This window comes from Pseudophryne corroboree, chromosome 4, assembly GCF_028390025.1.
Source record: "Pseudophryne corroboree isolate aPseCor3 chromosome 4, aPseCor3.hap2, whole genome shotgun sequence".
Taxonomy (NCBI): Eukaryota; Metazoa; Chordata; class Amphibia; order Anura; family Myobatrachidae; genus Pseudophryne; species Pseudophryne corroboree.
Genome location: NC_086447.1, coordinates 877116961 through 877261139, shown reverse-complemented (window position 1 = coordinate 877261139; position 144179 = coordinate 877116961). Strand labels below are relative to the sequence as shown.

Genomic DNA, 144179 nt, shown 5'->3' with positions numbered 1-144179 from the left:
TCCTGGGGAATCTGAGATATCTGACTTCAAAGCAGTGGTCCCCATCCGAGCCTGTTAATTGCTTTTCCCAGCCAGATATCTCGGGTTCTGTCTGACATAACGTTTTTCTGAGGGTATACTCCAAATGCTGGGACTCTCCCCTTTCAGTGGACACTGGCAGCCTGTCACTACTATGCTCAGAACCAGAGATATCAGCCTTCCAGCAGCTGGTCCCTGCTCCAGCTCCACATGCGTGGTATGCAGTTTTATATTTTTGTAGGTGGATTGCTCTGGCTCCTGACCTCTGATCCCCAAGTCCCCAACACCTCCTGAAAGGAGTCCCCAATACCTCCTGAAAGGTGTCCTCAATACCTCCTGGAAGGTGTCCCCAGTACCTCCTGAAAGGTGTCCCCAGTACCTCCTGACAGGTGTCCCCAGTACCTCCTGAAAGTTAAGACTCTAAATTATATATACCAAGCTAAGAAATCTATTTCCAGGAACTGGAGATATCTGCAGACAAGCAAGCTGCCCACCTATCGGAAAATGATGAATATTAAGCCCACACCACTATCCACCCCTCCTCTGCGTATTAAACACACCCAACCACCCTGGAAATCATGGACCGGGGGGGGGGGGGGCACCTTCATTCAGTCCAATGCCCTCTTCTACAGTTTAGGGTTCTCCCTCCTTCTCCATCTCCCACAATCTGTGCTGTAAAGGAGTAATTATCAGAAATTACTGCTCCAGATCTTACATGCTGAGCAGAAGATAGAACACACACAACCACCCGCGGGACATCAAAGCTACTGCTAATAGCACCACCCTCCCCTGCTGCTGAAGGATTGGTTGGGGCCCCAGTGCGTTGCTGTGCCCAGGGGCCTATACTGCTGTTAAGATGGCCCTGCATTGTATATGGACTTTAAACAATATTTACTCATCTCCCTATATGTCACACACTCAACTGTGTTCTACAAATTATCCCATCGGACAGTTCTGTAAGCCTCCTGCACACTTGTCAGCAAAATACAATCCACATACACAGCAACTGATCATTTGCTTATTTCATTGGTAGCTTGGTGAGTTGAAACACGAATGTCTGAAATTTCATGGTGAAAATGGCATTTCTCTTGTTAAAGTCGAAAAATATCGTAATGCATGCCCCACGTACTAACCCCATGCACATGCCCGCTGCGCGTGCACTCAGTCTGCCGTGCATGCACATATCCGCAACTTGCGTAAAGTAGCTTTCCACGGTCATGCGCCTTAGCGCGTGGTATGCGCATTTACGGTAGAGTTTGTGAACGCGTAGAGGGTTATTAGAACATTACATATTTAACCCAAATAGTGTACATTTTAGATATAACTCCCCTACACCACGTCAGCGAGTATTAATAGTTTAAACAGTTCCTGGACTAAGAGATTCGCCTTTGCATGATAGGAAGGGTCAGATAAAGGTTGGAAGGTGATGTCTAGTATCCAGCTGTAGGGTATTTTAAGGGTAACATTCCGGTGTTAGTTGGAGAAAGATCGCATGTTCCTGCGTATAGTTATGTGCAAAAGTAGAATATGAACATTAACTGTATTTACTGTATATTATGTATGCGGCGGGAATCCAGAGGATACCACCCACAAGAGCAGTTGGAGAAAGACATCGCCCATCTATTCAAATCCACCTATGACCTCTTCTGTAATGTAAGGACACATCCCTGTGTCCAATGGACAATGAGATTACAGTGACCATTGTATTGTGTATGCATGTTGTGTATAAAAAGCCCATTGTTGCCTGGCCGGTCAGAAGACTCTGAACGCTTTCTATATGACCAGCGGAGGACCGGCCGGGTTGCGCTTGCGAACATTCTCACGTATGTACATTCTCTGTAGCCATTATTCTGTTTAGACTTATCTTGTTAGCCTGTAGTGTATAATTTGTACTGTTTACCTTTTGGAACAAATCCACTGTGGCCTTAGAACCCTGTGGTTTCAACTACAAATCAGTGTTGTGTCTTCACTTTTCTGGAAGGGTTTTAGAGTGTATTTATCTGTATAAGGTGTATAAGTATTGGTAAGGTGTACGCACTGCGGGTACTTTATACCGTCAGCGCTACTTAAGGTTTAAGGTATAACATCGTTGCAGTACTTTGCTGCTAAGGGTTTAAAGTGTAATCATATCATTGCATTGTATCATTAGCAAGGTTTAAAGGTTATCAATTGTGTGTGCGCATGCTGTGTGTACTCTGTACACTCAGCGCGGCGTGTGTACGCCAAGTACGTACCACGTGCGGGACTCTGTACGCAAATAGCGTACAAAGTGCGTAGCACGTGTATTCAGTCTAGCGGCCATAGCGGCTCCACGGTAATAGTGTATCTTGAGGTATAGCTTTTCGGTCTAAGATAATATCGACATTATCAATTGGAAGCTCGTCCGGTTCTTCCTCATACCCGCAGCCTAGCAAGTTTACGCAGACTTTATCTATCAGCAAAGGGCGGGAAGGTATCGTATCCCACACAAACCTTCTCCTGGTTGGTGGATACACTAGTGCTGATAAGATAAGCGTCTGCTCTGCAAGGTTTGTTGGGATGCTGGTGGAATCCGGAAGGTAAGAACGCAAAGCTATTTTTAAAGTCTGTGAATTTCTGTTTGGTGCAAAATGCGCACACAATACACGCATACACCTGTATTTTGTACTCTGCATATCTGATCATATTGTTGCAAAACAAGGTTCAAATGAGTCATATTGTGTTTGATTCAGATTGGATTGCTTATCTGTTAAGTAGGGTAAAAGTACATTTAAAAGTTGCTGCAAAAGCCTTGATATAGTGTGGGTTTTTTTTAACTCAGGCCTAAAATAACTTCAGGGGCTTGCATGGTGTGTGATTTCTTTGTGACAAAGGAAGCCACATGGTCTGTCCTCCATTTTGGACTAACCACATGGCTTGTCCACCATTTTGTGTAGCCCTCAGGGATGTGGAAGGGGGAGGAGCAGCGGCCATGTTGGGAAGGTCATTTTTTCTAAATGGCTGATTTTCACTGCCCGGAATAATCAGCCATCCTTGGTCAAAAAGAAATCACCATTTATGAGTTACCAATGCATTTATTTAACCCATGCCATAGTCAATTACAAATATTTTCAGATGGGGCTTAATGAAAGTTAATAGTAAGATGAATACTTGATGTAAGAAGTACACACAGATAAAAAAAAAAGTTTTTTTTTTCTCTAAGATTCAGTTAACTCTGCTTGCTATAAGATAGCCATTAAAATGCAAATTAACCTGTGTAACTGCTTTTTCCTAACAGTGAAAAAAACAAACCACCTTTACAGGCAACCAATAGCACATAGCATTCATATGCAAATTAGAAGCACTTAATAGGTAAATGAGTCTCAGGAAACCAGTGAATGGTACATATATATAATATTATAATTATGTGTATATTTATATCAGTGTATGTTCTGCAAGATAGCTATCCAATCTGAATCACACCATTTGAATTATTGATGATTACTAGATTCATTTTCACCTGTACTGAGAAAATTTGTTGCTATTTAGTTAAAATATAGAGTTAATATTTAAGAAATAAGTGTAAGACGCACATGCAGCCTGGCCTAGTTGTAAAGGTTTATACAGAAGAAACTGTGTGTAGTGTTAGGTGAGCGATTATAGTTAATATCGCTTACATTTATAGAAGTGTGGGATTTGTAGTACTGCGGATGTACGGCCTTTGTACATGTGTCTCGGACAAAGTACGGGACTGCGTACACTACGTAAAGGCCTACGCACGTGGTGTGTTTATGCAACATGCGTAAAGGGTACGACCGCTAAGTACAAATTACACAATAGCATTGTTTTAGTTTAGGCGCGAGACGGTAGCCACGCGATAGTAGCACAAATTTGTTCAGTTTCCAATATTTAGTTTAAAAACCTTTTTTACTGTAGTACCTCTGGGGAAAGCTATCAGTTAACAGGAAAGGATATTTTCTGATCAGAAAACTATAGAATGTTAGTGTGGGCTGAATAAGGTGTGAATGTATTGAACCCCGCTTGGTGAACTTGGTGATCTTGGTGAAGCTTGGTGAAACTTGGTGAAACTTGGTGAAGCACGGTCTAGGTGAAAACGTGGTGAGCACGGTCTAGGTGAATACGTGCAACGGAGTGTGATAAAGTTTTCGTGGTATTACGCTCCGGCTGTTTTGGAGCACAGTGTGGAGACTCCAGTGATCCTACCACTTATAGATAGCAAGTGTCTATGAGCAGTACGATTGGACCGCGCGGTTGTATGGGCAATACGTGACGCATCGTGATACGAAGTTTTGCATATTTGTGCGTAAATCTCGTCATCATACGCGTTATAGGAAGCACATGCAAGCGTGATTTGTGTAAAGTAAAGGTTTAGGGAGTTTTCGCTGGTCTCTCAGGAAAATCTCCAGAGGCAGATATTCACTGGGTACGGTAAGTTACTCCTAAAAGGCCCAGGGGATATAGGTCGAAGTAGGGCCTGCAACGGCTACACGTGTCTGCTAAATAAGGCGGATCCGTGATACTCGGAGCAGAAGAAGTTAGTGGAAGACCTTTGAGGACTTCCACCGGTAGACTACTGTGTTTGGTGCATTTTAGGAAGTTTTCCCGTGTTAAAAAGGTCCACAATGGAAGCCAAGTGCACAACACAGGGACGTTCCTCAGTCAGGGTTCAGACTGCAGATTTCAGACCCAGGGGGTCAGCTCAGTTAGTAATGTGGGGAAAGTATGGTCCCCACACTGAGACCTTTTGTGATGAATGGACACGAATGACTGTGGGGGATAAAGCACCATTTCCTGGGATAGGTAGTTTTGACTCAGAGGTATTGCATAATCTAAGGCTTAGGATCTGTCTGATAAAATCTCAAAAAACAAAGGATTAGACACACAAACTGTTTAAATTTATGGCAGCAAGAGGGTGATATGCAGAGGGAACTAGCTTACACAGCCGGTTCCAACCCTAGCAGGAAACTGATGGCAACCGCAACACCACCACCGTATATTACAGGGGAGAAAGTGGCTACAGACAATGACATACTGATATATGCTAAGAGTAAAATTGATAAATGTAGTAATAATGATAAGAATGAACTTAATAAATGTATTAATGCTAACCCGTGCAAGTTGTATCCCATCTTAAACTTCCCTCAGGAATACGAGCAAGAAGATGAACTCAGCACGATATCGGCACTTTCTCCAGCAGCTACCATACAGGACACCCAGGTGGGAACGGCCCAACCGGTAAGAGCAATAGTAAAGCCCCCTAGCGGAGGGATAAGTGAGGTCGTGTCCACAGGTAAGTACGGTACAGTACATTATGCAGGGACAATTGCACCTCACATTGTAGAAGCAACCCAAAATTATGTAATTGAACTAAATCCTGTCAGGGTGATCGCAGTCCCCAATGGGAGGACTGACGCTCAGGGAATCACTCCCGTCAGGAACATTGCTATGCATTGTCCTTGGTCCCGGACAGAATTGAGGACAATTATGTCTGAATTTCCCGATCCCAAAAAAGATCTAGTCGCATGCCAGAGGTTTATTAAAGAATTAGGTAATGCCACCGAACCCACAAACAAAGATTGGCGAACAGTGCTACGAGTATGTCTACCTTCCAATATTGACCCTGCGAAATGTATTACTGATTGTAAATTAGACGCAGAAGTACCTCTCACTGAGGAGTACACTCAGGAGAATGTACGACAAATCAATCTGCAATTAGGAGTATATTTCCCTACTGTTGTCAAATGGAACAAAATCTTTTCAATAAGACAAAAAGAAGGTGAAACGGCATCTGAATATTTCCACCGAGCACTGCAGGAAATGGCTAGATACACTGGGGTCGAGGACATTAAGGAAAATATACATCACAGGGAGGTAGCTGTGTCAGTATTAATGGACGGGTTAAAAGACACACTAAGAACCAGGGTACAAACCTCTCTACCTAACTGGAGAGGTATCTCGGTGGCTGCATTAAGAGAGTCCGCTATCGAGCATGACCGTAATATCCAAAGAACCAGGGAAGCACAGGGAGAGCGGTTGATGGTGATGAGCATCCAAGCACTGGAAGAAGTATCAACTCGACCAAAACCCCCGGCCCCTGGCACATGGAGGAAGCCAAGGGTTTGTTATCTGTGTAAAAGGGAAGGGCATTATGCCAGCAACTGTAACAGCACACATAAATTCAGACCCCCTAGACAAGAACACAAGCAAAGTTATGATACACGTAATTGGGATCAGGGATCACATAGGAAAAATTTTGGGCCACACCTGTAGTCTGCAGCCAGTGAAGTTGATTGCTAGCCTTGGTAGTGTCACAGTTGAGGTAGCTGGTAGATCATTCCTTGTAGATGCAGGGGCGGCCAGGTAAACTCTGTGATTAAAGTTTCCTCTTCATCTCTGACGTTCACCGACAGATTTACAGCTCAAACGTCACATATCTAGTATCTACTCGGTCTTTTCAGAGGTCTGCCCAACCCCAGTATATCTCACCTGCATCATTGTGCCTGGCCATGCACAGAGGGTGGAGAGTGGAAATACTGGTGAAGGGAGACTGTGCAGAGATACCGATAGACATGATGGTGTGACAGCCTGATGGTGAACGCAAATCTGACAAATTTTCTTTTTATTATTCTCTCTCTCTTTTTTCATTTTCTACGGATGGTTTATTTCACACAACAGTTAAACACATTGTAATACAGGATTTATGTTCCCTACAGAAGAAAGGTTGCTGACTCGGAAAGAATAGCGTATCACTGGAGTGTCTGTTCCGGGAAGACTGAGAGGCAGCACTGTTGAGACGGCACCTGAGCACGGAGAACAACAAGACTAGAGGCGGTTGTCGTACCAGATTTCTTTTTTATTATTTTCTCCATCTCCCATTACCCTCCTTTCCCACCTTCCTTGCTCCTTTTTCTCTCCCCTTAACAAGATGGACTTACCCCAAGAGACTGCATTCCGGGTTTTCCTGTTGACCCTGTTGTTGACCAGAGCAGTCTGTTTTGGTGAGAGTACCAGAGAGGTCGAGAAAGGATCTGGAATGGGTTCTGATGGCAAGGACGGATTTGTAGAATTCCAAGAGCAACACATCCACCGAGCAAAGGCGAGTATCAGAAAACGATCTGGTAGTCAAGAAACTAGGAGACACTGTGAAGGGTTATTGGCTGAGGAAAATTGTATCTGTAGGAATTGTGAAAACATAGTTGAGGATGGGTGCATCCAGAGATGTCAGTCCAGCCTTAATATCAGCATGGACCGTCATCCATTGAGTTATAATCACTCATTAGTGGGTAAGGTTTTAAACAAAACAGAATGCTGGGTGTGCTCACAAGTACCTCAAGGTCAGAGCAAGTCACGACTAGTACCGTATCCTTTAACAATAGATGAGGTACTTGAATTACGGGGTGGGAGACCGGTGGATAAGAAATTTAATATTTCTAGGCCCCCTAGTTTGAAGCTCCACCAATATCATGTGGATAGATCTTTAGTATATTTCAACATTTCCAATTCCCGAAAGCCGGGAAATTGGGAAGTGACATGGAATAACCAAACCATGGCATTTTCACACAGAGCCGACAGAATGCCTGTAGACTCTGAACTTATACGCCAAATAGCCGACGGTGGAAGGTATTTTCGGTACAGGTATACTCTAGGAAGTAGGACCATGCAGGTTGGAGAAGTATCACCAAGGTACTGTGCGCATATCATACAGCCTGATACGTGTACTGAACAGATGAGAGAGTTAGGGATAGGATTTTTCACTTGGAAGGTTTGCAATATGGTAATGTCATATTCTGTCCCATATGTTCTCCCCGATGATGCATATTTCATATGCGGGAGGAAGGCGTATAAGTGGCTTGCCCCAAACTCAGAGGGATTGTGTTACATTGGAAGAGTGTTGCCAGAAGTTATGACCATAACCCATAATAAGATGAAAGACGTTCACCGCAATGCTCAAGCTCCTTACACTCACTATGAACACATTGTCAAGAGACACCTCATAGATAGGACAGAGCACGCAGCCTCTGATTTAATCCACGAATCCACCGGGATTCAATTCCTACCCGCGTTAGACATCACCCGTACCGTCAGAGGAATTATAAATTATAGGTATATCCATGCGCTAGCGAACCTGATAGATAATATCACCGAGATGTATGATGACACCTTCAGGTATACAGGGAGGGAGTTGCAAGCTTACAAAACGGAACTGATCCAGCACAGGATGGTCCTCAATTATATCACAGCGGTGACAGGCGGGTACTGCGTCACTTTGGCAACTCAGTATGGTGTGAAGTGCTGCACGTATATTACAAACAGCACTGATGACCCAACCGAGGTCATAGATCAAAAGATGGACGATATCTTGCAATTGAAGTGGGAGTTCCGAAGGAGACACAACCTTACCCTTACTGCTGTGAGTAATGAACTGACCGGCTGGGTCTCATGGTTGAACCCACGCAATTGGTTCTCAGGTTTAGGAGAATGGGCTCAAAATGTTATCGTGAGTGTAGGAAAGTTTCTCCTTTGTATCCTGGGAGTTGTCATAATGATTGGTTTGATATTTAGGTGTGTTCGAATTTTAACGCGGCGCAAGTGCGGTACCAAAGTGATGAGTTTGAGGAGCGGGGGCATTGTTACACAAACTGATTTAATTTATGACCCATCAATCGAGACAATGTTGTGATAAGACGTGATTCCACGGTCCGTTTCTTTCACCCGTTTCTCCTTTGTTTTCCCTCAAGCAAAAATACATCCATTCGGAAAAGACTTTGATGAACAATACATCCATTCGGAAAAGACTTTGATGAACAATACATCCATTCGGAAAAGACTTTTGATGAACAATACATCCATCCAGAAAAGACTTTGATTACCACTTTCAGCAAAGATACACCCATCCGGACAAGACTTCAACCAACACCCAAGAACGATTGCACAAATGTTATGTGAATGTATTTGTGATACGTGTCTTATCTTCATCTCCACAACCTTCAGGTAGTGTCACACATAGTCGATAGGTAATACCCATATATTAGCATTCACATATGTTTCCCCCCCCCCCCCCTCCATGTATCATCAACTAAATGTGCACCCCATTTGTTGGAACAAGAAGCCGAAAAGAGCTCGGTAGTGTTTGTTGGCCCACTTACAGACCCTTAATACGGGATAAGAAGGATTTAATGTATACTTCGCAATACCTCGAAGCTTATCTAGAACATATACGGCACGATGATACATGCCCCTCAGACATGGATTTCATACATACATGCTTTTACTATCCCACTAGGTCATACATTTCCCGCCTACACCTCTCCTCCTACCATCCAATCATTTATGGATAATGTATTGTATATTTTTATCCAACCATATGTAGATAATGTATTGTATATTTTTCTGTTTAATGTTTAGATAGTGGCAGTTATTGTTGACTGCCAAAGGGTGGACTGTTAAAGTCGAAAAATATCGTAATGCATGCCCCACGTACTAACCCCATGCACATGCCCGCTGCGCGTGCACTCAGTCTGCCGTGCACATATCCGCAACTTGCGTAAAGTAGCTTTCCACGGTCATGCGCCTTAGCACGTGGTATGCGCATTTACGGTAGAGTTTGTGAACGCGTAGAGGGTTATTAGAACATTACATATTTAACCCAAATAGTGTACATTTTAGATATAACTCCCCTACACCACGTCAGCGAGTATTAATAGTTTAAACAGTTCCTGGACTAAGAGATTCGCCTTTGCATGATAGGAAGGGTCAGATAAAGGTTGGAAGGTGATGTCTAGTATCCAGCTGTAGGGTATTTTAAGGGTAACATTCCGGTGTTAGTTAGAGAAAGATTGCATGTTCCTGCGTATAGTTATGTGCAAAAGTAGAATATGAACATTAACTGTATTTACTGTATATTATGTATGCGGCGGGAATCCAGAGGATACCACCCACAAGAGCAGTTGGGGAAACACATCGCCCATCTATTCAAATCCACCTATGACCTCTTCTGTAATGTAAGGACACATCCCTGTGTCCAATGGACAATGAGATTACAGTGACCATTGTATTGTGTATGCATGTTGTGTATAAAAAGCCCATTGTTGCCTGGCCGGTCAGAAGACTCTGAACGCTTTCTATATGACCAGCGGAGGACCGGCCGGGTTGCGCTTGCGAACATTCTCACGTATGTACATTCTCTGTAGCCATTATTCTGTTTAGACTTATCTTGTTAGCCTGTAGTGTATAATTTGTACTGTTTACCTTTTGGAACAAATCCACTGTGGCCTTAGAACCCTGTGGTTTCAACTACAAATCAGTGTTGTGTCTTCACTTTCCTGCAAGGGTTTTAGAGTGTATTTATCTGTATAAGGTGTATAAGTATTGGTAAGGTGTACGCACTGCGGGTACTTTATACCGTCAGCGCTACTTAAGGTTTAAGGTATAACATCGTTGCAGTACTTTGCTGCTAAGGGTTTAAAGTGTAATCATATCATTGCATTGTATCATTAGCAAGGTTTAAAGGTTATCAATTGTGTGTGCGCACGCTGTGTGTACTCTGTACACTCAGCGCGGCGTGTGTACGCCAAGTACGTACCACGTGCGGGACACTGTACGCAAATAGCGTACAAAGTGCGTAGCACGTGTATTCAGTCTAGCGGCCATAGCGGCTCCACGGTAATAGTGTATCTTGAGTTATAGCTTTTCGGTCTAAGATAATATCGACATTATCACTCTGTATGTCCCATTTGAGACTGATTAGAAACAAAGAATACTCAGAGAAGCGCTACCATTCAACAGCATAAATAAATTTATTATTAAAAAACATATAAAAACTGTCACAATTCAGTGAATAAACCGAATATCCTGTATTATAATTAACTCATGTATTATGTATCAAACAATCATAACACAGATGGTAACAATATATATGCATATAATAGAGACTCCCTGGAAGAAAAATAACCACCTGTTTTCTGGTGGAGACTGCAACAATATTAATTAAATGACCATCCTTATATTAAGCTCCATGCATGGACTAATGAGTCATATAGATTTAATGAGAATTTCTTTCAAAGTCCAGCCACTTTTGAATGATGTAAATGTGGTGTGGTTCTAATTTGACCACCATTTAGTGGAGAGCTTAGGTGCTCGCAGTTAATTACTTCCAACTGAAATTAAGGCTTACTGGGTAGCTCTAATGGACATGCTTCCATATATATTACAATGACTTTAAGCTGTGACCGCTATTTGAAAAGTCCCGTGTATATGGCTTACCCAGACCTTTCCATGGTAAGAAGATTAATTGCAGTCTCCTTAATATTGGTGGGCGCCGGCTGTCCACACTGTTGTACTGCTGTACGTCGATGTCGAGACGCTGTTATAGAACCAGATGGAGATCAGGCTTCAAGTGCTGGTGTCGGAGCGTAGCTGTATGTCTGTAAGTCGTACGCTCGTAGCTCCGTCTGCGGGAGCCGCCGAACACCCTTACACACTGATGTGAAGGTGCGGCTGTATGTCCACAAGCCGTGCACTTGTATTCTGTTAGCGGGAGCCGCTGAACACACTCCTTGTGTGTGGATGTTTGATGTTTGATGAGCCCAGGATATCGGATCATCAGAACTTCTGATGAAACAGCCCCTGTCTTGAGGCTGAGAAACGCGTCAAGCATCCGCCCGACATCTATCCGATATCCTGGGCTCATCAAACATCCACACACAAGGAGTGTGTTCAGCGGCTCCCGCTAACAGAATACAAGTGCACGGCTTGTGGACATACAGCCGCACCTTCACATCAGTGTGTAAGGGTGTTCGGCGGCTCCCGCAGACGGAGCTACGAGCGTACGACTTACAGACATACAGCTACGCTCCGACACCAGCACTTGAAGCCTGATCTCCATCTGGTTCTATAACAGCGTCTCGACATCGACGTACAGCAGTACAACAGTGTGGGCAGCCGGCGCCCACCAATATTAAGGAGACTGCAATTAATCTTCTTACCATGGAAAGGTCTGGGTAAGCCATATACACGGGACTTTTCAAATAGCGGTCACAGCTTAAAGTCATTGTAATATATATGGAAGCATGTCCATTAGAGCTACCCAGTAAGCCTTAATTTCAGTTGGAAGTAATTAACTGCGAGCACCTAAGCTCTCCACTAAATGGTGGTCAAATTAGAACCACACCACATTTACATCATTCAAAAGTGGCTGGACTTTGAAAGAAATTCTCATTAAATCTATATGACTCATTAGTCCATGCATGGAGCTTAATATAAGGATGGTCATTTAATTAATATTGTTGCAGTCTCCACCAGAAAACAGGTGGTTATTTTTCTTCCAGGGAGTCTCTATTATATGCATATATATTGTTACCATCTGTGTTATGATTGTTTGATACATAATACATGAGTTAATTATAATACAGGATATTCGGTTTATTCACTGAATTGTGACAGTTTTTATATGTTTTTTAATAATAAATTTATTTATGCTGTTGAATGGTAGCGCTTCTCTGAGTATTCTTTGTTCTGCAACTTTTTTGGTTGAGGATCAGCACCTCAACCTTGGGAAGCTGCAACCAGTACAACAGCATTTATATATATTTTTGGTGTCTGTAGCCATTAAACTAGCGCCCACCCACTTTTCTTCTGATTAGAAACAAAACCTCCTTAAGACTGAGGACATGTTTTGGTTCTGCACTGTTGTCTTTTTTTCTGCCAGAAAACCCAAGTTCCCAGGATAATTGAGCTCTATCCCAAAGAGAGGAGGCTTATCTCCCAACACTGAGTTATTAGCCCTATGCTGAAAGGGATTTCAGATGAATATGCTTTCAACAAATGTTTGGTTTGGGCAATTTCCATTGGGGATTAAGCAGTCTCAAGACTTAATCTCCATTACAGTGTCTTTTGTACAGGACCTACAGAAGCAGAGACGGCTGCGAGATCCTTAATCTTTAACCAGTTCAGAGAAATGGTGTCCAACACATGTACCAAGTATTAACCCTTTCCAAAACCACTTCATTCAGTACCCTCATGTAAGGTACCATAAGAATATTGTATTTTGTTTACAGCATCAAGGTTTGGATAATGTTGCTTAAATACAGATTTTAAAAAAAAAGATAAAAATTATAAAAAAAAATCTTTACAAACATAGGGAGCACAGGAACATGGGCCCTCATTCCGAGTTGATCGCTCGCTAGCTGCTTTTAGCAGCAGTGCAAACGCTAAGCCGCCGCCCTCTGGGAGTGTATCTTAGCAGAAGTGCGACCGAAAGGTTAGCAGAACAGTGCTGGCATTTTTTCATGCAGTTTCAGAGTGGCTGCAGATCTACTCCTTCCTTGCGATCACTTCAGTCTGTTTAGTTCCTGCTTTGACTTTACAAACACGCCCAGCGTTCAGTCAGCCACTCCCCCGTTTCCCCAGGCACGCCTGCGTTTTTTAGCACACTCCCGGAAAACGGTCAGTTACCACCTAGAAACTCCCACTTCCTGTCAATCACTCACCGATCAACAGACCGACAGAAAAGAGTCACTAGACCTTGTGTAAAACTACATACTTTTGTGTGAAAGTACGTTGTGTGTGCGCACTGCGGCCCGTATGCATGCGCAGTTTTGCAGTTTTTTTACCTGATCGCTGCGCTGCGAAAATCGGTAGCGAGAGATCAACTCGGAATGAGGGCCATACTCAGTAGTGGTGGTCAGTGGCGTAAGTTTGTCCCAGTTGCCTGGAGGCAAGACAAGTATTGGTGTCCCCCCCCCCCCCTATATTTAGACAAATATATGTATTTATGTGCGCGTATATATATATATATATATATATATGCGTGTGTGTGTGTGGTGTGTTCTGAATTTTTTTTATATACTGTACATATATATATATATATATATATATATAAAGTCACATGCCAAACACTCGGGATGAGGTTTAAGACAGAACCAGCACTCTGTGTAGTTTTCAAGATAGGTTTTACTCCAAGCCGTGCTCCAAACATAAGTAATCACATCGACATCAGCATGAAAGACAAAGGCATATACTCATCACTGGTAACTTCCCAAACAGCCGTTTTCGGTGAACAACCTTCCTCAGGGGAATAACCATGCATAGGGTCTAGCTGCCATGTGAAAAAGTGCTTGTGTGCCGTGCAACTTTTGCATCAATTGTGAGCACATTATATGTGTTCACAATGCTGTACTCACCACCAACACCTGGAGTCCAGTGTCGCCCAGGAGAGACCCATCCCGCCGATGCATGTACACCCGGAGATGCGGGCCGTGGAACGCACGCCGGTCACCACGCGCCCGGAAGTTCCGGCACGTGGAGCGCAGGTTGCGTGTCACGCGGCGGAAGTGTCCCCGGACGGTGTGATGCAAGCTGGCAAGAGGTCCCCGGGCAACAAGAAACAGTCCCCCATGGTCCTGGTGGCAGTAACAGTAACCAATAAAATACAGCAACTCTTGATTCACCATAGAATGCAATGCTGGCCACAGGACTAACGTAAGCAAGAGCAATAATCATAACAAAAAAATTAAGATTATACACACAGGGCACCTATGTGCCATCGATATTGAATGATGTAATAATGTTCTAATATGCTCATGAAAATAAAAATAATCCTGTGGAATAAGTGCATCAGAGAAAAAGAAAACAATAATAAACCAACATAAAAAAATAATAAAAAAATAAATTAAACATGAGGGATAATAGAGGGAAAATACAGACATGTATACACACAGAGGCACAAGAAGCAATAGATTGCATAATGTTATTATTATAGTGGACACACTAATCATCGTGTCCACCAGCAAATCAAGGAATCCATCAGAACACTGCACCCTAAAAAAGGGTATCAGGGAAATAATTCATGGAGCCCATGGGGCATCATAGTGTCCATCAGATCACTGCACCCTAAAGGAAGGGTATCAGGGAGAATTCTTCATTGAGCCCATGGGGCGTCATGGAGTCCATCTGATATATCCATCGACATTCTTGCTGAAGTAGCAGTCTATGTCTGTCCCCTCCCCTCCTCAGGGGGGGTACGTGATCAATCGGCATGTAGGTGAATTCACTCAATTTATGCCCAGCAGAGACAAAGTGCTTAGCAACAGGAGGTGTGCTGCCATCAACCTTCTGATAAGCTTTTTTGATCGAGGATCTATGCATGGCAATTCTCTCTTTAAGCATCCGTATGGTTTTACCAATGTAGAGCTTCTTGCATGGACAAATAATCATATAGGTCACGTATTTGGTTTCACAGGTCATTCTGTGCTTCAAGGTATATTTGGTACCCTTATACGGATGATAGCAGAACTTGCCAGTTAGCATGAAGCTACAGTTAACGCATCCGTGACATCGGTAAGCGCCAGATTGAAGCTGTAGCCTCTGCGTTCCTCTGCCCACGCGTGGGCTAATGTCTGAGAAGGTTATTCGCTCCTTCATATTGCGACTTCGTCGGTAGCAGAAAAGTGGCAGCTGTTCACAATATTGCCCCATCACGGGATCTGTTTGTAAGATATGCCAGTGTCTACGGATGGATTGTCGGGCATCATTAGAAGAAATCGAGTATGTGCTGGCAAACACCAATCGGTCAGACTCCGTTTTGGCCCGAGGTTGCAATAGATCCTCGCGTGAGAGCTGCATGCACTTATCGATGGCTTGGCGTACTTCCGTCTTCTGGTAACCCCTACTGATAAAGTTGTCGCCCATCCTGGTGAGTGCCTCAAGTAGTGTCCTACGATCAGAGGTGATTCTGGCAACACGAACCAGTTGGGAATAGGGTAAACCCCTCTTCAATGCCATGGGGTGAAAACTAGATGCAAGAAGGAGGGAGTTTTTGTCAGTGGGCTTCCTGTATATCCCTGTGATTATAGAGCCATCCTGCACTCGTACAGACACATCAAGGAAATTAATCTCGGACATGTCATGGGTGCAAGTGAATCTGATGGATCCCGAAATGCTGTTAAGTATGGCAACAAAATCAAGCAACCTCCGTTCACCCCCAGTCCACAGCACAAACAGGTCATCGATGTATCGTACGTAAAATTTAATGTACCTGGAAAAAGTGGAATCACCCATAATATATCTCTGTTCATATTGATACATGAACAGATTGGCATACGATGGGGCCATATTGGACCCCATCGCGGTGCCCTTCAGTTGTAAATAAAACGAGTTGTTGAACAAAAAATAATTTTTGTGAAGTACAACTTCCATCAATAACAAAATAAATTCCAATGGGGGACCCTTGTACTGCGGACTGAGGGAGACGGATTCTTTTACAGCAGACAGACCCTCGGTATGCCCAATGTTCGTGTATAGACTGGTGACATCCAACGTCACCAGCATACAGTCACTTGGGAGCGGACCAACGGCATTAAGTTTAGAAAGAAAATCAGTGGTGTCCCTGATGTGGTACGGGGTGGCCTGTACCACTGGTTGAAGATGGAAATCAATAAATTGAGAGATCGGTTGACCTAAGGACCCACGGGAAGAAATGATAGGCCTTCCCGGTGGTTTGGAGAGAGACTTGTGCACTTTCGGCAAAGTGTATATTAAAGGAATTTTAGGATAATCCTGTCTTAAGAAATCAGTGGTGGGTTCATCAATCCAACCGTTAATGAGGCCTAGAGAGATGATCGAATCAATTTCTCTCTTAAACCTTTCTGTCGGGTCACTAGGAAGAAGTTTATAGCATTGTGTGTCAGACAATTGCCGTAAGATCTCGTCAATGTAATCCTGGCGATTCATCATCACAATTGCCCCGCCCTTATCTGCGGGGCGTATGATGATCTCAGGATTATCGCGTAGAGCTTTAACGGCCTCAGATTCCTGTCTAGACAAATTGGAAAAATGCATACGACCTTTCCGTATTGAGGCCAAAGTCTCATCACGGACCAGTCTCATAAAGGTCTCAATTGAGGCATTACTGGGTGGTGGATCAAAGGTACTCCTACCCCTAAAGGTCAATTGTTGTCCAGTTTGTTCACCCTTGCGTAAAAAGAAATCTTTTAACCGCAACTGTCGTTGAAATTTGTATAGTTCAATTTCACAGTCGAATTTATTCTGGCGGTATGTCTGTACAAAAGAAAGACCCTTAGAGAGGACCGTCATTTCTAATTCGGAGGGTGAATAAGTGGACAAATTAATGACTGTTACTTCCTGCCTCCCTTCAGATTTTTGCTTGCGGTTTTTGTGTCTCCTCCCCCCTCGCCTGCAGGGTTTTTTGTGTTCTTGTTGCCCCTTACTAAACTCCTTGTATTGGCTCTTTTGTCTAAAAAAGCAGCTGAATTTTTATTGTAAGAGGAATGATCCGAGTCACTCTGTGAAGTGTGTGACTCAATGTCAGTAAATTGCGGATCAATCCTTCTCTTGTAGCCTGATCCAACCCTCCAGGGTCGTCGGCCAGAGGAGGAGTGCACCCACGGGTAAACCCTAGATTCCTTATAATCGTCCTTTACCTTTCTGTATTTAGATTTCTTAAAGGCCAAAAGGTCACTTTTAAATGATGCTAAGTTATCCTCCAACTGTGTCAACCAATCAGTTGAACTGTCTGCTTTCAGTGCTTCAAGACCCTGTGCTTCACAAGCTGTAATCTCTTTTTTTACACTATCAATGTCGCTATTGACTTGTTGAACAATTAATACCATAAGATCAAAACTGCACTGATTGAGTATCAGACACCACTGTCTGCAAAACTCTTTGTTGTTACGACCTATAGTGGGCTGGTTCCTAATTCTCAAACCACGTGGTATGAATTTTTCTTTATGATATTGTGAAAGCATAAGCCCATGCAACTCTAATTCAATTAACCTCTTGCGTAACTTCAAGAGGTCACTGTTAATCTCTGACGGTGTGTCAATATCGAAAGCGAGTTGATCTGTGGTATTAAACAAGATCTTAGTCACATCTTTATCTAAAAATCTCTTAGTGCCTGTTAAATCCCCAATATCACTCTCCATGCTGTATTAAAGAGGGAAAAAAGTGCAAGTGCCACAAACAAAAAACTATGAAAATACACACAAATGACACAAACCAAACAAAAACAGTCCACTTAAAAAATTGATAGTGGTGCAGCTCCAATAATCATTTAGCAAAGTCACAGAACTGAGTCCCGGGAAGCCGCACTGACACTCTCCATTAGTTAAAAACAGGTGTCCGGTTAATTCATAAATAAAGTCACATGCCAAACACTCGGGATGAGGTTTAAGACAGAACCAGCACTCTGTGTAGTTTTCAAGATAGGTTTTACTCCAAGCCGTGCTCCAAACATAAGTAATCACATCGACATCAGCATGAAAGACAAAGGCATATACTCATCACTGGTAACTTCCCAAACAGCCGTTTTCGGTGAACAACCTTCCTCAGGGGAATAACCATGCATAGGGTCTAGCTGCCATGTGAAAAAGTGCTTGTGTGCCGTGCAACTTTTGCATCAATTGTGAGCACATTATATGTGTTCACAATGCTGTACTCACCACCAACACCTGGAGTCCAGTGTCGCCCAGGAGAGACCCATCCCGCCGATGCATGTACACCCGGAGATGCGGGCCGTGGAACGCACGCCGGTCACCACGCGCCCGGAAGTTCCGGCACGTGGAGCGCAGGTTGCGTGTCACGCGGCGGAAGTGTCCCCGGACGGTGTGATGCAAGCTGGCAAGAGGTCCCCGGGCAACAAGAAACAGTCCCCCATGGTCCTGGTGGCAGTAACAGTAACCAATAAAATACAGCAACTCTTGATTCACCATAGAATGCAATGCTGGCCACAGGACTAACGTAAGCAAGAGCAATAATCATAACAAAAAAATTAAGATTATACACACAGGGCACCTATGTGCCATCGATATTGAATGATGTAATAATGTTCTAATATGCTCATGAAAATAAAAATAATCCTGTGGAATAAGTGCATCAGAGAAAAAGAAAACAATAATAAACCAACATAAAAAAATAATAAAAAAATAAATTAAACATGAGGGATAATAGAGGGAAAATACAGACATGTATACACACAGAGGCACAAGAAGCAATAGATTGCATAATGTTATTATTATAGTGGACACACTAATCATCGTGTCCACCAGCAAATCAAGGAATCCATCAGAACACTGCACCCTAAAAAAGGGTATCAGGGAAATAATTCATGGAGCCCATGGGGCATCATAGTGTCCATCAGATCACTGCACCCTAAAGGAAGGGTATCAGGGAGAATTCTTCATTGAGCCCATGGGGCGTCATGGAGTCCATCTGATATATCCATCGACATTCTTGCTGAAGTAGCAGTCTATGTCTGTCCCCTCCCCTCCTCAGGGGGGGTACGTGATCAATCGGCATGTAGGTGAATTCACTCAATTTATGCCCAGCAGAGACAAAGTGCTTAGCAACAGGAGGTGTGCTGCCATCAACCTTCTGATAAGCTTTTTTGATCGAGGATCTATGCATGGCAATTCTCTCTTTAAGCATCCGTATGGTTTTACCAATGTAGAGCTTCTTGCATGGACAAATAATCATATAGGTCACGTATTTGGTTTCACAGGTCATTCTGTGCTTCAAGGTATATTTGGTACCCTTATACGGATGATAGCAGAACTTGCCAGTTAGCATGAAGCTACAGTTAACGCATCCGTGACATCGGTAAGCGCCAGATTGAAGCTGTAGCCTCTGCGTTCCTCTGCCCACGCGTGGGCTAATGTCTGAGAAGGTTATTCGCTCCTTCATATTGCGACTTCGTCGGTAGCAGAAAAGTGGCAGCTGTTCACAATATTGCCCCATCACGGGATCTGTTTGTAAGATATGCCAGTGTCTACGGATGGATTGTCGGGCATCATTAGAAGAAATCGAGTATGTGCTGGCAAACACCAATCGGTCAGACTCCGTTTTGGCCCGAGGTTGCAATAGATCCTCGCGTGAGAGCTGCATGCACTTATCGATGGCTTGGCGTACTTCCGTCTTCTGGTAACCCCTACTGATAAAGTTGTCGCCCATCCTGGTGAGTGCCTCAAGTAGTGTCCTACGATCAGAGGTGATTCTGGCAACACGAACCAGTTGGGAATAGGGTAAACCCCTCTTCAATGCCATGGGGTGAAAACTAGATGCAAGAAGGAGGGAGTTTTTGTCAGTGGGCTTCCTGTATATCCCTGTGATTATAGAGCCATCCTGCACTCGTACAGACACATCAAGGAAATTAATCTCGGACATGTCATGGGTGCAAGTGAATCTGATGGATCCCGAAATGCTGTTAAGTATGGCAACAAAATCAAGCAACCTCCGTTCACCCCCAGTCCACAGCACAAACAGGTCATCGATGTATCGTACGTAAAATTTAATGTACCTGGAAAAAGTGGAATCACCCATAATATATCTCTGTTCATATTGATACATGAACAGATTGGCATACGATGGGGCCATATTGGACCCCATCGCGGTGCCCTTCAGTTGTAAATAAAACGAGTTGTTGAACAAAAAATAATTTTTGTGAAGTACAACTTCCATCAATAACAAAATAAATTCCAATGGGGGACCCTTGTACTGCGGACTGAGGGAGACGGATTCTTTTACAGCAGACAGACCCTCGGTATGCCCAATGTTCGTGTATAGACTGGTGACATCCAACGTCACCAGCATACAGTCACTTGGGAGCGGACCAACGGCATTAAGTTTAGAAAGAAAATCAGTGGTGTCCCTGATGTGGTACGGGGTGGCCTGTACCACTGGTTGAAGATGGAAATCAATAAATTGAGAGATCGGTTGACCTAAGGACCCACGGGAAGAAATGATAGGCCTTCCCGGTGGTTTGGAGAGAGACTTGTGCACTTTCGGCAAAGTGTATATTAAAGGAATTTTAGGATAATCCTGTCTTAAGAAATCAGTGGTGGGTTCATCAATCCAACCGTTAATGAGGCCTAGAGAGATGATCGAATCAATTTCTCTCTTAAACCTTTCTGTCGGGTCACTAGGAAGAAGTTTATAGCATTGTGTGTCAGACAATTGCCGTAAGATCTCGTCAATGTAATCCTGGCGATTCATCATCACAATTGCCCCGCCCTTATCTGCGGGGCGTATGATGATCTCAGGATTATCGCGTAGAGCTTTAACGGCCTCAGATTCCTGTCTAGACAAATTGGAAAAATGCATACGACCTTTCCGTATTGAGGCCAAAGTCTCATCACGGACCAGTCTCATAAAGGTCTCAATTGAGGCATTACTGGGTGGTGGATCAAAGGTACTCCTACCCCTAAAGGTCAATTGTTGTCCAGTTTGTTCACCCTTGCGTAAAAAGAAATCTTTTAACCGCAACTGTCGTTGAAATTTGTATAGTTCAATTTCACAGTCGAATTTATTCTGGCGGTATGTCTGTACAAAAGAAAGACCCTTAGAGAGGACCGTCATTTCTAATTCGGAGGGTGAATAAGTGGACAAATTAATGACTGTTACTTCCTGCCTCCCTTCAGATTTTTGCTTGCGGTTTTTGTGTCTCCTCCCCCCTCGCCTGCAGGGTTTTTTGTGTTCTTGTTGCCCCTTACTAAACTCCTTGTATTGGCTCTTTTGTCTAAAAAAGCAGCTGAATTTTTATTGTAAGAGGAATGATCCGAGTCACTCTGTGAAGTGTGTGACTCAATGTCAGTAAATTGCGGATCAATCCTTCTCTTGTAGCCTGATCCAACCCTCCAGGGTCGTCGGCCAGAGGAGGAGTGCACCCACGGGTAAACCCTAGATTCCTTATAATCGTCCTTTACCTTTCTGTATTTAGATTTCTTAAAGGCCAAAAGGTCACTTTTAAATGATGCTAAGTTATCCTCCAACTGTGTCAACCAATCAGTTGAACTGTCTGCTTTCAGTGCTTCAAGACCCTGTGCTTCACAAGCTGTAATCTCTTTTTTTACACTATCAATGTCGCTATTGACTTGTTGAACAATTAATACCATAAGATCAAAACTGCACTGATTGAGTATCAGACACCACTGTCTGCAAAACTCTTTGTTGTTACGACCTATAGTGGGCTGGTTCCTAATTCTCAAACCACGTGGTATGAATTTTTCTTTATGATATTGTGAAAGCATAAGCCCATGCAACTCTAATTCAATTAACCTCTTGCGTAACTTCAAGAGGTCACTGTTAATCTCTGACGGTGTGTCAATATCGAAAGCGAGTTGATCTGTGGTATTAAACAAGATCTTAGTCACATCTTTATCTAAAAATCTCTTAGTGCCTGTTAAATCCCCAATATCACTCTCCATGCTGTATTAAAGAGGGAAAAAAGTGCAAGTGCCACAAACAAAAAACTATGAAAATACACACAAATGACACAAACCAAACAAAAACAGTCCACTTAAAAAATTGATAGTGGTGCAGCTCCAATAATCATTTAGCAAAGTCACAGAACTGAGTCCCGGGAAGCCGCACTGACACTCTCCATTAGTTAAAAACAGGTGTCCGGTTAATTCATAAATAAAGTCACATGCCAAACACTCGGGATGAGGTTTAAGACAGAACCAGCACTCTGTGTAGTTTTCAAGATAGGTTTTACTCCAAGCCGTGCTCCAAACATAAGTAATCACATCGACATCAGCATGAAAGACAAAGGCATATACTCATCACTGGTAACTTCCCAAACAGCCGTTTTCGGTGAACAACCTTCCTCAGGGGAATAACCATGCATAGGGTCTAGCTGCCATGTGAAAAAGTGCTTGTGTGCCGTGCAACTTTTGCATCAATTGTGAGCACATTATATGTGTTCACAATGCTGTACTCACCACCAACACCTGGAGTCCAGTGTCGCCCAGGAGAGACCCATCCCGCCGATGCATGTACACCCGGAGATGCGGGCCGTGGAACGCACGCCGGTCACCACGCGCCCGGAAGTTCCGGCACGTGGAGCGCAGGTTGCGTGTCACGCGGCGGAAGTGTCCCCGGACGGTGTGATGCAAGCTGGCAAGAGGTCCCCGGGCAACAAGAAACAGTCCCCCGTGGTCCTGGTGGCAGTAACAGTAACCAATAAAATACAGCAACTCTTGATTCACCATAGAATGCAATGCTGGCCACAGGACTAACGTAAGCAAGAGCAATAATCATAACAAAAAAATGAAGATTATACACACAGGGCACCTATGTGCCATCGATATTGAATGATGTAATAATGTTCTAATATGCTCATGAAAATAAAAATAATCCTGTGGAATAAGTGCATCAGAGAAAAAGAAAACAATAATAAACCAACATAAAAAAATAAAAAATTAAATTAAACATGAGGGATAATAGAGGGAAAATACAGACATGTATACACACAGAGGCACAAGAAGCAATAGATTGCATAATGTTATTATTATAGTGGACACACTAATCATCGTGTCCACCAGCAAATCAAGGAATCCATCAGAACACTGCACCCTAAAAAAGGGTATCAGGGAAATAATTCATGGAGCCCATGGGGCGTCATAGCGTCCATCAGATCACTGCACCCTAAAGGAAGGGTATCAGGGAGAATTCTTCATTGAGCCCATGGGGCGTCATGGAGTCCATCTGATATATCCATCGACATTCTTGCTGAAGTAGCAGTCTATGTCTGTCCCCTCCCCTCCTCAGGGGGGGTACGTGATCAATTGGCATGTAGGTGAATTCACTCAATTTATGTTGGTTTATTATTGTTTTCTTTTTCTCTGATGCACTTATTCCACAGGATTATTTTTATTTTCATGAGCATATTAGAACATTATTACATCATTCAATATCGATGGCACATAGGTGCCCTGTGTGTATAATCTTCATTTTTTTGTTATGATTATTGCTCTTGCTTACGTTAGTCCTGTGGCCAGCATTGCATTCTATGGTGAATCAAGAGTTGCTGTATTTTATTGGTTACTGTTACTGCCACCAGGACCACGGGGGACTGTTTCTTGTTGCCCGGGGACCTCTTGCCAGCTTGCATCACACCGTCCGGGGACACTTCCGCCGCGTGACACGCAACCTGCGCTCCACGTGCCGGAACTTCCGGGCGCGTGGTGACCGGCGTGCGTTCCACGGCCCGCATCTCCGGGTGTACATGCATCGGCGGGATGGGTCTCTCCTGGGCGACACTGGACTCCAGGTGTTGGTGGTGAGTACAGCATTGTGAACACATATAATGTGCTCACAATTGATGCAAAAGTTGCACGGCACACAAGCACTTTTTCACATGGCAGCTAGACCCTATGCATGGTTATTCCCCTGAGGAAGGTTGTTCACCGAAAACGGCTGTTTGGGAAGTTACCAGTGATGAGTATATGCCTTTGTCTTTCATGCTGATGTCGATGTGATTACTTATGTTTGGAGCACAGCTTGGAGTAAAACCTATCTTGAAAACTACACAGAGTGCTGGTTCTGTCTTAAACCTCATCCCGAGTGTTTGGCATGTGACTTTATTTATGAATTAACCGGACACCTGTTTTTAACTAATGGAGAGTGTCAGTGCGGCTTCCCGGGACTCAGTTCTGTGACTTTGCTAAATGATTATTGGAGCTGCACCACTATCAATTTTTTAAGTGGACTGTTTTTGTTTGGTTTGTGTCATTTGTGTGTATTTTCATAGTTTTTTGTTTGTGGCACTTGCACTTTTTTCCCTCTTTAATACAGCATGGAGAGTGATATTGGGGATTTAACAGGCACTAAGAGATTTTTAGATAAAGATGTGACTAAGATCTTGTTTAATACCACAGATCAACTCGCTTTCGATATTGACACACCGTCAGAGATTAACAGTGACCTCTTGAAGTTACGCAAGAGGTTAATTGAATTAGAGTTGCATGGGCTTACGCTTTCACAATATCATAAAGAAAAATTCATACCACGTGGTTTGAGAATTAGGAACCAGCCCACTATAGGTCGTAACAACAAAGAGTTTTGCAGACAGTGGTGTCTGATACTCAATCAGTGCAGTTTTGATCTTATGGTATTAATTGTTCAACAAGTCAATAGCGACATTGATAGTGTAAAAAAAGAGATTACAGCTTGTGAAGCACAGGGTCTTGAAGCACTGAAAGCAGACAGTTCAACTGATTGGTTGACACAGTTGGAGGATAACTTAGCATCATTTAAAAGTGACCTTTTGGCCTTTAAGAAATCTAAATACAGAAAGGTAAAGGACGATTATAAGGAATCTAGGGTTTACCCGTGGGTGCACTCCTCCTCTGGCCGACGACCCTGGAGGGTTGGATCAGGCTACAGGAGAAGGATTGATCCGCAATTTACTGACATTGAGTCACACACTTCACAGAGTGACTCGGATCATTCCTCTTACAATAAAAATCCAGCTGCTTTTTTAGACAAAAGAGCCAATACAAGGAGTTTAGTAAGGGGCAACAAGAACACAAAAAACCCTGCAGGCGAGGGGGGAGGAGACACAAAAACCGCAAGCAAAAATCTGAAGGGAGGCAGGAAGTAACAGTCATTAATTTGTCCACTTATTCACCCTCCAAATTAGAAATGACGGTCCTCTCTAAGGGTCTTTCTTTTGTACAGACATACCGCCAGAATAAATTCGACTGTGAAATTGAACTATACAAATTTCAACGACAGTTGCGGTTAAAAGATTTCTTTTTACGCAAGGGTGAACAAACTGGACAACAATTGACCTTTAGGGGTAGGAGTACCTTTGATCCACCACCCAGTAATGCCTCAATTGAGACCTTTATGAGACTGGTCCGTGATGAGACTTTGGCCTCAATACGGAAAGGTCGTATGCATTTTTCCAATTTGTCTAGACAGGAATCTGAGGCCGTTAAAGCTCTACGCGATAATCCTGAGATCATCATACGCCCCGCAGATAAGGGCGGGGCAATTGTGATGATGAATCGCCAGGATTACATTGACGAGATCTTACGGCAATTGTCTGACACACAATGCTATAAACTTCTTCCTAGTGACCCGACAGAAAGGTTTAAGAGAGAAATTGATTCGATCATCTCTCTAGGCCTCATTAACGGTTGGATTGATGAACCCACCACTGATTTCTTAAGACAGGATTATCCTAAAATTCCTTTAATATACACTTTGCCGAAAGTGCACAAGTCTCTCTCCAAACCACCGGGAAGGCCTATCATTTCTTCCCGTGGGTCCTTAGGTCAACCGATCTCTCAATTTATTGATTTCCATCTTCAACCAGTGGTACAGGCCACCCCGTACCACATCAGGGACACCACTGATTTTCTTTCTAAACTTAATGCCGTTGGTCCGCTCCCAAGTGACTGTATGCTGGTGACGTTGGATGTCACCAGTCTATACACGAACATTGGGCATACCGAGGGTCTGTCTGCTGTAAAAGAATCCGTCTCCCTCAGTCCGCAGTACAAGGGTCCCCCATTGGAATTTATTTTGTTATTGATGGAAGTTGTACTTCACAAAAATTATTTTTTGTTCAGCAACTCATTTTATTTACAACTGAAGGGCACCGCGATGGGGTCCAATATGGCCCCATCGTATGCCAATCTGTTCATGTATCAATATGAACAGAGATACATTATGGGTGATTCCACTTTTTCCAGGTACATTAAATTTTACGTACGATACATCGATGACCTGTTTGTGCTGTGGACTGGGGGTGAACGGAGGTTGCTTGATTTTGTTGCCATACTTAACAGCATTTCGGGATCCATCAGATTCACTTGCACCCATGACATGTCCGAGATTAATTTCCTTGATGTGTCTGTACGAGTGCAGGATGGCTCTATAATCACAGGGATATACAGGAAGCCCACTGACAAAAACTCCCTCCTTCTTGCATCTAGTTTTCACCTCATGGCATTGAAGAGGGGTTTACCCTATTCCCAACTGGTTCGTGTTGCCAGAATCACCTCTGATCGTAGGACACTACTTGAGGCACTCACCAGGATGGGCGACAACTTTATCAGTAGGGGTTACCAGAAGACGGAAGTACGCCAAGCCATCGATAAGTGCATGCAGCTCTCACGCGAGGATCTATTGCAACCTCGGGCCAAAACGGAGTCTGACCGATTGGTGTTTGCCAGCACATACTCGATTTCTTCTAATGATGCCCGACAATCCATCCGTAGACACTGGCATATCTTACAAACAGATCCCGTGATGGGGCAATATTGTGAACAGCTGCCACTTTTCTGCTACCGACGAAGTCGCAATATGAAGGAGCGAATAACCTTCTCAGACATTAGCCCACGCGTGGGCAGAGGAACGCAGTGGCTACAGCTTCAATCTGGCGCTTACCGATGTCACGGATGCGTTAACTGTAGCTTCATGCTAACTGGCAAGTTCTGCTATCATCCGTATAAGGGAACCAAATATACCTTGAAGCACAGAATGACCTGTGAAACCAAATACGTGACCTATATGATTATTTGTCCATGCAAGAAGCTCTACATTGGTAAAACCATACGGATGCTTAAAGAGAGAATTGCCATGCATAGATCCTCGATCAAAAAAGCTTATCAGAAGGTTGATGGCAGCACACCTCCTGTTGCTAAGCACTTTGTCTCTGCTGGGCATAAATTCAGTGAATTCACCTACATGCCGATTGATCACGTACCCCCCCTGAGGAGGGGAGGGGACAGACATAGACTGCTACTTCAGCAAGAATGTCGATGGATATATCAGATGGACTCCATGACGCCCCATGGGCTCAATGAAGAATTCTCCCTGATACCCTTTCTTTAGGGTGCAGTGATCTGATGGACGCTATGACGCCCCATGGGCTCCATGAATTATTTCCCTGATACCCTTTTTTAGGGTGCAGTGTTCTGATGGATTCCTTGATTTGCTGGTGGACACGATGATTAGTGTGTCCACTATAATAATAACATTATGCAATCTATTGCTTCTTGTGCCTCTGTGTGTATACATGTCTGTATTTTCCCTCTATTATCCCTCATGTTTAATTTAATTTTTTATTATTTTTTTATGTTGGTTTATTATTGTTTTCTTTTTCTCTGATGCACTTATTCCACAGGATTATTTTTATTTTCATGAGCATATTAGAACATTATTACATCATTCAATATCGATGGCACATAGGTGCCCTGTGTGTATAATCTTCATTTTTTTGTTATGATTATTGCTCTTGCTTACGTTAGTCCTGTGGCCAGCATTGCATTCTATGGTGAATCAAGAGTTGCTGTATTTTATTGGTTACTGTTACTGCCACCAGGACCATGGGGGACTGTTTCTTGTTGCCCGGGGACCTCTTGCCAGCTTGCATCACACCGTCCGGGGACACTTCCGCCGCGTGACACGCAACCTGCGCTCCACGTGCCGGAACTTCCGGGCGCGTGGTGACCGGCGTGCGTTCCACGGCCCGCATCTCCGGGTGTACATGCATCGGCGGGATGGGTCTCTCCTGGGCGACACTGGACTCCAGGTGTTGGTGGTGAGTACAGCATTGTGAACACATATAATGTGCTCACAATTGATGCAAAAGTTGCACGGCACACAAGCACTTTTTCACATGGCAGCTAGACCCTATGCATGGTTATTCCCCTGAGGAAGGTTGTTCACCGAAAACGGCTGTTTGGGAAGTTACCAGTGATGAGTATATGCCTTTGTCTTTCATGCTGATGTCGATGTGATTACTTATGTTTGGAGCACGGCTTGGAGTAAAACCTATCTTGAAAACTACACAGAGTGCTGGTTCTGTCTTAAACCTCATCCCGAGTGTTTGGCATGTGACTTTATTTATGAATTAACCGGACACCTGTTTTTAACTAATGGAGAGTGTCAGTGCGGCTTCCCGGGACTCAGTTCTGTGACTTTGCTATATATATATATATATATATATATATATATATATATTTCATTGTCTTTTATTTTAAATCACACATTTCTTAGCAGTCATACCCAGGATTAGATCCCTTTACCTGTTACTCTGACAGCAGACACTTTACTGATGGAGCCATTTGCTCCTGTACAGGAAGCATGAAAATTCTAACTATATGAAGTTGTGTGTGTAGTATCTATGAAGATAGTTTATGTGCATTAGCTAGATGAGGTAGTGTACCTTTAAGAATCTGGCTGCACAGATGAACATGTGATCAGGAAGTAGAAGGAGAGTAAGGAGAAGGAGAGCAGCATGTGGAGTTGATGTCTATCTGTAACCATGCAAGTACTAGTACTTACCAATAAGAAATAAAATACATAATCTTCATACTGCATGATTCATTGAAGTAAAGATATGTACATAACAATGTGTAATTGTCAGAGAAGTAGCTTCATATAGTTAGAATTCTCATATTTTCTATACAGGAGCAAACAGCTTCATCAGTAAGGTGTCTGTTTCCAGTGTACTAGGTCATGGTTTTTAATAGTGATGAGCACCGGAAATTTTTCGGGTTTTGGTTTTGGGTTCGGTTCCGCGGCCGTGTTTTGGGTTCGAACGCGTTTTGGCAAAACCTCACCGAATTTTTTTTGTCGGATTCGGGTGTGTTTTGGATTCGGGTGTTTTTTTTCAAAAAACCCTAAAAAACAGCTTAAATCATAGAATTTGGGGGTCATTTTCATCCCAAAGTATTATTAACCTCAATAACCATAATTTCCACTCATTTTCAGTCTATTCTGAACACCTCACACCTCACAATATTATTTTTAGTCCTAAAATTTGCACCGAGGTCGCTGGATGGCTAAGCTAAGCGACCCAAGTGGCCGACACAAACACCTGGCCCATCTAGGAGTGGCACTGCAGTGTCACGCAGGATGGCCCTTCCAAAAAACACTCCCCAAACAGCACATGACGCAAAGAAAAAAAGAGGCGCAATGAGGTAGCTGTGTGAGTAAGCTAAGCGACCCTAGTGGCCGACACAAACACCTGGCCCATCTAGGAGTGGCACTGCAGTGTCACGCAGGATGGCCCTTCCAAAAAACACTCCCCAAACAGCACATGACGCAAAGAAAAAAAGAGGCGCAATGAGGTAGCTGTGTGAGTAAGCTAAGCGACCCTAGTGGCCGACACAAACACCTGGCCCATCTAGGAGTGGCACTGCAGTGTCACGCAGGATGGCCCTTCCAAAAAACACTCCCCAAACAGCACATGACGCAAAGAAAAAAAGAGGCGCAATGAGGTAGCTGTGTGAGTAAGCTAAGCGACCCTAGTGGCCGACACAAACACCTGGCCCATCTAGGAGTGGCACTGCAGTGTCACGCAGGATGGCCCTTCCAAAAAACACTCCCCAAACAGCACATGACGCAAAGAAAAAAAGAGGCGCAATGAGGTAGCTGTGTGAGTAAGCTAAGCGACCCTAGTGGCCGACACAAACACCTGGCCCATCTAGGAGTGGCACTGCAGTGTCACGCAGGATGGCCCTTCCAAAAAACACCCCCCAAACAGCACATGACGCAAAGAAAAATGAAAGAAAAAAGAGGTGCAAGATGGAATTGTCCTTGGGCCCTCCCACCCACCCTTATGTTGTATAAACAGGACATGCACACTTTAACCAACCCATCATTTCAGTGACAGGGTCTGCCACACGACTGTGACTGAAATGACGGGTTGGTTTGGACCCCCACCAAAAAAGAAGCAATTAATCTCTCCTTGCACAAACTGGCTCTACAGAGGCAAGATGTCCACCTCATCATCAACCTCCGATATATCACCGTGTACATCCCCCTCCTCACAGATTATCAATTCGTCCCCACTGGAATCCACCATCTCAGCTCCCTGTGTACTTTGTGGAGGCAATTGCTGCTGGTGAATGTCTCCACGGAGGAATTGATTATAATTCATTTTAATGAACATCATCTTCTCCACATTTTCTGGATGTAACCTCGTACGCCGATTGCTGACAAGGTGAGCGGCGGCACTAAACACTCTTTCGGAGTACACACTTGTGGGAGGGCAACTTAGGTAGAATAAAGCCAGTTTGTGCAAGGGCCTCCAAATTGCCTCTTTTTCCTGCCAGTATAAGTACGGACTGTCTGACGTGCCTACTTGGATGCGGTCACTCATATAATCCTCCACCATTCTTTCAATGGGGAGAGAATCATATGCAGTGACAGTAGACGACAAGTCCGTAATCGTTGTCAGGTCCTTCAGTCCGGACCAGATGTCAGCATCAGCAGTCGCTCCAGACTGCCCTGCATCACCGCCAGCGGGTGGGCTCGGAATTCTGAGCCTTTTCCTCGCACCCCCAGTTGCGGGAGAATGTGAAGGAGGAGATGTTGACAGGTCGCGTTCCGCTTGACTTGACAATTTTGTCACCAGCAGTTCTTTAAACCCCAGCAGACTTGTGTCTGCCGGAAAGAGAGATCCAAGGTAGGTTTTAAATCTAGGATCGAGCACGGTGGCCAAAATGTAGTGCTCTGATTTCAACAGATTGACCACCCGTGAATCCTTGTTAAGCGAATTAAGGGCTCCATCCACAAGTCCCACATGCCTAGCGGAATCGCTCTGTGTTAGCTCCTCCTTCAATGTCTCCAGCTTCTTCTGCAAAAGCCTGATGAGGGGAATGACCTGACTCAGGCTGGCAGTGTCTGAACTGACTTCACGTGTGGCAAGTTCAAAAGGTTGCAGAACCTTGCACAACGTTGAAATCATTCTCCACTGCGCTTGAGACAGGTGCATTCCACCTCCTATATCGTGCTCAGTTGTATAGGCTTGAATGGCCTTTTGCTGCTCCTCCAACCTCTGAAGCATATAGAGGGTTGAATTCCACCTCGTTACCACTTCTTGCTTCAGATGATGGCAGGGCAGGTTCAGGCGTTTTTGGTGGTGCTCCAGTCTTCTGTACGCGGTGCCTGTACGCCGAAAGTGGCCCGCAATTCTTCTGGCCACCGACAGCATCTCTTGCACGCCCCTCTCGTTTTTTAAATAATTCTGCACCACCAAATTCAAGGTATGTGCAAAACATGGGACGTGCTGGAATTTGCCCAGATTTAATGCACACACAATATTGCTGGCGTTGTCCGATGCCACAAATCCACAGGAGAGTCCAATTGGGGTAAGCCATTCTGCGATGATCTTCCTCAGTTGCCGTAAGAGGTTTTTAGCTGTGTGCGTATTCTGGAAAGCGGTGATACAAAGCGTAGCCTGCCTAGGAAAGAGTTGGCGTTTGCGAGATGCTGCTACTGGTGCCGCCGCTGCTGTTCTTGCGGCGGGAGTCCATACATCTACCCAGTGGGCTGTCACAGTCATATAGTCCTGAGCCTGCCCTGCTCCACTTGTCCACATGTCCGTGGTTAAGTGGACATTGGGTACAACTGCATTTTTTAGGACACTGGTGAGTCTTTTTCTGAGGTCTGTGTACATTTTCGGTATCGCCTGCCTAGAGAAATGGAACCTAGATGGTATTTGGTACCGGGGACACAGTACCTCCAACAAGTCTCTAGTTGCCTCTGCAGTAATGATGGATACCGGAACCACGTTTCTCACCGCCCAGGATGCCAAGGCCTCAGTTATCCGCTTTGCAGCAGGATGACTGCTGTGATATTTCATCTTCCTCGCAAAGGACTGTTGGACAGTCAATTGCTTGGTGGAAGTAGTAAAAGTGGTCTTACGAGTACGACTTCCCCTCTGGGATGACCATCGACTCCCAGCAGCAACAACAGCAGCGCCAGCAGCAGTAGGCGTTACACGCAAGGATGCATCGGAGGAATCCCAGGCAGGAGAGGACTCGTCATAATTGCCAGTGACATGGCCTGCAGGACTATTGGCATTCCTGGGGAAGGAGGAAATTGACACTGAGGGAGTTGGTGGGGTGGTTTGCGTGAGCTTGGTTACAAGAGGAAGGGATTTACTGGTCAGTGGACTGCTTCCGCTGTCGCCCAAAGTTTTTGAACTTGTCACTGACTTATGATGAATGCGCTGCAGGTGACGTATAAGGGAGGATGTTCCAAGGTGGTTAACGTCCTTACCCCTACTTATTACAGCTTGACAAAGGCAACACACGGCTTGACAAATGTTGTCCGCATTTCTGTTGAAATACTTCCACACCGAAGAGCTGATTTTTTTGGTATTTTCACCAGGCATGTCAATGGCCCTATTCCTCCCACGGACAACAGGTGTCTCCCCGGGTGCCTGACTTAAACAAACCACCTCACCATCAGAATCCTCCTGGTCAATTTCCTCCCCAGCGCCAGCAACACCCATATCCTCCTCATCCTGGTGTACTTCAACACTGACATCTTCAATCTGACTATCAGGAACTGGACTGCGGGTGCTCCTTCCAGCACTTGCAGGGGGCGTGCAAATGGTGGAAGGCGCATGCTCTTCACGTCCAGTGTTGGGAAGGTCAGGCATCGCAAATGACACAATTGGACTCTCCTTGTGGATTTGTGATTTCGAAGAACGCACAGTTCTTTGCTGTGCTTTTGCCAGCTTGAGTCTTTTCATTTTTCTAGCGAGAGGCTGAGTGCTTCCATCCTCATGTGAAGCTGAACCACTAGCCATGAACATAGGCCAGGGCCTCAGCCGTTCCTTGCCACTCCGTGTGGTAAATGGCATATTGGCAAGTTTACGCTTCTCCTCCGACAATTTTATTTTAGATTTTTGAGTCCTTTTTTTACTGATATTTGGTGTTTTGGATTTTACATGCTCTGTACTATGACATTGGGCATCAGCCTTGGCAGACGACGTTGCTGGCATTTCATCGTCTCGGCCATGACTAGTGGCAGCAGCTTCAGCACGAGGTGGAAGTGGATCTTGATCTTTCCCTAATTTTGGAACCTCAACATTTTTGTTCTCCATATTTTAATAGGCACAACTAAAAGGCACCTCAGGTAAACAATGGAGATGGATGGATACTAGTATACTTATGGATGGACGAGCGACTGCCGACACAGAGGTAGCTACAGCCGTGGACTACCGTACTGCATCTGCTGCTAATATAGACTGGATGATAATGATATAAAAAAAATATATATATATCACTACTGCAGCCGGACAGGTATATATTATATAATGACGGACCTGCTGGACACTGTCAGCTCAGCACTGCAGACTCCTAAAGTAAGCTACTAGTAGTATCAAGAAGATAGAAGAAAAAAAAAACACCACAGGTAGGTGGTATACAATTATGGATGGACGAGCGACTGCCGACACAGAGGTAGCTACAGCCGTGGACTACCGTACTGCGTCTGCTGCTAATATAGACTGGATGATAATGATATAAAAAATATATATATATATATATCACTACTGCAGCCGGACAGGTATATATTATATAATGACGGACCTGCTGGACACTGTCAGCTCAGCACTGCAGACTCCTAAAGTAAGCTACTAGTAGTATCAAGAAGATAGAAGAAAAAAAAAACACCACAGGTAGGTGGTATACAATTATGGATGGACGAGCGACTGCCGACACAGAGGTAGCTACAGCCGTGGACTACCGTACTGCGTCTGCTGCTAATATAGACTGGATGATAATGAGATATAAAATATATATATATCACTACTGCAGCCGGACAGGTATATATTATATAATGACGGACCTGCTGGACACTGTCAGCTCAGCACTGCAGACTCCTAAAGTAAGCTACTAGTATCAAGAAGATAGAAAAAAAAAAAACACCACGGGTAGGTGGTATACAATTATGGATGGACGAGCGACTGCCGACACAGAGGTAGCTACAGCCGTGGACTACCGTACTGCGTCTGCTGCTAATATAGACTGGATGATAATGAGATATAAAATATATATATATCACTACTGCAGCCGGACAGGTATATATTATATAATGACGGACCTGCTGGACACTGTCAGCTCAGCACTGCAGACTCCTAAACAAGCTACTAGTATCAAGAAGATAGAAAGAAAAAAAAAACACCACGGGTAGGTGGTATACAATTATGGATGGACGAGCGACTGCCGACACAGAGGTAGCTACAGCCGTGGACTACCGTACTGCGTCTGCTGCTAATATAGACTGGATGATAATGATATAAAAAATATATATATATATCACTACTGCAGCCGGACAGGTATATATTATATAATGACGGACCTGCTGGACACTGTCAGCTCAGCACTGCAGACTCCTAAAGTAAGCTACTAGTATCAAGAAGATAGAAAGAAAAAAAAACACCACGGGTAGGTGGTATACAATTATGGATGGACGAGCGACTGCCGACACAGAGGTAGCTACAGCCGTGGACTACCGTACTGCGTCTGCTGCAGTGCTAATATAGACTGGATGATAATGATATAAAAAATATATATATATCACTACTGCAGCCGGACAGGTATATATTATATAATGACGGACCTGCTGGACACTGTCAGCAGAATGCGTTTATAGAATAAAAACACCACACGACGAGTGTTTAACTTTTTCAGGCAGACAATCACAATATACTGGTGGTCAGTGGTCACTGGTCAGTCACACTGGCAGTGTCACTCTGGCAGCAAAAGTGTGCACTGTTAAAATATGTACTCCTGCTATAACTGCTCCCCAGTCTCCCCCACAATTAAGCTGTGTGAGCAGTGAGCACTCAGCACAGTCAGATATACAGTATTACATAGATGATGCAGCACACTGAGGGCACACTGAGGCTGAGCACAGATATGGTATGTGACTGTCACACTGTGTATCGTTTTTTTTCAGGCAGAGAACGGATTAATTAAACTGGTGGTCACTGGTCACACTATCAGCAAGTAGTACTCCTAATATGCTCCCCAAAATTAGTAAATCAAGTGTCTCTACTACTCTCTAGTCTACTCTAAATGGAGAGGACGCCAGCCACGTCCTCTCCCTATCAATCTCAATGCACGTGTGAAAATGGCGGCGACGCGCGGCTCCTTATATAGAATCCGAGTCTCGCGATAGAATCCGAGCCTCGCGAGAATCCGACAGCGGGATGATGACGTTCGGGCGCGCTCGGGTTAACCGAGCAAGGCGGGAAGATCCGAGTCTGCCTCGGACCCGTGTAAAAAGCGTGAAGTTCGGGGGGGTTCGGTTTCCGAGAAACCGAACCCGCTCATCACTAGTTTTTAATCCTGGGTATGACATTTGTAAAATGTGTATCTACAGTATAATAAAAAGGGAGTGATTTGTAAGGTGCAGGAACCAGTGAGGAAGTCGGCTACTGAAGAGAGAGCGGCAGCTATCAATTAACTTAATTCAGAGGTGCCACAGAATGGGAGGAGAGGTGCCCCCCTTCAGAGCAGGAGCCCGGCGGCAGATGACTTCATTGCCTCCCAGAGTTACGCCTCTGGTGGTGGTAGTCAGTAGTGATGGTGCTCAGTAGTGGCTATACTCAGTAATGGTGGTGCTCAGTAGTGTGGGTGCTTAGTAGTGGCTGTACTCAGTAGTGGCAGTGCTCAGTAGTGGCAGTACTCAGTAGCGGTGGTGCTCAGTAGTGGCAGTACTTAATAGTGATGATGCTCAGTAGTGGTGGTGCTCAGTAGTGGCTGTACTCAGTAGTGGGGGTGCTCAGTAGTGGCAGTACTCAGTAGTGGCAGTACTCAGTAGTGGTGGTGCTCAGTAGTGGCTGTACTCCGTAGTAGTGGTGCTCAGTAGTGGCAGTACTCAGTAGTAGTGGTGCTCAGTAGTGGCAGTACTCAGTAGTGGTGGTGCTCAGTAGTGGCAGTACTCAGTAGTAGTGGTGCTCAGTAGTGGCAGTACTCAGTAGTGGCAGTGCTCAGTAGTAGTGGTGCTCAGTAGTGGCAGTACTCAGTAGTAGCAGTACTCAGTAGTAGTGGTGCTCAGTAGTGGCAGTACTCATTAGTGGCAGTACTCAGTAGTAGTGGTGCTTAGTAGTGGCAGTACTCAGTAGTGGCAGTACTCAGTAGCAGTGGTGCTCAGTAGTGGCAGTACTCAGTAGTGGGGTGCTCAGTAGTAGCGGTTTTCAGTAGTGTCAGTATTCAGTAGTGGGGTGCTCAGTAGTAGCAGTGCTCAGTAGTGGCATAACTCAGTAGTGGGGGTGCTTAGTAGTAGCAGTAGTGCTCAGTAGTGGGGGTGCTTAGTAGTAGCAGTGCTCAGTAGTGGCATTACTCAGTAGTGGGGGAGCTTAGTAGTAGCAGTAGTGCTCAGTAGTGGGGGTGCTTAGTAGTAGCGGTGCTCAGTAGTGGCAGTACTCAGTAGTGGGGGTGCTTTGTAGTAGCAGTGGTGCTCAGTAGTAGGGGTGCTTAGTAGTAGCGGTGCTCAGTAGTGGCAGTACTCAGTAGTGGTGGTGCTCAGTAGTGGCAGTACTTAATAGTGATGATGCTCAGTAGTGGTGGTGCTCAGTAGTGGCTGTACTCAGTAGTGGGGGTGCTCAGTAGTGTCAGTACTCAGTAGTGGCAGTACTCAGTAGTGGTGGTGCTCAGTAGTGGCTGTACTCAGTAGTAGTGGTGCTCAGTAGTGGCAGTACTCAGTAGTAGTGGTGCTCGGTAGTGGCAGTACTCAGTAGTGGTGGTGCTCAGTAGTGGCAGTACTCAGTAGTAGTGGTGCTCAGTAGTGGCAGTACTCAGTAGTGGTGGTGCTCAGTAGTGGCAGTACTCAGTAGTAGTGGTGCTCAGTAGTGGCAGTACTCAGTAGTAGTGGTGCTCAGTAGTGGCAGTACTCAGTAGTGGTGGTGCTCAGTAGTGGCAGTACTCAGTAGTGGTGGTGCTCAGTAGTGGCAGTACTCATTAGTGGCAGTACTCAGTAGTAGTGGTGCTTAGTAGTGGCAGTACTCAGTAGCAGTGGTGCTCAGTAGTGGCAGTACTCAGTAGTGGGGTGCTCAGTAGTAGCGGTTTTCAGTAGTGTCAGTACTCAGTAGTGGGATGCTCAGTAGTAGCGGTGCTCAGTAGTGGCAGTACTCAGTAGTGGGGGTGCTTAGTAGCAGCAGTGGTGCTCAGTAGTGGGGGTGCTTAGTAGTAGCGGTGCTCAGTAGTGGCATTACTCAGTAGTGGGGGGTGCTTAGTAGTAGCAGTAGTGCTCAGTAGTGGGAGTGCTTAGTAGTAGCGGTGCTCAGTAGTGGCATTACTCAGTAGTGGGGGAGCTTAGTAGTAGCAGTAGTGCACAGTAGTGGGGGTGCTTAGTAGTAGCAGTGGTGCTCAGTAGTGGGGGTGCTTAGTAGTAGCGGTGCTCAGTAGTGGCATTACTCAGTAGTTGTTAGGCGCCGAGGGTCCGCTCGTCAGTGCGGCCGGCGCCTAGCAACGGGGACGCCACTGTCGGATCGTGTTCCCCGTTGCTGGGTCTAAGTTTATATCATCACTGGTTTCCTGGCTGTGTAGCATTCAGCTGCATGGCATTTAATCCAATCAGCCTCCAAACAGCTGATTGGAAGACTCTCTGTTAAAAGCACTCCCAGGACTCCTCACAGACGCCGGTGATAGCTTCCTGTTTGCCTGATTCTGCTGCAGAGAGAGTTCCCAGTCCCGGTCTGTTCGTTTGTTCCTGTTCTCAGTGATCCTGTACTCGGAAGTTACCATCTGTTCCTGGAGTCTGATCGAGCACCTTTAACATCTGGTGGCGTTCGTGAGTCGCGGCGCAGCCGTGTGTTGCGGCTTGTCCGCTACTATTTATTATTGTGTTTATTTTGAGTTCTGGAGCTTTGCGGAGGATTCCGCTTCCACAAGATCCACTCTGGTGTCCAGCGGTGCCGGATAGGAGTGTCGGATCCGTGGATCTTTGGTTGTCCTTTTCCCTGGCAGCTAGTCCGCACATACCTTTTGATTTAGTTTAGTTAGCTTGTAACCCCTGGCTTGGTTGCTTAGTCAGAGGGCCCCTTGTTATCACCCTGTCTCGGACTTCCCCTTGTCTCCCATTAAGACCTGCGGGGGCATCGGGGTTGGGCAGACATAATCCGCCCTTCGAACGCGGCTGCCATGGGCTCAAGCAACCATAGTCTCGCAGGGGATTTCTGATAACACGGGCGAGACAACGGAGTTAGGGCGCCAGGGGTTACTAGGCTCTCCAGCTCCCACAACCTGTATTTCATTCCTGTACTCAGATCTCTGCCATAAGATCTTCTCCAGTCTGGAGTACAGGAATCGTAACATTATCACCGGCCTGACAAAAGAAAAAATTTTCAACAGGAGTTAATTTTTTCACTTATCCAGTTGGGAGAATTTTGTCGGCCTCATGAATCCCACCGGTGTTGGGCCAAATCCTGGCCAGTTTTTGGTTAGTCAGATTCAGGAACTTACCCAGATGGTTCAGGATCTGTCCCTCCGGGTAAGCTCACAGGAAGATCTGTTACGGACTTCCCCGAGGGTCATCCCTGAACCAAAAATGCATCTGCCTGACCGTTTTTCTGGGGATAGAAAACAGTTTTTTAATTTTAAAGAGTCTTGTAAACTGTATTTTCGTTTAAGACCAGTTTCCTCAGGTACGGAGGCTCAGCAGGTTGGAATTATAATTTCTCTGCTTCAGGGGGATCCTCAGACCTGGGCTTTTGGTTTAAAGACAGACGATCCGGCCTTATCGTCTGTAGACGCCTTTTTGAAATCTTTAGGGCTATTGTATGACGACCCTGATAGAGAGGCATCCGCAGAAAGTCAGTTGCGTGCTCTAAGACAGGGTAGGAATCCTGCAGAGAATTATTGTACAGAGTTTCGCCGTTGGTCGAACGACTGTGGCTGGAATGATCCTGCCCTGCGCAGTCAGTTTCGCCTCGGCTTATCTGAATCTATAAAAGACAGCCTCCTTCAGTATCCCGCTCCTGAGAACCTTGATAAACTCATGGAGCTCTCTATTAAAATAGATCGTAGGCTCAGAGAGCGGAGGACTGAGAAAGGGGCATCTGTAGTTTCTTTTCCCTGTGTTTCTTCCGTTCCGGTAGACATGGAGGAGCCTATGCAGATTGGTCTCTCCAAATTGTCTCCGGAAGAAAGAACCAGGAGGCAAAATTCTGGTCTGTGTTTGTACTGCGGAGGTAAGGGACATTTTGCCCGTAGTTGCCCAAACAAGTCGGGAAACTTCCTGACCAAGTGAATAGTGAGGGGGTTCACTTTGGTCTACAGCTCATCTCCTCAAATAATTCACTATTGGTTCCTGCTAAAGTTTCTTATGACAGCCTCTGTTCCTCGGTCTCTGCTTTTGTGGACAGTGGAGCTGCAGGAAACTTTATGGACTTAACATGGGCCAAGGCCTTAGGTATTCCTCAGTTAACCTTAAGTAGGTGTATCACCATGCATGGTTTAGATGGGAGTCCCTTATCCAATGGGGTTATTTCTCTATGTACACCTCCTGTTTTGCTCTCGGTGGGAGCTCTACATTCTGAAAAGATTGAGTTTTTTCTTACCCATTGTCCAGCAGTTCCTGTGGTTCTGGGTCACCCTTGGCTGGCCTTTCATAATCCCATCATAGATTGGCAGTCTGGGGAGATCCTACAATGGAGTACCATCTGTGATAAAGAATGTATTACACTTCCTATCCGAGTAGCTGCTGCCAGGTCCGCACATATTCCTGGAGAATACCAAGATTTTTTGGATGTGTTTTCCAAGGGCAATGCGGATATTTTGCCTCCCCATAGGCCTTATGATTGTACCATTGAGTTAATTCCTGGTGCCACGTTGCCTAAAGGAAGGTTATATGCATTGTCTGGTCCTGAAACTGTGGCCATGAATGAGTATGTGAAAGAAAGTCTTGAGAAAGGGTTTATCAGGCCATCTAAATCCCCTTTAAGTGCAGGTTTTTTCTTCGTAGAGAAGAAGGATGGTTCCCTCAGACCCTGCATTGACTTTCGAGCCCTGAATAAAATCTCAGTAAAGAATACTTACCCTCTGCCTCTGATCTCTGTCCTCTTTGATCAGCTACGTTCGGCTGTTATTTTTTCTAAGATTGACCTGAGAGGAGCATATAATCTCATTAGAATCAGATCAGGGGATGAGTGGAAAACGGCATTCAGTACTCAATCAGGTCACTATGAGTATCTGGTCATGCCATTCGGCCTATCTAACGCTCCGGCAGTCTTTCAGGATCTCATTAATGATGTGCTCCGTGAGTTTCTGGGAAGATTCGTTGTGGTCTATTTAGACGACATTTTGATTTATTCTGACTCTATAGAACAACATGTTACCCAGGTGCGTCAGGTACTTAAGAAATTACGTGAAAATCACTTGTATGCCAAACCGGAGAAGTGTGAATTTCACGTCACGGAGGTATCCTTTTTAGGGTACATTATTTCCCCTCGGGGATTCCGAATGGAACCTAAGAAGCTCCAAGCCATCCTGAGTTGGGCGCAACCCACCAACTTAAAAGCAATTCAGCGCTTTTTAGGGTTTGCAAACTACTATAGAAGGTTTATTCACTCTTTCTCTGACATAGTTGCTCCCATTGTGGCACTCACTAAGAAGGGAGCAGATCCTACCAATTGGTCATGTGAAGCTAAAGTATCTTTTCAGGCCTTGAAACAAGCCTTTGTCTCAGCCCCTGTCCTTAGACATCCCAACCCAGAATTGCCTTTCATCGTTGAGGTAGATGCCTCGGAGGTTGGTGTAGGGGCTATCCTTTCTCAGAAGGATCCAGATTCCCTTGAGTTACATCCTTGTGCCTTTATGTCCAGGAAATTCTCATCTGCTGAATCCAACTACGATGTTGGTAATCGGGAGTTGCTGGCTATTAAATGGGCTTTTGAGGAGTGGAGACATTGGCTTGAAGGAGCGACCCATACCATTTCTGTTTTGACGGATCACAAAAATCTTCAATACATTGAATCAGCTAAGCGACTGAATGCCCGACAGGCTCGTTGGGCTTTATTTTTCACTCGTTTCAAATTCATTATCACCTTCAGACCTGGTTCCAAGAATACCAAGGCAGATGCCCTCTCACGCAGTTTTCTTCCCGTTCAAGACAACAGTCCGGTTACTCTCATACTTCCGCCTTCAGTCATTCAGGCAGGTCTCACACAGGATGTTTTTTCTCAATTGAAGCTGCTTCAACATCAAGCTCCGGGAAATACTCCTGCTGGCCGTCTTTTTGTTCCTGAGTTTTTGAGAGCAACTGTTTTGGAGGAATTTCATGATAGCAAAGTTGCAGGGCATCTGGGAGTCGCTAAAACTTTTGAATTGGTATCCCGCTCAGTGTGGTGGCCTGGTCTTTCTAAAGACATTAAAGAGTTTGTTGTTTCGTGTCAGGTCTGTGCACAGCATAAGGTTCCCCGTTCTTTGCCTATTGGTCAACTTATGCCATTGAATGTTCCCCTTAGACCATGGTCGCATATCTCCATGGATTTTGTGGTGGATCTCCCTCTGTCAGCTGGATGCACAGTCATATGGGTGGTAGTGGACCGTTTTAGTAAGATGGCTCATTTTATTGGTCTTCCCCGATTGCCATCTGCCCAGGGATTGGCAGTCTTGTTCCTCCGTCATGTTTTCAGACTCCATGGGTTACCCACTGATATTGTTTCTGACAGGGGTCCACAATTCATTGCACAGTTTTGGAAGTCTTTTTGTGCTTCGTTAAAAATGAAATTATCATTAACCTCCGGTTATCATCCACAATCAAATGGACAGGCTGAGCGAGTGAACCAATCCTTAAAACAATATTTGCGTTTGTACTCGGCCAAACTCCAAAATGACTGGTCTGAGTTTCTTCCATTGGCAGAGTTTGCTTATAATAATGCCTGTCATTCCTCCACCAATGTGTCTCCATTTTTTGCAGTTTTTGGTTTCCACCCCAGAGCTAATTCATTTTTCCAACATTCCTCTGTCTCCTCTCTGGCCCTGACCTCTCATCTTAAACTTATTTGGAAAAAAGTGCACATAGCTCTCAGAAAAGCAGCTTTCAGGGAAAAAGATTTTTCGGACAGGTTCCGGCGACCGTGCACTTTTAGAGTAGGAGACAGGGTGTGGCTGTCGACTCGCAATATCAAACTTCGACAAACCTCAGCCAGATTGGGTCCTAGATTTATTGGACCATTTCTCATTATCAAAAAAGTCAATCCAGTTGCTTTCCGGTTACAGCTACCAAAAACGTTACGGATCGGAAATACCTTCCATTGCTCTTTGCTCAAACCATATGTTTCATCTAGCAGATTTCCTCGTAAAAAACCTCAGGGGAGATCACCAGTTAATGTACAGGGTCAGCAGGAGTTCGTGGTTGAGAAGGTTCTCGATTCCAAGTTGTCCCGGGGTCGGCTTTATTTTTTGGTGCATTGGAGAGGTTATGGTCCTGAGGAAAGGTCGTGGGTCCTAGATGAGGACCTTCATGCTCCAAGGCTCAAAAGGGCATTTTTTCAAGAATTTCCTCAGAAACCCGGATTTAGGGGTTCCTTGACCCCTCCTCAAGGGGGGGGTACTGTTAGGCGCCGAGGGTCCGCTCGTCAGTGCGGCCGGCGCCTAGCAACGGGGACGCCACTGTCGGATCGTGTTCCCCGTTGCTGGGTCTAAGTTTATATCATCACTGGTTTCCTGGCTGTGTAGCATTCAGCTGCATGGCATTTAATCCAATCAGCCTCCAAACAGCTGATTGGAAGACTCTCTGTTAAAAGCACTCCCAGGACTCCTCACAGACGCCGGTGATAGCTTCCTGTTTGCCTGATTCTGCTGCAGAGAGAGTTCCCAGTCCCGGTCTGTTCGTTTGTTCCTGTTCTCAGTGATCCTGTACTCGGAAGTTACCATCTGTTCCTGGAGTCTGATCGAGCACCTTTAACATCTGGTGGCGTTCGTGAGTCGCGGCGCAGCCGTGTGTTGCGGCTTGTCCGCTACTATTTATTATTGTGTTTATTTTGAGTTCTGGAGCTTTGCGGAGGATTCCGCTTCCACAAGATCCACTCTGGTGTCCAGCGGTGCCGGATAGGAGTGTCGGATCCGTGGATCTTTGGTTGTCCTTTTCCCTGGCGGCTAGTCCGCACATACCTTTTGATTTAGTTTAGTTAGCTTGTAACCCCTGGCTTGGTTGCTTAGTCAGAGGGCCCCTTGTTATCACCCTGTCTCGGACTTCCCCTTGTCTCCCATTAAGACCTGCGGGGGCATCGGGGTTGGGCAGACATAATCCGCCCTTCGAACGCGGCTGCCATGGGCTCAAGCAACCATAGTCTCGCAGGGGATTTCTGATAACACGGGCGAGACAACGGAGTTAGGGCGCCAGGGGTTACTAGGCTCTCCAGCTCCCACAACCTGTATTTCATTCCTGTACTCAGATCTCTGCCATAAGATCTTCTCCAGTCTGGAGTACAGGAATCGTAACAGTAGTGGGGGTGCTTAGTAGTAGCAGTAGTGCTCAGTAGTGGGAGTGCTTAGTAGTAGCGGTGCTCAGTAGTGGCAGTACTCAGTAGTGGGGGTGCTTAGTAGTAGCAGTAGTGCTCAGTAGTGGGGGTGCTTAGTAGTAGCAGTGCTCAGTAGTGGCATTACTCAGTAGTGGGGGAGCTTAGTAGTAGCAGTAGTGCACAGTAGTGGGGGTGCTTAGTAGTAGCAGTGGTGCTTAGTAGTGGGGGTGCTTAGTAGTAGCGGTGCTCAGTAGTGGGGGTGCTTTGTAGTAGCAGTGGTGCTCAGTAGTAGGGGTGCTTAGTAGTAGCGGTGCTCAGTAGTGGCAGTACTCAGTAGTGGGGGTGCTTAGTAGTAGCAGTGGTGCTCAGTAGTGGCGGTGCTCAGTAGTGGTGGTGCTGGTGCTCAGTAGGGCAGTACTCAGTAGTGGGGGTGCTTACTAGTGACGGTACTCAGTAGTGGTGGTGCTGGTGCTCAGTAGGGCAGTACTCAGTAGTGGGGGTGCTTACTAGTGACGGTACTCAGTAGTGGTGGTGCTGGTGCTCAGTAGTGGCAGTACTCAGTAGTGGTGGTGCTGGTGCTCAGTAGGGCAGTACTCAGTAGTGGGGGTGCTTACTAGTGACGGTACTCAGTAGTGGTGGTGCTGGTGCTCAGTAGGGCAGTACTCAGTAGTGGTGGTGCTGGTGCTCAGTAGTGGCGGTGCTCAGTAGTGGTGGTGCTGGTGCTCAGTAGGGCAGTACTCAGTAGTGGTGGTGCTGGTGCTCAGTAGTGGCGGTGCTCAGTAGTGGTGGTGCTGGTGCTCAGTAGGGCAATACTCAGTAGTGGGGGTGCTTGCTTACTAGTGACGGTACTCAGTAGTGGCAGTTTATACCTAAATAGTAACTCAGCCCTACAGCTCCTAGGTAATATCCTCTGTTGGTGACCCTATAGATATTATATCATGAGTGATTGGCAGTGTTATAGGATATTGAAGTCCTTCATCCAGGCAGAGAAACATGCCATGGACTTGATATAGAATCTTTATAACTAGTTACCAGCCCATCAACGTGATGGAACAACTTAACAGTAATGTTGTAACAGTAAGAGTTTTGTAGATGCTACATTATGTCTTAGTACATCTGATACTTTGTTACTGAACCAAGGTGTTTCAGTTATTGCTATAGACCATTGTTCCCAAACTCATGGCCTGCTTCAGAGGTGGGTGCGATATCGATTGTGGGCACAGTGGAGCAATGTCTTGCTGCTGTACGTGCGCCAAGTCCATGCTATGTACGCGCGGCAATAGATTAGCGGTGGCATTCACACGGAGGACTTATGTTGCACATTCGCACGCAGCTTGAGTGGCCCCGGTGCATTAGGTAAGACGCTGTGTCTGACACAGCATGGGGTGCCTAGAGGTTGAATGCTGCAAGATATTTCTGCTTTTGTATGTAAATGAGAAATATGAGGCGTCTCTATGCACACGACGGTGTCTGAGTCATTAGAATATATTTATTTGCACCTCTGAATCAGGCCATCAGTCCTCACACCCCTCTAAAGGTGGGTACACACTGGAAAGATATATCTGCAGATAAATTGATCTGCAGATATATCTATGGACGGATCGGGCAGTGTGCTGTGCATACACACTGCCGGATCCAGTGGGGACTGACGTCATGAACTGGGCGGGCGTCTACACACGCCCGCCCAGTTCAGCTGTCAATCACCGCCGGCTGCCACAGCATGTGTACGGGCGGTCAGCCGACCGCCGTACATACACAGCGACGCACCAATATATCGGTAGATATATTGGCCGTCGGCTGTGCTGCGGGGTCGACGCGATACATCTGTGAACGACGGAGTTCACAGACGTATCGGCCGTACACACTGGCCGACGGACCCGCAATATATCGGCCATTCAAGGGAACGGCCGATATATCGGCCAGTGTGTACGGGCCTTAACTGTCCATGTTTTAAGGATATCTATGCATGAGCACACATGGTTATATCAAAACAACTGAAGACCCTAATTAACTCACCTGTGCGTGGATATCCTTAAGAACTGTACTGTATGGTGGGCCTAAGGACCTTGCACCCTACTGGTGTGTCCAAACATACATACATACATACAATAGGATCTAAGGGTAAGTACCCACTACTTGTGTCTGTTATATTGTGCCTGATTCTGAAGCAGAAAAAGAGGGCTGCATATATAGAGTCAGGCGCAGCTCCTTTCACAGCCGCAAGCAGCGGGTTTTGGCATACCGCATATATGCAGAGGCGAATTTACAAATGACTGTGTATCCGGGTGATTCAGACAGGTCTCCTGCATAAGCATGGGTCAGGTGCATTTGCCCATACTAATGACAGTAGCAGCTACGGTTGGAAAACACTGGGCCTGATCAGGTCCCAAAGCTCTTGCTGCACCAGGTGCAAAGTACTGATGTTTGGTACTTTGCGCATGTGTGTGTAGGACTCGTACTGTGCATGTGTAGTATGGGTGCTGCAGCAAGGGGCGTAAGAAGGGATGCGTGGTTGGTTCCGTTGCACAGGGCAGATGCCCTGGGGGCGGTACCAGCCGTACTTACCTCCTGCTGCAGCCCCCGTCCTGCTCCGACTCTCCACTCCTGCACTGTGTGGGGAGAGTCGTTATATCTTCTCCCCTAGCGCCGTGGGAGCTGTTTTGCCGCTTGGAGCGTCTGTAAGCTGCTCAGAGCAGCAGGCAAGTGAGCATGCAATGTGATCCACTCTTCCGCCCCCTTGGGCGTTTAGTTATGATGGCCTGAGCACCGTCAAGGGGCAGGTGAAGCACACGATGCAGCAGCACCCTGATACGTGGCTTGTTGGGCGCACTACGGCTGCAGACGTCAAGTGATTAACAGGGGCGGCGACTGCAACCGTTTCACAAAATGGCATGTCAACATCCATTTTGTGAGGGTACCAAGGCCGGGGTCTCTGTCTTCCGACTGAGATTTCCAGGCCTCTTGGAAGGAGTTGCTGCGGCTGGCCTGCATGTCCCCAGTGGCGGATCTAGGCTTTAGTTTTAGGGGGGGGGGGGTGGTTTAAGAATTAATACTGACTCATCCCCTCTCTACTCTTACTCCTCCCACTTACAGTTCTGCCCCTCCCATTTTCAACAAATATTTAAAAATAAATAAATCAAACAAACAGAATATACATGTCCCTTCTCCACTGTTTCTAGACCACTTTTGACCGATCAATAGATTGGTATACTGATGGATAAGCAGCTAGCTGTTATTACTTCTGGGAAGTGTATTAAAATCTTGTACAGTATACTGTGCATCATTTATTGTTTACATATACAATATACATATATTTTATATATATATATATATATATATATATACACACACACACACACAAATAATAATGAAGCAAAAAATAGATATAGACCTATAGATCGATATACAGTACACACACACAATGTAAGTGTAACCCTTGCCTACACTAATGTGATGTTATTCACCCCTCTTTGTACATGCATTAACATCCTCCACATCTCCTTATCACCCGCACAGACACCTACAGCCAGAGACTAATGAGAGGGATGCAGCAATCATCATCCTGATTGAGGGGCTGTGCTGGGGGACCTCAGGCAGGGACCGGGGTTGCAGGGTCACCATGTGCAGGGTGGATAGGGTGACCTGGGGAGCGGGGGTGCAGCAGTGTGATGGGGAAGACAGTGGGAGTGTCTATCTGTGTGTACACAGAGGCAGCAGTCCTGGGACACAGATTCCCATCTCCCCGCTCGTGCCCACAGCCCCTCCCTGCAGAGATTACAGTACCTGGGTGGCAGGACGTCACTCACTGCAGCCTTGAATGAATGATCTGGATAGGGACATGTAGAGAGAGGTGGAGTAGGGAAGAGCTGATCCCTTCTCCACGTACCGGTCTGCTGGGATCCGAGCAGCCTGACACAGCGGGAGCAGTGTTGCTGGGAGGTTGGGCCTCGTCTTTCCCCGCCATCCTGAGAGCACAGGAAGAGGAAGCGGGTGCCAGTGACTGGGGGCAGGGAGGAGTCTAGCTGCACTGCAAGGCGCCCCGGAGATCGGGATCCGCACAATGCCGACTTACATTGTGATCAGGACCAGTAAGTGGGCGGGGCTTGGGGCTATGTGTACGGGGGGCGATCGCCCAGATCGCCCCCTGCTGGATCCGCCACTGCATGTCCCCATGGGAAACTAAGCTGGCCAATGCGGTCACAAGTGATCTAGGGACGCAGCACTAGATTACAAATGTGTGCAGGAGGCATCAGATCAGATGCCACCTGCTGCATTCACATATCTGAGCATCTCTGCTGCTTAAAGTAAGCAGCATCGATACTCCGTCCAGCCACATCGGAATGGTCCCCTCTGTGCGGTGCAGCTTCCCGCATTAGCCCTATAGAAGCTTACATAAACCTATAAGTATCAGGGCTTCCTTTGACCCCTCTGAACCCGATTGAATAAAACACGACATGCCATTGCTAGCGAAAGAAGGTCCAAATTTTATTGATAATTTCCATATTAACATAAGGTAGTAAACATGGCTTCTGCGGCATCATGCAAATAAAGCCACTTTGCGTCCGACTCAAAATCAGCCCCACTGTTAGCAACGGAAGTTTTACCGTTATTTGCAGCATATTTGGTATTTCTGCATTGGTTAGTCCATAAAGTATCTGTTTTAGTAGCGCCCCCAATATAACTTCCATGGAGCTGCCTCCGATTGCTCTGAATGAGCGATTCTTAATGGATGTTTTCACAGCGCTTACATAATACGGCCCAACAGCCTAGTAAAACCTTTAGCACGCTAATAAAGGGATAACATTGGCTGCCAAAACACAGTCATGCTTGGCTCTTAGCTGTAGATTAAGACCGAAGCTCTTCATTCTGTGTGATCATTACGTGTCAGGACAGCAGCAAAACTTCCACTCTAGGAAACATAAACAAACTGGCATTTCTAAGCTAGCATAACGCACCTCATTGTCAGTTCTCAGCTGGCATGGGGAACCAAGGAGGGGACTGCTCAGCATTAGATGTCTGCCACTAACATATTAGAGATACACTGTAACCATAATACTGTTTTACTAGATCGTCAATATTCGTGATCAGATGCAAGCAGGGACAGACAGAAGCCTCTTTCCGGGCCCGGAAAGAGGCCCCAGTCCGTCCCTGCTTGCTTCTGATCACGAATATTGTCCATCCCAGTCCTTACCTGCTTGCATCTGATCACGAATATTGACGATATTATCACAGTATTATGGCATCCATGTGCGTGACGACAAAAGGGCCCCTATATTTCTTAGCAATGGGGCACTACGGGCGGCGGCAGCAGCAGCGGACAAACCAGAGAGCCGGGAGCTGCGCTGCGCGTGGCCTTACCGGCTCTCTGTGGCCTGGACCGGCCCATCTGACATTTGCCAGAAGTGCCAGATGAGCAGTCCAGCCCTGGATGCAAGGGTCATCCGAATACATGAGCAAACGTTGTGCCAGTATTTTAGATGCATGCATGTGACACATTAGGAGGCACATCAAGGGGAATAGTGATGTACTTACAGTAAGTGTATGGAGGTGCACGTTGGCCATATACAGCTACGCCTGTATTTTGGTTTTCCACATAAAAAAGTTGCGGGACTTTGGGTGAGAATGTTCAAATTTTTAAAGCGCCAATTATTTCCAAGGCAAAAACTAACCTGGTTTTGCCTTGTAAATGATTGGCGTTTAAAAAAACGGGCATTATTGCCCAAAGGCCCGCACCTCTGGCAAATCCGACCCTATTACATTTACCCCTCTGTGTCCAAACCAATAGATTCAAAGGTGAAAAAGGGTATTAGTGCAATAAACACAACACAACCATTTAGTATTATTATAAAACAATTCTGTTGTATATACTGTAAAATGAGCAACCCGCTTCGGCTTCGCACAGGAGCAATTTTGAATTTACATGTACTACAAGCTATATTTGCTATCCGTCTTGGCATAATGGTACAGTAATAGAATATTTACATTTTAATTAAAGAGCTACTCAAAAAGAGATGTGTTGATGCCACAACAGATACACCTACTATGGGCAAGGCCCATGTATACTCTCCCACCGCCGGCCACACATACGCCTTTGATCGTCCCCGTGCTCGGATGGCCGTTTTTCTTTTACTTGCTTCACTAAAATCCTCACTGCAGGTGAAGGAGGAGCATTCTAATCTACATTGTGGAAAATAGCCTGGACCTTCTTATGCATCTTGGGGACATCATTACATCATTCCTTGGTAAATGAGGTGCACATTTAGGTGTAAATGAATATGTTCTCAGAAAAGAGGAGTACAGGATTTAACCCCATCAGCTGTGCATTTGCACATTGCCTGGCACGGAGGGCTGGTGATAGAGGATGGAAACAGTGACCCTTTGAATTGAAAGAGTTAATCCCAAATGTGGGGGCCGTGGAGCAGCCTACTGCTAGGATAAAAATGTCTGTTGAAGGAATGTGAATGAAGGAAGGTGTGCATTCAGCTACGGGTTTAGAATGTTCCATATCTATGTTAAGATTGTAATTTATGGATTTCTGGAATATTTTTCTTTTTTAGTTTATTTCTGAAATTATTTTGCAAATATAATCTGTATGTCATTTTTATGAAGTGTTTTGTTAATCAAGTTTTCCTAAATATTTTCCAGATTAAATACATTTAATCTAGCGAATTCGTCATCATTCTTATTGAACCTGTGAGGCCCAATGCTACATACCTATGGGGGTCATTCCGAGTTGTTAGCTCGTTATTTTTTTGTCGCATCGGAGCGAATAGTCGCTCTTGCGCATGCGCAATGTCCGCAGTGCAACTGCGCCAAGTAAATTTGCTATGCAGTTAGGAATTTTACTCACGGCATTACGAGGTTTTTTCTTCGTTCTGGTGATCGGAATGTGATTGACAGGAAGTGGGTGTTTCTGGGCGGAAACAGGCCGTTTTATGGGAGTGTGTGAAAAAACGCTACCGTTTCTGGGAAAAACGCGGGAGTGGCTGGAGAAACGGAGGAGTGTCTGGACGAACGCTGGCTGTGTTTGTGATGTCAAACCTGGAACGACAAGCACTGAACTGATCGCAGATGTCGAGTAAGTCTGGAGCTACTCAGAAACTGCTAAGTAGTGTCTATTCGCAATTCTGCTAATCTTTTGTTCGCAATTTTAATAAGCTAAGATTCACTCCCAGTAGGCGGCGGCTTAGCGTGTGCAAAGCTGCTAAAAGCAGCTTGCGAGCTAACAACTCGGAATGACCCCCTATGAGTGAAATATTAAGATTTGTGTGGAGAAAATAAGGACTCACTCAAGATCCTTTGTGGTGGCAGGGAAATAGTGTATTTATCAGTAAGTCTCCGAAGTGTGCATCGTCACAACCCAACTGTCCTAGATTGCAGTATTTAAGGGCAGGCTGGCATCACGACAGACACATGCAGCAGCTCTTCTATGCGGCCACGACAGGCTCATTACCACTTTTGCACATGTATCAGCCCATCTATGCCAATCTCTCCATCTTCAGGCGGGACACAATAAAAGCTGTATATATTTACACAGAGTAGGAGAATCACATTGCATTTATTTGCTGATAAAGGGCCGGATACAGAGGTGTACTACACACTGCCAATGGTGAGCATAGTGGAGTAATATCTTGATACTGCGCATGCTTCCCAACTGCGTCTGTGCGGAGACACCATTCTAATTTCAGGCACATACAGGGAGAAGTGCGATGCGACCTTAATCAGGCCCTATGTCCTGTTGCGTGCAAGCCCACTAGAGCCCCTGTGGGAGAACAAGGAAAAAACAATGAAGTATATTACTAAAGGAAAAACGTCCAACGCATTTCATCACTCTACTATTCCATCTCCTGACTGCCCGACATTAAAAGGAAAAGAAATTAAGCATCAGACAGTTATAGAATAAATCAGAAGGAGATGCATCAAGCCTTGGAGAGAGATAAAATGGAGAGCAAAAAAATCAGCTTCAAGCTGTTATCTAGTACAGCATTTGGAATGACAGCTAGAAACTGATTGGTTGGTTTGGCCAACTACTCCAATTTCTCATGGCTTGATGCATCCTACTATTGTGTTGTAGATGAACAGGTAGGATGGAAATAGAGAACCTCTCTGGATCTGCCGTCACATGTGTGCTTCTCATTCAGGTGACAATGACAGGTGGTTTTGGGTGTGCACTGAAGCATAGTCTCCTGCCACCGCTCTCTAGAGCCAACTACAAGCGGTGAGGTGCTCTTGGTAAGAATGTTCCTGTACTGAGAAGTTTTGGCCACCACAATCCATATTTGACTGGAGCGTCACATGACTACTCTGCTGTGATGCTGAGGACCCGGGAGACAGATTAAGATCTCAAGAGGCCTTAAGCAAGATACCATTTTGGGACCACCCTCTTCTGATCCATTCATTCCATAATATTTACATACCCTATATAAGCTACAGAAGCACCATAATTACAATAAAAGACAGAAAAACAAAAGACCATATTAAATGCACACAGGGTGCATGCAGTTTCCTCCATGCAATATCTGAATCCATAGACTGCGATGTATTAAGCCTTCGAGAGAGACAATGGGGGACATTTACTAAGCAGTGATAAGAGCGGAGAAGTGAGCCAGTGGAGAAATTTCCCCATCAACCAATCAGCAGCTCTATATCATTTTATAGTATGCAAATTATAGATGTTACTTCAGTGCTGATTGGTTGCCATGGGCAACTTCTCCACTGGCTCACTTCTCCGCTCTTATCACTGCTTAGTACATGACCCCCAAAGTGTAGATGTTGCCCAAAGCAACCAATCAGCGCCTGTCATCCAGTACAGAGACTGTGCTAGATAAATGAGAAGTAGAAGATTATTGGTTGCTTTGGGCTATTTTACCACTTTCTCTTTCTCCAAGGCTTGATACATCTCATAGTCTGCTGACCTAGCTGCAAACATTCTCCATATACTTCTTGTTACATAGTCCTCTTTACAGGTGTAGCTTAAGAGAGTATTGGACCCAGGGGCCGTGTGCACCAGTAATAGATATACCCATGCATCTTTAATGCATTCATATAAATGTACAAATACATGTATGTAATGGGTCATTTTTTTTTAATTTCTTTTTAAATAAAGCCAGCAGCTGCTTAACACATGGTCACCCCAATTTTAACAGTTACTGGCTGCAGTTGAAGCTATGAAAAGCCACGTGTGACACACACACACAAAAAAACTACCATTACATTTCTAAAAATAAGAATTTACTCACCGGTAATTCTATTTCTCGTAGTCCGTAGTGGATGCTGGGAACTCCGTAAGGACCATGGGGAATAGCGGGCTCCGAAGGAGGCTGGGCACTCTAGAAAGATCTTAGACTACCTGGTGTGCACTGGCTCCTCCCACTATGACCCTCCTCCAAGCCTCAGTTAGGTACCGTGCCCGGACGAGCGTACACAATAAGGAAGGATTTTGAATCCCGGGTAAGACTCATACCAGCCACACCAATCACACCGTACAACTCGTGATATGAAACACAGTTAACAGTATGAAACAATAGAGCCTCTCAACAGATGGCTCAACAATAACCCGATTTAGTTAACAATAACTATGTACAAGTAATGCAGATAAACCGCACTTGGGATGGGCGCCCAGCATCCACTACGGACTACGAGAAATAGAATTACCGGTGAGTAAATTCTTATTTTCTCTAACGTCCTAGTGGATGCTGGGAACTCCGTAAGGACCATGGGGATTATACCAAAGCTCCCAAACGGGCGGGAGAGTGCGGATGACTCTGCAGCACCGAATGAGAGAACTCCAGGTCCTCCTCAGCCAGGGTATCAAATTTGTAGAATTTTGCAAACCAAGTAGCTGCTCGGCAAAGTTGTAAAGCCGAGACCCCTCGGGCAGCCGCCCAAGATGAGCCCACCTTCCTTGTGGAATGGGCATTGACAGATTTTGGCTGTGGCAGGCCTGCCACAGTATGTGCAAGCTGAATTGTACTACAAATCCAACGAGCAATAGTCTGCTTAGAAGCAGGAGCACCCAGCTTGTTGGGTGCATATAGGATAAACAGCGAGTCAGATTTTCTGACTCCAGCCGTCCTGGAAACATATATTTTCAGGGCCCTGACAACGTCTAGCAACTTGGAGTCCTCCAAATCCTTAGTAGCCGCAGGCACCAAATAGGCTGGTTCAGGTGAAACGCTGACACCACCTTAGGGAGAAACTGGGGACGAGTCCTCAATTCTGCCCTATCCATATGGAAAATCAAATAAGGGCTTTTACAAGACAAAGCCGCCAATTCTGATACTCGCCTGGCAGAAGCCAAGGCCAATAACATAACCACCTTCCATGTGAGATATTTCAGATCCACGGTTTTTAGTGGTTCAAACCAATGTGATTTTAAGAAAACTCAACACCACGTTGAGATCCCAAGGTGCCACAGGAGGCACAAACGGGGGCTGACTATGCAGCACTCCTTTTATAAATGTCTGAACTTCAGGTACTGAAGCGAGTTCTTTTTTGAAAGAAAATCGACAGAGCCGAGATCTGTACCTTAATGGAACCCAATTTAAGGCCCATAGTCACTCCTGCTTGCAGGAAATGCAGAAATCGACCTAGTTGAAATTCCTCTGTTGGGGCCCTTTCGGCCTCACACCATGCAACATATTTTCGCCATATGCGGTGATAATGAGTTGCTGTAACCTCTTTCCTGGCTTTAGTAAGCGTAGGAATTACTTCCTCCGGAATGCCCTTTTCCTTCAGGATCCGGCGTTCAACCGCCATGCCGTCAAACGCAGCCGCGGTAAGTCTTGGAACAGACAGGGCCCCTGCTGCCGCAGGTCCTGACTGAGTGGCAGAGGCCATGGGTCCTCTGATATAAATTCTTGAAGTTCTGGGTACCAAGCTCTTCTTGGCCATCCACGAGTATTGTTCTTACTCCTCGCCTTCTTATTATTCTCAGTACCTTTGGTATGAGAGGCAGAGGGGAGAACACCTAAACCGACTGGTACACCCACGGTGTTACCAGAGCGTCCATAGCTATCGCCTGAGGGTCCCTTGACCTGGAGCAATATCTTTTATAGCTTTTTGTTAAGGCGGGACGCCATCATGTCCACCTGTGGCCTTTCCCAATGGTGTACAATCCTATTGGAAGACTTCTGGAGGAAGTCCCCATTCTCCCGGGTGGAGGTCGTGTCTGTTGAGAAGATCTGCTTCCCAGTTGTCCACTCCGGGAATGAACACTGCTGACAGTGCTAACACATGATTTTCCGCCTATCGGAGAATCCTTGTGGCTTCTGCCATCGCCATCCTGCTTTTTGTGCCGCCCTGTTGATTACATGGGCGACTGCCGTGATGTTGTCTGATTGGATCAGTACCGGCTGGTTTTGAAGCAGAGGCCTTGCTGGCCTCAGGGCATTGTAAATGGCCCTCAGATCCAGAATATTTATGTGTAGGGAAATAACCTGACTTGACCAAAGTCCCTGGAAGTTTCTTCCCTATGTGACTGCCCCCCAGCCTCAAAGGCTGGAATCCATGGTCACTAGGACCTAGTCCTGTATGCCGAACCTGCGGCCCTCTTGAAGATGGGCACTCTGCAGCCACCACAGTAGAGATACCCTGGTCCTTGAAGACAGGGTTATCAGCCTATGCATCGGAAGATGCGATCCGGACCACTTGTCCAACAGGTCCCTCTGAAAAGTTCTTGTATGGAACCTGCCTAATGGGATTGCTTCGTAAGAAGCTACCATTTTTCCCAGGACTCGCGTGCAATGATGCACCGCTACCTATTTTGGTTTCAGGAGGTCTCTGACTAGAGATGACAACTCCTTGGCTTTCTCCTCCGGGAGAAACACTATTTCTGGTTTATGTCCAGAACCATCCCCAGGAACAGTAGACGTGTCATAGGAACCAGCTGTGACTTTGGACTGTTTAGAATCCACCTATGCTGTTGTAGCACTTTCCAAAATAGTGCTACCCCGACTACCAACTGCTCCTTGGACCTCGCCCTTATAACGAGATTGTCCAAATACGGGATAATTACAACTCCCTTTTTTTTTTTTTTTAAGGAGTATCATCATTTCGGCCATTACCTTGATAAAACACCCTCGGTGCCATGTACAGTCCAAACGGCAGTGTCTGGACTTGGTAATGGTAATCCTGTACCACAAATCTGAGGTACTCCTGGCGAGGATGGTAAATGGGGACATGCAGGTAAGCATCCTTGATGTCCCGGGATACCATGTAATCCCCCTCGTCCAGGCTTGCAATAACCGCCCTGAGCGATTCCATCTTGAACTTGAATTTTTTTATGTTCAAGGATTTTAATATAAAATGGGTCACACCGAACCATGCGGTTTCGGTACCCCAACCCGTGTGGAATAGTAACCCCGTCCTTGTTGAAGTAGGGGCACCTTGAGTATTACCTGCTGGGAATACCGCTTATTAATTGCCTCTAGCACAGCCTCCCTGCCTGAGGGAGTTGTCAGCAAGGCATATTTTAGGAAACGGCTGGGGGGAGACATCTCTAATTCCAGCTTGTACCCCTGAAATACTACTTGGAAGAAACAGGGATCCACCTGTGAGCGAGCCCACTAATTGCTGAAATTTTTGAGGCGGCCCCCCACCGTACCTGGCTACACCTGTGGAGCACCCGCGTCATGGTGTGTACTCACAGGAGGCGGGGGAAGAATCTTGATTCTGGGAACAGGCTGACTGGTGCAGCTTTTTCCCTCTACCCTTGTCTCTGTACAGAAAGGAAGCGCCATTTGACCCGCTTGCTTTTCTGAAGCCGAAAGGACTGTACCTTTTTCTGTGAGGAAACCTGAGGTAAAATTATTTCTTCCCAGCAGTTGCTGTGGATACGAGGTCCCAGAGACCATCCCCAAATAATTCCTCACCCTTATAAGGCTCTCTATGCGCTTTTTAAGTCAGCATCACCTGTCCAGTGACAGGTCTCTAATACCCTCCTGACAGAATGGACATTACATTTATTTTGGATGCCAGCCGGCAAAATATCCCTCTGTGCATCCCCCATATATAAGACAACGTCTTTAATATGTTTTTATGTTTGCCAACTATTATCCCTGTTTGACAGGGTCACCAACCACGCTGCAGCAGCACTATCTGCAGGTCTCAGTCTAGTACCTGAGTGTGTAAATACAGACTTCAGGATAGCCTCCTGTTTTTTATCAACAGGTACCTATTAAAGTGGCCGTATCCTAAGACGGCAGTGCCACCTTTTTTGACAAACGTGTGAGCGCCTTATCCACCCTAGGGGATATCTCCCAGCGTAACTTATCCTCCTGGCGGGAAAGGGTACGCCATCAGTAACTTTTTATAAATTACCAGTTTTTTATTCATCTGATGGGGGAACAAAACACTGCCTGTTTTTTCTCCCCAAACCTAAAACCCATTTATAGAGGTTAAAGTCAGAAATGTATAACACATTTTTTATTGCCGGGATCAAGTCACGGATTGGATTGTGTATATGTCTCCACCTTGTCGACACTGGAGTCAGACTCCGTGTCGACATCTGTGTCTGCCATCTGAGAGAGCGGGCGTTTTTGAGCCCCTGATGGCCTTTGAGACGCCTGGGCAGGCGCGGGCTGCGAAGCCGGCTGTCCCACAGCTGTTACGTCATCCACCCTTTTAATACCTTTTACCTCTCTATCCACTCTGGTGTCGGCCCCACAGGGGGCGCCATCACATATATCGGCCTCTGTTCCGTCACCATATAAGCCTCCTCATTCAACATGTCGACACAGCCGTACCGACACACCGCAGACACACAGGGAATGCTCTAAACGAGGACAGGACCCACAAAAGCCCTTTGGGGGGACAGAGTGAGAGTATGCCAGCACACACCAGAGCGCTATATACTGCAGGGACTAACTGAGTTATGTCCCCTATAGCTTTATATCTATATATATATATAATGTATACTGCGCCTAAATTTAGTGCCCCCTCTCTCTTTTTTTAACCCTTGTAGACTGCAGGGGAGAGCCAGGGAGCTTCCCTCCAACGGAGCTGTGAGGGAAAATGGCGCCAGTGTGCTGAGGAGATAGGCTCCGCCCCTTTTTCGCGGCCTATTCTCCCGTTTTTTATGGACTTCTGGCAGGGGTATTTACCTCATATATAGCCCCTGGGGCTATATATTGAGGTATTTTTGCCAGCCAAGGTGTTTTTATTGCTGCCTCAGAGCGCCCCCCCCCAGCGCTCTGCACCCTCAGTGACCGGAGTGTGAAGTGTGTATGAGGAGCAATGGCGCACAGCTGCAGTGCTGTGCGCTACCTTGGTGAAGACTGAGTCTTCATGCCGCCGATTTTCCGGACCATATTCTTGCTTCTGGCTCTGTAAGGGGGACGGCGGCGCGGCTCCGGGACCGAACATCAAGGCTGGGCCTGCGGTCGATCCCTCTGGAGCTAATGGTGTCCAGTAGCCTAAGAAGCCCAATCCGGCTGCAAGCAGGCGAGTTCGCTTCTTCTCCCCTTAGTCCCTCGCTGCAGTGAGCCTGTTGCCAGCAGGTCTCACTGAAAAGAACAAATTCTAAGACTATAACTTTCTAAGAGCTCAGGAGAGCCCCTAGTGTGCATCCAACCTCGGCCGGGCACGAAATCTAACTGAGGCTTGGAGGAGGGTCATAGTGGGAGGAGCCAGTGCACACCAGGTAGTCTAAGATCTTTCTAGAGTGCCCAGCCTCCTTCGGAGCCCGCTATTCCCCATGGTCCTTACGGAGTTCCCAGCATCCACTAGGACGTTAGAGAAATATAAATAAATACCTGTCCGTGTTACCTGACTTGAAGACAGCCTGATGGACTCGGACTCTTACGTCAGTTAGTCAGTCTAGTAAGCAGGCCCGGACAACGGGTGGCACTTGATATACCAGCTGTCGGGATCCCGGCGCTCACCATACCAACGCCAGAATCCCGACCGCCGGTATACCGACAACTGTTCTCCCTCTTGGGGTGTCCACGACACCCCTGGAGGGAGAATAAATAGTGTGGCTTGCATAGCGTGCCACCATGCCCGCAGTGGGGCAAACGCAGTGAGTCCACAAGGTGCTCTTTTGCGCTCGCCCCACTGCCGGCATTCCGATCGTCGGGATCCCGGCGCCGGGGAAGCATACTACACCCCGGACAACAACCCCAATGTTTGTTAGTATGGATTGTAAAAAGTTAAACATTTTATATGTGCATCTTGTTTGATTTGCATTTAACACGCTCCAAGTGACTTGGGTACTTATCAGGCCCGATGCATACGCGGGGTACGCGACAGAGTAGAGCGCCAGACGGAGAAGGGCGCTGCTGCAGACCGTCACTCACACTGTCAGTGCCTACACTGCCGCAGCCATCTGCCGTGCCTGGATGCAGATAACCACGCAGTTAATTATTATCTCTCTGTCACCCCTGCCTCACCAGTCACCCACTAACTCCCTGTCACCCCTGCCTTCCCAGTTACCTATTATCGCTCTGTGACCCCTGCCTCACCAGTCACCCACTAACTCCCTGTCTCCCCTGCCTTCCTAGTTACTTATTATCTCTCTGTCACCCCTGCCTCACCAGTCACCCACTAACTCCCTGTCACCCCTGCCTTCCCAGTTACCTATTATCTCTCTGTCACCCCTGCCTCACCAGTCACCCACTAACTCCCTGTCACCCCTGCCTTCCCAGTTACCTACTATCTCCCTGTCACCCACTATTGCACCCTTTGGTGCGTGCTGTCCCTTTAAAAAGTTTAACCCATCAAGAGGCGCTAAAATGTATTCTTGCTTACCAAAAAAAATAAGCTCGGGCCGGCCCTGGTACTTATTATCTGGCTTTTCCTGCAATTTTCTTTAATGTGTATGAATATGTGCTGTGTACTTGGGCATCTTTTGTGCTTGCTGTGAAACCATGTGTAAGGTCGCGCACTGCAGTCAGCGGACCAGACCAGATGAAGTGACCGCGCGGCTGCGTCCATTTCTGAATAACCCCATTATTTCATACAGCTATTTTATTATTAATTACGTTCAAATTGCTGTACTACTGTATATATAATTGTTGTTAAAAGGATTTAAACGTGTTGTATTGGAAAGTCTACAAGTCACTAATGGAAGTTAATCCCTGATGCTATGACGTAGAGGATTTTTCTGTTATGTTATTTACTACGTTGTTGTGATTATGGATTTTATTAAATGTGGTGCTTTAGATTCGACCATAGAAAGTGAACTGTTGATCCTAATCTGCTTTACTCAGATCCACAGACAGCACACGTGTAACGAGACGGCTACTCGCCACATGTAATGCAGCTTTCTGGCTGGAGCGGGGAATATCTCAGTAATTATGTGCTTGTGGCTGGGGATAGGAATGAAGACTCTCCGTACTGGAAGAACTAAAGATGTAACTACTGTAATCTCAGGCGGCACAAAATGCTCTATAACACTTTCAGTGCCGTTAAAGAAAACCCCCACTTGCTTTGTTTTATGTGTTATTTTAGGGCAAAATAAACCATAAATGTGCATAGGTGTACCTATAATCCCTCTCCTATCTATAATCATATTCTATAATCACTGCTAGGGCATGTATAGTCCCTACCTCAACGGTAGTCCTGCCATCCTCACTGGCCACTCACAGATGGAGAACTCGTTTCAGCCACCCCTCCGATGAAGGCATGTATAGCTTATAAGTCACACTGCACATGGTTAAGTCGCCGCAATGGTTTTACAGTGGTGGTTGCTGTGGGGATTTCTTTGCAAAGTGAGTGACAAGTAGGGAACATTTGTGGGGTCTATTGGGGGGCAGTGTCTCAAATGCAGGCGCGTTGTATGTCACAATTTGCTATTGCAAACCCGTGTGCAGTGAGTATGGCACCGGTGTCTTACTTCCGACTGGCACGCTGCGCAACCATAGAATTATTTAGAAGGCTGGTTATCGATGGTTGCATCTTCGTACACAAACAGACAATCTCGGAAGCCTTCACTGAGCGTCTCAATACAAATCCTGGCAACTACGACATTTGGATATCTTCACATAGCCACTGTGTACTAAATAACAGCTGCAATGACATTTGCATCCATTTCTGAATCAGGCCAAGTGTATTGTGCTATGAATAATGCACATTTGTGGCTGAAAATAGGATTTCAATACCTACCGATAAATCCTTTTCTCGTAGTCCATAAGGGATATTGGGGGAACCTAGTACGATGGAGTATAGACGGGGTCCAAAGGGGCCAGTGCACTTTAAATTTCTTCAACTGGGTGTGCTGGCTCCTTCCCTCTATGCCCCCTCCCACAGGTAGTTATAGGTAAAAACGTGCCCGAAGGAGAAAGGACATATATGAGAGAAGGAACATGATAACAAAGGGTGGGGAGATTTATACACCAGCACAACACAACATATAACAACCAGCAACGGCTGATAACAACAAAAGCCACAGCTGAACAGGTAACTATAAAACAAGAAACTGCAGAAAAGTCAACGCACTGAGGCGGGCGCCCAATATCCTTTATGGACTACGAGAAAAGGATTTACCGGTAGGTATTAAAATCCTATTTTCTCTAGGATGTTCCGCTCAACCTCCATGCCGTCAAACGAAGATGCCGTAAGTCCGAGTAGATAAACGGTCCTTGTTGAAGAAAATCGCTTCTGAGTGGTAGAGGCCAAAGGTCTTGGATGGACATGTCCAGAAGATCCGCGTACCACGCCCTCCGAGGCCAATCCGGGCAATTAGAATTGCCTGGACACCTTGATTGCTGATTCACTTTAGCACTCTTGGGAGCAATGGGATCGGAGGAAACAGGTAGACCAGCCGGTAGGGCCAAGGTGACGCCAGAGCGTCCACTGCCCTCGCCTGAGGGCCCCTGGTCCGTGAGCAATACCAGGGAAGATTCTTGTTGAGACGAGAAGCCATCATGTCTATTTGTGGGCAAACCCACCGTTCGATGATCTGCTGGAACACCAGATGGTGGAGTCCCCACTCTCTCAGGTGGAGATCGTGATGACTCAGGAAGTCCGCCTCCCAGTTGTCCACACCCAGAATGAAGATTGCTGACATGGCTCTTGCATTTCTTTCCGCCCAGAGGAGTATCTTTGACACCTCTCGCATGCAGGCTCTGCTTTTGGTCCCTCCTTGTCGATTGATATATGCCACCGCCAAGGCATTGTCCGACTGTACCTGGATTGCCTGATACTTGAGCAGAGGAGAGGCTTGAAGCAGAGCATTGTAGATCGGCCAAAGTTCTAGAATGGAAGGAGGCTTTTGTGGGCTGACCACCTGCCCTGGAACTGTGCCCGTTGGGTGACTGCTCCCCATCCCCTCAGACTCGCATCCGTCGTGGGGAGGGTCCAATCCTGAATCCCGAAACTCCGGCCTTCCAGGAGATTGGAGGGCTGTAGCCACCACAGGAGGGAAATCCTGACCTGAGGTGACAGCCGAATCATCCAGTGTATCTGTAGATGTGAGCCGGACCACTTGCTCAGGAGATCCAACTGAAATGTTCTGACATGGAACCTCCCATACTGGATTGCCTCATATGAGGCAACCATCTAGCCTAACAATCTTATGCAAAGATGTACGGACACTCGAGTGGGTCGAATCACTATGCGGACCATCTCCTGAAGTGTTTTCGCCTTGTACTCTGGTAGAAACACCTTCTGGGCCCCAGTATCCAGCAACATCCCCAGGAACAGGAGCCTCTCAGTTGGCTCCAGGAGGGACTTCTGTAAGTTGAGGATCCACCCATGGTCTGACAGAAGATGGATGGTGCGGTCGATATGGAGCAACAAAAGCTCCCTGGGTCACGCCTTTATCAAAAGGTCGTCCAGATAAAGGACCACATTGACCCCCTGGACCCGGAGTTGAAGCATCATCTCTGCCATCACCTTCGTGACTACCCTCGGGGCTGTAGACAGGCCGAAGGGCAGTGCTTGGAATTGGAAGTGATCGTCCAGCAGGGCACACCGTAGGTATGCCTGATGAGGCGGCCAAATTGGAATATGGAGATAGGCCTCCTTGATGTCCAAGGAGACTATAAATTCCTGTTCTTCCAGGCCTGCAATCACTGCTCGCAGGGATTCCATTTTGAAATTGAACACCCTCAAATAAGGATTCAAGGATTTCAGATTCAGAATGGGTCTGACCGAACCGTCTGGCTTCGGCACCACAAACAGGTTTGAGTAAAACCCCTTGCCACATTGCGGTAGTGATGCTGGAACAATGACATGGGACTGGACCAATTTCTGGATAGCCTGTTGCAACGTAACTTGCATATACTCCAAAGCTGGTAAGCCTGATTTGAAATATCGTTGACGGGGAGTACTATCGAACTCCAGCCTGTAGCCCCTTAGAAACAAGATCTCTGACCCAGGCATCCTGGCAGGAAGCCTCCAAGACGCGGCTGAAGTGACGCAGTCGAGCTCCCACCTCGAGATCCCCTTGGGGTGGTTGAGCACTGTCATGCTGAGGCCTTAGTGGAAGCAGAGCCGGTGGACTGTTCCTGAGAACTGGTGCTTGCTAGTTTTGTGGACTTACCTCTGGTGCCTCTAGCCGCATTGGAGGCACCTCTGGCCTCAGATCGAAACCTGTGAGACCGAAAGGACTGGAGAGACGGCCCAAGATAGGAGCTTCTCGCCGGCGGGGCCACAGAGGGGAGAAACGTGGATTTCCCAGCCGTGATCTTGGAAATCCATGTGTCCAACTCGACCCCAAACAGCCATTCCCCAGACAGCCATTCCCCAGACAGCCATTCCCCAATCCACTGACACAACCACAAGGTCCTGCGTGCTGGCCAAAAAGGGGTGTGGCCTATAGGAAAGGAGGCGTGACTTCACGGGAGTGCTGCGATCACGAGCCATGCCCCATTTTTCATCACAATGGGGGCATGGCCAGCGCTCTATGAGCTGCTGGTATGCCCCCTCTCCCTCCGTCTCTAGTGATTAGATGCTGTGGGAGGTATGGCTGTTATTACTCTCAGCGAGCATGTACATCAGTCCTGTAGCTGGTGCAGGAGAGCCGTCTGAAGTGCAAGTGATTGCTGTGTATGAGCACCTCTGAATAGCTCGAATTCCGTCATCACTCACCCTCAGAACATTTAGCCTGAGCTTGAACGCCCATTGTCGCCCTGTTACACCCATTGAGTTGCAAGTGTAGATGCAACTGAGACAAGCACGACTCTAAGGGGGTGATGTAATAGGGAGTGAGAATCAGAAAGTGATAGATTTTGTGATAGTTCTCCTGTTTTTTTTAAAGTGGCAATCATTTACATGGGAAATCAACCTGGTTTTGCCATGTAAAAGATTGCCTCTTTCAAAAAAACTTTCTGATTCTCATACCCTATTACATTCCCCCTTAAGTCGTCCATAGTGGCTAAAATTGCCTACACGTGGCTTGGACGCTGGTATATTATCTCTGTTCACTTTATCTCTTTCCACTTTATCTCTTTATCTGTTCACTTTATCTCTTTATCTGTTCACTTTATCTCTTAGTACATAGACCCCTTAATCATGTAAATGGCAAAATAATGTATTTTACCCCTATCAGACACAAGCCAAAAATCCCAGGTTTTTTTCTGTGCACGTGCATGAACCGGGTTTTGGCTATGTGTGAATGGAACAGACCTGGGTTGATTGTCCCGGATCTGTTACCCATAAATCAATCAGGGTTTTTCTCGAGACTTGCAACCCGGTTCCATGCCCCAGGCTTATGCCTGAATGGATGCGACCCGGGATTTTAGACCAGGGTCGCCCTTAGAAGGATCTGATTGGCTGTGCGGGACTGCCTGAGCTGCTGCTGAAGACCTTATGGAGGGATTAGAAAGTCTGGAAGCTGCTGGCAGTGCGGTGAGAGGAGGAAATCAAGGCACAGATAACGGGCAGTGAAAGACATTGCTAAAATCCTCGCTAAAAGAAAAGTGAAGGAAACCCAGCAACAGTACACCAGTGGCGGCTGCTGCCTGTGGGTTCAGCGTGCAGCACTGACTGCATATTGCATGGGGGGGGGGGGGGGGGTTTAACACATATAAATATACATGGAATATTGCATGTAATATCATCAGCGCTGTGCAATTCACTGCCGCCACTGCACCTGTGACGCAGCATTCTGCTTCACTTCTCCTTCCTCTGTAAGCCCAACCCTAGACTCCCATTGGCTAATTTTACAGGCGTCTGGGAGCAGGATTACAGAGGAAGGACAAGTGAAGCCGAATCCCGAGTGCAATGAATGTGAAGTGCACAGTGCTGCTGATCCCCAGGTACCTGCAGCCAGCACATATATTACATACAATATTACATGTGTGTTTATATGTGTTATGCAATGTGTGGTCAGCACTAAAGCCACCACTGGTCTCCACCAGGTGGCGTATTTTACCTATGGGCTGCAGGGTTACATCTCTCCCCCCCCCCCCCCCCCCCGTAGAAATCTGCCACCCTCAGGGACTGCCTAGCAGTGGCAGTGACTTCCCATTGGAAGCATTGCCTGCTAGTCATGTCCAGTCAGTCCCAGGGGGAGGTGCTTTCTCCCCATGGGACTGCCAGTCCGAACTGCGATAGCAGAGGGAGTGCTCCCTTGGGACGCCACTCCCCTGCTATACCGTCAGCCCTATCTGTCTTCTATGGGCTGCAGCTGATGCAGTCCATAGAAGCCAGCCTGTTCAGCAGCGCCGGAGTTATGTCCTGCCCGTGGCCCAAAGCCCCACCCTGGCTCCTGCCTGACCTAAACCCCTCCTCCTGGTGACATAAGCCAGCAATCACCGGGAAGTCAGGGACTGCAGCCGGGAGAAGATCAGCCAGCACCCATCAGCCAGACAGGTTAGCAGCCGCCAATGGTCTCCACCCATCTCCAAGCACACAGGTTCCCAATGGTGGGAACTTTGCGGTCAGCGGTGAGGTTACTTTCGGTCAACCGCTGACCGCAAAGTTCCCACCATTGGATACAATGGAGCGCATAGGCGCAACATTGTATCTCTGCCGTGTGCTGCCTCACAGACACTACAGGAGCACACAGCCAATCAGGAGAGTGCCACGACGTGGCGCTCCCTGATTGGCTGAAGGGACCCTCTTTGACAGGAGTCAGGGGGTTCCTGGCAGTCGAGGAAAGGGGTCCCATGTGTAAACATGGGACCCCTTTCAGTGCGTGGTCGGGTTTCCGTTTTTTTGTATTGCCAAGTACGTGGATTATACAAAGAAAACAATCAACACTGGATTATGTGAGTATAAATTTATTCACAGGTACCCTGAGGATTCTACATGGAGAAGAGGACCGAGCCTCGTGGGAACATAGGTAAGTATGTATGTTTGGAGGTGTGCATGTATGTAATAAACTTATACTGTCACGGTGTGTGTCCTGTTTTTTGGGGGGTATTTTTTTAGTAGTAGTACTACAGGTACCAGCGGGCCCGGTTTTCCACCGCATGCTGGTACTTGTGGTTCTCCAAGTACCAGCTTGCGGGGAGGCTTGCTAGGACTTGTAGTACTGCTACTAAAAACAATATTCAGATTTATTTCAAACGGCTATCAGCCCCCCATCCGCCGCCCTTGGATGGGGGGACAGCCTCGGGCTTCACCCCTGGCCCTTGGGTGGCTGGAGGGGCGGACCCCTTGATTTAAGGGGTTCCCACTCCTCCAGGGTACCCCGGCCAGGGTTGACTAGTTGGGTATGTAATGCCAGGGCCGCCGGGACCACTATAAAAGTGTCCACCGGCTGTGGCATTATGTACCTGACTAGTGGAGCCCGGTGCTGGTTTAAAAAATACGGGGGACCCCTACGCTTTTTGTCCCCCGTATTTTTTGAACCAGGACCAGGCGCAGAGCCCGGTGCTGGTTGATGAAATATGGGGGAACCCCTGTCATTTCCCCCCCCCATATGTTGTCCACCAGGACCGGCTCAAAGAGCCCGAGGCTGGTTTTGCTTAGGAGGGGGGACCCCACGCATTTTTTTTTCGACTTTAAACTATTTTTTATTTTTTAAAGATGCACAATGAAACCCTGCACGGATCTCACAGATCCGGCCGAGTTTCATTGTGTTAATGTCGGCAGTGTTTTACTATTCACTCCCGAAAAACACTGCCAAAAAAAATGAATGACATCGACATCGGAAAACACGAAAATGTAAAATACGGCAGCTTAGTAAATGAGGCGTAAAAAATTCAAAAAGTTGCACAATTACACATTCGATGTCATTCGTGATGAATCTCCCTCCAAATCGGCACAAATACGAATTTTAGAAAATATACCCCATAGTGTATAGTTAACAGTCAATAGATAGACACCATATGTTAGACAGACATTAGGTCGACAGGGTCAAAAGGTCGACATGAAAAAGGTAGACAGTACAAAAGGTCGACAGGGACAAAAGGTCGACATGGTCAAACGGTCGACATGAAAATGGTCGACATAAAAAAAGTAGACGCCATGTTTTTTGCATTTTTGTGGTTTGTGTGGATAGTTTTCTCATCTGGGATCCCCAGTTGTAGAGAGGCATACCCTCGAGGGGCTCGCTTCGCACGCCACAAGGTTTATAACCAACTCCATGCCGACATGGATAGAGAAGGTATGAAATAGTAATATAATAATAAAAACATGTTAAATTTAAAAAAAAAAACATTTGTCTATCTTTTAATATCGACCATTTTCATGTCGACCATTTGACCATGTCGACCTTTTGAACCTGTCGACCTTTTGCACTGTCTACCTTTTCATGTCGACCTTTTGACCCTGTCGACCTAATGTCTGTCTAACATATGGGCCAAAATTTACTAATATTCCTGTTTGTGTCGGTTTGTGTAGTGTTTAAACTCGTCTTGTATCGGGTGCATTTTCATGCAACTTTTTGAAGCTATATACGCCAAGTTACTAAGCATTCGAGTTTATTGTTTTCGTTTTTTCCGATGTCGATGCCAGTCGTTTTTTTTTTGGCACATTTACAGCCGTCATTGTCGTTTGCGTACGTGTTTGTGTTGTTTTGGCTGGGTTTTTTTCTAAGTTAAAAGCGGCAGGGTTTTTTTCTTCCCGCGGCCGCATTTTCACTTTTAGTTTCGGTTTTCATCCCCGTTCGTGATTGGTTGTGTTTCAGATGGTAGGAGTGTCTGTGAGCAACCATATAAATACGCCCCAAACCGTCCGCACCTCGTGGGTTTAGTTAGTGGTGAGGAGAGAGGTTGTGCAGTGGAGTGTTTTGTCTCAATTTTTGTCCAAGTTTTTTTTATTTATAGTCCCTTGTCAGTGTGTGTGTGTGTGTGTGTGTGTGTGTGTGTGTGTGTGTGTGTGTGTGTGTGTGTGATTAGTGTAGTGGTAGCGGAGGAGTGTTTTGTTTTGTCTTTTTTTCCTGTGTTAATTGTTTAGTCACACAATTATGTGTGACTCAGAGGTGGCTGAGGTGAGTGAGGTGGAGGGTGTTAGTGAGGGGGAGGAGGTCGGTCAGGTGGAGGAGGTGAGTGTTAGTGAGGTTAGTGAGGTGGAGGAGGTTGGTGAGGTTGCTGCAGCAGCCTCAAGTGACAGTGATAGTGACAGTCAGACAGCTCCGCAGCCACGCACCACTACTAAGACTGGGCGGAATGTCAAGTTTAGTTATGCAGAAAATGTGGCATTGGTGCGGGAGCTGATGAAGTATCAGTGGCAGCTATTTGGGCCTGAGTCCGCCAAGGTGCCAACACGGAAGAAGACGGTGTTGTGGGCGAAAGTAGTTGCTGCTGTAAATAGTGAGGGGGTGGTGAAGCGGACGGAGGACACGTGCCGCAAACGGTACTATGACATAAAGCGACGTGTCAAGTCCAAAATGGCCAAGGAGGCGAAGTCGGCTCGCAAAACCGGTGGTGGTCCGCCCTTTATTGCCACATATCTGGACTATGAGGAGCCCATGCGGACTATAATCCCTCCAGAAGTAGTGTCTGCAACCCATGTCCGGGATTCCGATCGCCCCAGGAAGGATGGTGAGCATGTGTATTTGCCTTAACATTCTATGACATTACTTCTGGCTTACTGTATGTTTTAAATGTGTGTCATGTGACGTTGCATATTACTCCCATCTTCAAGTGTGCGTCATCAAATACATTGTTTTGGGTCATGTTTCATACAAAAGTCAATGTAACGTCTTACTTGCGTGTATGTCATGTGGTTTTTGGACAGTACATTTTCCATGTGTAGTTTGGACTTGGTGTGTCATTGAATTGTCCAGCAATAATGTTTTACTTTTGCACATTGTACATTTTGAAAGTTGGACTACTTTTTAATTTAGTTATCCATGTGCAATGTTTCCAAATCAGTGGTTGATATGTTAGAGGCTGGAGTAGTGCAAAGTGTCTTTGAAGGCAGTTACATGTATAATTTCATTAGTACTCAATGTAATATTGTTTAAGTCAAGGCCACTATTTGCTGGTTCATTTTGAGTCTGTACACTGACACAACAACTGCAGACTTAGTTACCTTACAGTTTTTTTTTTTTTTTTTAATTTTTTTAATTTTTGTTGGCCTCATATTGTGTTAATGTGTGTTTGGAGTGCCACATCACAGACCTATTTCTATATCGCATCTGTATTTTTTTTCCTTTTATTTGAAAATGAAGCTGTGTGTGTTTTGGCTTGTTAGTGTATGTTTTTGGAATTGTGTCCTATGTCTGTGTCCTGTATATGATTCCCTGTGTTGCACTTTCCATAGTGCATATGGCTATTGGACAATGTTTTGGGTATGTTGTTGTTGTGCTTTTTGTGTTTAATGTCCTTATTTTTAGATTCATAATAAAACATCCATTTTTTAAAGATGTAATGTTTATAAGCATAATGGGTGGATGTATTAACAATAGCATGAATAATTTTTTTATTTTTATTTTTGGATTTACAGTGTTGAAAAAAAGCAGTACTGGTCGTCCTACAGTCACTCCCATCACATCTGATGATGATGACGCTGCGGAAGCAGGTAAAGTGTCCATTGTAGTATAGGTTAGGTTTGTAAATGAATGGCCATAACAAAATGTCACTTTCAATACTAGGTCCATCCAAAGAAGTCTTAAGCAGCAGAAGGCGCACTTCTGGAACACACCACAAAAAACATCTGCCAGCAAAGAAAGCAAGGTCTGATGTCCAGGGCCAACCACAGCAGGCTACCCCGCCACGAAGATTATCTACTGTTTGTTCGGTGCCCCCACTCCAAATTTTGGACACACCTCCAAGACGACAACCACACTCCCCTCATCTTGATTGTGAGTAACAAACTGTGATAACAATTGAAAATGTCAGATATTTAAAAAACCATTTACTTAAACTCATTAAGTCAATACCCATCAAAATCTGCTATACTTACTAGTGATGAACGGGTTCGGTTTCTCGGAAACCGAACCCCCCCGAACTTCACCCTTTTTACACGGGTCCGAGCCATACTCGGATTCTCCCGTATGGCTCGGGTAACCCGAGCGCGCCCGAACGTCATCATCCCGCTGTCGGATTCTCACGAGATTCGGATTCTATATAAGTAGCCGCGCGTCGCCGCCATTTTCACTCGTGCATTGGAAATGTTAGGGAGAGGAGGTGGCTGGCATCCTCTCCGTTATTGCTGAACTTGATTGTGCTGTGCACTATTGCTTAATTGTGGGGAGGGCTGGGGAGCAGCTGTATAATATAGGAGGAGTACAGTGCAGAGTTTTGCTGATCAGTGACCACCAGTTATCCGTTCTCTGCCTGAAAAAAACGCTCCATATCTGTGCTGCGTGCTGCATATATCTGTGCTCACACTGCTTAATTGTGGGGACTGGGGAGCAGCTGTATTATATAGCAGGAGTACAGTGCAGAGTTTTGCTGACAGTGACCACCAGTATACGTTGTCTGCCTGAAAAACACTCCATATCTGTGCTCAGTGTGCTGCTTTATTGTGGGGACTGGGGACCACCAGTATAATATTATATAGAAGGAGTACAGTGCAGAGTTTTGCTGACCAGTGACCACCAGTTTATAATATATAGCATTACGGTACAGTAGGCCACTGCTGTACCTACCTCTGTGTCGTCATTAAGTATACTATCCATCTACATTCTATACCTGTGGTGCATTTTAGTTTTGCAGTTTGCTGACACAGTGACCACCAGTATACTATATATAGCAGTACGGAAGGCCACTGCTGTACCTACCTCTGTGTCGTCATTAAGTATACTATCCATCTACATTCTATACCTGTGGTGCATTTTAGTTTTGCAGTTTGCTGACACAGTGACCACCAGTATACTATATATAGCAGTACGGAAGGCCACTGCTGTACCTACCTCTGTGTCGTCATTAAGTATACTATCCATCTACATTCTATACCTGTGGTGCATTTTAGTTTTGCAGTTTGCTGACACAGTGACCACCAGTATACTATATATAGCAGTACGGAAGGCCACTGCTGTACCTACCTCTGTGTCGTCATTAAGTATACTATCCATCTACATTCTATACCTGTGGTGCATTTTAGTTTTGCAGTTTGCTGACACAGTGACCACCAGTATACTATATATAATAGCAGTACGGTACGGAAGGCCACTGCTGTACCTACCTCTGTGTCGTCATTAAGTATACTATCCATCTACATTCTATACCTGTGGTGCATTTTAGTTTTGCAGTTTGCTGACACAGTGACCACCAGTATACTATATATAGCAGTACGGAAGGCCACTGCTGTACCTACCTCTGTGTCGTCATTAAGTATACTATCCATCTACATTCTATACCTGTGGTGCATTTTAGTTTTGCAGTTTGCTGACACAGTGACCACCAGTATACTATATATAGCAGTACGGAAGGCCACTGCTGTACCTACCTCTGTGTCGTCATTAAGTATACTATCCATCTACATTCTATACCTGTGGTGCATTTTAGTTTTGCAGTTTGCTGACACAGTGACCACCAGTATACTATATATAGCAGTACGGAAGGCCACTGCTGTACCTACCTCTGTGTCGTCATTAAGTATACTATCCATCTACATTCTATACCTGTGGTGCATTTTAGTTTTGCAGTTTGCTGACACAGTGACCACCAGTATACTATATATAATAGCAGTACGGAAGGCCACTGCTGTACCTACCTCTGTGTCGTCATTAAGTATACTATCCATCTACATTCTATACCTGTGGTGCATTTTAGTTTTGCAGTTTGCTGACACAGTGACCACCAGTATACTATATATAGCCACAGGCGTGCGCAGAGACTGACTGGCGGGTGCCGCTCCGGACTTCCCCCCCTCCACGGCATTATAGTGTTCTCTCACCTCCCCTGTCCTGGATATAAACTGCTCACCTGGGCGGCCCAGGTGAGCGGACCAGGTGAGCAGTCTATATCCAGGACAGGGGAGGCGAGAGATCACTATAATGCCGTGGAGGGGGGGGGGAGTCCGGAGCGGCACCCTCCAGTCAGTCTCTGCGCACGCCTGTGTATATAGCAGTACGGAAGGCCACTGCTGTACCTACCTCTGTGTCGTCATTAAGTATACTATCCATCTACATTCTATACCTGTGGTGCATTTTAGTTTTGCAGTTTGCTGACACAGTGACCACCAGTATACTATATATAGCAGTACGGAAGGCCACTGCTGTACCTACCTCTGTGTCGTCATTAAGTATACTATCCATCTACATTCTATACCTGTGGTGCATTTTAGTTTTGCAGTTTGCTGACACAGTGACCACCAGTATACTATATATAGCAGTACGGAAGGCCACTGCTGTACCTACCTCTGTGTCGTCATTAAGTATACTATCCATCTACATTCTATACCTGTGGTGCATTTTAGTTTTGCAGTTTGCTGACACAGTGACCACCAGTATACTATATATAATAGCAGTACGGTACGGAAGGCCACTGCTGTACCTACCTCTGTGTCGTCATTAAGTATACTATCCATCTACATTCTATACCTGTGGTGCATTTTAGTTTTGCAGTTTGCTGACACAGTGACCACCAGTATACTATATATAGCAGTACGGAAGGCCACTGCTGTACCTACCTCTGTGTCGTCATTAAGTATACTATCCATCTACATTCTATACCTGTGGTGCATTTTAGTTTTGCAGTTTGCTGACACAGTGACCACCAGTATACTATATATAGCAGTACGGAAGGCCACTGCTGTACCTACCTCTGTGTCGTCATTAAGTATACTATCCATCTACATTCTATACCTGTGGTGCATTTTAGTTTTGCAGTTTGCTGACACAGTGACCACCAGTATACTATATATAGCAGTACGGAAGGCCACTGCTGTACCTACCTCTGTGTCGTCATTAAGTATACTATCCATCTACATTCTATACCTGTGGTGCATTTTAGTTTTGCAGTTTGCTGACACAGTGACCACCAGTATACTATATATAATAGCAGTACGGTACGGAAGGCCACTGCTGTACCTACCTCTGTGTCGTCATTAAGTATACTATCCATCTACATTCTATACCTGTGATGCATTTTAGTTTTGCAGTTTGCTGACACAGTGACCACCAGTATACTATATATAATAGCAGTACGGAAGGCCACTGCTGTACCTACCTCTGTGTCGTCATTAAGTATACTATCCATCTACATTCTATACCTGTGGTGCATTTTAGTTTTGCAGTTTGCTGACACAGTGACCACCAGTATACTATATATAATAGCAGTACGGTACGGAAGGCAACTGCTGTACCTACCTCTGTGTCGCCATTAAGTATACTATCCATCTACATTCTATACCTGTGGTGCGCCTCTTTTTTTCTTTGCATCATGTGCTGTTTGGGGACTATTTTTTTGAAGTGCCATCCTGCCTGACACTGCAGTGCCACTCCTAGATGGGCCAGGTGTTTGTGTCGGCCACTTGTGTCGCTTAGCTTAGCCATCCAGCGACCTCGGTGCAAATTTTAGGACTAAAAATAATATTGTGAGGTGTGAGGTGTTCAGAATAGACTGGAAATGAGTGGAAATTATGGTTATTGAGGTTAATAAAACTATGGGATCAAAATGACCCCCAAATTCTATGATTTAAGCTGTTTTTTAGGGTTTTTTGTAAAAAAAACACCCGAATCCAAAACACACCCGAATCCGACAAAAAAATTTCGGTGAGGTTTTGCCAAAACGCGTCCGAATCCAAAACACGGCCGCGGAACCGAATCCAAAACCAAAACACAAAACCTGAAAAATGTCCGGTGCACATCACTAATACTTACCCAAGTCAGTAAAACATGAAATGGAAACCAAACAAAATGGCCTACACAACATCCAGTAAAGATATGTATGTCCACTTCAGCCATACAGTAGCACATTGTGTGGAAGATGCTGCAACAGAAACTCATGTGTAAGCTTTGCAAATAGTAAGGTTGTTAGAATCATTTACACATGTGTGTTTGTCCTAACATTGCCAACTGCATACAAAAACATTACTATGTTTTGGTTGGAGACACTATAAGGCAACACATTATGGATTACAATGTGTTTTTAGGCAGGAGTATGTCTGATGTACCATACAACTCATGTGTTTGCTTTCAGAATGAAGTAACCAGACACATTTGCCACAAACAGGCATATGTATGTATTTAAGTAATGAGTGATGATGTTGGTAGGCCGGATATCTGAAAGCACCAGTCCATTACATGTGTTCCATGTTTAGTGCTTTGTACCAATGTATTAAACATATGGATAAGTAACAGATAAATGTTTTTAATTTCAGCTTCTAGTCCTGGTACCAGCATCCCTCCGCAACAACAGCAACACAGTGACATGGATGACACAATCATGTTAGAAATGCATCCAGTAAGCGAAGGAATCAGCCCCCCAGCACCTGTGAGTACTCCCCCACAGCAAAGCACACCACCACCCCAACACAGCCCAACAACACCAGTAACACAATGCCCTGATCAAGTGTTCTGGACCATTTGGGCTAGACAGCAGGCCACTAATGAAGATTGCCTGCGTAGGCAGACCCAAATGTTTGCAAGCCTACCATCTCACCTCAGATGAATCAGCAGAAATCTGAGTAGACAAAATGAAACAAACACAAGAATTGCAAATACCATGGAAATCATACGTGCAGACATTACACATGTCATGGGCAACTTACAGCGCATAATGGAAGAACAGCACAGACAACAGCAAAGCTATATAAACATTTTAGAAAGCAATCAAATGATCAATGAATCCATGTCCAGAATTGTAGACAATCAAAATGCTGCAACACGTGAACTCAATGCCACCCTCACTAACCTCAATGAAACACTCAGATCCCTGCAGCAACAGCAAACAAGCAGCAGTTCTGGTACGACTACTCCAAATGTAACGCCAGTGTCATCACCACCAAGGCGCTCCACCAGAGCACGCCAACACGACAGTGGTAAAGGCAAAGGCCAGGACAAGCAACAACCCAAATAAACATAAAAAAATACCACACCCATTTCTTTAAAGAGAAAAAAACACTTACCAAGTGTATGATTAACAGAATATATATAACACTTAGCTCCTTGACAATTTGTACAACATCATTAATTATAACTGGTACAAACAACAAAAGGAATTTTGTACGCACATTTCTTCTTTATCATCTTTGTATTTTTTGTTAGCAGGAAACTGTTGTTTGAGCTGCACATAGATGTTAGCATGCAGAAAGCAGACCACTTGATTTTTTTCTAATCATTACTCTTTCTAGATTCTAATCATTCTTTGAGCCTGCAGACAGACTAATTAGCAGCCAGGCAGATTGTCTTAAGCAGGCAGAAAGCAGACCACTTGATTTTTTTCTAATCATTACTCTTTCTAGATTCTAATCATTCTTTGAGCCAGCAGACAGACTAATTGGCAGCCAGGCAGATTGTCTTAAGCAGGCAGAAAGCAGACCACTTGATTTTTTTCTAATCATTACTCTTTCTAGATTCTAATCATTCTTTGAGCCAGCAGACAGACTAATTGGCAGGCAGGCAGATTCATCCATGACCAATACAATTTACAATGTGAATTGTAACTGTTTTACATTTCTTCTCTAGACGAATTGACAAGAAAAACACAATTGAGTTGGCTAAAAGTGTCCAAATATGTTGGGGGTAATATTTAGATAATTCAGTCCGAAAATGACTGACATTATTGTTGTGCCATGTTTGTGTGTGTTAAAAATAAGTAATCAGATTTAAAAACATGATGCAGAAACAACAACATTTGAAATATTTGAAAGTTGAACACAAATGTGTGTAATAATGGATATATGTTGTTAAATGTGTATTGCCTTACAAATCTACAAGTTTTGGCCAGCAAACATAAGGAAATAAATTATTTTGCATGAGAGAAGTTTGTGTCCCTTTTATAGGCATCCTAATTCAGGTTAGAATGATTTGTAAGTGTCAACACATGTAAACACGGCTGAAAAAAGCAGGTCTATTTTTTTGCTGCGTTTTTTAACAAATCGCAAACAAATCCGACCGCAATTGAGCACTCAGATACTAACACCCAAATACGAATGAATAGTGAATTCCCGTATTGTATGAAATAACAGGCGCATTTGACCGATGGTCTATTCATTCGTATTTGTGTACTTTGCCGTTCAAACCATTACGAATGTCCCAAACACTGCCGAGATTTGTGCTTAGTGAATTCCCGTGTTGGGACTTAGTAAAAAAAACACAAATCGGCCAAACTCGGATTTTTAGTAAATACTGGCCATGGTGTCTATCTATTGACTGTCTAACTAGACACTGTCTATCAACCGGATACCCTATTATGACCTCATATAAAGTTCAATTAAAAGTAGAGGGCAAAAAAAGTAATTGAACTAGTAACGGGGGGCCTAATTCAGACCTGATCGCTATTGTGCGAAATCGCACAGTGGGCGAATATCGAATGACTGCGTATGCGTATGCACCGCAATGTGCACGCATGAGCCCAAACAGTGACAGAATGGTGCAAAAATTTCAATCAATAGGCATACGCAAGGTGAAAGACAGGAAGCGGACGTTTGTGGGTGGTAACTGGGCGTTTTCTGAGAGTGTCAGGAAAAACGCAGGTGTTCCCAAATGTTTTCAGGGAGGGTGTGTGACATCATCTCCGGCCCCAATCAGCCTGATTCTATCGCACTACCCCAGACCCATCTTATGCTTTGCAGAGCAGCGCGGTATCTTCTCCTCTCGGGAGTGTGGTCGGTGCCGCTCTCCCAGCCCATTACCAGTTGTTCATAGACAATAGAACCAGAACAAATTAGATAAGTATCTCATGGCTGGTAAAGGTTGTGCAGCTGAGTTCTTGTTATTCCCATGGATACAACTTTAAAACACTATTATTTTATGTATTATTTAATTTGAGAATATGAGATTTCCATGGGAAGCTGATGAGGGGTTTATACTTTATAAAGTAACTTCATAGTAATACAAAAGTTCACCATGTCACATCTGGAAACAATAAAACAACTCCCTGAATAAAACGGCTGCTTCCATTCAGGAGCTCAGAATAAGCCACAGCAAAAAAGAACATCGGACGGATTCTCAGCGGAACCATTTCTATCATTAAGATAATGGTGACATACAGTGTAGGCAGGTTCTCCTGTACCTCATATATAATGGTGACATACAGTGTAGGCAGGTTCTCCTGTAGCTTATATATATCATGGTGACATACAGTGTAGGCAGGTTCTCCTGTAGCTCATATATAATGGTGACATACAGTGTAGGCAGGTTCTCCTGTAGCTCATATATAATGGTGACATACAGTGTAGGCAGGTTCTCCTGTAGCTCATATATAATGGTGACATACAGTGTAGGCAGGTTCTCCTGTAGCTCATATATAATGGTGACATACAGTGTAGGCAGGTTCTCCTGTAGCTTATATATAATGGTGACATACAGTGTAGGCAGGTTCTCCTGTAGCTCATATATAATGGTGACATACAGTGTAGGCAGGTTCTCCTGTAGCTTATATATAATGGTGACATACAGTGTAGGCAGGTTCTCCTGTAGCTCATATATAATGGTGACATACAGTGTAGGCAGGTTCTCCTGTAGCTCATATATAATGGTGACATACAGTGTAGGCAGGTTCTCCTGTAGCTCATATATAATGGTGACATACAGTGTAGGCAGGTTCTCCTGTAGCTCATATATAATGGTGACATACAGTGTAGGCAGGTTCTCCTGTAGCTCATATATAATGGTAACATACAGTATAGGCAGGTTCTCCTGTAGCTCATATATAATGGTGACATACAGTGTAGGCAGGTTCTCCTGTAGCTCATATATAATGGTGACATACAGTGTAGGCAGGTTCTCCTGTAGCTTAAATATAATGGTGACATACAGTGTAGGCAGGTTCTCCTGTAGCTCATATATAATGGTGACATACAGTGTAGGCAGGTTCTCCTGTAGCTCATATATAATGGTGACATACAGTGTAGGCAGGTTCTCCTGTAGCTCATATATAATGGTGACATACAGTGTAGGCAGGTTCTCCTGTAGCTCATATATAATGGTGACATACAGTGTAGGCAGGTTCTCCTGTAGCTTATATATAATGGTGACATACAGTGTAGGCAGGTTCTCCTGTAGCTCATATATAATGGTGACATACAGTGTAGACAGGTTCTCCTGTAGCTCATATATAATGGTGACATACAGTATAGGCAGGTTCTCCTGTAGCTCATATATAATGGTGACATACAGTGTAGGCAGGTTCTCCTGTAGCTCATATATAATGGTGACATACAGTATAGGCAGGTTCTCCTGTAGCTCATATATAATGGTGACATACAGTGTAGGCAGGTTCTCCTGTAGCTTATATATGGGCGGATATTTATTATTTATGAGGAATTAGTCCCAATAATTAGCATTTCTTACAATGCTTATCACAGCAATGAGGCATTAAGTAACGACCAAATGTACCCTATGAGGGCTGCTATTGCAAACGAAGGTGAGGGATCACGCCAGACTTATCCGCTATCACCCATACATACTGTACATCCAGATAATGTTGCGGAGGATGTCCCGCAAATATTTTTTTTATAAATTATCCCCATTGTCTACTGTGTCTGTCCACAGGTCTAAGCATATGATTGAAACTATGGCAGTGGATGAGACCCCAGCAGTGGAAGCACGGGGGTCGGTAACACCTGGTGCGGCCAAAAGACCCCCTGCGCATGTGCTTGAAAAGGGTGCATGTCTTTGGGAACAGGGGGTGTGGCCTCTCAGGGAGCCCAGCTGACTTTACTAAAGGGGGCGTGGCCTTGCAGGAAGACCCTAATTACCTTACTCTCGGGACGAGCGGGCTGCCCTCGGAGAGTCTTCCAGTATTACTGGCTCCTTCACAGTTACAAGTGCCAAGTGCTGCAGGATAATGTCGCTTTGCAGCACCTGGCTCCTGTCACTGTGGAGGAGTCAGCATTTTAGCATCTAGGTGCGGTCCGCACCTCCATTGAGACGCCTCTGGTCTCCTGTGGTTCAGTGGAGACACCAGCTGCCCTAGGGGCAGATGTATCAGCACTTCCATAGAATAACTTTGAAGAAGTTAGCTTCTGACAGTCTTTAGAACAGTGGTTTTCAAACTCGGTCGTTAGGACCCCAAACAGTTCATGTTTTCCAGAGTAAGTCTCGAACTACTCAGAAACTGCTAAGAAATGTCTATTCGCAATTCTGCGAATCTTTCGTTCGCAATTCTGCAAAGCTAGGATTCACTCCCAGTAGGCGGCGGCTTAGCGTGTGCAAAGCAGCTAGCGAGCGAACAACTCGGAATGAGGGCCTATATTTGGGACTGCACTATTCTATAATAATTCCTCCGTGCTGAATACTGACAGGGTGATATGGGCAACGTGTGAGTGTTTTTCCTGTGGTGGGTAATGTGTGTTTTCTGTTTAATATTACTTTAACAATGTTAAGACAATGAACAGTTACTTTCTTATTTGTAACACACAGTCACCGAAACAGATATTAATATGGGCCCTCATTCCGAGTTCATCGCTAGCTGCTTTCGGTCGCAGCGCGGCGATTAGGTGACAAAGCAGCATTTCTGCGCATGCGTATGGGCCGCAGTACGCAGGCGCGAAGTACTTTCACACAAAACTATGCAGTTTTACAGAAGGGCGAGCGACGCTTTTCTGACGCTCTGTAGATCGGTGAGTGATTGACAGTAAAAAACGCAGACTCATTACATGCCGCCTCTGCTGTGTGCCGCGCACCGCGCTGGAGAGGAGAGAACAGCGCCGGGCAGTGTAGCAGGAGGAGAAAGGAGGGGGAGACTGGAGCCGCAGCAGCGCTATGTCATTGGTACAGGCGCCGCTGCAGCTGTCCCCTCTACTTCCGTATAGACTGCCCGGCGCTGCTGCCGGGCAGTCTATACGGGAACGCTGTCTGCCGTAATGTGTAAAAAAAGGGACGCTGTCTGCCGTAATGTGTAAAAAGGGGGACTGTCTGCTGTAATGTGTAAAAGGGGCTCTACCTGGTGTAGTGGCGCTACTGTGCAGCGTAATTTGAATAATGGAGACTACTGTGCACCATAGTATGAATTGGTATTATTTTGTGGCCACGCCCCTTCCCCGTGAAGCCACGCCCCTATATATTTTTCAAGCGCCTACGGCACGCACTGCCCCTATTTTACATGTGTGTGTGTGTGGGGGGGGGCGCCAATGCCGTTTCTTGCACACAGCGCTAAAATGCCTAGTTACGGCACTGCCCAAATGTGCAGTTTAATGGTCTCAGCCAGATTCTAATATAGGTGGTCATTCCGAGTTGATCGCGATGAAGCTAAAAAATGGCACTTATGCGCATGCGTATGCGGCGCAATGCGCACGCGCGACGTACTATTACAACGAACGATGTCATTTCACACAGGGTCTAGCGAAGCTTTTCAGTCGCACTGCTGGCCACAGAGTGATTGACATGAAGAGGGCGTTTCTGGGTGTCAACTGACCATTGTCAGGCAGTATTCGAAAAAACGCAGGCGTGCCAGGAAAAACGCAGGTGTGGCTGGGTGAACGCAGGGCGTGTTTGTGACGTCAAAACAGGAACTGAACAGTCTGAAGTGATCGCAAGCGCTGAGTAGGTTTTGAGCTACTCTAAAACTGCACAAAAAAAATTTGCCGCCGCTCTGCGATCCTTTCGTTCGAACAACTCGGAATGACCACCGTAGTCCAAGGGGCCTATTTATCAAATCATATCTGCAAGATATCCCATGAAAAAAACAGTTTTTAGTGAGTACCCACAAATATTAAGTATTTTCTGAATGTACCTATAGGAGAGACCCATTTTTTGTTTGCAAAAGCAGCCCCCATTAGTGCTTGCACAAGCGCCGATATCCGTCGGTATGTGTGCAGTTGCGGCAGTACGGGCAGGGAGGCAGAAGGAGGAAGTAAAGGGATCACATACGCGATTAGTTTACTGCTTACTCATCGCCAAGCGGTCGTATTTCGAAGCCACTGTACCGGAAACCCAGTAATAATACTGATGTAGCCACGCTCAGCTTTCGGCGATGCATACACATCTCAGCATAGCTGGCGCAACTGGGACACGCCCATGCAAACGCATGCACATGTCCATAGTAATTGATATTGCGATCACCGGCTGCGAATAGTCGCAGCCTGGTGCTCCATGCAGCAAGCCGTGATGCAGCATGCCTCATCGTGAGAAAGCTGATCATGACTGCATCTGTATTTTCTGGCAATCAAAGATTCCTTATTGCCGCGAATTGTGGTGATAAGGAATCTTTAATACTGGGGGCAAACGCAAAAAATAATAAACATGCTCCTGTATAGTTTTCAGGAATCTGGAGGCTAAAAGGAACATCTGGCATCAACTCTGGTTTAAAGTAGTTTCTGAGGTGCCAGATACCCCAACCCCCCCCCCCCCTCCCCCGACACACAAACAGACACGCACTTTTCCACGCGCTTCATTTATTTATTTTAAATGGTGATATTTGCTTCCAGGAAGAAGCGGGTTGCACTGAACAGCCTGGTTCATGGGATCCCGCACTGGATGTCACTAGCAGTTCCAGGACGGCAGAGGTGTCGCTGTTATTGATGTGGTCTTGCCGGATTATAAAATCTGTCTGATGCGGAGTCAGAACCCCCCATCCTCTCCCATCTCACACAGATACTGTAGAGTTGTTTATCCAGACTTACACTGACGGCATTGGCGTTTCTATAATGGGTGCAGTGTGTGCAGTGCACACCGGCCCCTGGGTCCAGGGGAGGTCCACACCGCACACACTGCACCCATTTCTCCTATACTTACCTTTCCGGAGTCCATCGCTGACCGAGTGTGGGCCCCCTCCTCTCCCGTAGCCGTCGCGCCGCTGCTAGCGCATTGACCACTAGAGACCAGCGCATGTGCAGGACTCCGAAAAATGGCGCGGAGTCTGCACACGGGTCCCCTCCTCTCTAGAGACGCCCCTGACTGACGGTGTACCCAAAGTCCTCACGTCCTACATAATGAATCACACTCATAAACATGGCATTACCCCGCATGGGAAACTCTCTCTTCTTCATCACTCGGCGCACCGAATTATTACACAGGAAATAACTCCAGGCTATAGAAATAACTTGTACAGTATGTATAAAAAAAATTAAAAAGTATGAGAGAGAAGACTATATATACAGTATATAACCTGGAAACAAAATGGCCTGATTCTGAGCCATAAGTAATGCACATGCATCTCCCGCCGCCCAATGAGAATGGAATGCGAAACATTTGCAGACGGAATGCTGATGTGACTATATACACGTCCTAATGCATACACATCTATGCGATCGCAGCAACCAATGGGGCAGATGTATTAAGCCTGGAGAAGTGATAAAGCAGTGATACGTGCAAGGTGATAACGCACCAGCCAATCAGCTCCTAACTGTCAATGTACATATTGCAGCTGATTAGCTGGTGTGTTATCACCTTGCACTTATCACTGCTTTATCACTTCTCCAGGCTTAATATATCTGCTCCAATCTTTCATATGCAAGTGCAGCCTGAGGGAATGCGGTTAGCATCCCAGCAGTTGGGATGCCGGCGGTCATGTGACTGGCGCCGGAATTCCAACACCACTCAGAATCCTGGCACCGGATCACCGACCCCAGACAACCCGAAGGTAAGTGTCAGCGTCACTGTTAGGGCCCAGGGAAAGGGGGGGTTAGGGTTAGGCACTGGGGGGTTAGCCGTAGCTGCCACCCCCTGAGTCTTAGCCCTAGCCGCCACCCCCCGAATTTTAGCCCTAGCCACCCGCTCAAGCTGGTTAGGGTAGGGGACAGGGGGTGGGTCAAATAAATCCCCCATCCACTGTTGGCATCCTCATTGTTTGGATGTTGGTGTCGGTCATGTGACCTCCAGTATCCCGGCCACCTGTAAAGTGGATCACACTCAGACTGAGGGCCTCATTCCGACCCGATCGCACGCTGCACTTCCTCGCATCGGTGCGATCGGGTTTGGAATGCGCATGCGCGTCGTTGCCCGGCAAAACGACGCTGACAGCGGAGAAAGCGGTCGCAGCGGAGATCGCAAGAAGATTGACTGCAGGAAGACGTTCTGTGGCGTCAACTGACCGTTTCAGGCCGTTTTCAGGGAGTGGTAAGAAAAACGCAGGTGTGTGCAGGCGAACGGAGGGCGGATGTCTGACGTCAAAGCCGAGCCCATCATCGCTGGATCCGTCGCACAGGGTAAGTATGTCCAGGGCTGGTCTTGATTTGTGAGAAACTTTATTAGCATAGCAGGGCTACACAAGCGATCGCAGCCCTGCTATGCTAAAATACACTCCACCATAGGCGGAGATTAGTCGATCGCACCAGCAGCCAAAAGTTGCTTGGTGAGATCAACTCGGAATGAGGGCCTGAGACCCTACAGGTATCAAAGACATACACTGTGAGATCTCTCACAGAGTATTGACCACGATTTCTGCATTCTGCCCCTGGGGAGGAGATATTTCCCCATCCTTCCCATAAGGAACAGGGGAAATGTCTGTTGATCAGCTGTGGCAGGGCATGCTGGACAATCCGGCGTGGCCGACCGAATCATATTATTGAATTGGCCGTCCGCATACACGGAGCATGTACGCCCAGATAATTGTCACATGAAAAAACAAGACTTGCTTTTCCCATCTTCAACTCTCCAGTTTTGGGGAACCTAAGCTCATCCGCTTCAAGGTTCATCTTGTCGTGCGTTCAGAGATGCTCTTCGGCATACGATTATTACAATGTATGGTTGAATTGTCAACTTATGGCCAGAACGGCGCCTTGGGCAGGTGAAAGGGTTGCTAAGGGTGCCCAGAACTCACAAACCGGCTCTTAGGATCTGATCACATGGTGCAGTCCCAGAGTATCCCCCCATAACCCCCCTCCTGGCTCAGTCTATTCAGTGACTCTCAGCAGAACATGTTAATAATAGCGATTGAACTTTTAAATCTGGGCGTGCTGCAACCGCCTTAAAGATTCATTTTATTTTGCGTCCATTTCCTCCCTGCCATATCTCCTCAGGTTGAAATAATAAGTGCAACGTATTTCCGTAGCGCAACCACGCAGGGAAATATTATGTCAATAAATATCCAACACTGACCTATTGTTATTTAATACATCTCCCCGACATCTGCGTGCGTTGCATTTCGCCTCTCCGTAGTCTAGGAATCTCAGACATTAACTCCATCAGTACTGGACCACCATAGGAGCAACTGATCGTGACACTACAATTGATGTATTGATGGAAGAGAATAAAGCAGAACTGGCCGCCAGACAAACAGCTTAGCTTGGTCAAACTGACATAAATTTATATTATCAGCCCTGTAAGACATTCGTTACAAATTGGTTGGAAAGAAAGTTTATGCAAATCACTTATTGGTGTTAAACGCTCCATCTGGTTTTAATATCTGACTGGCTCACGCTATGGTTTTATTAAAATATTAATCCATAACACCCACTGCTTTCCAATGTGTTCTCTTCTTCTCAAGTATCCATGGGGTCAAAGCTCCTTATCTCAAGAGAGGGTTGGAATTTTTGTAATTTAGATGCTTATATTGTACTCAGCGAGAGATCTTCTGGCTGCAAATGTAACTTTACTTATTTTAATCCCTCATTAAAACCCGGTTCAATTGCATTTTCCACTAGCTGTCCCCAGATTCACGCTGGCTCGGGGTTAGTGGATTAGTCACAGAGCAGTGGATGGCGTTAAAGAGCTGTTTATAGCCAATCAGAGGACCCGGTGTTATGAAATTATAATATTTTCAAAGCTTCTATTACAAAATCCTCTTGGACTTTTGCCCTCTCTGGCATTATGTCAGCCCACATCACAGCCAAGTGGGGAGCGTCGGTTCTCCAGTGCGTAAGCAGAATTACCCAGGACCGGCTGAAGTCATTAAAGCGTGATCAGATGTTGATATCCACACTTCTTTAACTTATTACCAATTTAATTCCAGTAGTCCTGTGCATTTTGGATGGCATCCAGGTTAGGATTCATTTCAGTGCTCCAAATATAAGGCAACATTTTTACATGAAGTGAATTACCCCCGGCCACGCGCCTCTTCTGTGCGTGTTACGTGTAGCAGTTTCATAGACTATGGGCTTGATTCAGACCTAACCGCAAAACCAAAAATCTTTCTCTAATGGGCAAAACCATGTGCACTGCAAGTGGGGCAAATGTAACATGTGCAGAGAGAGATATGGGGGTTATTGAGATCCGATCGTAGATGTGCTACATTTAGTATATCTGTGATCATTTACTCAGACATGCAGGGGGACGCCCAGCACAGGGCCAGTCCGCCCTACATGTCTGGCTCTGCCAACCCCCCCCCCCCCGCAAGGGTGCAAAAGCATCGCTTTCAGGGCCGGAGCTTCCACTAGGCAGCTGCCTAGGGGCGCCGGGACCTGAGGGGGCGGCCTGCTGCAGCTGCCTAAAAAAGATTGCATAGTCCTACCTTTCACAGCCACTGCAATCCCCCAGAATGCGTATCTTACAGTAGCCGTGACTGCTAAGCTCCCGTATTGCAGCCTCCAGCTCCACCTCCACCCGGCACAGGCAGTAACTTTGACAGCTCCTGGAGTCCTGGCTGGGGGTAACATGCAGCACTGCTCTTCATTCCAGGCTCTTTCACAGACTACTCAGTTCCAACTCTGCACTGCAGCCTGCAGGTAAGGTGGCTGCACAGTGCATTCTCTGCATTGATAAGGAAAGAGAGCGAGAGCAGCGGTGTGGTGAGGGGGTGTGTGGGGGGGGGGGAGATAAGGAGCAGGCATGCACACAGTCTGGGGGGATGAGCAGCAGCATGCACACAGATTTTGGGGGGATAGAACAGCAGATATTTAACAGAGTAGGGGGAGGGGGTGAGAGCAGCATGCCTTTCATCTGAAGGGTGGGTAGAGGGGAGGGGCAGAAGGCAGAAGTTTTGCCTAGGGTGCCGAGAAACCTTGCACCGGCCCTGGATGCTTTTGCATTTGGCGAGTAGTTCCCTGCCTGCACAGCTCCCGAGCGTTGGCAGGGGGCTACCCGCCGCGTCCCGAATCACAACGGCTGCAATGGTCCAAACACACCTGCGTTGTCCGGACTGCACCCCGCCAACAGCGTTCTAACACCATTGGCACGCCCCCTCCCGCCCTGAGACCGCCTCTGCCTGTCAATCAGGCAGAGGCGATCGCAGCCCAGAGATGCTGTTAGCATTTTACTGGGCTCCCAGGGTGTGCGAGCGCACTTCACAAGGGATTCAGACTGCGATCGCTGCCGCTGCAGCGATCAAGTATGAATTACCCCCTAGGTTTGGGTGGGTAATATTGTTTCTGTGCAGGGTAAATACTAGCTGCTTTATTTTTATACTGCAATTTAGATTGCAGATTGAACACACCCCACCCATATCTAACTCTCTCTGCACATGTTATATCTGCCCCCCCTGCAGTGCACATGGGGGGCAATTCAGAGTTGATCGCAGGAGCAATTTGTTAGCAGTTGGGCAAAACCATGTGCAGTGCAGGTGGGGCAGATGTAACATGTGCAGAGAGAGTTAGCTTTGGGTGGGGTGTGTTAAAACTGAAATCTTAATTGCAGTGTAAAAATAAAGCAGCCAGTATTTACTCTGCACAGAAACAATATAACCCACCCAAATGTAACTCTCTGCAGCGGTGCGAACGGGTCGGTTCTGTGCATGTGCAGCGGCCGCAATGCGCAGGCATGCCATTGCCCAGCGACGGCCATCGCTGGGCACCGACAAGAAGAACGAAGAAAGCGATCGCTGCCGCGATCGCAAGAAGATTGACAGCAGGAAGGCGTTCCGGGGCGGCAACTCACCGTTTTCTGGGAGTGGTGAGTCCAACGCAGGTGTTTACACGGCGGGTGTCTGACGTCAATTCCGGGACCGGACAGGCTGAAGACATTGCAGCGGGTGAGTAACTTGAAAGCTACCAAAACTTACATACTATATAAATGTATACAGGTCTTACTGTAATATCTCTATAAAAGGGTTCGTACCTGAAACTCTGTCGGTCTCGTAATCGGCCGTATCCACTCTTCAACGATGTCTTGGCCAGCGTCTATTCTTCTCCTCACCTGTAAGGCTGGGGCAGAAGGACCAGGAGAACCCCGGAAGGGCAACCCAAACCCAATGTGCTCAAGGACCACGACACATGGAGACGGTGACAACCATTTATTGCACTGACGATATCAGTCACCGCTGTAACTCAATTTTCATTAAACACAGTTGCATAGGTTGAACATTATTACAATATCCTGAGTCTTTCCCTGTCTTATAACAGCATTCACAGTTTTAACACCTCGAAAGTATAACTTTGACCAAATCAAACAATCAAATACTTCACCCGTACTACCAATCATTGGGAGAATAATGTCCTATTAGGGTAAAGTATGTCCTGGCAGTAACGCGGGAGCCCTCCCTAAACTGTCCACGAGGGGGCGTTATATGCTGGACCGTAACGTTCAGTTCCTGCGCCCCAGGGGGCGTTTGCAGCCAATGTCTCTCTAATAGACTGCTTATACTGAAACAGAGGACTTCTAAGGAGGCGTCAGTGGACGCAAGGTAAACAGTTGTAAACAGGCATGCAAAACCACTTTCTCCATAATACAGAACAGCAGTAATGTCTCACGGTACCAACCGCATTTGTATCCACGGAAAGGTAAGTCAGTTATCATCCAGTGATATAAACTAGTAAACAGACCAGTTCTGGCTTGCACAGTAAGAACAGGGGTTTGCACAGTCCTGTTACCTTTTGTTGAACTGTGTTGTAACAACTGGGTGCAGTATAAGTGTGAAGGTCATAACATGGACCCGTTAGGAGGCGCTATTACATAGGGAGAGTCTTTGACGGAGCTGTTTAGGGTTAGGGGCGTCCCCCTTTTCTGACAGGCGGCAGTTAATGATAACCCTCTACTTTACATGGAAACATCTATGAAGACCCAGGTACAGTACTTCTGTACTTGGGGTTCCTGTAACCCGGATAGCTGGGATATTGGGGATAAGTGAGAGTACCTGCGGTATATTCGTTGCTCCTGCTGTCTGCAGCCGTGCTCCCAATCACTGCAGCCTCTCCCGTATGACTGTTGTTAGGGGAATCCTCTTCCCACGCGATCTCCCCCCTTCCGGATCTCGAGCCCTTGTGCCGCGGCGTCTTTGATGTTGGGCAGGTGTCAGGAAGCCTCCGTGACCTGAGCCACCTCCCTCTCTTGTCCACGCGGCGGTGTTGTTCCTTCTCTCCGGCCGTGGCAGGCAGCAGCGATTCCAGCGGGTGGGCGCGCTCTCTTCGTTCCCCTCACACCGCGGTCCTCTCTCTCTCCGTCTTCCCGCCTCTGCCCTGATCTCCTCAGCTCACTGTTCTCTCAGTCTCCTCACTGCTTGCTCACTCTCCTCAGCTCACTGTTCTGCAGGCTGCTGCAGGACAACCTTTTTATAACTTTGCATTCCCAGGAACACATTCTATCTGGGATTTCCCGCTCTTAGTCTGCAAATGGGTGAGTCATGCACTTTGCATTTTGCAGACTGACCTGTATTGCTATGAGCTGTGCTGTTAACTCCTTCTGTGCTGCAAGCTGTAGGCTGCTGGCACAGTGCTATGCAACTCCAGCAAACATTTTACTTTTTTTTAAAGTCATGCTGGCACCTGTAGTGCCACAGTTGATTTGGGCTGCAGTTTCAGGGTATCACATTACCTATACTAATGTCTTGTTCAATGTGCATTCAGCAAATGCAAGGATACCTACTTAAAAAAAATTCAGGGACAGGTGGGAGGGGTGATATCCCAGGCTGAAGGGGTCTTTGGCCTTCAAGTGTGCATGTAAATACACAATATAGGATGCAGTGCCGTACCTAGGCATTTTAGCGCTGTGTGCAAGAAACGACATTGGCGCCCCCCCCATTCCCCCGGCGCTGCTGTGGATGCTGGGATGGAGGAACCGCATCCCAGCATCCACAGCAGCGCCCGGCAGCCAATACGGAAGGAGAGGGGGCTGCTGCATCGGCGCTTACTAATGAAATAGCGCTGCTGCGGCTCCAGTCCCCCTCCCTCCTCCTCCTTCTCACCTGCCCGGCGCTGCTCTCTTCTCCCTCCACAGCGCGGCGGCGCACAGCACAGAACAGGTGGCATGTAATGAGTCAATTTGACTCATTACATGCCGCTGGCCGTGTGCCCTCAGGGCAACTGCGCTGTGTGCCAAGCCCACTTGGCACACACGTAATTACGGCCCTGATAGGATGTATATGGGGAGCTAGACTGCACACCCTAATGACATGTAATGAGGGGTGCTACCCTGCTGAGACCTATGGTGCCACACACAAAGAGAAAGAATGCAGGTGCCCTATTTAAACATTATTATTAATAATAATAATAATAGTAATAATAAATTTTTCAATTAAAAAGGTGTTTGGCATAATCTTGGGCAAAATTCCAGGCTTACCCACCACGGGATGCTGTTAAGATACTGCCTCTCGGGATCCCAGCAGTCAGAATACCGACGATGGAATACCGACACCCGTCAGAATGCTGATGCTGGAATCCCAACGGGGTCTGGAGACTGACGCCAGAATACCAAAAGTCCAGCATACTGACCATAAGTATAGCGGGTTAGGCTGCGGGTGGCTTAGGTACTACCATGGGGGGAGGTTGGCACATAGCGGGGAGGTTAGGCTGTAGGCACCTCTAGGCGGAGGTTAGGGTTAGGCTTCGGGAAGGGAGGCATAGGGGAGATGGGAGAACATACTTACCCTGCCCCTGTCTGGATTGTGTTTGCCGGCATCCCATCTGCCGGTCAAACATACTGAACCCCCCACAGCGTCCAGGTAACCTCATAATTGGGTAAATCCCTAACATTCTAAGGGTTCAAGTCTAGAGCAGGGGCCACCCCCAAGCCAGCCCAACCAAACCACCCCAAGTTGTTGTGGGGGGAGCTTTGGGGCTTGGGGCCCCCTGAACTGCTTTGACTGGGCTGCTTCAAGGCATCATAATGTAACACTTATTTTAGCACTTTACAGCACTCTGTTTGTTATACATGTAACATTTTTCACACATTTATTTTTCACCCCTGTAACACTTCTGACACATAGTAGTTGCTCTCGCTTATCTAACACATTTTAACACTTTGCATGCCACCTCTCATTAGTGTAGTGCCTTGGGGTGGTTTGGTTGGGCTGGCTTGGCGGTGTCCCACGCCCTAGACTTGAATTCTTAGTGGGAGATTCAAATGTTTGAAAAGTCGGTTGGGTGGCTGTTTTTTTTGCTGTCTATTAGATAGGAAAAAACAGACTCCCAACTGACTTTTTAAACATTTGAATCTCCCCCTTAGAATGTTACTTACCCAATTATGAGATTACCTGGACGTGGCAGGTAAACCTGTAATTTTGGCCAAGATTATGCGAAAAACTCTTTTTAACCCCTTCAGTGACACACACTAAGCCACGCCCCCCCGCTCCGCCCATATGTGTACTGTAAATCAGGGATGACCATCGATGGATACATGGGGGTATATTTACTAAGGTCCCGATTTTGACCGAGATGCCGTTTTTTCTTCAAAGTGTCTTCTCGGTAATTTACTAAACTCAAATCACGGCAGTGATGAGGGCATTCGTATTTTTTGGGAAGTCCAAGAAAATAATTACGAATGAATACACCATCGGTCAAAACGCGGCTGTTTAAGTATGAATCTCGGTCATTTACTAAGAAGTGCAAAGCAAAAAAAAATAAAACACTGCCGTGAAAAATTACAACTCGTAAAAAAGTGCTAAAAAAAAACAGACCTGCTTTTTTGATCCGTGATTGTATAGGCATGCAGGGATCCATGAGATCCGTGCATGTATATCAGTGGTAAGGGGTGGGAAAGTGGTTATTTTCAAAAAAAAATTGCGTGGGGTCCCCCCTCCTAAGCATAACCAGCCTCGGGCTCTTTGAGCCGATCCTGGTTGCAGAAATATGGGGGAAAAATTGACAGGGGTTCCCCCATATTTGAGCAACCAGCATCGGGCTCTGCGCCTGGTCCTGGTTCCAAAAATACGGGGGACAAAATGAGTAGGGGTCCCCCGTATTTTTAAAACCAGCACCGGGCTCCACTAGCTGGACAGATAATGCCACAGCCGGGGGTCACTTTTATATAGTGCCCTGCGGCCGTGGTATCAAATATCCAACTAGTCACCCCTGGCCGGGGTACCCTGGGGGAGTGGGGACCCCTTCAATCAAGGGGTCCCCCCCCCAGCCACCCAAGGGCCAGGGGTGAAGCCCGAGGCTGTCCCCCCATCCAATGGGCTGTGGATGGGGGGCTGATAGCCTTTGTTGAAAATGTAAAGATATTGTTTTTAGTAGCAGTACTACAAGTCCCAGCAAGCCTCCCCCGCATGCTGGTACTTGGAGAACCACAAGTACCAGCATGCGGCGGAAAAACGGGCCCGCTGGTACCTGTAGTACTACTACTAAAAAAATACCCAAAAAAAGACAAGACACACACACCTTGAAAGTAAAGATTTATTACATACATCCACACAAACATACAAACATACTTACCTATGGCCCCACGCAGGTCGGTCCTCTTCTCCAGTAGAATCCAAGGGGTACCTGTTGAATAAATTATACTCACCAGCTCCAGGGTCCCAGGCTCCTCGTAGCATCCATTTGTAATCCACGTACTTGAATAAAATAAAAAAACGGACACCCGAGCCACGCACTGAAAGGGGACCCATGTTTGCACATGGGTCCCCTTTCCCCGACTGCCAGAAACCCACTGTGACTTCTGTCTAAGTGGGTTTCTTCAGCCAATCAGGGAGCGCCACGTTGTGGCACCCTCCTGATCGGCTGTGTGCTCCTGTACTGTCTGACAGGCGGCACACGGCAGTGTTACGATGTAGCGCCTATGCGCTCCATTGTAACCAATGGTGGGAACTTTCTGCTCAGCGGTTGACCGAAAGTGACCTCACCGCTGAGCAGAAAGTTCCCACCATTGGTTACAATGGAGCGCATAGGCGCTACATTGTAACACTGCCGCGTGCTGCCTGTCAATCAGTACAGGAGCACACAGCCGATCAGGAGGGTGCCACAACGTGGCGCTCCCTGATTGGCTGAAGAAACCCACTTAGACAGAAGTCAGAGTGGGTTTCTGGCATTCGGGGAAAGGGGACCCATGTGAAAACATGGGTCCCCTTTCAGTGCGTGGCTCGGGTCTCCGTTTTTTTATTTTAATCAAGTACGTGGATTACAAATGGATTCGCCAAGGAGCCTGGTACCCTGGATCTGGTGAGTATAATTTATTCAACAGGTACCCCATGGATTCTACTGGAGAAGAGGACCGACCTGCGTGTGAACATAAGGTAAGTATGTATGTATGTTTGTGTGGATGTATGTAATAAATCTTTACTTTCAAGGTGTGTGTGTCTTGTCTTTTTTTAGGTATTTTTTTAGTATTAGTACTACAGGTACCAGCGGGCCCGTTTTTCCGCCGCATGCTGGTACTTGTGGTTCTACAAGTACCAGCATGCGGGGGAGGCTTGCTGGGACTTGTAGTACTGCTACTAAAAACAATATCTTTACATTTTCAACAAAGGCTATCAGCCCCCCATCCGCAGCCCATTGGATGGGGGGGACAGCCTCGGGCTTCACCCCTGGCCCTTGGGTGGCTGGGGACCCCTTGATTGAAGGGGTCCCCACTCCCCCAGGGTACCCCGGCCAGGGGTGACTAGTTGGATATTTGATGCCACGGCCGCAGGGCACTATATAAAAGTGACCCCCGGCTGTGGCATTATCTGTCCAGCTAGTGGAGCCCGGTGCTGGTTTTAAAAATACGGGGGACCCCTACTCTTTTTGTCCCCCGTATTTTTGGAACCAGGACCAGGCGCAGAGCCCGATGCTGGTTGCTTAAATATGGGGGAACCCCTGTCAATTTTTTCCCCATATTTCTGCAACCAGGATCGGCTCAAAGAGCCCGAGGCTGGTTATGCTTAGGAGGGGGACCCCACGCATTTTTTTTTTGTGATTTTACAGTGTTTATTTAAAAAAAAAAAAATATGAACCCCAGCACGGATCACACAGATCCGGCCGAGATTCATTGTGATAAAGTCGGCAGTGTTTTGCTAATCACTGCCGTAAAAAACGGGAAAAAAACACGAATGACATCGACATCGGAACAAATGAAAATGCAGAATACGACAGCTTAGTAAATTAGTCGTAATAAATTCAAAAAGTTGCAAGTTTACACTTTCGATGTCATTCGTGATTGAACTTTGACCTTTTTCCGAAAATTACGAATGTTAGTAAATATACCCCAGGGTTTTACACCATCAAGGTTATCCATGGATAACCCTCCAAAGGCCATCCCCCAGACAGCATTTGGTGGCAGGTACTAGCACTAGCCTTCCAGCACTGACATCCTCGACATCCTCTCCTCTCACCCCCCCCCCCCCCCCCCACCCACTCCCTTGTACTCTGCTCGGCTGGTGGAGTTTTGCGGAATAACGCAATCGCATCATGACATCAGGACGCGATTGCATCATCCACCTGGCCCTCCAAGCGAAGTATAAAGAGGAGAGAGGAGGAGCAGTGGCATTCTCGGAAAATTTCCGGAGTTGCCAGTCTGCACAGCACAGCGGGCCTCGGAAATTTTCCGGGCATACCACTGAAGGGGGTAATTGCTAAATTTATTGCTCATTTTTTTTTAATTATAATTAGAGATGTTTGAATAGGGCACCTGCATTTTTTTCTTTTTGTGTGTGGCACTATAGGTCTCAGCAGTGTAGCACATCTCATTACATGTAATTAGGGTGGGCAGTCTAGGCCCTCTCTCCCCCTTATATACGGGAATATATAGTGTAAGCTCTACTGGGACAATGAAACGTTATTCTCAGGAAAGCTCTGCGCAATAAGGTGCCGCTATAGAAATAAATGATAATAATAATGTCTATTGGTATAGCTGTTTTTCTGCCTGCAAAAACCCTTCCACGTTCTAGGTAAATATGTGAGACAAGTACAAAAACACAGCTGTGTACGCACTCTATCAAAATATGTCCTAATACTAATAGATATCAGATTTGGCAAGAATGATGTTACTCAATAGCCAGGAAATCATGCGAGAACATTGAGTAGCAGTCTCCATCGGCACTGGGAATTACTGCGGCAGGTGGTCTGACAGTGTAAGCCGCAGACTGGGGGGTTTCGTGTCATGGAAAACTTTGGTGAATGTTTTACACATTATCCTCACATGTCAATTCGAGAAGGGTTAATAGAAAACATTTTGTAAAGTCTGGAGTGGAGTAGCCCCCTCCCCAAAATAGCAGGAGGGGGGGTGGAGATACTGCATTTCTCGCCCCACACTGCCAGATTCAATGTCAGGTTTTACAGCAGTGATTAATACCAACAAACTCAACAGACTACCAGGGATTAAGGTTTATGGGGCCTCAGGACATATAATTTGAGGGGGCTATGACACAGTACCCGCCACAACGGTGGTGTAGCTATGTGTGGGCACCCACAGTGCGTGGGGGCACATGGGCAACCACCCCAGCTGCCGTGTTGTTAATCTGGTACTGCAAACCACCCACCACCTCTCCCAAAGGTCCATCTATTGTGATATTCACATATTCTGGCCGTGAAGAACCGTGTTTTACCCTCCTATATATTCTTATGCTATTAACTTGGTGCCGATAACAAAATAATCAACTTTTACAGGGGTACTGACCACGGGGCAGCTGGGGCAAGGGGAAGGGGGTGGGGGGAAAGAGGTGCAGTCTCTCAATCCAGATCTATTGTATGGTTTCAGACATTGAGGCACCAAGTAGTATTAGACATCGGTGAGCGTCCTTTGAGGCTGTGCTAATAAATATTTATACATCAATTGGCCTACAGTAGTGGGATGGTGATTGGTGCAGCCGGGCCAGGTTGAATTGAACATGTCTCTGAGTTTCCTATACATTTGCAATAGCTTTTGTCCTACAGAGCTCCCATAGACTATTGAAGTCACGTAACACTAATATTGTTACCTCCGCTGTAGTTATAGAGGGGGAGAAAAAATATGAGCTGAACTGATGTAATCGCTGCCAGGACCGCAATACTGGTAGAGAACCGGTGGGAAATGTATTACTATATGTGTTTACAGTGTTACAGAGAAGTGTCCATTCTTGCAAATAACTAGCCCTCTTTCTCATCCACATAGCTCCATCTGAGGGTGGTCCTGCCTTAATGCTTGATAAATACTGTGATGCTTGTGATATTCCAGTGAATGAAGTCCGGTGACTGTCCGTTACTGTCTGTCTCAGGGGATGTCCGTTGACTGGTTTTGTAGTAAAGAGCTTTGATAGCACAGTTCGGGGAAGGGCTCGTTACAACACAAGATTAATAACTTCATATTTATATACCACACGTTCCGCCACTTGTCCATCGCCTGTCGACAGATGTAATTGATATGTGAGTCAAGAAGTGCTCGTTTGTGATTACAGGGGAAATAAATGGCAAGCAGGCATGGTGGTCTCACAACAGTGTTGGGGGCTTTCAGTATCAAATAAATAAAGACATGCATTATATATAATACATACAGTGAATCCAGAAAGTATTCACAGCGCTTCAATTTTTCCACATTTTGTTAAATTACAACCTTATTCCAAAATGAAATAATTTTTCCCCCTCAAAATTCTACACACAATACCCCATAATGACGTGAAAAGTTTTTTTTTTTAATTTTTGCAAATTTATTAATAATAAAAAACTAAGAAATCACATGTGCATAAGTATTCACAGCCTTTGCTCAATACTTTGTTGATGCACCTTTGGCAGCAATTATAGCCTCAAGTCTTTTTGAATATGATGCCACAAGCTTGGCACACCTATCTTTGGGCAGTTTCGCCCATTCCTCTTTGCAGCACCTCTCAAGCTCCATCAGGTTTGATGGGAAGCATCGATGCACAGCCATTTTCAGATCTCTCCAGAGATGTTCGATCGGATTCAAGTCTGGGCTCTGGCTGGGCCACTCAAGGACATTCACAGAGTTGTCTTGAAGCCACTTCTTTGATATCTTGGCTGTGTGCTTAAGGTCGTTGTCCTGCTGAAAGATGAACCGTCACCCCAGTCTAAGGTCAAGAGCGCTCTGGAGCAGGTTTTCATCCAGGATGTCTCTGTACATTGCTGCATTCACCTTTCCCTCTATCCTGACTAGTCTCCCAGTTCCTGCCACTGAAAAACATTCCCACAGCATGATGCTGCCACCACCATGCTTCACTGTAGGGATGGTATTGCCCTGGTGATGAGCGGTGCCTGGTTTCCTCCAAACATGATGCCCGGCATTCACTCCAAGAGTTCAATCTGTGTCTCATCAGACCAAAGAATTTTTGTTTCTCATGGTCTGAGAGTCATTCAGGTGCATTTTGGCAAACTCTAGGCGGGCTGCCATGTGCTTTTTACTAAGGAATGGCTTCCGTCTGGCCACTCTACCATACAGGCCTGAGTGGTGGATTGCTGCAGAGATGGTTGTGCTTCTGGAAGGTTCTCCTCTCTCCACAGAGGAATGCTGTAGCTCTGACAGAGTGACCATCGGGTTCTTGGTCACCTCCCTGACTAGGGCCATTCTCCCCCGATCGCTCAGTTTAGATGGCCGGCCAGCTCTAGGAACTGCCCTGGTGGTTCCGAACTTCTTCCATTTACGGATGATGGAGGCCACTGTGCTCATTGGGACCTTCAAAGCATTTCCAAATCATGTCCAATCAACTGAATTTACCACAGGTGGACTCCAATTAAGCTGTAGAATGATCAGTGGAAACAGAATGCACATGAGCTCAATTTTGAGATTCATGGCAAAGGCTGTGAATATTTATGTACATGTGATTTCTTAGCTTTTTTATTTTTAATATATTTGCAAAAATCTAAAAAAAAACTTTTTTCACGTTGTCGTTATGGGGTATTGTGTGTAGAATGTTGAGAGAGAAAAATAATTTATTCCGTTTTGGAATAAGGCTGTAACATAAAAAAGTTAAGCGCTGTGAATACTTTACGGATGCACTGTAGTTGCTATATGTATTATTTTTTTTTATTTTTTTTTTGTGTAAACTGTTTTTATTAGTTAAAGCAGCAGACAAAACATTACAGCGATACATTTCAAAAACAAAAGAAGGGAGAACAAAAACATTGCGTAACATATATTCAGCAGTACGCTACACATAGAGCGCCCTTAGTAGAAAAATAGTTTATCTGCATTACTGACAACGTTGAAATTTATAAAAGAGGAGCATATTAACAAAACAGCATAGAAAAATGGGAAAGAGAGACAAAGAAGAGAAGAAGGAGAGAGGAGAAGCTAGGGGAAATTAGGATGGGTAGAGTCAGGTGTGAGAGTCTGCGCAGTAGGGGCAGACCAAATGGGGAACGGAGGGGTATCCCCCTCCAGTTATGAGTCTGAGCCATATTATAGAGACGACATTGTCAGAATATGAATATGGTTATGTGTATTGATACAGGTATAAATATGAGCATGTTTATAATTATGAGGGGGGTTATGTCGTCGTGTAGGACCGATACAACGGTGTGTCCTTAAAGTCGTACCAGGGAAACCAAACAGCTATAAAGTTAACTGTTTTCCCGGATGAGAAGGAGACAAGGTCTTCCATGTCTAAAAGGTAGTCAACCTTTGTGAACCACAATTTAATCGAGGGTGGAGAGGTGGATCTCCAAAGGATTGGAACCACCGCTAGAGCTGCGTTGCTAAGGTGTCTTAACAGGGAATGTTTGTAGGAGTGTGATCCTTCGGGGGGGTGATTAAGGAGCCAGAAACCTGGGTCTTTCGGGATCTCATCTCCCACTATCTGTTCGGTGCATTTAAATACCTCTGCCCAGAATGGAATTATAAGAGGGCAATCCCACCAAATATGTATAAAACTCCCTGGGGCTTTTTTGCATCTCCAACACAGATTCGAAAGAGAGGGGAACATTTTATTGAGAACACGAGGAGTCCTGTACCACCTATATATAAGTTTATAAAGGGTCTCTAGTGTCGAGATGCATAAAGAACTCGCCTGGGCGTTCTTAAATACGGAGACCCAGTTAATCTGCGTAGGTAGCCCTGACAATTCCTTCTCCCAGGAAGCCAGGAAGGTAGGAGGTTGTGGGAAAAAGTCTTCCATAATCATCGTATAAATTTGTGAGATAGTATGCGTGGGGGAGCTGGGAGAGGTGCATAGTGTTTCAAACCCGGTGAGGTCCCTAGTTATGTCAGAGAGGTTCTTAGAAGATGATATGAAATGGTGGACCTGTAGGAACCTCCAAAACTCAGCACTATGCAGGTTCCAAGAGGACTGAACATCTGAAAAGGAGCGTACCCTGCCCGAGCTCACCAGCTGACCAACTCTAAAAATCCCGGCTTCTGCCCATGAGGCGAAAGCAGTCCCTCGAAAGCCAGGGGCAAATTCGGAGTTACAGAGAAAGGAGGTTAAGGGGGACCATTTTGAAGATATGTGACTCTGGGATCTCAGCTTGGCCCATAGTTTGAGCGTGGGGGAGACCGTGGGGTGTGAGACCTTCAGGAGGGTGGGAAGCCAAGGTGCAATTTCAATATAATGTGGGAGACAGCCCTCCTCTAGGAGGACCCATTGTTTGCGGTCTTTGGCACGCGTCCATTCCAGAATCCTATTCAAGTGCACCGCGTGGTAGTAGTTAGGAATATGTGGGAGTTGTTGCCCCCCTTGATGTTTTCTCCTGAACAAAATATCATGTTTAAACCTGGGTGTTTTACTACCCCATACAAACGCGCGAATAAGACTCTGGACGTCTCGGAGCCAAAGCAGGGGGATGTGTATCGGAAGGGTCTGGAGGAAAAATAAAATCCTAGGGAGAGCATTCATTTTGACAATGTTAATCCTTCCGAACCAGGACAGTCTTAGTTTCTTCCATTTCAGGAAGTCTAGGCGAAGCCTAGTCAATAAGGGTTTAAAATTTAGGGAGAACAATTTGGATAAGTCGTTGGTCAGTAACACCCCCAAATATTTTAGTTTATGATCATGCCAGGTGAAAGGGAAGGCCTGTTTCAGGCTGTCTACTATAGCAGGAGGAGTAGTTAAATTCATGGCAATAGATTTGGAATAATTTATTTTGAAGTTAGAGAGGGCTCCAAACCTCTCAAATTCTGCCATCAGGTTTGGCAAAGAGGTGACCGGATTCGTGATTATGGCGGGTAGATCATCTGCATATAATGCCAGTTTGTATTCGGTACCCCTTACCAACAAGCCCGAGATGTTTGGGTTGGCCCTAATACTTCGGGCTAATGTTTCCATGCAAAGGACAAAGAGCAATGGGGATAACGGGCATCCCTGTCGTGTGCCGTTGGAGATTGAAAAGGAGTCAGAAAGGGAGCCATTTATCCTAATTTTGGCGGACGGGGAGGTATAGAGGGATAGGATTCTGTGAAGACAGACGCTGCCCAGTCCCAGATGCTTCAATATACCGGCCAGAAAGTCCCAGTCCACTCTGTCAAAAGCTTTTTCGGCATCGGTCGACAGTAGGATTGATGGGGATGAAAACTGGCCGGCATAGTGAACCATGCTAAGCACTTTAGAGGTATTATCCCTAGCTTCTCGGCCTAAAACAAATCCAGCTTGATCTCCATGTATCAAGCCAGGTAATAATAGTTTAAGGCGGTTTGCAATCAATTTGGAGAAAAGTTTTATATCTATATTTAATAGTGAGATTGGCCGGTAACTAGAGCAAAGGCTGGGATCTTTACCCTCCTTAGGTAGAACTGCAATATGGGCTTCGAGAGATTGTGGGGAGAAAGGCGATTGATCTGATATGGTGTTAAAGGCTCTTGTGAGTATAGGTATTAATTTCTCTTTAAAGGCTTTGTAGTAGGCAATAGTATATCCATCAGGGCCGGGACTCTTACCATTAGGAGAGGATTCAATAACTTTCTGAACCTCCTCAGTAGAAAACGGGGCATCTAGGTCTTCTACTTCTGTTGCTGTTAGTGTGGGGAAATGTAAGGTCCGTAAGTAGTCAGCTATGGCCGTTTGATGGGATGACCTGTCAATTCTTCCGGTTGGGCCAAAGAGGTTATACAGAGTGGAATAATATGTCCTGAAGGCCCTGGCTATGTGGGATGTCTGGTGTTGGGATTGGCCGTGATTGTTTTTAATTGTATGAATAAAAGTAAGAGCACGTTGTTCTCTAAGTGCTTTGGCTAGTAGTTTTCCAGGCTTATTGCCCCACTGATAGTACCTGCTACGGCACTTCCGATAAGAAAACTTGACTCTATCAGTGAGTAACTTATTCAGGTCCGCCCTAGCAGTTTCGAGATCAGCATAGTGTTGTGGTGTTTGGGATTTTTTGTGTAGAAGCTCGAGAGATTGTATCTTAGACAGTAAATCACCTCGGAGTTTCTCTCTCTGCTTTTTGCGGAAGGATCCTATTTGAACACAAACCCCCCTGATGACACATTTGTGAGCTTCCCAGACTGAGACTTTGGAAATATCATCTAAGTCGTTGGTACAAATGTAAGAGTCTAAAGCGTTGTCGATTCGGGACTTACAGTCTGCGTCCTGCAGGAAAGTGTCGTTAAAATGCCAGGACCATTGGCGATGTGTGTTGGGGGGTAAGCGTAGGGTGAGATTAACTGGGGCATGGTCTGACCATACAATCTGTCCTATAGAGGCATCAGACAGAAGGTGTAAATGTCGATGACTCAAAAATAAATAATCAATTCTGGAATAAGTCTGGTGTGGGTGTGAGAAATAGGAGTAGTCTATATCAGTAGGGTGTGTCAATCTCCATGTATCGATCAGCTGGTGGTCGAGCAGGGCACGTCTCACTCCCCTATGCTCCCTCTCTGGCCTACAGGAAATCTTTTTAGAACTGTCCTGGCGGGGATCCAGGGTCCAATTCAGATCACCTCCCATCACAACCACCCCCTCCAAAAGAGGTTCCGCGTCTTCTAGAACTGAGGATATAAAGGAAGGTTGTTTAGCGTTAGGAGCATATATATTCAAGAAAGAGAAACGTTGACCATGTATATCGCATTTCACCAGCAACCCCCTACCCTCAGCTATTCTGTGGGAGGCAACATTGAGGACAGGCAGATGGCGAGCTAATAATATGGCTACGCCTAGTGTCTTACCAGCAGAGTTATTAGACAGGAACACATGCGGATAATAGTGACATTTTAGGGACGGTACGTGTCCTATCTTGAAGTGTGTTTCCTGAATAAATGCAACGTCAATTTTCTCATCTCTAAGCCATTTGAGAAGTTTAGATCTTTTTTCAGGAACATTCAGCCCTTTGACGTTAAGAGTAGTTACATGTAGATCATTCACCCCCATCATCAAACGAATTTAATTGCTTCATATTAGTCTTCTCTACGGCAGACCCTGGGAGAGGTGAGGAAGGAACAGCAAGGGGGGGGGGGGGGGTAAGAAAAGAGGGAGAGCAAGGAAAGGGAAAGAAAAAGATGCGGCGTGGGAAACCCCGCCAAAAAGTACTTTGACAATAAACAAAAATGATACTAATACAAAAAGGACTGCTGCAAAAAGGACAGGAGCGGAATCCTGCCGACTCCCGATCCAAAGGAACAAGGGATGCAGCATAGTGGGGTTTTACGGGGGGGCTCAGGACAGCGACCACCACCAAGATAGAAACTAGATGAATATTTGGCATAACCGAGGTGTGCACTAGGCACATGTGAAAAAAAAAAAAGGTATAGAAATATATAAGTATATATGCTTGTATAAGAGCGTACAGACAATCCTTAAATTATCAAACCAGGATTCATGACACCATAGCATCTGCACACTATTATCTAATTACAAAAAACAAAAAGCAAAACAAAAGGAACAAAAAACAAAGACCGATCTCACTTGTGAGCAACATATAGCACTATTAAGAGAGAAAAAGACTCAATGTATAACATAGGTGACAAATAAATTTACGTCCATTCGGGACGATACTTCTCATTCAGGGAGGCTTCGAAAGTCGTGGACCAGGAGTGGCACCCCGCGTCCGTGGGGAGCGAACTTGCTGCCACGCGTCATCTGGAGGGAGTACAATAGGCAAGTCCGGCAGGTGGTGAAAAGCGTCCCAGTCTGGCACCGGAACCGGGGGGATTCCCAGGATCGTGAAAAAGGCCTGTAAATCTGAAGGTCTAGTGAGACTTGCGATTTTACCGCCATGGGAGACCTGGAGGGAGAAAGGGAAGCCCCATCGATATTTCAGCTCGAGTTTCCTGAGAGAATCTGTAAGAGGTTTCAAGGCACGACGTTGTTGTAAGGTCGACCAGGCAAGGTCAGGAAATATCTGAATCTTGTCGCCTTGAAAGTCAATGCTGTCCAGTTGACGAGCCGACCTCATTATTTCCTCTTTTTGGCCGTAATAATGGAGCCTACAAATAACGTCTCGTGGTCTGTCGGAGGGTAGGCCCCGAGGACGGAGGGCTCTGTGAGCTCTATCGAATGTAATGTCCATGTTCGGATCCAGGTCAATAAGTTCTCCAAATATCTTAGATAAGGCGGCTTCCAGGTCTGTTTGTTGGACACTCTCAGGCAGGCCCCTGACTCTAATATTATTTCGCCGGCCGCGGTTATCCATGTCCTCAATGCGCGATTTTAAGAAGGAGATATCATCCCGTTGGTGAGATAGCACTTCCCGAAATTTAGTCAAAGAGTCCACAGTAGACGATTCATGGCGTTCCAGGACATCAACTCGAGTCGCGATTTGAGACATATCTTGTCGGAGCGCTGTCACTTCCTGAGTGATGGTGGATAGTAGACGAGTCTCCAAGGCTGAGAAGTCTTGTTTCGTAGGAAGTGTCCTTACATGAGACAATATTTCACTTATCTCTGCAGACAGAGAGAGGGCCTGTGGGGGCTCCGGAGTCCCAGGGGAGGCCATGTCGTCCACCGGGTTGTGTAAACTCGGGGAGGTCGGGACGTTAGAAGGAACAGCGGGGGTTGAGGTTGGAGAAGTTAGGAACTGACGTAGATCTGATGAGCGTCGATTCGCGGGAGGTGGGATCGCGTCCGGCTTGGTCTTGGCCTTTTTTTTTTCTTTATCCCCTTCACCATGAGATCGGTCTTTAAATAAAGCGGTTTAGAATTACACTTTCACATATCCTCGGCACTGTGAAGCTTGAGGGCCGTCCCGTGCAAAAGCCCCCACGTGGTCTTAGGGTAGCATCAGGCAGGCATGCATAAGGCTAGGGGCCCATTTGTCCACTTGCAGTGGTGGTACACCTGATATAGCCCGATGGGGGTGTAGTTGCGGGACCTCAGGCCACTGAACAGGGAGTCCGCCAACGCAGATACTGAATTGATAGATGGATGGATGGATGGATGGATAAATGGGTGAATGGGTGAGGGGAGCACTGTGACTAGCTTTATAGTGCACCAAGGCCTATATGTCCCAGCCTTGTGGGTCTCCCCCCCTTCCCTTACACTCAGGTGCCTCAGAGTATTCGTCCAGGGACCGCAGTCCCGTTCAGCAGCTTAACTGCAGAGAGAGCTCAGTACCTGTTAGTTATTGTAAGATGGCCGCCGAGCGTCTTCCAGCGCCGTCCCGCTCGTCGGGTTGCCGGGTCCCCGCCGGGCGGATATACATCAGTAGGAGCCGGGGACAGGGAGACACATTTAGCCGCGGCTGGCGGCCGGCGGCAGCAGAAAGAACGGAGCTCCGTTCAATGTCCACGGCCCGAGCAGCGGGTCCCGGAGCCGTCCCCGGCCTAGTGCCCAACTCGAGGCCCCGGCTTCTCCCAGCCTCGTAGGCCGCAATCCGCGGGAGCAGTTAAAACTGCTCCCCGATTCCGCGGCACTTCAGGGGTCCCAGCCGGGGGGCACAAGGAGGGCAGCAAAAGAAGTAGGGCGGCTTAGGAGGTGCGGAGGTAAGGAGATTGAGCAGTTTGGGCTATGGGTCTCGGGAGCTCTTATCAGACACGTCTGCCTCCTTCAGCACCCAGACCACGCCCCGTATTATTTAATTTTTATACCAGATTGCTAAACATTTTATTTATTTTAATAAAGTTAGTTTTTTTTTTTAGATGCTTTTGTTATTGTTATGTTAAGTGAGATGGTTTACCAAAAGAAGTCTCGCAATAATACAAGGGCCACCATGATAGGTTTCTGCAGGTCATGTGGTCAGCATCTCGACAGGGTACCGACGGCCACAATACCGACAGCAGCATGCTGGCTGTCAGAAGCTCAGAAAAGCCTTTAAAAATAAAAAGGTGCCATTTGCCTCCAGCGGGAATGCAGGGTGTGGTATGGAAGTTAGATAGTAACTAGGTCGACAGTGTCTAGGTCAACCACTATTGGTCGACAGTAACTAGGTCGACAGGGTGTCTAGGTCGACAGGTCAAAGGGTGGACATGAGTTTTTAATGTTTTTTTTGTGTCATTTTCTTCCTAGAGTGACCGGGAACCCCAATTAGTGCGCCGTGTCCCCTCGCGCTTCAGGCAAAGTGCCTCACTGTGCTCGGCACAGATTACCGTTCCCAATTGTAGTCCACGTGGATCGTTAAGTATGAAAAGGTTAAAAAAATGAAAAAAAAATAGTGAAAAACGCATGTCGACCTTTTGACTTGTCGACCTAGAACATGTCGACCTAGATACCTTGTCGACCTAGAAACCCTGTCGACATAGTTACTGACGACCAATAGTGGTCGACCTTGAAAGTGTCGACCTAGTTACTGTCGACCTAGACACCGGATCCCGCGAATGCAAGGGGCAGCAGAGTTCGGTGCTACACATACCCCACCCCAGGCTCTGCCTTCCTGTAAATGTTGCTTAATATATTACTTTATAAATAGTTTCCTCTGGTGCTGTCCACCATGCAACTGTATCATCAGGCCGAATGGTTTATTTCTGTTCCCCCATGGTATAAGTTGCTACTGCCATGCTCGCAGCATTGGGTGCTATTACATTCATGTGTCGGCTTTCCGTCCAGTTCTAGAACAATAAGCAAACTCCTCCTGATTATATAAAAACATGGCTACGCAGCACAGAAGGAAGACAGAAAGAAAAAACAAAAGACTACATTTAGGGCCTAATTCAGACCTGATCGCTAGGCAGCGATTTTTGCACTTCTGCGATCAGATAGTCGCCGCCCACAGGGGGAGTGTATTTTTGATGTGTAAGTGTGCGATCGCATGTGTGTAGCAGAGCTGTACAAACTGCTTTTGTGCAGCAGAGCTGAGTAGCCCAGGACTTACTCAGCCGCTGCGAACACTTCAGCCTGTCCGGAACCGGAATTGACACCAGGAACCCTCCCTGTAAACGCTTGGACACGCCTGCGTTTTTCCAAACACTCCCTGAAAACGGTCAGTTGCCTCCCACAAACGCCTTCTTCCTGTCAATCTCCTTGCAAACACCCGTGCAAATGGATCCTTCGCACAAATCCATCGCTGAGCGGCGATCCGCTTTGTACCTGTGCGACGCGCCTGTGCATTGCGGTGCATACGCATGCACAGTTTACACCTGATCGCCCGCTGTAAGATAACGCAGCCTAGCGATCAGGTCTGAATAAGGCCCTTAGTACAATGGAAGGGAGAGAATGCACAAAAATCTGAAGGTGGAAAATAACCCTCTTACATAACCTTCCATCGGTCTCCGCTGTAACTCTTCCTCAGGAATAGATCCGGTCTTCTTCATTTCAAAACAAATTTCAAAAGTGGTTTTAAGGGACATATTTTAAACAAACAGGAAAGCGCACAATGCAGCTATGAATAGCGCTCAGCCTGTGCCAGGGAAACAGCAAGTAGCAAAACAGAACAGATTCCCCGCGTGTGTTGTGTCGGCTGCAGCGTCCACCAAGGGGACTATTAAATTCCCAGTGATACATGTTCAGCAATTCACTTTGACAACTTTCCTCGCTATTGTGGGCAAAACACTCCAAGCTGAGCGTTTAAGCAAAATGGGCGTAGATGACAAGTAAAAATAAAAAGTGCACACAAAAATTAGTGTATTTGCGCCCATGTCTAAAACGTGTGAACCTCAGATCAGCAGCTTATGGGGGTGATTCCGAGTTGTTCGTTCACTAGCTGCTTTTAGCAGCATTGCACACGCTAAGCCGCCGCCCTCTGGGAGTGTATCTTAGCTTAGCAGAAGTGGGAACGAAAGATTAGCAGAATTGCGAATAGAAATTTCTTGGCAGTTTCTGAGTAGCTCGGGACTTGCTCTGCCATTGCGACCAGCTCAGTCCTTTTCGTTCCTGGTTTGACGTCACAAACACACCCAGCGTTTGCCCAACCACTCCCCCGTTTCTCCAGCCACTCCTGCGTTTTGCAACTAGAACGCCTGCGTTTTTCCGCACACTCCCATAAAACGGCCAGTTTCCGCCCTGAAACACCCACTTCCTGTCAATCACACTACGATCAGCACAGCAATGAAAAAGCTTCGTAATGCCGTGAGTAAAATACCTAACTTTTGTGTAAAATAACTAAGCGCATGCGCTCTGCGAACCTTGCGCATGCGCAGTAAGCGACTAATCGCAGTATAGCGAAAATCAGCAACGAGCGAACAACTCGGAATAACCCCCTTTGTTTCTAGTTTACCACAAGTCATCATCAATGCGCAATAACACGTGTTTATGCGCCTACTTGATGGTCTGCAAGAGACGCCTCTGCGTAAAGACACCCTTACTGACAGATGCCTAGGTAAGAGCGCACCTTTCCACGCCCGTTCTGCCTCTCTCATCCTTCTCTCCTAATGTGCGTGCAATCGCTTTCTGAGCATATGCCGGGAGAAATGACGCAGCAAGCTATGTTGCGCTAACAGGTGATTCAGAGGCGGATGCAGTGGAAGTGACGCACACAAGCGACCAATGTTTTCATGTGTCCAAGTTGTACTGCGTCTTTATCCCGGACGCAGAGAAAGTGCTTTACAGTGGGCGTTCCTGGGAAGTAACAGGGTGCGGGATCCCAGAGGTGGGGGTGTCACTGACGCAGCTATCGCCACTTCTGCGTTCGGCTCGGTATATTATATTTGTGTAGAAAGTGTGTGGCGAGCACTAAAAGTCCCATTCAATGCGCTGTATGACCCTGAACATGTTACATTTGTTAGTGTGCAATGGATTGCTACCACCTGAGCCCGCACTGCACACTTTGGGCATCGAGAACGTTCAGGAACAAATGTGCTGTAATCTGTCATTAATGTATGTTTCAGAACTATCCTAATTCTGCATAAACAATGGGGTCTACCTGTCGTAGTGCAAACCAGCCCCAGGCTGGTCATTGGCCGCTACCTGCGCAATAGGCCACGCCCCCCCACAGACCCCAGGCCAAGCACCACTCTCTACAGCTCTGCTTCTACTACATACTCTACTTCTATCATACCCTACTGCTACCATACACTATTATTCTACCATACCCCCTACTCCTACCACTGCTGCTAATTCTACTACACCTCCTCTTTCTACCACACTTTTACTTCTTTCCAGGGCCGGTTCTAGACCTTTTGGCGCCCAGGGCGAAAGTTCCTTTGGCGCTCCCCACCCCGAGAGGTAAAATAGGGTTAGTGCAAAATAGGGGCGAGGCTTCATGGGGAAGGGGCGTGGTCACAGTTAGGCCCCCTGTAGCTGTGCCCTCAGTAGTTGTGCCTCCAGTAGTTTTGCCTCCAGTAGTTTTGCCCCCAGTACTGTGCCTCCAATAGTTTTGCCCTCAGTACTATGCCCTCAGTAGTTGTGCCCTCAGTAGTTGTGCCCCCAGTAATGTGCCCCCTGTAGCTGTGCCCTCAGTAGTTGTGCCCCCAGTAGCGCCGCTTTCCAAAAAATAAATAAATAAATAAAATACTCACCATCCTTGCTCCTGCTTCCTGACTGCTGCTGTCCTCCATCTCCGGCCACCGCTCCTCGGATCTATGGGAGAGATGTCATTACACCTCTCCCATAGCACTGCGCAGACACTAGAGATCAGTTATGACTTCTAGCATCTATGGCCGCTCCCACAATGCTGCGCGATGACGTCAGGCGCACCGCGCGGCACCCTCAGGACAGCGGCACCCCAGGCAAAAATCCTGCCTGGGGCGGCGTTACTGCTTCTCTCATACCCTATTCTTCTATCATACCCCCCTTCTACCATACCCCCTACTTCTACCACACCTGCTAATTCTACTACACCTCCTCTTTCTACGGGATCGGTATGAGATCCCGCTGCCCGGGATGCCAAACGTCAGGAACCTGACATCGGCATCCCGAGCAGCAGAATGCCAGCAGGGGGGCGAGCGCAACAAAGTCCCTTGCAGGCTCGGTGGCAAGCTACGCTCGCCACAGGTTCTATTCTCCCTCTATGGATGTCGTGAAGGGGGAAGCACCTACCACGCCGATATACCGGCAGCGGTATGGTGGCCCTGTTGGCCGGGATCCCTATACTTCTCTCATACCCTATTTTTCTACCATACCCCCCTAACTAGTGATGTGCACCGGAAATTTTTCGGGTTTTGTGTTTTGGTTTTGGATTCGGTTCCGCGGCCATGTTTTGGATTCGGACGCGTTTTGGCAAAACCTCTCTGAAAATTTTTTGTCGGATTCGGGTGTTTTTTTTTACAAAAAAACCCTCAAAAACAGCTTAAATCATAGAATTTGGGGGTCATTTTGATCCCATAGTATTATTAACCTCAATAACCATAATTTACACTAATTTCCAGTCTATTCTGAACACCTCACAATATTATTTTTAGTCCTAAAATTTGCACCAAGGTCGCTGGATGACTAAGCTAATCGATCCAAGTGGCCGACACAAACACCTGGCCCATCTAGGAGTGGCACTGCAGTGTCAGACAGGATGGCAGATTAAAAAAATTGTCCCCAAACAGCACATGATGCAAAGAAAAAAAGAGGCACAATGAGGTAGCTGTGTGACTAAGCTAAGCGACCCAAGTGGCCGACACAAACACCTGGCCCATCTAGGAGTGGCACTGCAGTGTCAGACAGGATGGCACTTCAAAAAATAGTCCCCAAACAGCACATGATGCAAAGAAAAAAAGAGGCGCAATGAGGTAGCTGTGTGACTAAGCTAAGCGACCCAAGTGGCCGACACAAACACCTGGCCCATCTAGGAGTGGCACTGCAGTGTCAGACAGGATGGCACTTCAAAAAAATAGTCCCCAAACAGCACATGATGCAAAGAAAAAAAGAGGCGCAATGAGGTAGCTGTGTGACTAAGCTAAGCGACCCAAGTGGCCGACACAAACACCTGGCCCATCTAGGAGTGGCACTGCAGTGTCAGACAGGATGGCACTTCAAAAAAATAGTCCCCAAACAGCACATGATGCAAAGAAAAAAAGAGGCGCAATGAGGTAGCTGTGTGACTAAGCAAAGCGACTAAAGTGGCCGACACAAACACCTGGCCCATCTAGGAGTGGCACTGCAGTGTCAGACAGGATGGCAGATTAAAAAAATTGTCCCCAAACAGCGCATGATGCAAAGAAAAAAAGAGGCGCAATGAGGTAGCTGTGTGACTAAGCTAAGCGACCCAAGTGGCCGACACAAACACCTGGCCCATCTAGGAGTGGCACTGCAGTGTCAGACAGGATGGCACTTCAAAAAAATAGTCCCCAAACAGCACATGATGCAAAGAAAAAAAGAGGCGCAATGAGGTAGCTGTGTGACTAAGCTAAGCGACCCAAGTGGCCGACACAAACACCTGGCCCATCAAGGAGTGGCAGTGCAGTGTCAGACAGGATAGCAGATTAAAAAAATTGTCCCCAAACAGCACATGATGCAAAGAAAAAAAGAGGCGCAATGAGGTAGCTGTGTGACTAAGCTAAGCGACCCAAGTGGCCGACACAAACACCTGGCCCATCTAGGAGTGGCACTGCAGTGTCAGACAGGATGGCACTTCAAAAAAATAGTCCCAAAACAGCACATGATGCAAAGAAAAAAAGAGGCGCAATGAGGTAGCTGTGACTAAGCTAAGCGACCCAAGTGGCCGACACAAACACCTGGCCCATCTAGGAGTGGCACTGCAGTGTCAAACAGGATGGCACTTCAAAAAATAGTACCCAAACAGCACAAGATGCAAATAAAAATGAAAGAAAAAAGAGGTGCAAGATGGAATTGTCCTTGGGCCCTCCCACCCACCCATATGTTGGATAAACAGGACATGCACACTTTAACAAACCCATCATTTCAGCGACAGGGTCTGCCACACAACTGTGACTGAAATGACTGGTTGGTTTGGGCCCCCACCAAAAAAGAAGCAATCAATCTCTCCTTGCACAAACTGGCTCTACAGAGGCAAGATGTCCACCTCCTCCTCATCGTCCGATTCCTCACCCCTTTCACTGTGTACATCCCCCTCCTCACAGATTATTAATTCGTCCCCACTGGAATCCACCATCTCAGGTCCCTGTGTACTTTGTGGAGGCAATTGCTGCTGGTGAATGTCTCCACGGAGGAATTGATTATAATTCATTTTGATGAACATCATCTTCTCCACATTTTCTGGAAGTAACCTCGTACGCCGATTGCTGACAAGGTGAGCGGCTGCACTAAACACTCTTTCGGAGTACACACTGGAGGGAGGGCAACTTAGGTAGAATAAAGCCAGTTTGTGCAAGGGCCTCCAAATTGCCTCTTTTTCCTGCCAGTATACGTACGGACTGTCTGACGTGCCTACTTGGATGCAGTCACTCATATAATCCTCCACCATTCTTTCAATAGTGAGAGAATCATATGCAGTTACAGTAGACGACATGTCAGTAATTGTTGGCAGGTCCTTCAGTCCGGACCAGATGTCAGCACTCGCTCCAGACTGCCCTGCATCACCGCCAGCGGGTGAGCTCGGAATTCTTAGCCTTTTCCTCGCAGCCCCAGTTGCGGGAGAATGTGAAGGAGGAGCTGTTGACGGGTCACGTTCCGCTTGACTTGACAATTTTCACACCAGCAGGTCTTTGAACCTCTGCAGACTTGTGTCTGCCGGAAAGAGAGATACAACGTAGGTTTTAAATCTAGGATCGAGCACAGTGGCCAAAATGTAGTGCTCTGATTTCAACAGATTGACCACCCGTGAATCCTGGTTAAGCGAATTAAGGGCTCCATCCACAAGTCCCACATGCCTAGCGGAATCGCTCTGTTTTAGCTCCTCCTTCAATCTCTCCAGCTTCTTCTGCAAAAGCCTGATGAGGGGAATGACAGGCTGGCAGTGTCTGAACTGACTTCACGTGTGGCAAGTTCAAAGGGTTGCAGAACCTTGCACAACGTTGAAATCATTCTCCACTGCGCTTGAGTCAGGTGCATTCCCCCTCCTTTGCCTATATCATAGGTAGCTGTATAGGCTTGAATGGCATTTTGCTGCTCCTCCATCCTCTGAAGCATATAGAGGGTTGAATTCCACCTCGTTACCACCTCTTGCTTCAGATGATGGCAGGGCAGGTTCAGGAGTGTTTGCTGGTGCTCCAGTCTTCGGCACATGGTGGCTGAATGCCGAAAGTGGCCCGCAATTCTTTGGGCCACCGACAGCATCTCTTGCACGCCCCTGTCGTTTTTTAAATAATTCTGCACCACCAAATTCAATGTATGTGCAAAACATGGGACATGCTGGAATTTGCCCAGATGTAATGCACGCACAATATTGGTGGTGGTGTCCGATGTCACAAATCCCCAGGAGAGTCCAATTGGGGTAAGCCATTCAGCGATGATCTTCCTCAGTTTCCGTAAGAGGTTGTCAGCTGTGTGCCTCTTATGGAAAGCGGTGATACAAAGGGTAGCCTGCCTAGGAACGAGTTGGCGTTTGCGAGATGCTGCTACTGGTGCCGCCGCTGCTGTTCCTGCTGCGGGAGGCAATACATCTACCCAGTGGGCTGTCACAGTCATATAGTCCTGAGTCTGCCCTGGTCCACTTGTCCACATGTCCGTGGTTAAGTGGACATTGGTTACAACTGCATTTTTTAGGACACTGGTGACTCTTTTTCTGACGTCTGTGTACATTTTCGGTATCGCCTGCCTTGAGAAATGGAACCTAGATGGTATTTGGTACCGGTGTCACAGTACCTCAATCAATTCTCTAGTTCCCTGTGAATTAACGGTGGATACCGGAAACACGTTTCTCACCACCCAGGCTGCCAAGGCCTGAGTTATCCGCTTTGCAGCAGGAGGACTGCTGTGATATTTCATCTTCCTCGCAAAGGACTGTTGGACAGTCAATTGCTTACTGGAAGTAGTACAAGTGGTCTTCCGACTTCCCCTCTGGGATCGACTCCCAGCAGCAACAACAGCAGCGCCAGCAGCAGTAGGTGTTACACTCAAGGATGCATCGGAGGAATCCCAGGCAGGAGAGGACTCGTCAGACTTGACAGTGACATGGCCTGCAGGACTATTGGCTTTCCTGTCTAAGGAGGAAATTGACACTGAGGGAGTTGGTGGTGTGGTTTGCAGGAGCTTGGTTACAAGAGGAAGGGATTTAGTTGGCAGTGGACTGCTTCCGCTGTCACCCAAAGTTTTTGAACTTGTCAATGACTTCTGATGAATGCGCTCCAGGTGACGTATAAGGGAGGATGTTCCTAGGTGGTTAACGTCCTTACCCCTACTTATTACAGCTTGACAAAGGCAACACACGGCTTGACACCAGTTGTCCGCATTTCTGTTGAAATAATTCCACACCGAAGAGGTGATTTTTTTTTGTATTTTGACCAGGCATGTCGATGGCCATATTCGTCCCACGGACAACAGGTGTCTCCCCAGGTGCCTGACTTAAACAAACCACCTCACCTTCAGAATCCTCCTTGTCAATTTCCTCCCCAGTGCCAGCAACACCCATATCCTCATCCTGGTGTACTTCAACAGTGACATCTTCAATTTGACTATCAGGAACTGGACTGCGGGTGTTCCTTCCAGCACTTGCAGGGGGCGTGCAAATGGTGGAAGGCGCCACCTCTTCCCGTCCAGTGTTGGGAAGGTCAGGCATCGCAACCGACACAATTGGACTCTCCTTGGGGATTTGTGATTTAGAAGAACGCACAGTTCTTTGCTGTGCTTTTGCCATCTTAAGTCTTTTAAATTTTCTAGCAGGAGGATGAGTGCTTCCATCCTCATGTGAGGCTGAACCACTAGCCATGAACATAGGCCAGGGCCTCAGCCGTTCCTTGCCACTCCGTGTCGTAAATGGCATATTGGCAAGTTTACGCTTCTCCTCAGACGATTTTAATTTTGATTTTTGGGTCATTTTACTGAACTTTTGTTTTTTGGATTTTACATGCTCTCTACTATGACATTGGGCATCGGCCTTGGCAGACGACGTTGATGACATTTCATCGTCTCGGCCATGACTAGTGGCTGCAGCTTCAGCATGAGGTGGAAGTGGATCTTGATCTTTCCCTATTTTACCCTCCACATTTTTGTTCTCCATTTTTTAATGTGTGGAATTATATGCCAGTAATATATTTATCAATAGCAATGGCCTACTACTATATATACTGCGCACAAAAACTGAAATGCACCACAGGTATGGATGGATAGTATACTTGACGACACAGAGGTAGGTAGAGCAGTGGCCTACTGTACCGTACTGCTATATATTATATACTGGTGGTCAGCAAACTGTGCAAAACTGAAATGCACCACAGGTATGGATGGATAGTATACTTGACGACACAGAGGTAGGTAGAGCAGTGGCCTACTGTACCGTACTGCTATATATTATATACTGGTGGTCAGCAAACTGTGCAAAACTGAAATGCACCACAGGTATGGATGGATAGTATACTTGACGACACAGAGGTAGGTAGAGCAGTGGCCTACTGTACCGTACTGCTATATATTATATACTGGTGGTCAGCAAACTGTGCAAAACTGAAATGCACCACAGGTATGGATGGATAGTATACTTGACGACACAGAGGTAGGTAGAGCAGTGGCCTACTGTACCGTACTGCTATATATTATATGCTGGTGGTCAGCAAACTGTACAAAACTGAAATGCACCACAGGTATGGATGGATAGTATACTTGACGACACAGAGGTAGGTAGAGCAGTGGCCTTCTGTACCGTACTGCTATATATTATATACTGGTGGTCAGCAAACTGTGCAAAATTGAAATGCACCACAGGTATGGATGGATAGTATACTTGACGACACAGAGGTAGGTAGAGCAGTGGCCTTCTGTACCGTACTGCTATATATTATATACTGGTGGTCAGCAAACTGTGCAAAACTGAAATGCACCACAGGTATGGATGGATAGTATACTTGACGACACAGAGGTAGGTAGAGCAGTGGCCTACTGTACCGTACTGCTATATATTATATACTGGTGGTCAGCAAACTGTGCAAAACTGAAATGCACCACAGGTATGGATGGGATAGTATACTTGACGACACAGAGGTAGAGCAGTGGACTACTGTACCGTACTGCTATATATATAGTTATACTGGTGGTCAGCAAAATTCTGCACTGTCCTCCTACTATATACTAAAATGCAGCACAGATATGGAGCGTTTTTCAGACAGAGAACGTATAATACTGGTGGTTACTGGTCAGCAAAACTCTGCACTGTCCTCCTACTATATAATACTGCTGGTCCCCAGTCCCCACAATATAGCAATTAGCACACTGAGCACAGATATTTGCAGCACACTGAGCACAGATATGGAGCGTTTTTCAGGCAGAGAACGTAGATATTTGCACTTGCAGCACACTGAGCACAGATATTTGCAGCACACTGAGCACAGATATTTGCAGCACACTGAGCACAGATATTTGCAGCCCACTGAACATAGAAACTGAGAGGACGCCAGCCACGTCCTCTCACTATCATCTCCAATGCACGAGTGAAAAATGGTGGCGACGCGCGGCTCCTTATATAGAATACGAATCTCGCGAGAATCCGACCGCGGGATGATGACGTTCGGGCGCGCTCGGGTTAACCGAGCAAGGCGGGAGGACCCGAGTTGCTCGGACCCGTGCAAAAAAAGGTGAAGTTCGGGCGGGTTCGGATCCCGAGGATCCGAACCCGCTCATCACTACTTCTAACACACCCTCTACTTCTACCATGCACAGCGGTGGATTAGCGCCCCACCCAGCAGGTGAACCTATCAGGTGAATGTATCACCCAGCACCTGCAGGGACGAGGGCTGCGAAAGTAGCCCCTGTCCCTGCGATGTGCTCTGCGGGCCAGCAGGGGTCCTAAGTATGCGCAGCTGAGGGGATGCGGGGAACCCAGCCAGATCTACTTTCCGTGATACGTAGCCCATAGAGATGAAAACCCGCCCCGTGCAAGTGTGCAAATGCATGCATATGCCGTGCGAAAACTTCACCAGACAACGGACAGCTGCAAATCTGTTCGCAACTCACTCACCATCGAATGATTTTTCCAGTCTACAGAATCAGGCTGTTCGGGGCCGGAGCTGACATCAACACCCTCCCAGAAAACGTTTGGGAACACCTGCATTTTCCTGACACTCCCAGAAAACGGCCAGTTACCACCCACTAACGTCTCCATCCGGTCAATCAGCCTGTGTTCGCCTAGCAATAGAAATTTTTGCAACATTCTGTTGCTGTTTGGCGTCGCACCTGCACATTGAGGTGCATATACATGCGCAGTCGTTTGACAATCGTCCGCTTTGCGATTTCGCACAACAGTGATCAGGTCTGAATTAGGCCCATCGATACATCGGGCAGCATCACATACCCCGTAGAAACCGATGGGGGATGCGGCTGCGGGCAGAAATGGAGGCATCTCCAATACCTGCTGCGCTCCCTCCTTCTTACATTCCAGGGATACTTAATATTTGTGGCCAATGCCCGAAAACGGGTGTTTTCTGGGATAAAGTTGCACAGATTATTTGATAAATGGGCCACAAAGTCTGCATTGGTCTTCTGTTTCCACCAATGTACGCAAAACAAAAATATATATAATAAATAAATATATATATATATATATATAAAACATTGTGTCGCCCAGTTATCTCTCAACTACTGTTGGTTCTATTCTATATGACAGATGTGATAAGTTGTGATTTTGCAAGACAGACAAGATAACAGCGTATTCCCAGGAGTTTCACGTCACTGTATATAATAGAAAGAGATTTGCAGCAAATGAGACAGAATCGCTCCTTTAGTAATCTCAGCGAGGTGTAAGTCGCCCAACAGATGTCCCAAGCGTTAAAATAAGAATTTACTTACCGATAATTCTATTTCTCGGAGTCCGTAGTGGATGCTGGGGTTCCTGAAAGGACCATGGGGAATAGCGGCTCCGCAGGAGACAGGGCACAAAAGTAAAGCTTTTACAGGTCAGGTGGTGTGTACTGGCTCCTCCCCCTATGACCCTCCTCCAGACTCCAGTTAGGTACTGTGCCCGGACGAGCGTACACAATAAGGGAGGATTTTGAATCCCGGGTAAGACTCATACCAGCCACACCAATCACACCGTACAACTTGTGATCTAAACCCAGTTAACAGTATGATAACAGAGGAGCCTCTGAAAGATGGCTTCCTAAACAATAACCCGAATTAGTTAACAATAACTATGTACAAGTATTGCAGATAATCCGCACTTGGGATGGGCGCCCAGCATCCACTACGGACTCCGAGAAATAGAATTATCGGTAAGTAAATTCTTATTTTCTCTATCGTCCTAAGTGGATGCTGGGGTTCCTGAAAGGACCATGGGGATTATACCAAAGCTCCCAAACGGGCGGGAGAGTGCGGATGACTCTGCAGCACCGAATGAGAGAACTCCAGGTCCTCCTTTGCCAGGGTATCAAATTTGTAAAAATTTACAAACGTGTTCTCCCCTGACCACGTAGCTGCTCGGCAGAGTAGTAATGCCGAGACCCCTCGGGCAGCCGCCCAAGATGAGCCCACCTTCCTTGCGGAATGGGCCTTAACAGATTTAGGCTGTGGCAGGCCTGCCACAGAATGTACAAGTTGAATTTTGTTACAAATCCAACGAGCAATCGACTGCTTAGAAGCAGGTGCACCCAACTTGTTGGGTGCATACAGTATAAACAGCGAGTCAGATTTTCTGACTCCAGCCGTCCTTTAAATGTATATTTTTAAGGCTCTGACAACGTCCAACAACTTGGAGTCCTTCAAGTCGTCTGTAGCCGCAGGCACTACAATAGGCTGGTTCAGGTGAAACGCTGATACCACCTTAGGGAGAAAATGCGGACGCGTCCGCAGCTCTGCCCTATGTCGAATGGAAAATTAAATAAGGGCTTTTATAAAACAAAGCCGCCAGTTCAGATACTCTCCCGGCCGAAGCCAGGGCCAGTAACATAGTCACTTTCCATGTGAGATATTTCAAATCCACCTTCTTTAGTGGTTCAAACCAATTTGATTTGAGGAAATCTAAAACTACATTTAGATCCCACGGTGCCACCTTAGGCACCACAGGAGGCTGTATATGCAGTACTCCTTTGATAAAAATCTGGACCTCAGGGACTGAGGCCAATTCTTTTTGGAAGAATATTGATAGGGCCGAAATTTGAACCTTAATAGATCCCAATTTGAGACCCATAGACAATCCTGATTGCAGGAAATGTAGGAAAACGACCCAGTTGAAATTCCTCCATCGGAGCACTCCGCTGCTCGCACCACGCAACATTTTCGCCAAATACGGCGATAATGCTTCGCGGTGACTTCCTTCCTTGCCTTTATCAAGGTAGGAATGACTTCTTCTGGAATGCCTTTTCCTTTTAGGATCTGGCATTCAAACGCCATGCCGTCAAACGCAGCCGCGGTAAGTCTTGAAAAAGACAAGTACCCTGCTGAAGCAGGTCCCTTCTCAGAAGTAGAGGCCACGGATCGTCCGTGACCATCTCTTGAAGTTCCGGGTACCAAGTCCTTCTTGGCCAATCCGGAGCCACTAGTCTTACTCCACTTTGCCGTATAATCCTCAATACCTTTGGTATGAGAGGCAGAGGAGGAAACACATATACCGACTGGTACACCCAAGGTGTTACCAGCGCGTCCACAGCTATTGCCTGCGGATCTCTTGACCTGGCGCAATACCTGTCCAGTGTTTTGTTGAGGCGAGACGCCATCATGTCCACCATTGGTTTTACCCAACGGTTTAATAGCATGTGGAAAACTTCTGGATGAAGTCTCCACTCTCCCGGGTGAAGGTCGTGTCTGCTGAGGAAGTCTGCTTCCCAGTTGTCCACGCCCGGGATGAATACTGCTGACAGTGCTATCACGTGATTCTCCGCCCAGCGAAGGATCCTGGCAGCTTCTGCCATTGCCCTCCTGCTTCTTGTGCCGCCCTGTCTGTTTACATGGGCGACTGCCGTGATGTTGTCCGACTGGATCAACACCGGTCTTCCTTGAAGCAGAGGTTCCGCCTGGCTTAGAGCATTGTAGATTGCTCTTAGTTCCAGAATGCTTATGTGAAGAGACTTTTTCAGGCTCGACCACACTCCCTGGAAATTTCTTCCCTGTGTGACTGCTCCCCAGCCTCTCTGGCTGGCACCCGTGGTCACCAGGATCCAATCCTGCATGCCGAATCTGCGGCCCTCCAATAGATGAGCCTCCTGCAACCACCACAGAAGGGATACCCTTGTCCTCGGCGACAGGGTTATCCGCAGGTGCATCTGAAGATGCGACCCTGACCATTTGTCCAACAGATCCCTTTGCATGGAATCTGCCGAAAGGGATTGCTTCGTAAGAAGCTACCATTTTTTCCCAGGACTCTTGTGCATTGATGTACAGACACCTTTCCTGGTTTTAGGAGGTTCCTGACCAGGTCAGATAACTCCTTGGCTTTTTCTTCGGGAAGAAAAACCTTTTCTGAACTGTGTCCAGAATCATCCCCAGGAACAGCAGACGAGTTGTCGGCATTAATTGGGATTTTGGAATATTCAGAATCCATCCATGCTGCTTTAGCACCTCTCGAGATAGTGCTAAACCCATCTCTAGCTGTTCTCTGGACCTTGCCCTTATTAGGAGATCGTCCAAGTATGGGATAATTAATACGCCTTTTCTTCGAAGAAGAAATATTATCTCGGCCATTACCTTTGTAAAGACCCGAGGTGCCGTGGACAAACCAAACGGCAGCGTCTGAAACTGATAGTGACAGTTTTGTACAACGAACCTGAGGTACCCCTGGTGTGAGGGGTAATTGGAACGTGGAGATACGCATCCTTGATGTCCAAGGATACCATAAAGTCCCCTTCTTCCAGGTTCGCTATCACTGCTCTGAGTGACTCCATCTTGAACTTGAACTTCTTTATGTACAGGTTCAAGGACTTCAGATTTAGAATAGGCCTTACCGAGCCATCCGGCTTCGGTACCACAAAAAGAGTGGAATAATACCCCTTCCCTTGTTGTAGAAGAGGTACCTTGACTATCACCTGCTGAGAATACAGCTTGTGAATGGCTTCCAAAACCGTCTCCCTTTCTGAGGGGGACGTTGGTAAAGCAGACTTCAGGAAACGGCGAGGTGGCTCTGTCTCTAATTTCAACCTGTACCCCTGAGATATTATCTGCAGGATCCAGGGATTTACCTGCGAGTGAGCCCACTGCGCGCTGTAATTCTTGAGACGACCGCCTACCGCCCCCGAGTCCGCTTGCGAAGCCCCAGCGTCATGCTGAGGCTTTTGTAGAAGCCGGGGAGGGCTTCTGTTCCTGGGAAGGAGCTGCCTGTTGCTGTCTCTTCCCTCGTCCTCTGCCTCGTGGCAGATATGAATAGCCCTTTGCTCTCTTATTTTTAAAGGAACGAAAAGGCTGCGGTTGAAAGGTCGGTGCCTTTTTCTGTTGGGGAGTGACTTGAGGTAGAAAGGTGGATTTCCCGGCCGTAGCCGTGGCCACCAAATCCGATAGACCGACCCCAAATAACTCCTCTACGCATCGCCTGTCCACTGTCGTGTCCATAAAGCTCTTCTGGCCGAAATGGACATAGCACTTACCCGTGATGCCAGTGTGCAGATATCTCTCTGTGCATCACGCATATAAAGAAATGCATCCTTTATTTGTTCTAACGACAGTAAAATATTGTCCCTGTCCAGGGTATCAATATTTTCGATCAGGGACTCTGACCAAACTACCCCAGCACTGCACATCCAGGCAGTCGCAATAGCTGGTCGTAGTATAACACCTGCATGTGTGTATATACCTTTTTGGATATTTTCCATCCTCCTATCTGATGGATCTTTAAGTGCGGCCGTCTCAGGAGAGGGTAACGCCACTTGTTTTGATAAGCGTGTTAGCGCTTTGTCCACCCTAGGAGGTGTTTCCCAGCGCTCCCTAACCTCTGGCGGGAAAGGGTATAAAGCCAATAACTTCTTTGAAATTAGCAGTTTTTTATCGGGGCACCCCACGCTTCATCACACACGTCATTTAATTCTTCTGATTCGGTAAAAACTACTGGTAGTTTTTTCACACCCCACATAATACCCTGTTTAGTGGTACCTGTAGTATCAGCTAAATGTAACATCTCCTTTATTGCCAAAATCATATAACGTGTGGCCCTTTTGGAAAATACGGTTGATTCGTCACCTTCACTACCGGAATCAGTGCCTGTGTCTGGGTCTGTGTCGACCGACTGAGGCAAGGGGCGTTTTACAGCCCCTGACGGTGTTTGAGGCGCCTGGACAGGCACTAAGTGAGTGTCCGGCCGCCTCATGTCGGCAAACGACTGCTTAAGCGAGTTGACGCTATCCCGTAATTCCACAAATAAAGGCATCCATTCTGGTGTCGACCCCCTAGAAGGTGACATCCTCATATTTGGCAATTGCTCCGCCTCCACACCAATAACGTCCTCATACATGTCGACACACACGTACCGACACACAGCAGACACACAGGGAATGCTCTATACGAAGACAGGACCCACTAGCCCTTTGGGGAGACAGAGGGAGAGTCTGCCAGCACACACCAAAAAGTGCTATATATGACAGGGATAGCCTTATGATTAAGTGCTCCCTTATAGCTGCTTTTATAGTAATATATTGCCATTTATTTTGCCCCCCCTCTCTGTTATACCCTGTTTCTGTAGTGCAGTGCAGGGGAGAGACCTGGGAGCCTTCCTGACCAGCGGAGCTGTGACAGAAAATGGCGCCGTGTGCTGAGGAGATAGGCCCCGCCCCTTTTCCGGCGGGCTCGTCTCCCGCTATTTAGTACATTTAGGCAGGGGTAAATATCTCCATATAGCCTCTGGGGCTATATGTGAGGTATTTTTAGCCTTTTTAAAGGTTTACATTTGCCTCCCAGGGCGCCCCCCCCCAGCGCCCTGCACCCTCAGTGACTGCCGTGTGAAGTGTGCTGAGAGGAAAATGGCGCACAGCTGCAGTGCTGTGCGCTACCTTAAGAAGACTGCAGGAGTCTTCAGCCGCCGATTCTGGACCTCTTCTTGCTTCAGCATCTGTGAGGGGGCCGGCGGCGTGGCTCCGGTGACCATCCAGGCTGTACCTGTGATCGTCCCTCTGGAGCTTCATGTCCAGTAGCCAAGAAGCCAATCCATCCTGCACGCAGGTGAGTTCACTTCTTCTCCCCTCTGTCCCTCGTTGCAGTGATCCTGTTGCCAGCAGGAATCACTGTAAAATAAAAAACCTAAGCTAAACTCTCTAAGCAGCTCTTTATGAGAGCCACCTAGAATTGCACCCTTCTCGGCCGGGCACAAAAATCTAACTGGAGTCTGGAGGAGGGTCATAGGGGGAGGAGCCAGTACACACCACCTGACCTGTAAAAGCTTTACTTTTGTGCCCTGTCTCCTGCGGAGCCGCTATTCCCCATGGTCCTTTCAGGAACCCCAGCATCCACTTAGGACGATAGAGAAAGTAACAATCAGGCCGATGTAATAGGAATGCACCATAGTAATTTGTGAAACAGTATATAGGCCTTGGGGCAGAGAGATGAATGCAATCTGACATTTGACTCCTATTATAGCTGACATGCTATATGTGGCCTATTTCAACACACTCAAAGCCTCCGGAAACCAGCCCACAGGCCATCTCACTACACATATCACGCTCTGGTTGTGTTTGAAATGTAATATTTCTTTATACAAAAAATGTCTTTAAACAAACAAGTGCTATAATTGTTCTACCACTCCTCCTATGTAAGGTGAGGCCTTCATCAGTCTCCCCTTTTCCCCTTTATGTTGGTAATTGTGCAAAGTTGACTGCATTATGATGGCTCCATTTAGTATAATGGCCCTCATTCCGAGTCGTTCGCTCGGTAATTTTCTTCGCATCGCAGCGTTTTTCTGCTTAGTACGCATGCGCAATGTTCGCACTGCGACAAGTAATTTTGCTATGAAGATAGTTTTTTTACTCACGGCTTTTTCTTCGCTCCGGCGATCGTAATGTGATTGACAGGAAATGGGTGTTACTGGGCGGAAACACGGCGTTTTATGGGCGTGTGGATAAAAACGCTACCGTTTCCGGAAAAAACGCAGGAGTGGCTGGAGAAACGGGGGAGTGTCTGGGCGAACGCTGGGTGTGTTTATGACGTCAAACCAGGAACGACAAGCAGTGAACTGATCGCAGATGCCGAGTAAGTCTGAAGCTACTCTGAAACTGCTAAGTAGTTTGTAATCGCAATATTGCGAATACATCGTTCGCAATTTTAAGAAGCTAAGATTCACTCCCAGTAGGCGGCGGCTTAGCGTGTGTAACTCTGCTAAAATCGCCTTGCGAGCGAACAACTCGGAATGAGGGCCCATGACCCTCATTCCGAGTTGTTCGCTCGCTAGCTACTTTTAGCAGAAATGCAAACACAAAGCCGCCACCCTCCGGGAGTGTATCAGCATAGCAGAATTGCTAACGAAAGATTAGCAATTGCTAACGAAAGATTAGCAATTCTGCTAATATTAGCAGAATTGCTACCGAAAGCAATTTCCTTGCAGTTCCTGAGTAACTCCAGACCTACTCCTAGATTGCGATCACCTCAGTCCGTTTAGTTCCTGGTTTGACGTCGCCCAGCGTCCGACCAGCCACTCCTCCGTTTCTCCATCCACTCCTGCGTTTTTACCTGGCACGCCTGCGTTATTTAGCACACACCCTGAAAACGGCCAGTTTCCGCCCAGAAACACCCACTTCCTATCAATCAGCAGAGCGATTGAAAAGCTTTGTTCGCCTGTGAGTAAAATAGCATAGTTTTGTGTAAATAAGCTTAGCGCGTGCATACGCATGCGAAGAACTGCCAGATTTTAGCCTATTAGCAATTCTGCTAAAATTAGCAGCGAGCAAACAGCTCGGAATGAGGGCCTTCGTTAGCAATTCTGCTAATAATAGCAGATCTTTCGTTAGTAATTCTGCTATGCTAAGATACACTCCCGGAGGGCGGCGGCTTTGTGTTTGCATTTCTGCTAAAAGTAGCTAGCGAGCGAACAACTCGGAATGAGGGCCATAATCTCCTCATTCTGCCCGCTTCACTAGGGAGCGCGTGGGATGCGAGAGATGCGGCCACTCTTCACTGGGTACTGGGGACAGCCTGAAAAATCAGGCGTGCAGTAGAGTAGGTATGTTCTTACATCCCACACAATGTAAAACAATTGTATGTTATAGATGAACCTGTTTAACTGTGGTAAAAATGACCTCCACTTAGAGGTATGAAGGCAATCCACAGTGATACATGTGCGTTCTTTGTATGTGTGCTGGGATAAAGGTCAGACCCACTGAGAGAAAGCATGTGCAGCTTATCGGAGAGATAGGCAGCAGGGGGGAGGTGATAGGGGACAATTCCAGGAAATAATAAGGAAGTAATTGAATACCCCTGGGAAGTGCTTCAATAGGAACCTCTGTGCAGCCTTTGCGTGTGAAACATTACCTTGTGTGCCTAGTGGGATTATCCTCGGACCACAGTAAAACATTTCTGTTCACACTGGAAAACCAGGAATTTTAGGCAGGAGAGGAGATTTTGACTTGTGACGTCAATCCAGGAGGAAGCTCACTGCCGTCCTGTCCTGGAGAAACCCTGAACGCGTTCTGAAGACGGCTGAAGGAAAACATCCTGGACAGGAATAGGCACAGATATCCCTTATAGTGTCTCCCCCACACAGGTCACTAGGATTTCCTGAGTGCCAGGCATATGTAATCCTGGCAAGGTTTCCCTCTTGCCCCTGTCAGTCATTGTACAAATGGATACGGAAGGGATTTGTCTTTCCAGGTCAAGTACTGACAGATACCCTATCTGTGCACGGAAAGATTGACTCATCGTCAGTGATAGGCTTCATAGTATCACATAATCAAAGTGAGGAAATAGCCAAATCCGAGTAAGTACATAGCATAAGGGCTGGAGAATGATGTGCTAAATAGGAGGATGGGAAGGGATTTAGTCAATATGCCAGCGGTCTGGATCCCGAGATTCAGGATACTGACGCCGGGATCCGAGAATGCCGGCAGTGGCGCCAGGGCTATTCCCACTCATGGGTGTCCGCGACACCCATAGAGTGGAAATAGAACCTGTAGCAAGTACAGCGAGCCCGCAAGGGGCTTTCTAGCGCTCGCCCTGCTGCAGGCATTCTGGCGGACGGGATCCCGGTGTTGGTATTCTGATCCTCGAGATCCCGGCCGCTGGGATTCCATCCCCAACCCGATGGGAAAACTGCATTTCAGAGACACATTTTGCCAATGTGTTTTGCTATGTGTGTTACAATTCTTATTTGTACTTCTTACTTATTGTGTTGTGAGTGGTATAATGCTTTAATTACATGGTCTTGTCCTCATTTCATAATCGACTCCCGGGTGGTTTACTGTTGTGAATATTCTAAAGCTCTGATTGGCTACTGGTTATTATATCCTGTAAATGTTCCAATGCTCAGGTTGGCCTAGCCCTATAAATGTTCCAGTGCTGTGATTGGCTACAGGTTGGCCTAGCCCTATAAATGTTCCAATGCCCTGACTGGCTACAGGGTGGCCTAGCCCTATAAATGTTCCAGTGCTCTGATTGGCTACAAGTTGGCCAGCCCTATAAATATTCCATTGCTCTGATTGGTTACAGGTAGATCGTGCCAAGGCTCGAATTGGCTACAGAGTAATTAATTTCACCCTTTAAGAGGTGCGGCACACTGCATCTCCCAACGTAAGTGTCTGGTGCGATTTATTTATTTATTTATTAACAGTTTCTTATATAGCGCAGCAAATTCCGTTGCGCTTTACAACTGGACACAATTAGAAGACAAAACTGGGTAAAAACAAACAGTCATAGAGGGAAGAGGGCCCTGCTCGCAAGCTTACAATCTATTGTAGACAAATGAATACTGTAGCTCCGGCGTGCATTCATTTCCGGCGCTATTCAACATTGCGCTTAACTGAATTGTCCCCAATGTGCCCAGTGTACATGAAGCATAAAAATCTCCTTTGCAATTTTGGAAGTGACCCTTTTAAGTTTTGTGGAAAGCAAAGTATATACAGGAAGAACAGTCCAGGGTAATAGAGAGGGCCTGATTACATGCTATGTTGATGTTGGGCAATGTTGGGCGTAGTTCGTCTACTGAGCGTGAAGTAGCATAGCACGTGTGCCCCGGTTTTGTTCGTACAGAGTCGCAGTTACAATTTCAGACACACGGAGAGTGTATTAGTTGTGTATTGGGATTCCTGGGCTGTGGTTGTACAGATGCTAGGAGATGGTCCATCTTACTCGCATGTTATGGGAGTGTCGCTGAAGTGGTTGAGTACACGGACGCATAATGCTTACATAGGAGGCCACACTCAGATGGAAACTCTGCAACTGCCATAGAGCTGATGCAAGTTTTCATGGTGCAACTGATGGTGGTGTCTAAAGACACTCAAAGTAGTCTTCTCAGCACTTGCACACTAGTATACATGGCTGTACACCGGGGAAGGGCTTGTGCTCGTATTAACATGAAGTCGTAGAGGCAACACCAGCAAAATATAGACATATGGACACAGCAGTGTCCAACACAGAATCAGGCCCTTAGTGTCATCTCACCCATATCAGGCTGGTTCACTTGGTCAAGGGGCTAACACTGATTGTAGGACGGCTACTCCCCACCTAACTCCTCTCTTCATGCACTTTAACCCTAGGCAACTGACCACTGCTTCCCTATAGCTGCACTTGCAGAACTTGGTATTTCCATCCCGCATCATCTGCTTCTCTCTTCCCATTTTGTCACTTCACTACACCTTCTCATTTCTCATGGACCTCAGAAGATCGCTCTCTTCGGGGCCTAGTTATTAAGATGTACAGCCCCTTTATCATGTGAAAACAACAGCCTAACCCTATTCCAACCCAGCCTTACCCTAACCCTAATCACAGCCTAACCCTAACCGCAGCCTTACCATAACCCTAATCACAGCCTAACCCTATCCGCAGCCTTACTATAACCCTAATCATAGCCTAACCCTATCCGCAGCCTTACTATAACCCTAATCACAGCCTAACCCTAACCGCAGCCTTACCATAACCCTAATCACAGCCTAACCCTAACCGCAGCCTTACCATAACCCTAATTACAGCCTAACCCTAACCGCAGCCTTACTATAACCCTAATCACAGCCTAACCCTATCCGCAGCCTTACTATAACCCTAATCACAGCCTAAACCCTAATCTAACACTAACCCAGCGTTACCTTAACCCTAATCACAGCCTAACCCTATCCGCAGCCTTACTATTACCCTAATCACAGCCTAAACCCTAATCTAACCCTAACCCAGCCTTACCCTAACTCTAATCACAGCCTAACCCTAATCGCAGCCTAATCCTAATCTAACCCTAACCCAGCTTTACCATAACCCTAATTACAGCCTAACCCTAACCCAGCCTTACCCTAACCCTAATCACAGCCTTACCCTATCCGCAGCCTTACCATAACCCTAATCACAGCCTTACCCTAACCCTAATCACAGCCTAACCCTAATCGCAGCCTTAACCTAATTCTAATCTAACCCCAATCATAGTCTAACCCTAACCTAATAGTTCTCTTACCCTAACCTTAAAAGCGACCTAACCCTAATCCAACCATAATTACAGCCTAAACCTAATCGCAGCCTTACCCTAACTCTAACACTAATTGCAACCTTACCCTATCCCTAATAGCATCTTAACCCTAAAACTCATTGTCGTCATTCCGTCGACTTTTAGAATGTTAACATATTGTACATGTCAACATTCAGACCATGGGGGTTATTCACGTCTGTAAGCAAACTAAAAAAAGTTAGCAATTGGGCAAAACCATGTGCACTGCAGGTGGGGCAGATGTAACATGTCCGGAGAGATTTAGATTTGGGTGGGTTATATTGTTTCTGTGCAGGGTAAATACTGGCTGCTTTATTTTTACACTGCAATTTAGGTTTCAGTTTGAACACACCCCACCCAAATCTAACTCTCTCTGCACATGTTATATCTCCCCCCCTGCAGTGCACATGGTTTTGCCCATTAGTGTGCTTTTTTGGTTTGATAACAATTATGGAAAAAACCCCATTATGCTGTCAACATTCTGAGGGCGGGATGTGTCAAAACACCGCAGCGATACTAATCACACATGTACTAACATATGCTATTAACATCGCAATGTGATGACAGAGACCCCCCGCGATACCTGTGAGAAGGTTTGCAGTGGGTCTCAGTGGGGTCCGTTACCTCCCAGCCCTGGGAGGTGGCGTTTGCTGGTAGTCCCCGGTCTCCTCCTCCTCCCCCCTGCAGCTGGAAGGAGAAATGGCTGTGCTGCGGGGGGAGAAGGAGCTGGGAATCGAAGAGCGGCACCTGGACACAGGTGAAGGGGGGGGTCGTCAGGTGCGGCGTTCGGTGTCAGGTGCTGCGCTCAGCGGTGGCGGGTGCAAAAGAAGCCCATAGGCTTCTATAGGGTATCGCCATCAAAAGATGTCGATACCCTTGGCAGTGAAAACTCAGTGGCCGTGTCTTAGTACATATGAAAATGCGGGAAAACCCCCAAAAACGGTTGTTTTACCGCATTTTCCCTTTAGTACACCCGCCCTGAATGTTGAAATAACGAATGCCAACAATATGACTGCACGCCGAAACAGCAATTTCAAAATGATTTATGTTTCATCTGTATTCATGACGTGTTTAATGCAGGCCATATCACAGATTTCTCCTGTGGTCATATCTAGAGATGTGCACTTGAAATTTTTCGGGTTTTGTGTTTTGGGTTCGGTTCCGCGGCCCTGTTTTGGGTTCGACCGCGTTTTGGCAAAACCTCACCGAATTTTTTTTGTCGGATTCGGGTGTGTTTTGGATTCGGGTGTTTTTTTCAAAAAACACTAAAAAACAGCTTAAATCATAGAATTTGGGGGTCATTTTGATCCCAAAGTATTAATAACCTCAAAAACCATAATTTTCACTCATTTTCAGTCTATTCTGAATACCTCACACCTCACAATATTATTTTTAGTCCTAAAATTTGCACCGAGGTCGCTGGATGACTAAGCTAAGCGACCCTAGTGGCCGACACAAACACCTGGCCCATCTAGGAGTGGCACTGCAGTGTCACGCAGGATGGCCCTTCCAAAAAACACTCCCCAAACAGCACATGACGCAAAGAAAAAAAGAGGCGCAATGAGGTAGCTGTGTGAGTAAGATAAGCGACCCTAGTGGCCGACACAAACACCTGGCCCATCTAGGAGTGGCACTGAAGTGTCACGCAGGATGGCCCTTCCAAAAAACACTCCCCAAACAGCACATGACGCAAAGAAAAAAAGAGGCGCAATGAGGTAGCTGTGTGAGTAAGATAAGCGACCCTAGTGGCCGACACAAACACCTGGCCCATCTAGAAGTGGCACTGCAGTGTCACGCAGGATGGCCCTTCCAAAAAACACTCCCCAAACAGCACATGACGCAAAGAAAAAAAGAGGCGCAATGAGGTAGCTGTGTGAGTAAGATAAGCGACCCTAGTGGCCGACACAAACACCTGGCCCATCTAGGAGTGGCACTGCAGTGTCACGCAGGATGGCCCTTCCAAAAAACACTCCCCAAACAGCACATGACGCAAAGAAAAAAAGAGGCGCAATGAGGTAGCTGTGTGAGTAAGATAAGCGACCCTAGTGGCCGACACAAACACCTGGCCCATCTAGGAGTGTCACTGCAGTGTCACGCAGGATGGCCCTTCCAAAAAACACTCCCCAAACAGCACATGACGCAAAGAAAAAAAGAGGCGCAATGAGGTAGCTGTGTGAGTAAGATAAGCGACCCTAGTGGCCGACACAAACACCTGGCCCATCTAGGAGTGGCACTGCAGTGTCACGCAGGATGGCCCTTCCAAAAAACACTCCCCAAACAGCACATGACTCAAAGAAAAAAAGAGGCGCAATGAGGTAGCTGTGTGAGTAAGATAAGCGACCCTAGTGGCCGACACAAACACCTGGCCCATCTAGGAGTGGCACTGCAGTGTCACGCAGGATGGCCCTTCCAAAAAACACTCCCCAAACAGCACATGACGCAAAGAAAAAAAGAGGCGCAGTGAGGTAGCTGTGTGAGTAAGATAAGCGACCCTAGTGGCCGACACAAACACCTGGCCCATCTAGGAGTGGCACTGCAGTGTCACGCAGGATGGCCCTTCCAAAAAACACTCCCCAAACAGCACATGACGCAAAGAAAAAAAGAGGCGCAATGAGGTAGCTGTGTGAGTAAGATAAGCGACCCTAGTGGCCGACACAAACACCTGGCCCATCTAGGAGTGGCACTGCAGTGTCACGCAGGATGGCCCTTCCAAAAAACACTCCCCAAACAGCACATGACGCAAATAAAAATGAAAGAAAAAAAGAGGTGCAAGATGGAATTGTCCTTGGGCCCTCCCACCCACCCTTATGTTGTATAAACAGGACATGCACACTTTAACCAACCCATCATTTCAGTGACAGGGTCTGCCACACGACTGTGACTGAAATGACGGGTTGGTTTGGACCCCCACCGAAAAAGAAGCAATTAATCTCTCCTTGCACAAACTGGCTCTACAGAGGCAAGATGTCCACCTCATCATCATCCTCCGATATATCACCGTGTACATCCCGCTCCTCACAGATTATCAATTCGTCCCCACTGGAATCCACCATCTCAGCTCCCTGTGTACTTTGTGGAGGCAATTGCTGCTGGTCAATGTCTCCACGGAGGAATTGATTATAATTCATTTTAATGAACATCATCTTCTCCACATTTTCTGGAAGTAACCTCGTACGCCGATTGCTGACAAGGTGAGCGGCGGCACTAAACACTCTTTCGGAGTACACACTTGTGGGAGGGCAACTTAGGTAGAATAAAGCCAGTTTGTGCAAGGGCCTCCAAATTGCCTCTTTTTCCTGCCAGTATAAGTACGGACTGTCTGACGTGCCTACTTGGATGCGGTCACTCATATAATCCTCCACCATTCTTTCAATGGTGACAGAATCATATGCAGTGACAGTAGACGACATGTCCGTAATCGTTGTCAGGTCCTTCAGTCCGGACCAGATGTCAGCATCAGCAGTCGCTCCAGACTGCCCTGCATCACCGCCAGCGGGTGGGCTCGGAATTCTGAGCCTTTTCCTCGCACCCCCAGTTGCGGGAGAATGTGAAGGAGGAGATGTTGACAGGTCGCGTTCCGCTTGACTTGACAATTTTGTCACCAGCAGGTCTTTGAACCCCAGCAGACTTGTGTCTGCCGGAAAGAGAGATCCAAGGTAGGTTTTAAATCTAGGATCGAGCACGGTGGCCAAAATGTAGTGCTCTGATTTCAACAGATTGACCACCCGTGAATCCTTGTTAAGCGAATTAAGGGCTCCATCCACAAGTCCCACATGCCTAGCGGAATCGCTCCCTTTTAGCTCCTCCTTCAATGCCTCCAGCTTCTTCTGCAAAAGCCTGATGAGGGGAATGACCTGACTCAGGCTGGCAGTGTCTGATCTGACTTCACGTGTGGCAAGTTCAAAAGGTTGCAGAACCTTGCACAACGTTGAAATCATTCTCCACTGCGCTTGAGACAGGTACATTCCACCTCCTATATCGTGCTCAGTTGTATAGGCTTGAATGGCCTTTTGCTGCTCCTCCAACCTCTGAAGCATATATTGGGTTGAATTCCACCTCGTTACCACTTCTTGCTTCAGATGATGGCAGGGCAGGTTCAGGCGTTTTTGGTGGTGCTCCAGTCTTCTGTACGTGGTGCCTGTACGCCGAAAGTGTCCCGCAATTCTTCTGGCCACCGACAGCATCTCTTGCACGCCCCTGTCGTTTTTTAAAAAATTCTGCACCACCAAATTCAAGGTATGTGCAAAACATGGGACGTGCTGGAATTTGCCCACATTTAATGCACACACAATATTGCTGGCGTTGTCCGATGCCACAAATCCACAGGAGAGTCCAATTGGGGTAAGCCATTCCGCGATGATCTTCCTCAGTTGCCGTAAGAGGTTTTCAGCTGTGTGCGTATTCTGGAAGCCTGCCTAGGAAAGAGTTGGCGTTTGCGAGATGCTGCTACTGGTGCCGCCGCTGCTGTTCTTGCGGCGGGAGTCCATACATCTACCCAGTGGGCTGTCACAGTCATATAGTCCTGACCCTGCCCTGCTCCACTTGTCCACATGTCCGTGGTTAAGTGGACATTGGGTACAACTGCATTTTTTAGGACACTGGTGAGTCTTTTTCTGACGTCCGTGTACATTCTCGGTATCGCCTGCCTAGAGAAGTGGAACCTAGATGGTATTTGGTAACGGGGGCACACTACCTCAAGAAATTGTCTAGTTCCCTGTGAACTAACGGCGGATACCGGACGCACGTCTAACACCAACATAGTTGTCAAGGCCTCAGTTATCCGCTTTGCAACAGGATGACTGCTGTGATATTTCATCTTCCTCGCAAAGGACTGTTGGACAGTCAATTGCTTGGTGGAAGTAGTAAAAGTGGGCTTACGACTTCCCCTCTGGGATGACCATCGACTCCCAGCAGCAACAACAGCAGCGCCAGTAGCAGTAGGCGTTACACGCAAGGATGCATCGGAGGAATCCCAGGCAGGAGAGGACTCGTCAGAATTGCCAGTGACATGGCCTGCAGGACTATTGGCATTCCTGGGGAAGGAGGAAATTGACACTGAGGGAATTGGTGGGGTGGTTTGCGTGAGCTTGGTTACAAGAGGAAGGGATTTACTGGTCAGTGGACTGCTTCCGCTGTCGCCCAAAGTTTTTGAACTTGTCACTGACTTATTATGAATGCGCTGCAGGTGACGTATAAGGGAGGATGTTCCGAGGTGGTTAACGTCATTACCCCTACTTATTACAGCTTGACAAAGGCAACACACGGCTTGACAAATGTTGTCCGCATTTCTGTTGAAATACTTCCACACCGAAGAGCTGATTTTTTTGGTATTTTCACCAGGCATGTCAACGGCCCTATTCCTCCCACGGACAACAGGTGTCTCCCCGGGTGCCTGACTTAAACAAACCACCTCACCATCAGAATCCTCCTTGTCAATTTCCTCCCCAGCGCCAGCAACACCCGTATCCTCCTCATCCTGGTGTACTTCAACACTGACATCTTCAATCTGACTATCAGGAACTGGACTGCGGGTGCTCCTTCCAGCACTTGCAGGGGGCGTGCAAATGGTGGTAGGCGCATGCTCTTCACGTCCAGTGTTGGGAAGGTCAGGCATCGCAACCGACACAATTGGACTCTCCTTGTGGATTTGGGATTTCGAAGAACGCACAGTTCTTTGCGGTGCTTTTGCCAGCTTGAGTCTTTTCATTTTTCTAGCGAGAGGCTGAGTGCTTCCATCCTCATGTGAAGCTGAACCACTAGCCATGAACATAGGCCAGGGCCTCAGCCGTTCCTTGACACTCCGTGTGGTAAATGGCATATTGGCAAGTTTACGCTTCTCCTCCGACAATTTTATTTTAGATTTTGGAGTCCTTTTTTTACTGATATTTGGTGTTTTGGATTTTACATGCTCTGTACTATGACATTGGGCATCGGCCTTGGCAGACGACGTTGCTGGCATTTCATCGTCTCGGCAATGACTAGTGGCAGCAGCTTCAGCACGAGGTGGAAGTGGATCTTGATCTTTCCCTAATTTTGGATCCTCAACATTTTTGTTCTCCATATTTTAATAGGCACAACTAAAAGGCACCTCAGGTAAACAATGGAGATGGATGGATACTAGTATACTTATGGATGGACCAGCGACTGCCGACACAGAGGTAGCTACAGCCGTGGACTACCATACTGTGTCTGCTGCTAATATAGACTGGATGATAATGAGATGAAATTAATATATATATATATATATAATATCACTAGTACTGCAGCCGGACAGGTATATATATTTATTATGTAATGACTGATGACGGACCTGCTGGACACTGTCAGCTCAGCAGCACCGCAGACTGCTACAGTAAGCTACTATAGTAGTATGTATCAAGAAGAAAGGGAAAAAAAAAACCACGGGTAGGTGGTATACAATTATGGATGGACCAGCGACTGCCGACACAGAGGTAGCTACAGCCGTGGACTACCGTACTGTGTCTGCTGCTAATATAGACTGGATGATAATGAGATGAAATTAATATATATATATATATAATATCACTAGTACTGCAGCCGGACAGGTATATATATTTATTATGTAATGACTGATGACGGACCTGCTGGACACTGTCAGCTCAGCAGCACCGCAGACTGCTACAGTAAGCTACTATAGTAGTATGTATCAAGAAGAAAGAAAAAAAAACCACGGGTAGGTGGTATACAATTATGGATGGACCAGCGACTGCCGACACAGAGGTAGCTACAGCCGTGGACTACCGTACTGTGTCTGCTGCTAATATAGACTGGATGATAATGAGATGAAATTAATATATATATATATATATATATATATATATATATATATATAATATCACTAGTACTGCAGCCGGACAGGTATATATATTTATTATGTAATGACTGATGACGGACCTGCTGGACACTGTCAGCTCAGCAGCCGGACAGGTATATATATTTATTATGTAATGACTGATGACGGACCTGCTGGACACTGTCAGCTCAGCAGCACCGCAGACTGCTACAGTAAGCTACTATAGTAGTATGTATCCAGAAGAAAGAAAAAAAAAAACCACGGGTAGGTGGTATACAATTATGGATGGACCAGCGACTGCTGACACAGAGGTAGCTACAGCCGTGGACTACCGTACTGTGTCTGCTGCTAATATAGACTGGATGATAATGAGATGAAATTAATATATATATATATAATATCACTAGTACTGCAGCCGGACAGGTATATATATTTATTATGTAATGTCTGATGACGGACCTGCTGGACACTGTCAGCTCAGCAGCACCGCAGACTGCTACAGTAAGCTACTATAGTAGTATGTATCAAGAAGAAAGAAAAAAAAAAACCACGGGTAGGTGGTATACAATTATGGATGGACCAGCGACTGCCGACACAGGTAGCTACAGCCGTGGACTACCGTACTGTGTCTGCTGCTAATATAGACTGGATGATAATGAGATGAAATTAATATATATATATATATATATATATATATATATATATATATATATATAATATCACTAGTACTGCAGCCGGACAGGTATATATATTTATTATGTAATGACTGATGACGGACCTGCTGGACACTGTCAGCTCAGCAGCACCGCAGACTGCTACAGTAAGCTACTATAGTAGTATGTATCAAGAAGAAAGAAAAAAAAAACCACGGGTAGGTGGTATACAATTATGGATGGACCAGCGACTGCCGACACAGAGGTAGCTACAGCCGTGGACTACTGTACTGTGTCTGCTGCTAATATAGACTGGATGATAATGAGATGAAATTAATATATATATATATATATATATATATATATATAATATCACTAGTACTGCAGCTGGACAGGTATATATATTTATTATGTAATGACTGATGACGGACCTGCTGGACACTGTCAGCTCAGCAGCACCGCAGACTGCTACAGTAAGCTACTATAGTAGTATGTATCAAGAAGAAAGAAAAAAAAAAAACCACGGGTAGGTGGTATACAATTATGGATGGACCAGCGACTGCCGACACAGAGGTAGCTACAGCCGTGGACTACCGTACTGTGTCTGCTGCTAATATAGACTGGATGATAATGAGATGAAATTAATATATATATATATATATAATATCACTAGTACTGCAGCCGGACAGGTATATATATTTATTATGTAATGACTGATGACGGACCTGCTGGACACTGTCAGCTCAGCAGCACCGCAGACTGCTACAGTAAGCTACTATAGTAGTATGTATCAAGAAGAAAGAAAAAAAAAAAACCACGGGTAGGTGGTATACAATTATGGATGGACCAGCGACTGCCGACACAGAGGTAGCTACAGCCGTGGACTACCGTACTGTGTCTGCTGCTAATATAGACTGGATGATAATGAGATGAAATTAATATATATATATATATAATATCACTAGTACTGCAGCCGGACAGGTATATATATTTATTATGTAATGACTGATGACGGACCTGCTGGACACTGTCAGCTCAGCAGCACCGCAGACTGCTACAGTAAGCTACTATAGTAGTATGTATCAAGAAGAAAGAAAAAAAAAAACCACGGGTAGGTGGTATACAATTATGGATGGACCAGCGACTGCCGACACAGAGGTAGCTACAGCCGTGGACTACCGTACTGTGTCTGCTGCTAATATAGACTGGATGATAATGAGATGAAATTAATATATATATATATATAATATCACTAGTACTGCAGCCGGACAGGTATATATATTTATTATGTAATGACTGATGACGGACCTGCTGGACACTGTCAGCTCAGCAGCACCGCAGACTGCTACAGTAAGCTACTATAGTAGTATGTATCAAGAAGAAAGAAAAAAAAAAACCACGGGTAGGTGGTATACAATTATGGATGGACCAGCGACTGCCGACACAGAGGTAGCTACAGCCGTGGATTACCGTACTGTGTCTGCTGCTAATATAGACTGGATGATAATGAGATGAAATTAATATATATATATATAATATCACTAGTATTGCAGCCGGACAGGTATATATATTTATTATGTAATGACTGATGACGGACCTGCTGGACACTGTCAGCTCAGCAGCACCGCAGACTGCTACAGTAAGCTACTATAGTAGTATGTATCAAGAAGAAAGAAAAAAAAAAAAACACGGGTAGGTGGTATACAATTATATATATATTATATACAATTATATATATATATATATATTAAACTGGTGGTGATTAATTAGACTGGTGGTCAGGTCACTGGTCACACTATCAGCAACTTGCAAGTAGTACTCCTAAGCAGACAATCACAATATATACTGGTGGTCAGTGTGGTCACAATGGCAGTGTGGCACTCTGGCAGCAAAAGTGTGCACTGTACGTTAAAATATGTACTCCTGCTCTCAGACTCTAACTGCTCCCCACTGTCTCCCCCACAAGTCAGATATACAGTCACACTATCACTTCAGCAAGTAGTAGTACTCCTCCTAATGCTCCCCAAAATTACTAAAGTAAATACTGTGTCTCTCTCTACTCTAGTCTCACTCTCTTCTCTATAAACGGAGAGGACGCCAGCCACGTCCTCTCCCTATCAATCTCAATGCACGTGTGAAAATGGCGGCGACGCGCGGCTCCTTATATAGAATCCGAGTCTCGCGATAGAATCCGAGCTTCGCGAGAATCCGACAGCGGGATGATGACGTTCGGGCGCGCTCGGGTTAACCGAGCAAGGCGGGAAGATCCGAGTCGCTCGGACCCGTGTAAAAAAACCTGAAGTTCGGGCGGGTTCGCATTCCGAGGAACCTAACCCGCTCATCTCTAGTCATATCACAATACAAGCACAATTTATCAAGCTTCGAACGCCAAAAGTTTCAGATGGGGTTAGCATCCTCTCCGCTCCCTTGAGCTGTGTAAGTGGGTGCGCGTGCTCAGGAACACTGCCAGAACAGTACCCAGCAGTGAAAGTACAGGCTGGGCCGCCATCATGGGAGTACTGGGGGCACAGCTGTCCCGGGCCCGGCCACTCTAACAGAGAGGGGAAAGCACATGCCACTCATGCGGCCATCCGCCTGCCGCAGTCCGTACCTGTCTGTCCCCATCCATTCGCCGCCTTCTGTCTGCCCGCAGCACTCTATTGAAAATGTCCCTCTCAAAATGGCCACCGCCTCAAAAGAGACAGTTATTAAAGATACTAGAGGAGGCTCTAGCATCTTTAATAACTGTCTCCTCTGAGGCGGCGGCCATTTTGAAGAGACATTTTCAGTCGTTTGAAGCAGGCTGTGGCGAACTTCGGCCCCCGCTAGGACGGCAGACCTGCATCGGCAGCGGCAGCAACTTCTCCACTCTTTTCACTGCTACATGAATAGACCCTAATCGGTCCCATATGTTTTGAAAGAAAAGCAGAGTCCTGGTTATATCACTGTAACTATCAGCTACATACAGTATATAAAGCCAGACATCCAGCTGTACACAGCGACCTCCTAATAATATAGTTTACTCTTCTCTGTAATCATAATCAATGTTTAGTCCAGCAATGGAAAAAGGAAACATGGAAAAGAGATTAGGCGTGTCGGATATATACAAATAATGCAAATTACATGTGGTCTCATCGCACTTCTTTTCTTGGCCAGTAAATGTTGTGCAGATAGCGGGTGTTGTGGAGCTGTCAGTGTCCCGCATCTCAGATCTATTTCTTGCCCCCCCCGTAGTCTGAGTCATGTGAGATGAGTGGATTATTAGACATGTGTTCTACAGCCAGGGCCTCATCATGTTACACTCAGGGAAACTCCTTTGCACATGGAAGCCATACACTGTCTGGGCCCTTCGTGTCAGCAAACTCAGACTTCCAGCCTGAAGGTAGCAGATGTCCTGTGTAGACCACATGTTCTTGTCAGCTCACAATTCCAATGTGGTAAACCTACCTTGCATGCGCATGACATTGATTCACAGTACCGGGAGTCACAGGGCCGGATTAACAATGAGCTGATGGAGCTGCAGCTCCAGGCCCGCAAGCAAAATAGGCCCACACCAACTGTATACTGCTCTGCTGCTATAAACAGGATATTTTTTCCCTCCTACAGCAGCCAGCGAGTGACTGGCTGAGACTCCACTACCCCAGCCAAAGCACCCCCCTCGCCCACTAGCTGCTGTGCTGGTAAGTCAAATGGCATCGCTGGCATTTACTTTGATGGCGGCACAGTAGTCGGCATTCATAGCCCTCCCTGCGCCACATACGCACAGTGACTCCTCCATACCTTGAGATATCATTACATATGATGTCACAAAGGCGCATCACCACCGTGAAAGTGGCCAGGGCTGGTTCGAGCCCTCTCTGCGCCCCGAGCAGGAAATGGGGGCATGGCTTAATACAGGGGGCGTGGTCAGTCACGCCCCCTGTACAGTAGTAGCTCCGCTTAAATGCTGAGCGGTGCGCGATGACGTCATCACGCACCGCACAGCAAAGGTCCTCTCCACGAAGGGAAACTAGACGCGTAGCATCTAGTTCTCTTCACAGGGGGACACAGCGGGCAGCGGAGGGCACAGCAGTAGCGGATCTTGCCATGGTGTGGCGCCCTCCGGAAGGCGGCGCCCCGGGCAAAAGTCCTGCTTGCCCGTGGCAAGATCCGCTACTGAAAGTGGGTTACTTAGTTCCTGCAGAGCCGGCTAAGAAGTGACTTTGACAACGAGCAGGCAGTGGAAATGGGAGAGCAGTGTAAAAGTGCCCCCTGGCTGCCCACAACCCGATCCACAGATGATTGTTGGAAAGAGCAAGCAGATTCCGGAGCTGTGACAGAGTCAGACAGACAAGGGCAAGGCTGCTTAGATTCCCATGTGCTCTTTGCCGATTGGAGCAGAGGCGGAGTAGAGCTGCGGCTGGCTGCTGACTCCCTCACTGCATGCAACCACGCGGATCCGCCTCTTAGCTGCTGCTGCTGACACTTGACAGTGTCACTTGGTTGGCTCCGCCTCCTGCTTCTTACTTTTGCATCACTAGTGCTGCTGCAGTGCAGACAGAATGCACTGTACAGCGCCAGCCCACCGCTGAATGAGGAACCGAAGGAGTTGGGCATTGAGGTATGGAGTGAGGACATATATACTGTACATCAGGGGTGGCCAGACTTTTTGGACCTGGGATCTACTTTTTGTTCACTTACTTACCGGTGATCTACCGGCGTCCATGCGTTGAAACTTGGCTGTTAATATAAAAATGACAACATTAAATAACAGCACCAATAGTAAAGTTCACATTACAAAAAAACACTTTAATATTAATAACACACACAATGTTTTGCAGATTCCCCATTGTGCAGAATACCCCCTCCCCCTCACAGTGCTATACCCCCATATATGCAGAACAGCCCCCTGTACTATACCCCCCTTTATTCAGAACAGCCCCATGTGCAATGCATATCCCCCCTCCCTCTCCCATTGCAGAACAACCCGCTGTGCAACATACTCCCCCACCATGTGGTGAGTCCCCCTCTGTGCAATACCCCCTCCCCCTCTGTGCAGATCGCCCCCTTGTGCAGATACTCTCAAGTGCAGAACATACTTGCCTACTCTCCCGGAAGCTGCGGGAGACTCCCGTTTCTTGGGGTAGCCCCCCGCACCCCGGAAGAGTAGGCAGGTTTCCCGCATCCTGCTCGCACCCTAGGGATGCGGGCAGGATGGAGACATACTCTCTCGTATTCGCGGGTCCGTGGGGAGGGGTTCAAATGACGCGACCCCCTTCCCACAGACCTGCGAATTGCTGCATTTTCCCGGTGTCGGGGCGGGGCTTGATGTCACAGCCCAGCCTAGACCCCAGAGCCGGATTAAGGGGGGGGCCCTGGGGGTAAGTACCCCGGGCCCCCCTTTCCAAAAGGGCCCCCTGCGCCCGCACACAGCGTCCGATCTGCGGCGCTGCACTTTCGACGGCTCTCCATAGGTTGCCATGGCAACCTAACAGTCGCGGCGCCGGTGCAGGACAGCTGAGCGACAGCTCAGCTGTCCAATGGAGTGTAAACTAAAGGTGCAGCCTGCGGCTCAGTCATTGGCTGGGCGCGCAGGCTGCAGTGCAAGGAAGAAGTGTGTGGACTGTGTGGAGCCGCCAGCGGAGGGTGCGTGAGCGTGAGTGAAAGAAGGAGCTCTCACTCTCCTGTCACTTTCAGCCTGCCAGCAGCAGAGAAAACAGTAAGCTGGCTGTATTGGGGGTTTTTTCCATTTTTTTTTTTTTGTTAAATTGGAATGTATGGTTTTGTTTTGTGATGGCTTGGTGTGTATGTGTAATGTGTGTTTGTGTGCATGTTTATACATATATGTACACACACACACACACACACACACACACACACACACACACACACACACACACACACACACATTATGTACGTGTGTGTGTGTGTGTGTGTGTGTGTGTGTGTGTGTGTGTGTGTGTGTGTGTAGATGTAAAGTAAACATATACTGTATATGATTATGCATGTGTATGTTTGTGTATAAGATATATATATATATACTAGGTGCTTCATCGCGCCCTACGGGCGCTCTTCACACAGTCGCAAGGGGCTACGCCCCCTTAACCCTTGCATGCCTTTCTGGGGTTCAATATTTGTGTTATATGGAGTATCACCTGCATTCCTTTGTTAGTGGTTAAATATTGCACAATGAAAGGGTGTGCGATGGTGAAGGAGGCGCAGCCCCTTGCGACGGCGTGAACAGCACCTGCAGGCCACAATGTACAGAATGTAGCGGGTGCGGGGGGTACTGCGGATGGTGTCTGTAGATGCTGCGGATGGAGGGGGGGGGCGGAAGTGGGGGGGGGGCGGATGGGGAAGGGTTGAGAGGTGCTTCGGGTGGGGGAGGGGCAGAGGAGTGGGGGATGCAGATGGGGGAGGGGTCCGGAGGCACTGCAGGTGGGGGAGGGGCAGGGGTGCCATGGGTGGGGGAGGGGCAGGTGTGGGGATGTTGCAGATGGGTGAAGGGTTCCGGAGGTGCTGTGGGAAGGGAAGGGGCGGGAGTGCCACTGGTGGGGTAGGGGTCCGTAGGCGCCATGGGTAGGGGAGGGGCAGGTACGGGTGTTGCGGCAGATGGGGAAGGAGGTCCGGAGGTGCTGCAGGTGGTGGTGGGGCAGGTGCGGGGGTGCCATTGGTGGGGGAGGGGTGGGTGAGGGGGGGACCGCGGATGGAGGAGGGTGTCTGCAGATGCTGCGGGTGGAGGGGGGCAGGTGTGGGGGAGACATATAAGGGGGGTGAATGGTGGAGGGGGCCTGGAGATTGCTGGGGGTGGTGAAGGGGCGGAGGAGTGGGAGCCGCGGGTGGTGTAGGGGGTCTGGAGGCACAGCATGTGGGGGAGGGGTGGAGTGCCGCATGTGGTGGAGGGGAAGGTGCGGAGGTGTGGTGCATTGGGGAGAGGTCTGGAGGTGCTGCGGGTACTGTACCTGCCAAAAAGGTAGTTGGAGGGTATGCAGTAACAGGGCCAGGACAGGGGTGACAGGGTCAGAACAGGGTTGACTGGGCCAGGACAGGGGTGACAGGGTCAGAACAGGGGTGACAGGGTCAGAACAGGGGTGACGGGGCCAGGACAGGGGTGATGGGGCCAGGACAGGGGTGACGGGGCCAGGACATGGGCGACGGGGCCAGGACAGAAATGACAGGGACAGGATAGGGGTGACAGGGTCAGTGTAGGGGCGGCAGGACCAGGACAGGGGTGACAGGGCCAGTATAGGGTTGACAGGGCAAGCACAGGGGTGACAGGGCCAGGATAGGGGTAGCAGGGCCAGCATAAGGGTGACAGGGCCAGGATAAGGGTGAAAGGGCCAGGATAAGGGTGAAAGGGCCAGGATAAGGGTGGCAGGTCAAGGCCAGGGGTGACAGGGACATGACAGAACACAGGGCACGGGAGAGATTGGTATTAGGGACAGAACAGTGGTGACAGACAGATGTGTCTTACCGGAGTCACTGCTGCTGGCTGCTGCTGTTCCACTCCAAGCTGTTGGCATCTGCTGCTGGTGGAGACTTGGCATGGCTGACTCTCTTAGGCTGTATTCCTGCTTCCTCTGCCCGTCCGCATCACTCCCCCCACTCCTCAGTCACACACCGCAGACCTCGCGCAGCTGCCGGGCACTGTGGTAAGGTGAGACTGGGAGTGATTGGTTAGCCCCCAGGAGATGCTGCGGCTGGAGGGAGGAGGGGGTCATAGCATGCACGTGGCGCGGACCTCACGGCTGCTGGGCACTATGGTAAGGGGAGACTGGGAGTGACTGGTTAGCTCCCAGGAGACGCTGATGCTGGAGGGAGGAGGGGGTCAGAGCCTGCAAGCAGCGCGGACTTCTGCAGCGCTACCCGCCGGCTAAAGTGTGTGAAGGAGCTGGGCGCAACTCACTGCGGGTGGCAGCGCTGCAGCTAGCGGTGGGGTCGCAGGGGCTGGAGATAACAGAGGCAGTACGGAAAGTGCACAGCGGCTGGTGACCCACAAAACTACAGCTAAGAAGCGTGGAGTGTGCCAGAATGTGACGCTCCTCCCCGCCAGAGAGACCCTGCTGAGTATGCTGATGTGGGGGTCAAGTATGGCATACCCCCTCACACACCCCCATACCTCCCAAATGTCCCAATTTTCGCGGGACAGTCCCATTTTTTGGGGTCTGTCCCGCTGTCCCACCCGCGGGTCGCAGTGTCCTGCGGTGGGGGGGGGGGGAGCAGTTGGAAAGCTCCTGTACTCGCTGTTCTGCTTAGCAGAGCAGCGGTGAATAGTGGAGACAGAGGGAGAGGGGGCATCAGGGGGTACGGATTAAGGGGGGGTTCCAGCAGCAGAGCCGGATTAAGGGGGGGGGGCAGGCGGTACGTACCGTTGGCCCCACAGTTTTAGGGGCCCCCCCGGCTCGAGTAGCTCTGTCCCAGCTCAGAAGCTCCCCCGTCCTGCCAGCAACAGCGGCAGCATTGTGCTACAGTCAGCACACGCTGCTGCGTATTGGCAGGTCTGTGGTGTTACAGGGAGGCAGCAGTCTCCCTGCTTTCTTCTGCCTGTGCGGGTGTGTAGGGGGAGCGACCACCTCCTCTGGATTTAGCCCTAGCTGAGGGGCCAAAATTCCATTAAAAAAAATTAAAAAAATCCCGGAATTTGCGTAATGGGGCGTGGCCTCGCGTCCCGCGATTAGGTCACGCCCCCAACCCACAGCAGGCACAGCAATGAGATAGGGCTCCCCTGTCTCAAGTACCCTGTGCCCCCCGGACTCATAATCAGCCCCTGGGGGCATGCCAGCAGCTCACAGAGCGCTGGGCATGCCCCCTCACTGACGAAAACGGGGCCCTCCCGTGAAGCCACGCCCCCTTTTCGCCGTGTGTGTGTGTGTGTGTGTGTGTGTGTGTGTGTGTGTGTGAAAGCTGGGAGGTATGCACCCCTGCCTGTGCCATGTCCATACTATCTGCTTCTGCAGCTGCTCCTAGTGTCCTATAGATTTGGCCAGATCTGTGACTCATTTGACTAACTCCGCCCACTGTTGTGACTCCGCCCAGCGTTAGCAAATGAATCACAAGATCACAGATCTGGGCTATTATATAGGAGATATATATATATATATATATATATATATATATATATATATATACTGGATGCGGGCAGCACATCCGTTAACTAGAAGTAAAGTCTTGGTGCCCTCTGGAGGATGAGCCCATATTACTACACCCATGGACGGCGGCACTTGGTAAAAAATCCACAAACTGCAGAATACTGCAACGTTTCGATGTCGTCAGGCACATGTGCCTGCCGACGATGTATTTAATAGCGGCACTCGGAAACGTAGTAAAAAAATCAACAGTGTGTTTAATACATCACTTCAATCAATACAACGTTTCGGGAGCCATCGGACCCTTTGTCAAGGTGATGTATTAAACACACTGTTGATTTTTTGACTACATTTCCAACGGTTGTAGTACGGTATGCCGGCGGCCGGGCTCCCGGCGACCAGCATACCGGCGCTGGGAGCCCGACCGCCGGCATACCGACAGTGTGGCGAGCGCAAAGGAGCCCCTTGCGGGCTCGCTGTGCTCGCCACGCTGC

The 144179-nt window shown here is 46.9% G+C and overlaps 1 long non-coding RNA gene across 1 annotated transcript; it reads right to left on the bottom strand.

Moving 5' to 3' along the window:
• Positions 1-51556: 51556 nt before the first annotated feature.
• Positions 51557-124298, bottom strand: LOC134911853 (uncharacterized). The gene is made up of 2 exons (XR_010176900.1): positions 124003-124298; positions 51557-51779 (listed from the first exon to the last, which is right to left on the bottom strand). It is a non-coding gene; the product is annotated as an uncharacterized LOC134911853 (long non-coding RNA).
• Positions 124299-144179: the final 19881 nt, after the last annotated feature.